Source organism: Phaethon aethereus, assembly GCF_964289735.1.
Source record: "Phaethon aethereus genome assembly, chromosome: 1".
NCBI lineage: Eukaryota > Metazoa > Chordata > Aves > Phaethontiformes > Phaethontidae > Phaethon > Phaethon aethereus.
The window spans coordinates 16,460,512-16,574,795 of NC_138575.1; the positions used below are offsets into that span (position 1 = coordinate 16,460,512).

Below are 114,284 nucleotides of genomic sequence, written 5' to 3' on the forward strand. Positions count from 1 at the left end.
CTTTGTGGTCTTTATTACTCAGAGACCTAAAACGTCAAGAAAATATTTTAACAACCTTCAAATTCCAGCCAAGTCCCCAGGAAGGTTCAGAAAGGCAGCCCCAGTCACCATGACCCCAAGTGACACGCAGTTAATGCGTAAAGGCTGCTCAGAGGTGACCGCCAGGCCTGCGGCAAATGGAATGGAGGGGTCCAGCCCTGCGTTCGCCCTGTGCCCCTTTGCCTTCCCACTGTCCCTATCCACCAAGACATGCTTTGATGCTTTCTGCATTCCCTCAGGTCCCCTAGACCCTCTTGCTCCTCCTGGGTCCTGAAGCAATCACCACACAAGCTGCCTTCCCTTCGGTGGCCACCGTAATCATCAGCATGTTCTCTAATTTGAGAAAACTTCACAGTGCAGCATGAACCTGCGGCTGAGCCCTCTGTCTGGGACACGGAGAGCACAAAGAGATGCTGCATCTCTGTGGGGATTTCCCCACAGGGCTTTCCAGCAGCTCTGCTGGGGCCTTGGCTTCCCTCTTGGAGGGGAACAGGGACAGGCAGCCATTTTCTCTGCCCTGTCCGGTTCTTGCACTTGCTACCCAGACGCTGCTTTCTTAGCCAGACATAACGTGCCTCGAGTCATTTCTTGTTGTTGCGGAAGATGCTCTTGTTCACTGCTAGCAGCAACAACGTGCTCATGGCATTCAGATCTACTTCTGAAAAAAAATTAATTTCCCTAGAAATACTCACACGCTGCTGAGCACTGCCTGTGCAGAGGGGAGGGCTCCAGTACCCTGCTGCGCACCAGGGTTGGGGGGCCAGGGGAGAGGCCATGGAGGATTAAAACCTGTTGGCTGGGTACTTTCAGTTAGCTACAGCTGGAGGGTTTTTGCTTTTTATTCTTTTTGGTTGGCTCATTAGTGAGGATGGGAGGGAATGATGGGGCCATGATACTTTTGCTTCAAGCATTGGGGAACTCTGGGGTGCTTTCTCATTAGCCAGACTAAGAGTTAGGGATTTAAATATAAAAATATCAGGTTACGACCAGTCTCCAGCATTGCTTCAGGTGCAAGCAGAGAAATCTTTATGTAGAAATACAGAAGAGGAATCCTGCCCATTGAATATGGCCTTTCATTTTGACCCCAGGCGCTTTCACACAGAGTTATTAGGTGCCGGAGCATTCATTAGCTGGTGCGCTTTCGACAGAGCTGACTATATTTTATTACTGGGTGAATTGCTTTTCTCCCAGGTGGTTCCTCTAAATAATTTAAGCCTGCTATAATCAGAAAGGCTGGCATTTATGAATATTATGCTATTCTTCTAAGGCATCTCCAAAATTTGTTCTTAATGATGTGCTTCTCTGTGTGGGAAATAACAGAACACTGCCACCTCATGGAAATCTTGATTTTATGCAAGAAATTAGAAAGTAAGTCTAGGAAACTTGAGAACTTTTTTTCACAGAAAATATTTTCACTTTTGTGCACGATGGGCAATCAATATTATGAACTATGTTGCGTATTACTTATCTAAAGCCACGTTTTGATGTCTCTAGCATAAATTGAACAAATTATTGCACATCTTTTAAACCAGGTGTCCTGTTGCTCTTCCCCCACAGGTAATGAAGGGTTTACATTTTCAAATGCTGATATGCTTAAGTTCAAATAGCAGAGGACCGCGGGGGCATGCAGCTTTTTTTCTAGAGAACAAATAGTCTGGAAGAATATAAATATCATGAAATTAAGCTGTGTTAATTATAAAAATGTCTCAATATTCTCATTCAAATTTTTCCTGATTAAATAAATTGAAAGCAATTATACCAAGTCACATGAAATTCTTTCCAAAATGAAATATCTTAGCTTTTATTTTTTTGAGTATTTTACAAATTGAATTTATGTACATTTCAGCGTCAGTTAGAAGAAAGGGTTTTCATTCTGAAAAATTAAGTATTTCTGCTTTCTCCGGTTGTTCTCACATTTTATGTTGATTCATTAGATGTGGGTTTGTGAACTGCTTTGCTTGACCTGAATATTCGGTTTAGTGCCAGGTAAGGCTACCAGCTGCTGTACCTCCCTGCCTCTTTAAGAGATACATCTGCATGTCCCCGCCCCCGGCCCCTCAGGCCCTGCCCCCGATAGCCGCTCTCAGCGCTGTACAGGGCGGCCGCCTCCTCCAGGGGGCCTCGTCGCGCGGCGGCGCCCGCCCCGCCCGCCGCCTGTGGCCCGGCCGCCGGTCCCCCTCCCTCCCCGGCACATTGCGCCTGCGCGAGTCCGCGGAGTCCTTGGAGCGGGGCGGTTGGGCGCAGGCTGGTGGCGGCGGACATGCAGCGCTGGGGACGCGTCTCCTGCGCGCTCACTCGGGTACGGCGCTGGCAACTTACGGCGCTGCGCGGGGGGGGCAAGCGGCGGGGAGCTGAGCTGAGCTGCGCCGCGCCGCGCCGCGCTTGGGAGCTCAGGCCTGGACTTTTCTCACGGCCCCGAGCGCCTCACCGGGCGCGGGTGTGAGGGCGGGCGGAGCCGGAGCAGGCGCCCTGCGGCGGGCGCGGCGGCTGGTGGCCGCGGGGCTTGGCTGCACTTCTCTCCTTTCTCTGCTTTCGCCTCCCTCGCGGAGAAGAGAAGTCGCTCCTCGCCCAGCGCGGCCTCGGCTCGGCTGAGGTGACGCGGTGCCCGCGGCGTCGCCTGGCCCCCGGCGGGCGTCACGCCGCCCCAGGCGGGGCGGGCTGGGGGTCTTGTCCCTGCTGCCGTGCGATCCGTTGGCGGTGGCCCTCCCCAGCGCTCAGGAGGGCTGCGGCGGCCCGCGGCAGGCTCCAGCCGGGGCGTGCGGCCGGGCGGAGCCGGGAGTCGGGGCGGGCTCCTTTGCGGCCCAGGAAGCCGCTGGCTGTCAAAGGGTCGCTTCCTGCCTGTGGGCAGCACCGGGGGCTTCCGAAATTTTCAGGAGCATCCTCTGCTCCAGTTACAGGCCCGTGAGATGCTTATAACTACTGTGCTGTGCTGTCCCATGACAATTAAAAAAATCTTGCCCTCCAGAACCACCTCTGAGATGTTGCTTGTTCACAGGACGTGGCTGAAGGGGATGGTTATGGAACAACACAACTCTTCATAAACTCCTGCGGGTGTCTAATTTATGTCATTAAGTGGTTTGAGAGCCCCGTATGAAGGGTTGAAAGTTTGGGTAGTTAAAGGCAGCCTTAGGTGAGGCTGACGTGAAAACGGGTGTAATAATCGGCTGAGATTGCAGAGCAGGTAAATGGCAGAGTGACTCCTACGTCTTGTTCCAGTCAGTGCCCTCTGTGTCTGCTTCAGTCGTGGTGTTCCTGTTTCAGTTAATTGGTGACTGTAACTGTGTGTTCATCTGTGTGTGGTTGAGTGCTTATTTTGCTTCAAGGGTAGACTTCAACTTTTAAAACTTAAGGTTTTTTTCCCTTTCTAGAGAAGCCGTTTTGATCGAATTCATCATGGTCTCCAGGGAATTTGTGCAGTGTCACAAAGGACCTATGCTGATCAAGGTAATTAGTTGTGAAGAATTCCTTTGAACAAAAAAAAAACCCACCAACCCAAAGCCCACAAAAACCAAAGCAGTGCTTCAAGCTTAGAAATCAGACTTCCAGGTGACAGTGGAATCCATGTCAGCATGGAGATTTAGAGGAAAAATAGTGGCTTATTTGCCTTATTTGATATGAAGCTAAAACTGTAATAGAAGTTGAACTTTATATAATTTAAGAACAGTGATGGTAATGAATATTCCAAAGGAGATTGTGGTTATGAGATATGAATTAGGTACAAAGTTCATCGCTTCTGGTGCATTCATAATCAATAGAGGTTGTGTAGATATCTATTTCAGCCATATTATCTCCTTTATAAAGTACTGATTTTATGGCATTCAGTAAGCATTTATCTTCTGCACTAAGCATCGAGAGAAGCTATGTTGGAAAAATGTTACAATAAACTATCCAGACATCTTGGGTTAAGTTATTAAAGGATGGATGGGTCAGACAGAATTCAGTTTCTTCATTTAATTTTACATTATTTTTCCTGTAAAATTTAAGACTGGCTGTTTTTATTGCAGAGTGAATACCTTCATGCAACCTTTGCCTTTGTCTAGAAAGTTACTTTCAGATGTGAGGTGTAATTTACTTATCTAAACCAAGCTTATTAAGTTGCATCATTTTTAATAGCTATTTTGCTTTTAAAAAATATATTTTCAAACATGGATTATTTCAGAAATGATAAATTGGTATTCCTGCAGTAAAATTTTAATTGCAGAAACAAAAATAACGCAAATGTTCTCTCTTCCAGTTGATGCCGATGTCACAGTTATTGGCTCTGGTCCTGGAGGGTATGTTGCTGCTATCAAAGCAGCTCAGCTTGGATTTAAGGTAAGATGAGACCTCACTCAGATAGCAGAATATTCATCCAGATGGACTTGAAAGGTGTTTGTGCAATACTGAAAACCTGAAATTCTTCTGTCACGTCTTGGGCCACCAGATGCTATTGACGCGTCGGTAATCTTTCTTTACTTTGCTTACCCAGACTATTCAGAAGTTGAAATGGAGATGTGAAGGTATTACTGTCTGTAACTCTGCAGCTGACAAAGCTGCTCAGGACAGCTTGCTTTTGATTGGAAGTGATAATTGAGGTGGGCTTATACTCTTGTGCAGGAGAAGGTGGGAAAAGAATGCTAGGAAGGAATTTTTCTCACAAGAAAAGAAAGAAAAGAAAGACAGTGACAAATGGCCAAGTGGCAATGACAAAAAGGCCACTGAAAAACTGTACTGAAGAAGAGACTGAGGGAACTCAAAAGAGCAAAAAACCAATACGTAACTGATGTGCTTTTTGAATGTGAGTAGAGGAATTCCATTGCCATGTGAGAATTTGAGAGGCAAAAATACGTCTGTAGAAATGCTGTAGTATCTAATTTACATTTATGTATGTTCGTCTCTGTTCTGTCTGTTGTCTTTGAATGCCTTTTGAAAGAGGCAACTTTTTAATCTGATGTGTACTAATGATGTGTCATTTACTTGCGTATTGTGAGAGTTATATGTGCATAATGCATTTCAGATTTTCTAAACTTAGAAAAATATGGAGTGTGATTGCAGCAGGATATTTTTTTTTACTGTCACTCCTTGATATGAGACCAACTTACTCTCTTGGCACTGCTTTAATCTTCTCTGAATTATTTTGAAATCAGAGAAGGCAGTCCTAGCACTCTTGAGCATGTTTCTGCTGGCTGGTATGTCCCAATGCTTCTTAATTATGACAGCTGGGCTTCATGACAAAAATGAGTTTATTAGACCATGTGGTAAGGACAGGAACTCCTGTTGATGAATGGAGTTCCAGTGAAGCACTGGAACAGGGGCCCAGGTAGCACATAGTCTTCATCCTTGGATATTTTCGGAACGTGGCTGTACAAGGGCCTGAGCCACCTGGTACATCTTTGATGTGGATGGTGTTTGAAGCAGGAGGTTTGACTAGGTGGCCTCCAGAGGGGGTCACTTCATCCTAAACTTTTCTGTAATTTCGAGTGTTGTACCTTACTGGTCATTACTCCCACAGCTGGGTTTCGATGACGTCTCTTTGGGTATCTTTCAGCCTTCTAGTGTATAACTGTACCAAAATATAGATGTTGTGAGATTCCATTAAGAAGTCTTACAGCTGCCTGTGACCTAGTGCAGGTAATTGAGTTGTCTTTATCCATGTTTGTGATTTTTTTTTTTTCCCCTTAATAAATACTCTTTTAGATGTATGTTGTTACTGAGTTATTAGAACCTGAGAAGAAAGGTGCTCAATCTCAATTAAAACCTGTAGCACTGAGGCCTTCTGCCATGTAAGTTCATGTTTGTTTATTCTAAAGCTGGGTTTTTGTGGCTATATGTCTGCTTTTCTTGGAGCAATGCTGTCCTCAGGTCCTTCATATCTGTGATTAACAGTAGGATACCATATACAAGGAGGTTAAAAAGTGCCCTGGATTCTGTTTTTCATCATAGCAAAAAAAAAAAATTTCTTATACTGCTTCACAGCTAGTTGGAGTGGGCAAAATACTGGGACATGCTTGCATGTGTCACCTGTAGCACTGAATAAACGTGAAGAATGTTCATGCTGTCCTTGAGAAATGTAAGGAGATGTTTTTGTGAGACTGGCAAAAAGACAGATTTTATAGTTAACATCATCCGTGGAAGAGCCTGAGCGTGATCTACTGAATTACTAAACTTTAGCCTTCAATTTTAGTGCTATGTCTGCTCGCACAAGTCTTAAGTCCTTGTGTCACCACTACAGCATCCCACATTTGGGCCCCTCACTACAAGAAGGACGTTGAGGTGCTGGAGTGTGTCCAAAGAAGGGCAACAAAGCTGGTGAGGGGTCTGGAGAACAAGTCTTATGGGGAGCAGCTGAGGGAACTGGGGTTGTTTAGTCTGGAGAAGAGGAGGCTGAGGGGAGACCTCATCGCTCTCCACAACTACCTGAAAGGGGGTTGTGGCGACGAGGGTGTTGGTGTCTTCTCCCAAGTAACCAGTGATAGGACGAGAGGAAAAGGCCTCAAGTTGCGCCAGGGGAGGTTTAGATTGGATATTAGGAAAAATTTCTTCACCGAGAGGGTGGTCAAGCATTGGAACAGGCTGCCCAGGGAGGTGGTGGAGTCACCATCTCTGGAAGTGTTCAAAAAACATGTGGATGTGGCGCTTCAGGACATGGTTTAGGGAACATGGTGGTGCTGGATTAATGGTTGGACTTGATGATCTTGAAGATCCTTTCCAACCTTAGTGATTCTGTGATTATTGCCAATGGTGTTCTCAGGGCTTTGGCTTTTCAACAGCTTTGTTTGGCCTTGTCGGCAAAGTTGATGTGAAGTGGATGAGGCAGAACCTCCTTATCAGGTAAAGGTAGGAGCAGTCTGGTGCTGTTTGATCCATAGCACAGCTTTTAAAGCCCTTGGATCATTTTTCATGTATTCATGTGCTTAAAATGGGAGGAAGGGTAGGGTGGATCAGCATGTCTCAATGTGTTTCTGTGATTTGATCTGGTGACTTCTGTTCTTCATGTTAACATCACCTCTACTTTAGCACAAAAGCAGCAATTTAAAGAAATTATGAAAGTCTTTCACCTGGGTAGTCACTTCGCAGCAGATTGGAGCTCATAGAGTATAAACGAAGGAACTATTATTTTGAACATGTGTGCACCTTGCAAAGGAGGAGATGCCAATTCTTTTGCTTCTGTAAAAAAGGTTTATGATACTCTCTTCCCCCTGAAGTGATCTGTTTTTACTTGAAGCTTTGTCAGGTTTTTTTTTTTCCTTTGCACACTTTGATGTTGGCAAGTTGAGGAGGAGATGAAAAATTTTCCGTCCCTGTTGGTATTGACCCTATTTTTGCTTGGTTTTGCTTTACTTGATTTTTATTTTTTCTTTCTTTACAAGTACTGGCACAACTTTATAGCAATGGGTCTTGCAAAATAGTGTGTTTAAAGAGAGAATTGTTGTTTGTGGTTTTGGTGTTTTGTTCTGTTTTCTTTTAAGAAAAGATTACTTCATGCAATTTTAACCTGTGCTGGTTTGTTTCTCTTTTGTTTGCTTGTGATTACTTTTTTTTAATCTTTGGCATGATTTACACTTTTTGCTTTTTGCAGGTGGTTTGTTTTATTTAATTGTAAGGGGGACATCTTTCACAGCATTGAGTCTTATGTTTAATTGAGGCAACATTGTGGATTTCTGAAGTAGCAGAACAGCATTTAAACTTGTATGAAAGTATAAATGGTGCAGTGGTGAATGTGGCTCTCTTCTGGTAGAAAATTTTGTTGCAAAGAGCCATTTTGTGTTTTTTAAGTTAGGAAAAAATGAGGGAGGGGAAATCTGAGCCACAAAATAAATCTAGGAATGATATTAATGAGACACTTGAAGAGTTACTAGATAAATGCCTGTTTTTTGTCATCAATTCTAATTTGTAATACATCCTGTAAGGATATGGTAGCATAGTATTGCTAAAAAATTCTCCCCCTCCCCCCCCTCTTTTTCCTCAGACTGTCTGTGTAGAAAAAAATGAAACACTAGGTGGAACCTGTTTGAATGTTGGATGTATTCCATCCAAGGTAAGTGTATGTAGTTTGCCATAATTTTATTAAAAACAACAGATAATATATGCATCACTTGGAAAAAGATTAAGAAGGAGTTTCTCAAGATTGACGTACTTTCTTTAAAAAGGGAAATTGTGATCTAAATGAGCTGAGGATCCAAATAAATATAAGTAACACAGAGACTTAAAATTCTGTTTGCTCAATAGAAGTGTGTTGTTTGCAAACTCTGTTTTGTGGGCTTTCCCGGATGAGGGAGAGGAAATGTATGAAATGTATGAAAACCAGAGGTACATCTAGATGTATCTTCTCACTCTTAGCTGTTGAGTCTGTGTTATAACCAGCAATGACTGCTGTTTCAGATAGTTGTCTCTCTTGTACAGTGTGAAGTCCTTGATCGCCTTGTATCAGTTAGTTCAAAATAAACCTGTAGTTTTGTCCAAGGTGATGTTCTTACACTGAAGAAGAATGTTGAACTGTGTCACTAGAGGTAGAGAAAGTAAATCTAAATTAGAAGGGCAGAGGCACCCTTGAAGAATTATGAACTTTGGCTTTGATTGGATGCACGATGCTCTGAAGAGAGCTGTCTGTCTCTCTGTAGAAGGAGCCTAGCTGATCCGCTCTTGAAATATTTGTCTAAGCCAAATTAGTACTCTCACTAGCCCCAAAAGATGGCCTAGAGTGTGGGGCTGGTAGTGCTTGTGTGGAGTAGTGCAGGTGAGAGTCCAAGGCATGCACTCTGAAAGAAAGAAATAAGAAGAAATTCAGAAGGACCTAATATTTGATGCTGTCAATCCAGTTTTAAGTAATTTCTGAACTAGGGCTGTGTAAGAACAGTGGTGTTGCTAGATGAAGAGAGTCTGCCTCATTAGCACCTAGCAGGTGAAGGAGGGCACTGGTAATGCCAGCTCTGTAATGGCTATAGTAACAGACATAATATTCTTACCAAGATCCCTCCTAATTATTGCTATTCCTAATCTGTTTGTTCAGAAAGGTTCCATTAGCATGGTAGGAGAAAATACAGTATAGATACAAAGTTTTTTAAATTGCATATTAATTTTCCTAAACATTTTAGTAATAGTCCTAATGAAGCTCAGAATATCTTAGTATACTGAGGCAAAACTCAAAAATGAGCTGTTGATCAACACAGTGTTACTTTGAAAGTTTGGAACTCTGCTAGGATCTATTTAAGTAACTTCTTGAGTGTTTTTTATTTTTTTTTTTTTAAATCCTTTGAAGTTCTTATGAAAATACTTCTGAACCCATGGCTAAACCTGAGTGCTATCCAGAGTTTTTTTGAATGGCAATAAGCTGCTTAAGAAGTGGATATGTAGGCTGCATACACTGAGGCAGTTAATAAATTATTCAAATACTCCTTTCCAAAAAGCCACCCAAAATAGTACATTGGGCATGGAATTTTTTTCCTTTCTAATTGCTGAAGTCTTAAGTGGTGGCTGTGTCTTTAATGTTGGATGTTACCAACACCAGGGTTGTGACAGGTATGTGAAATGGGCAAATGAAATTTAAAAAGACTTGATAAGACTTACTCATAGAAGTGGAATTATTCTGACAGTATTAGTTTTACTCAAGCCTGTGTATATAAGGCAGGTATCTCAAAATATGCTTTGAGTCTTTACTGTGCCTGCTTTAGATTTCAGTCTGCGCAGGCTTGCACTGTTGTTGTTCTTGCAAAGATACTGATAATTTCATGTGTGGGATGGCTATAGCAAATACATAATTTTTCTTACCAAGATCCCTCCCTAACTATATTGCTATTTCTAATCAAAATACAGTTATGGAGGTTCTGCATTTCCAGCTGATGATTTATGGACATCCATATAAAAACTATTCTAATTTTATCTTTGAATTCTTAATGTCCAGTGACCTCTAAGCCATCTAGCTTCAGCTCAGTTGGCTCTGTAGTTGTAGTAACTTTAGCACAAAACTCAACTACAAAATTTAACTCACATATGTCTACATAGGCTAAAATTTTAAGAGGGATTTCAGTATAGACTTTCATCATCCAGTTTTTCTATATCCTCTTCTTGTTCACAAGTAATCTTTTGTCCGAGGTAGTCAGGAAATTCTCCCATGAGTCAGTCAATCATCTTTCTTTTCTCTATGTAAAGTCAGTTCCTTTTTTTTCTTTTTAATTCCCATGCACTCATGTTCAGTTTCTCTGGTGAAATGACCAAAAAGGATAGGTGTGAATTTAACAATTTTCTATTTTTGTGTTAAATATGTAACTTTATAAAACAATTCTAGTAAGAGCTGCTGTGTACAATTCTGTGTTCGAAATACACCTTTTAAATACGTACGTCAGACTTTTTCTTAATAGGGAGAATGTAATGCAAATAACATCAGGTTTTTTTTTCTTCTGATAACAATTAATTAATTCAGTCGTGAATGTATGTCCCAATTCACATTTCTGTGTGTGTATTTTAGGCCTTGCTGAACAACTCACATCTGTATCACTTGGCCCATGGAAAAGATTTCGCTAATAGAGGAATTGAAAGTGAGTGTGAAGAGCAACTAGTCAGTGCCTGTTAACATAAATGGTTTCCATCAACAAGCAAATTTAATCATTCAAATCTGACTACTATAGTTTTCTGGTCAGAAAACTTTCTAGACTTAAATAATATCCTTTATCTGTCAGTTGGAGGGTTAGGGACATGCGTCTGCTCCTTGAACCCTGAATCACGGATAGATAAGTTATATTTGAAAAGTGTAGTACTGCTTTTTAACATAGCAGTTGTTGAATGTAACCTTTAGTAGGGCCATTAACACATTTTACTGTGTTAGAGCTTTACTGTGTCAGAGCTGTTAATTGTGTTTAGGTTAGCTCCTTTAAATAAAAACACTGCAATGCTTGATAGAAGGTTTTTTTAACCTTAGTTACAGGAATCCGTTTGAATCTCGAGAAGATGATGGAACAGAAGAGTGGTGCAGTGAAGGCCTTAACAGGTGGAATTGCTCATTTATTTAAACAAAACAAGGTTAGTTTTGATTATATACTGAGGTATAGCCATGATTTTTTTCTGATTTGAATTTCTTGCTTTTTACATTTTCATATTCTTGCCACATAAATTAATTTGAGTGACTGACTTGGCAAAGGCAGAATTTGAATGCTTCTCATCTAGGAAATTTTTAAATTAACAATTCCTTCATTCTTAATCTACTTAAAAGAATAGTGTACAATTACTTTGTGATTTGTCCCAGATGGTGATGCAAAGGTGCGTGTAGGCAGCTTCTCTTAAGTATTAGTGAGATTCAGATTAAATGTAGAATAACTTATATAAGTAATTTGAATCTGAGTTTACTGTGTTCTGCTTACTAAAGGTTGTACATGTATCTGGGTTTGGAAAAATAACTGGCAAAAATCAAGTCACTGCAACCAAAGAAGATGGCAGCACACAAGTTATCAGTACAAAGAACATACTTATAGCCACAGGCTCAGAAGTTGCTCCCTTCCCGGGAATTACTGTATGTATTTGAAATCTTAATGGTACTTTTTTTCAATGTGTTATAGCCACATAATTTAATGTGTAATAATTGTTCGCATCTGATTGCACTTCACCTTCTGTGTGTTTTACATATAATGTATAAGAGATTGTAAACCTCCCTTTGTGGATTTCTTTCATCATTAGATTGATGAAGATAATATTGTGTCATCCACTGGTGCGCTGTCACTGAAAAAAGTTCCTGAAAAGATGGTTGTCATTGGTGCAGGAGTCATTGGTGTGGAACTGGTGAGAGGATATTTAAACCACTTGGTCTTTAATTTATAAAGGAACAGGATGTTATTTTTTGTATAATATGTGATTGTGTCGCTGTGCATTAACAGATGTTTGACTGAGTTGTAATGAAACTGTTGAGACTTCATAGCCTGCTAGCTCCCTCTTCTACCAGAAGAGCTGGGCTAAGTGTTTGTAGGATCAGTGTTCCTGCAGCTGGTTAGCTAAGCAGAGAATGAGAGAGGGACATACAGGGCCTCACTTATAGTTTGGTGGGGTTTTTGGACAGGGAGTGGGGTGGTGAAGTTTTGATGAGGTTTGTACCTGCTCTATGTATAGATGAGAGAACTTCCTTTTTAAAGGGAAGGTCATTTTAAGCCAGGATAAATTCTCGTGTATAGCAGTTAATCCCAAGAAATTTTTATGTGACGTGATTGTACACTTTCTATCTGACAGCCAAAGGAGTGGAGACTTTGTAGTTCATCTCGATCTGGGTCCTTTTGCCTTGTACCTACGTGGTTCAAAATGAATGTATATTTGCTGGTCTTGCAACTGCTTGAAAATTTGCACATCTGCTTAGTGGTTGCTTAGCCAGCTGACCATTAAGCACGGAAAGAGTAAGCAAAGTGAAATACTGTGTTGGATGGATTTTGGTAACTGCAGGTAAATAGGGTGTATGTGGGTTTTGTTGGTGAAGCTGATGATAGCGGTTATGGTTATAAATACATACAGAAGCAGGAGTGGTTCCATTTTATTGCATAAAATTTCCTTAATGTGGTATTGTTTTGATTTAATTTGTAGTGGTATTAGAACACCACAAGCAATTTTTTGGGGGTTTTCTGAGCTACATTCAGATTCTTTGATTTTGAATTTTTGTATATCTTTAACCTAAAACATACCTAATTTATACTGAATTATTTTGTTAGCTATTTCTTTAAAAGCTTAATTCCATTAATTCAATCATTAAGTTTTGGATATGCAGACAAGCAGGGATCAATCCATTTTTTGTGGAAAGGCTGGGAAAAGTTGGACTTGTTTTATTCTACACTGTAACATTTGTAAAAACTGATCAGTCTATGTTGTCCTGCTTCTCAAAAATTTGCAGTCTGTGGTAAAAATTAAAGAAATCTGAAGATTGCATTTCAAAAACCCTTTTTACCTATATCATTGTGACTGCAGGGTTCAGTTTGGCAGCGCCTTGGTGCAGATGTGACGGCTGTTGAGTTCATGGGACATGTTGGTGGAATGGGAATTGACATGGAGATCTCTAAAAACTTCCAACGTATTCTTCAGAAACAGGGACTTAAGTTTAAACTGAACACCAAAGTTACTGGTGCTACCAAGAAACCAGAGGGAAAAATTGATGTAGCGTAAGTGTTTAATATGAAACTAAAGGAATGCTCTCTATATATTCTTCGTCCCTATTCATCAAACCTATTTAAAAATACAGTCTGATATTAACTTTTAAACAGGAAAAAATGGATTTAGGATTAAACTTAATTCTTTAGTGAAATTTAATTTTTTATCCTGTATTGTAACTTACAAAGCTCATAATTTTGAGTTTATTGAGTCCGAGATTGCTTATACGGGAGAGGTCCATTGACTTGAGTTGAAAAGGCATGCTAGTGTAAAACCAGTGTTGTTATAGAGAGATCAGTAATAAAAACAGAACTGTAAATCATTCTTTTCATGGAAGATATTTGCTACTGGTATAATTAACATAAATATCATGACTGTTCATACAGTCATTTTTAAGCCATTAATTCTTGGCTGCTTACTGGAAGGGTTATTTTGATCATACCTCCTCTTGTTTCAAAATAAGCACGGCAGAGATTTTACTGCTTTTGAGCAGAAATAAATGAAACTACTCCAGAGTGTCTTTTAATGGCCACACTCAATGCCTTTGAAGACTTGTAGATGAACAGCTAATACAGAAACATATAAAGCAAATTTGCTTTGTAAAAGTCCATACGTATACAGTACTTCTGTTCTTTTTCTTGTTAACGCATTCTCTATGCAGAAACTGTAGTTTTGAATTTTAAGAAAATGCTTTATGTTACTTAACAAAAGTAAGCTTAAATGTTTTTTCACTGGAATCTTCATATGGTGACTTGTATTTGCTGTATCGCCATACCTCGGAATAGTCTGTCCTTCACCATTGTAAAGGTCTGAGATTTGGGCTTCTTTATGTACCACACTAATGCTGGTTGGATCTCTCATGTAGTCTGTTTCTACATTTAGAGTTTCATTTTGGTTCAGGAGTAAGCTTTTGAAACACGCTTCTTTCTTACCCTCACTTACCATGCTTTGGTTCTTGCGTGCTTCAAGGCTCTTGTGAACTTTTTCTGGATGCAGTTAAACACAAAGATGCACTTGAGGGATCCACCTGATGCAGGGCAGGTGTTTGGTTCTTGGGCCAGAAGAAAGCTTGCTCAGGATAAATGGCCCTACCCCACCCCAAAATATACATAGTTTGGATGTCGAGTAGTTGGTGCCAATAATTTTGCTGTATAGATTTGATCCTGTTGGGTCATGATACTTGCTAGTGGATAGATACCCTGAATTTCTGTATCTGAGTGGTGTTAACAAATGTAGTAAGAGTTACTGTCCCTTTCTCTTCTACTCCTCAACTCTTGCAAGGAAGAAGTGTGGGGCAGGCTGAATGCAAGTGTTTTGGGTGCCAGATCCAGCCAGTAGGTCACCATCTGGATTGTATTAGTTACTAGTCAGAAAAATACAATGCTGAAAGTTTACAGCTTAGCATTTTTGGTACTTATTTTTTCTATAGTGTTGAAGCTGCTGCTGGCGGCAAGGCAGAAGTAATAACTTGTGATGTGCTCCTGGTTTGCATCGGTAGACGTCCTTTTACAAAAAATCTAGGACTTGAGGATGTTGGAATTGAACTTGATAAGAGGGGGAGAATCCCAGTCAATAACAGATTCCAAACCAAAATTCCAAAGTAAGTAAGACTAAATATTTTTTACTTTTTTTAAGCAGATCTCTTATTTTTAAAAATTTAACCTACTAAAGCACTTTTTTTGTTTTCAGTTGCAGAATATAGCTTTTTTTTTCTGAAGGGAAAACTTGAGATTTCTGTTTATTTCAGGAGCTAAAAATTTTTAGTCAATCTTTGAAGTTTTGTAATTTAAAAGTCACTGTGTATTTCATGTCAGTAGTACTTGTTGAAGTATGGTCATTCTGTGGAAACTGCTCTTTTATACTTTGTATTTCTTTTGAAACTTCTTATTTTGATGTTTGATTAGAGTTGTCCAGTAATATGTTTCAAACTGACTATTATAAGGTAGCCTAGGTGTGCTAGGATGTTTTTAAACAGTGTCTTATTCTGTTTCATTGGTCTGATAGCATCTATGCTATTGGTGATGTAGTTGCTGGACCTATGCTGGCCCACAAAGCTGAGGATGAAGGCATTCTTTGTGTAGAAGGGATGGCCGGGGGAGCAGTTCACATTGACTATAACTGCGTACCCTCCGTGATATATACTCACCCTGAAGTGGCCTGGGTTGGCAAATCAGAAGAACAGCTGAAAGAAGAGGTACAGTTTGTTTTCTTCTCAGACAAAACTGTTTTTCCACCTTGGGTGTGGTTTCATTGTCTAGTAGGTTATCTAGCTACTTTTTCCAGGAGAATTTCTGCGTCTGAATTTATTGCTCAGGGTGTATGATTGAATGATTACCTGTTGCATGCCGCTCTTCCAAGGATTACAGTTCCCTTTAATGACTTCTATTCTGTGAAATTAATATTGTTCATTTGCTAATTAATCTTTTTTTAATACCCCCTATACCTCTTTTGGTGGTTGTTCTTATGCATTGCTCTGTGTGTCTTATGTATCTTTTTATTTTTGTATTGCTTCTGTTCTTGTAATTATCAAATTGTCTCTATGGTTACATTGTTCTTGTTGGTCATTAACTCTGTAACACATAATCTGTTTTGTAGGGTATAGAATACAAAATTGGGAAGTTTCCATTTGCTGCGAACAGTAGAGCAAAGACAAACGCTGACACAGATGGCATGGTGAAGATACTTAGCCAAAAATCAACAGACAGGATGTTGGGTGCTCATATTTTAGGCGCAGTAAGTATTGTAAATTGTGCTGCTGTCTTGGCCTTGTAAGGGTCTTTTATTTAGTGTTGCACAGCTGCAAAGCAGTTGTCAAGTTAGGAGAACTGGTGCTTGTAAAAAGAAGGAAGATTTGAGTGTACTATAGTATTTCTTACTTACTGCTTTCTTCTGCAGCCCTGCCCTCCTCCCCACTTTTCTGTTACTTTGGTGTTAGACCCAGCTTTTTTTATTTTTTCCCCTACTATTTTTGGAGTTAATTGGTTTCTCTGACCAGGTTTGTTTTTTGTTTTTTTGTTGGTTTTTTGGTTTTTTTTACAAATACTGCCAAATACTCGAGAGAACAGCAGAAGTTTTTGAGTCAAGTTCTGGAAGTTGAGGGAGCTGAACAGACTGTCTTTCTTCATTGGTGTTTTCTTTTTCCCCCCCCTCTGAAATTCAGACTTCAGCAAAGCTGAACTTTATGCTGCAGTCACCAAATCTGGTGTCAGTTAACTTACGGAACTTTGATTAAAAAACCTTTGTAAAGTTTCTGTTTGGGAAAAGGGTAATTTTCTGCTGTCCCACACATTCCAAAGTTAGACCCTAATCTCTGTGTTTTGTTTTTTTAGCTTTAAATTTTTTTGTTGTTGTTGTTTCTGCATGTATCTTTAGGGAAAAATTTCCATGCATCATTGTATGCAGCTTTCTTTGAGAAACACTAAAACTGCTCTCCATTTTCCTTGAAAGGAAATTTTTTTCCTATGAATGGATATGCTGTCAACAGTAGTGGATAGGCTTTTTTGTTTCTGAATCTGATTCTCATAATTTCTGATAGGAACACATAAGACGACGCCATGTTAGTTATTTTCTCTCGCAGTGCCAGTCATTTAAAAATCAACATGCCTTGAAGGAAGCACAGCTTGGGTTTATCGGTGTGAGACAGACTAATTTTCTTCATTGGGAAAGGGCTCGGCGAAAATCTTACAATTGTGAATTACTAAAAATGTAATGGGAGATTTCACTATTTTTGACTTCTCAAAGAAATGTTCTCTGAGTAAATACACATAAATACAACAAATAAAAATGAGGGTGCAGATGTATTAACACGCTTTTGTTTATCTAGTTACCTATTTAACTCTCCAGCAGGACATTGAAGTTTTGAGGAGGTTTCAGCAGTGATAATGTACACTGTAGCTTGGAGAATGTGGCTATTACCAGACCAGTGTCTTGTAGTGGAAAAATGCCCAGATTTTGCACAGTTCTCAATAATGAGAGAACAAATACTCTCACTAAGAATTAAGTTTAGATTTGTGCTAGGCTTAAGCATGGTCACCAAGTAGATTAATAGATATAATGACTTATATTAGAACACAGCTGAAGTGCTAGTTATAACACAACTTTTCTATTTTAGCAAAAACCACTTATTTACAAGCTGTTACTGATTCAGGAGAAACCTGGACAGCTGCATAAAGATTGTGCTAATTACAATTACCATTAAATTACAGGGTGCTGGTGAAATGGTCAATGAAGCTGCCCTTGCTATGGAATATGGAGCATCGTGTGAAGATGTAGCCAGAGTTTGCCATGCCCATCCAGTAAGTTTTTTTCTAAACAGACTGTTGAACACCAGCGTTACATAGACATGCTATAATTACATGTAACTATTAATGACTTGTACCTTTTTGTGTTTGCTCTCTACAGACAGTGTCAGAAGCCTTCAGGGAAGCGAACCTAGCGGCATCTTTTGGCAAAGCTATCAACTTCTAAAATGAAAGAGTGGATCTTTGTACATGTATAGCACGTCTCTGAAAATGGACTGAGTCTGAGGATTTTAGGACTGAATTAAGTGAATCTCTTCATTTTAAACATCAAATATTTCAACAAGTAGAGTTTGGAACAAGTGGAATTATCCAGTCTCTGTAAATTAAATACTTAAAATTACTTGTTTATTTACATGATGAATGTTGCAGAAAAACAGCCTGACAGAACTCTTCTTCAAAACCAAACATTTTGCTGCTGCATGGGATTATCAGGTGTGCTGATCAAAGCTCTGGATAAGTGTCCAGCATACCTTGTGTTTTCTTATTTGAAGTGTAGTGATAGACTAAACCAGTTGAATGCTGGCACTTACAATGCCACTGGCACTTAAAATGCCACTGTCACTTCCGCACAAAACGTGTTTCCTTCTGAAAGGATTAACTTTAGTACAAGTGCCAAAACTTGTTTTGACCTAGTAGCATTAGGATGTTGGGAGTAGAGGGGCTCATATAGATCAATTAAAACTATATTGACTTTTTAAAAGACAAAATTACTCGTGTGTGTGTGTGATTCTCCACACGTCATGTTTTCATATTGAAAACTTAGCAGGGGGAAAATCGAGTGCTGATGGAGAGATGAAAGATTGAAGAAAAATTAATCTTACTGCTACTTAATCTTTTTTTGTTTTCAAAGCTTCCATTTTCCAACTCTCTTAAACTTGAAACACTAGAACTGGGTAGTGAAGCAGCGCTTGCTGTTAAGTGCTATGACATGAGGGTTACTCTGTACCTTCCACACATCAGGGCTGCAGTGTCAGCTTTCCACACAATTAAGACACACTTTCTTCTCTTCTTCTGTTTTCTATTTTGTGCTCTCTTTGTGTCTCTTCTGTAGCAAGAGAGCTTAATAAATATTTAACATGGCTGGAGGGTCTTCTTGGGTTTTGTTAGCTGATCAGCCCTGTCACTCCTTTCAGTGTCTAGGTTGTCAAATCCCTGAAGAAACTCACAAATGTCATCTTTGGAAGATCCCTAATGCGTATTTGGAATGTGCCCAATTCCAGTAGCTCATTTGAAGTTTTGTTTTGCAGGGTGCATTTCTTTTTTCTTTCTGCTAGGCTCTTCTGCCTGAAGAAAACCTTAATACCTGCTGATATAATGCATGTCCTTCATTATGCTAATGGAATGATAGATGATTCAGAAAAAGGTGCAAAAGCTACCTGGTTTTGTGTAGACAAGATGGTTATATCCTTCTACCTTTCTTTAGAGCTTCTTTTTCAGGAATTGATCCATTATCCATACTGATTAATGGAAATATATGCCAATGTTACCATTTTATTAAGATATCAGTTAATCAACAAACACCAGTGATGATGTTCTTAATTTTTTTTTTTAACTCCTGTAGATGGGGTTAAACCATGACAGCTCATTAAGCTTATCACCAGGATGTGAGATAATCTGATTCATGGATAATGCTGAGTTCAGGAAATTAATGTGGATCTGCTTTCAGGTGTTAGCAGGAAGTTGCTGAAGGGAAAGCAAAGGTGAGACAATAGTGAGGGAAGAAAAACTTTGATTCTTCCAGTAGGTCTTGGCATTTCAGAATTGCTTCTACCTGCTGCAGGTAAATGCTATCGAGTGTTAATCTTGTGCTTTGAAGTTCTTCCCTAGAAGTCCAGCTCTTTCAGAAACAGCTTTGTGTCCACTCTCTCCACCTTCCTCAGTACTTGTGGCAGTCTTACTGTAGTGCAGCCTTGAGGTTCTTCAGTTACAAATTATCATATCTCATTCTGTTCGTGTTAAATGAGGTTTGGAAAGTCAGGGAAACTTTAAATCAAGAATATTACTATAATTATACTGGAGAGTATAGTTTCCCAGGATCTTGAAAACAAAATTCATGGCCTTAAAATTGTTACTGTACTGTTACTTCTCTTGCTGTCATTCCTCTTCTAGTTAGGTGTACAAAGAGTGTTTGTAAAGGTAAAAGGTGAGCTACTGAGCCACCTTGTCAATATCTGATGGTAGTTAAGTGTGAATGTTGTGAAGTTTGCAGATTGTATTTTTAACAGCTGCCTAGTATACTGGCAGTGAAATGTTGTATGATGCTGGTATGGTAATCAATTCCTGTGATGGATTTTTTGCTGTAGCATTAGTAACCTATGGAGCTTAGGGGTAATTACTTAAACATACTGCTCTTCAGGTGGTGATATGTTCTGCCATAGTTGTCCTGACTGACTTTCAATGATATTAGTCAAGGTTAGGTAAGTGCTGATCAAAGTGTATACGCAGATGTATTCCTCAGGTCGGAGTTAGCAGTCAGGATGTGTAATTGCATGTTGCAGTTTTGGATGCTAATTTGTGTAGCTGATGAATGTTGCAAATCAGTTCATGCAGTACTGTACCATTCTCTGAAGGTGTACTGTTCTACAGATGACTTTGAGCTGAAGTTTGGTGAACTGGATGTTACTCTGGTACTTGGGGAAAAAAGTCTTGTGTTTTGTTCAGTTTAAGCTATGTACAGCTCCTTAACTGATTCACATTAAGTGCCCTGTGAGCTTTTGTAGTTCCTTTTCCAGAGAGGCTTGATCCTCCAAGCTTTGTTTGTCATGTAAAATGTGGTGCTTGAAGTGAGAACCATATTCATCCCTTCAGTGCTGACCTTTGTTTCCACTTCACATGTAAAGTGTTTCATAATCAGTGACATGAAGCTAGTGTTAAGCCTAAATTCAGAGTGTAAATAATAATTTTTGAGTACTGTGGTATAAATGCTAGCTAACCACACATGGATGGTATTTCTTCATTCACTTGTAATTTTGTTCTGAGTGACCATCCTATATTTCATAGTAATTGGAGCCCTTGTTTAGAATTATGTAGTTGGAGCCAAGATTTTATTAGATCTCTAACAAGTTTAAAAACAAGACTTGCTAAAGGATTAATTGCTGTACCATTTCAGCTACTGAAAATAGGAAGGAACTTAATGAGTCATACTAGGTACATACAGTGATACAAAAGTACTGTTTATTTTCAACATCAAAAAGTTACTTGTCTTTGGTTCTGTGACTTGAAAGTCAGTATAAAACCTGCTCCCTTTATCAGGTCTACTGTAATGTCAAAAAAACCTACTGTAATACTTGTAAAACCCATCCTGAACACAAGCGTTTCCTGCTCCCATTTATAAGCAAGTGCTATAAACAGCAACCTTCTGGCTGATTGTCTGTAAGAGGGAGCGAACCATCTCTTCCAGCTCCACCAACTGCTTGGCTTTGTCTTCCAGAACTTTTTGATTGTTTTCATATGTATTTTCCAAGTCTGTCAGCAAAGGAAGGGGAAAACCAGCTTAATTAGGGGTCTTTTAAAGCAGTAAAATGTAAATCATTATCATTACAGACAAACTACTACTTGAATTTATTTTTATTGTAGAAGAGAATCTGATTAGAGAAAGAAAAAAAAGGGTTGGAACGGCACCTCTGTTTCCTTAACACTGGGACATAGAGCAACAAGGAAGTAATTTTCCATAAGTGGAAATCCAAAAGTATACTTTGATTCATGTTGAAAATAATTGTCGTTCTCTGCTGTATGGTGGCTTTTCCAGAACAGTGAAGTGTTTTGGCTTGTTGTGGTCAAGACTCTTCAGTGAGTCATTGTAACTGTGCAGGAGCGGCTAAGGGGAAGAATGAGTTCCTGCGCCTGGCAAAAACAGAAGGAAAACTTTGCTCCCTCCCTGGTAGCTTTGGGCAGATTGCCCCTTCCTCTTTCAGTCAGCTTTAATTGGCAATGGGAAATGTTAAATTAATCTGTAAACTGGAACTGATGTATGCTGATTACCTTTTGTTTTAATAGCTTTCTGAGGTGGGGGGAGTATTGTTTGAAGACAGGGGTCATGCTTGAACAGCATCGTCCTTGTTCTAAGCATGGTAGCTGTGTTCCTTCCCTGAGCAGTGATAGGTGCCATGCCAGAAGTTTGTGTCCCGCTGTAAGTTTCAGCTTTGTTATGGAAATCTTTGATTCAAAAGACTATGTTGTGTCCGTAAGAATACAGAAGGCAGATCAAACCTCAGTGACAAAGAATTAACTTCCATTTTTTTCCCTACTGCTGATAAGTAGCCAGTTTAACAGCATGACATTGCTTCATATGCTAAGATGACAACTTACCCCTCAGAACAGCCTTACCTTTGAGTAGCTGGAGTTTGCTGTTCGCTTGAGCCAACAAGGCTTTAGCTTCATCTTGCAACATGCCAGCTTTCCTCCTAGCATCAGCCGACTCTTCTGTCTTCTTGGCAACGAGATCTTCCACTGTTTTGTACTTGTCGTTCAGCTCGGTATTGAGGACCTGTTGTTCCAGATCAAAGCACAAGATGGAGCTCATACAAAAGAATGCAGCGGGAGTTCACATTTCCTCCTTCTGTCTTTACTAATCCGGGTCTAAGGAGAGGCTACAGCCTGTTAGCTCAGTTAACAAAAGCGAAAACAGTGTTGGAGTGTTTCCTACTTAATATTCAAGACTTTAAGAGTTGAGGTGAGGACTAAGAGTTGCCCTTTTGCAGACCTGTGGCTGTTTCACAGCTTTAATACCAACACTTGGCAAGGATTTCTGGGATTCAGTACACAGAATTGTGTACCAGGGGCGACTAAGGGAAGCTGTGGCCCCTAGTACACCTGGAGAGCTGCATGTGGTAAGGAGCTGGCACTGCTTCTGGTTGAATGCTTGTGTTTAGGGAGGAATACCCTTGTTACTCTTTCAGTAACGAGAACAGCTGCCTAGTTTGTGCAGGTGAAAGTGCTGGAGAAGGTATGAGGTTTGTTTCTCTGCTCTGCTTTTTTCTGTGAGGTTAAGACTAAGAAGTCCTGTGACCTAACTGAATTCAACCAAAAAGCAAGTTAACAAGCTGCAGCAGTACTGGAAGTCTCTTTTGTTTACTTGACAGCCACCTGAAATACTTAGTGTTTAGAAATAATTGATCTGATGGATACTAAATCTCTCCTGGCAGAAAATGCCTCTCTGGAGATTGATGGGCTAACTATAGACAACAGATTGGAGCAATGGAACTTCCTTTGGCAGATTTGTCAATTGTTTTGTTAATGAACATTCTTTTGCTATTACAGAGGTGTGTAGCAGACATTGGGAGCAATGCCATATGGTCACTGAGCAAGTCTTGCATCTGATATTTAGAAATGACTCTGATTTTATATTGAGCCAACGATTTTTCTTGTTGCTTGATTCTATATATCCCAAATTCTGGGTTGTTTGGCCTGAAGCTGTCATTGTCATAGAACCATAAATACTCTGTGGAAGGGGAAAAACAATTCCCAATTCTCCTGTGGCAGATAGTAAAGCTGAGGGACAGAAACGAGCCTATGAAAGGTTGATGGTGTGACAGCATGACAGGTTTCCTGCAGCTATTCTAGAACCTGAAAACTTCCCAATACTTCTTTCTCTCTGTATCTGGTACCAAAGTAAGTAGCAAGCAGCTATCTTTGGTAAGTAAGTGCACTAAGTGCTTTTTTTGGTTTGTTGTTTGTTTTTTTGTTTTGGTTTTTGTCCCTAGTACTTGACCAATAAATGCAATGAATCACACGTATTCACTAATGTTCCTTTAGCCAAACTGAGATGAGAGTTTTTTTGGCTTTGTCTTAGCATTTTTCCTGAGCTTCTCACCTTTTTAACTTCTTCAGCATTTTGTTTTGCAGTGACAATTTTTTCTTCTATATTGTCCACATTCTCTGAATTTGTAGCAGCCTTTTGCTTAAGGTCTTCAACATTCTTCTCTAGCTCGAACAGACGTAAGGTAGCATTGTTCAGTGTTTCTTCAGATGCTGCATTTTCAGATTCAATCTAAGACAGAAGGACAACAGTTACATTTTCAAAAGACATTGAATAGAATAGTAAGCTTTCTGGATAAACCTTGATGAACTAGTTAGTTCATGTCCATAGATCTGATATAAAAACCAGTGGTTTAGTTTTGTTACAAATGGCCAATTGCTGTCAGGATAAAAAAGCCTGCTGCTTGAAGATGGGGTACATATGGGACTGCAAAAGCATTAAGGAACATGGTTAAAAAAATACCTGATTGTATTACACATGCAAGAGCTGTCTAATCCACAGGCAAAACTGAAGTTTGACATTTGACTCCATTGCGTAATAACAGACTTGGGAAGCTGCGTATCTCCTAAGCTGGCCAGGCTTCCTGAGTTTAGATAGCACTACCATCTCATGAGGGCTATGAGATGAAGTCTGAAAATACTACAGCAATTACCACTTTAATCCAGCGGTCGCTTATTTTTGTCTTGTGCTGCAGTGGTGGATGACACTGATAGCATGGCCACACCAATACACTACCGCTGTGGCTGGCAGGTATGAGTTTCCAGGGACCTGCTGTGTTAGAAGCTGCAATACTGCTCATTTAACTTTCTTGGTCCAGGATATGGGGTGAGAAAAGACATTTGGTTTGGGTTTTTTTAAGAGCAAATGGTCCCCTAGCATCTGTCATACTAACTTAAAAGTTTATGTGAAAGCAAGAATGGTTTAGATTCATTTTAAGTGCAGTCTTTGATTTGCAGTACCGAAGAGCCTTCCCTAGACAGGCTTACATCAGTTTCTAAATATCAAACTTGGTACTGTTTCTGTATCTTAAATACTTGTAAAAAAAAAAACTCACTGAGGTCAGCAGGTCTTGAGTTCCTTTAATATCTTCATCAGCTTTTCTGATGGCTTTTTCAGCTGCATTTTGAGCTTTTTCAGCTTCTTCCAGTGCTGCTTTCACCATATCTGCAGTGACTTTAACATCTGTTGCACCTTTGCTGTGGATCAAAACTATGTTAAGACTAAAAATGCTTTTACTTGGAACTGGAAGAAGAGCTAGTCATACACTAGCTCTATGGGGCAAAGGGCCATTTTTGCCTCTTAGTGAAGGAATGAGAATCTCCACTAGGGTAAGTTAAACTCTGCTTTTTCTGTCTCATTCAAGCTAATACAGAACAGGGTTGCATACCTTGCTTTTTTGGCTTCCTCCAGTAGCATTTCAGCTCTGGCAATGTCTCCAGCGCTCTGCTGCAGAATGACCTCAACATCAGAAAGGCTTTCTACACGCTCACGAATATCTTCTGTCAGAGCCTGCAGCTGCTGGGGGGTGCTTGGCATCTCCATGTTCAGTACTTCATTAGCCACTGCCTCGATGCTATCCAGGTCAGCGCTGTCTTCTAGTAGATGGACACAAATGACAAAGATGTAAGTAAAAGCTTTCCCCTGTCAAGTCTAAGTACTCAAATTTTTGTCCAACTGCTCCCTTAAGAAGGAAAAATTATGGGAAAACTTCTACCCCCAGACTTACAGAAAATCAAGGTGTTAAAACTGCTTCCTTAGAGAACTTGCCTCTCAGGAGAGGCCTGGCGGGTGCATCGGCCCTGCTGGCACAGCTCTGGTGGAAGCCATTTGAAGATCCCTGTGATTAGCTACACCCTGCTGGGGCTGTGCGAGGGAGACGCGAGCCCACAGGAAACTAAGCCAACAACTGCACATAAATGTATTTGTGCTAGCAGTATACTCGGCCTTGTGCAAACAGGGAAGGAATAGGTCTGCCATGCTGCTGCTCGCTTGCAAACAAGGCCTCGTTTAACCTCTGCCTGCTTTCTTACAGAGAGAGAAACTCAATTTCTGATTTTCCTCCCCTTTAATAGTACTTTGTCTTCCCTAGCCAGAACTTATGAACACACTTGGCAAGCTACAGCAGTACAACAGCCTCAGCTGAAAAGAACACAACGACGTGCTAGAGTTTGCTCTCACTTTCCTATTGTCTTGGTTTTCTCTTGGTTCGAGATGTCATCATGCACACCAAGTTTGGCTGAAAGCAGAGGGATGAGACAACCATTGCATTACCCCTTAGAAGATGATTCAGAGCTACAGACAGTTTACACAAACCCAGAACTAAAATATAATTGAAATGTAAGGCTTTTACGCATTAGGAAGTCTCTAATCTGTTTAATAAGATTCCTCAGATCTTCATTGCTTCTGTCCACTTGTTCTTTTGTAGCATTGGTTTTGAGCAAAACTTCTTGTGCGTTTTGTTTTGCTTCATCAGCTCTCTGTTTTGCCTCAGAAACCTGAAGAGGAAAGTAGAAGGCTTAATTGCATATTTATTTATGCTTTAAGGCCTGGTTTAAAACAAAAATTCAGTTGGAGCCAGAGGTAATAGTAATGAGAAATGGTTTTTCTCATAAAACTCACAGAACACTTTTTAAAAGCTGGCCATGATCCATACCACCAATGCTAGTTTAAACAACTCAGGCTAGTCTTTGGAGTTATCCATGAAGCTTTGCTTTAGCAAGCTCCCTTTCTGAGGATCTTTATAAGCATGATGAAGTTACACAACTGGAAAGAAGTATTTTGAAGTTAGCCAGGCACATACTTTGTCAATTAGCATCTAAACTTGTGTTACAACTAAAAGACTTTTTTTTTTTTTTAAACATCTAACAATTTATTTGGCATGTTACCATTCTGGAGAGTTGCTCAACTTCTGCTAATGCACTGAGGATGTCTCTGTCAAAATCCATGGCTTTCTGCCAGGCGTTGTGAGCTACGGTCACCAGCCCGTTGCAGCCAGGTCCTCCACACTTCTTCTTTCCATCAGCTGTTCGGCAGTTTAAACCGCCACACTCGGACTCAGCACAAGAGGCTCCTGCAGGAGTGCCACATGTCTGTAGAGACACATTAGATACTGCTCAACCGTGACAGAAACACATGTTATTTCTGCCCCTTGCAGTAGCATCCCCAGTACCAACAGGTAAGGAAGCTGAAGTAGAGCTGCAAGCTGGAGGTGGTTCCTGCAGCAGGTCCATGCTGGCATGACTTGAATCTTTCTTCTGTGCCCCCTGCACCTTCCTGCCTTTAACCTGGTTACAAATACCCAGCTCCCTGATGCTGAAGTAGCTGGAGGTTACGAGGGAAGCCTTGCCTCGCCTTCATCATCCACTTCTCCTGTACATCATCTTTCACTGGAAAGCTGCCTTCCACATTTGGTTTCAAGCTGGAAGCCTATATGCCTTTTGTTTGCAATCAGTCTTCACTGCTTGGAGGAAAAACTGGCCAGCCGAAGAAGCTATTTTTATAAGGAAGAAAGTGTTTGGTGTAGAGTAGTATCTTTTCTGTTGCTCTAATGCCCTAGAAATGTAATAGAAGCTGAAATGCTCAGAGTTGAACAGGAAACTTTTCTTCATCTCCCTTAAAAAGCTGTCCCATTCCCTTCGACCAAATGTTTGCTCTGATTTCATCTTTCCAGAACACTTTCTAATTTGTGAATTTTGTTAAGGATGTGTTCCCATGGAAAATTTCAGGCTAGACTTTTTTTTTAAAAAAAAAAAAGGGCAAAACTATTTCAATCAGCAACATTGTACTGAGAATTATCCACTAACTTGGTAAATTGTTTGGACAATGAAATCACTCGGGAGTTGTTTTAGCCAGAAGGAAAATTGGAAAATTCCCCATTCTTGTGAGGTTCTTTTCCCTTTCTACCCTTTTGCAGAGAATGATAGTCACTAACCAACTGACTTTGCAGCCAAAAATCTCTCTGGGAAAAGCTCGGGGCTGTGCCAAGTTAGCTGCAGCTGTCTCCTGTGAAGTGTAAATGAGTCCCTCTTACCTGTTTGGCATGCAACCCAGCAGTTAGCTAGAAAGCAAAAAGGGCGGGGTTTTTTTGTGTGTCCTGTGATTACACCTCCAAGCAACTCAGTGTTTACGGCCTTGATAAACATCTACCCAAGATTTTCAGTCCTCAAGAACAGTTAGGCAGGAATGTAGAGGAAGGGAAGCTAAACAAAACGATGTCTCCCTTCCTTCCAGAGAAAAAAGGAGGGCTGGGGGCCTCGGGAGGGAGGATGGGGGACAATTCAGCCTGTGAAGAGCTCATGCCCTCACACGGGCCTGGCCTGCCCAGGGAGTTAATGAGCAGTCCCGCAGCCCGGCCTCACGCGAGCTTGTTCTCTGGCTGCAGCTGGCCGACTTCAAAGCGAAACCAAGGCACCACCCAGCCTCTCCCAAGAAAGAGCCACCCTTGATCATATTTACAGATGAGCAGGCAGCCTCAACAGAGAAAATGCCCTTTTAACTCCAGCTCCCTGTACGTTCTGCTTTGTCCCAGCGGGAGGACGGGAGTGCGGTGATGCTGAGGAGGGCGGCCCGTCGGCACAGGTGCAGCGCTGTGGGGCTGGGCGCTGCGCGGGCATAGCGGGTACCCTAGGGAGCTGCAAAAAGGAAGAGAGGAGCCTAGGGAAAGCAAGCGTATGAACTGAGGACAGGCTTAAGAGAATGGCTCGCAGTCCAGCAGGCTCGCTACACTTTTCTGCACATGGGAGCAAAGGGCTTTGGGTTAGAGCTGGGGTGATGAAAAGATGGGTGCTCTGTCAGGGCTGGGGAGGGGGAGGAGGGAGACCAACATGAAAGGCTGGTGCCTGAAAGCCAGTAGGTCTCAGAGCCCACCAATTAAACAGCCTTGTTCTAGCCCACAACACACCCCCATCACCCAAGAAACATGCACTTTTCATGAACAAACTGTATCTCACAGCATCAAACTCCGAACACTCCCTGCCCGTCACTTCTTCACAAACAGGACTTTATTTTTGCTATGGGCTTTATAACCAGGGATTCTCAGTCGCGTACCTTTTCAGCCACTTCAGAGAGATCCAGGCTCTGCAGCTTGCCTGCGAGTTCATCCAGAAGGCGCGACTGCTCCTCTTGTTTAGCCTTGAACTGGGCCTCCTTCTCGTTGATTAAGTCTTCCACTTCCTGCCGCATTTGCGCTGACAGCTCCACGGCGCTATCGGGGTGAACGGTGGAGGCATTGACCCTCTCCTCTGCCTCCAGGGACATCTGGAAATACTTGGTGATACTATCCAAGGCCCCTGCAGAAATCAGATGGAGCTGCTTAGAAATGTGTTCAGCAACCCAAAGTAATTTATATTATGGAGGTTGGCAGATGACACATCAGGGTTAGCGATACAAATATCAAGTTAAAGGAAACGCTAGCCTCTGCAGCTGTATTCAGTGCCATTGCAAGGATGACAGGATTTGGCCTGTTGGGGGGGTGGCGTGGTGTTCATTTTTTTTTTGCTTGCTTAACAGTTCATCAAGTTTGCTGGATTTTAAAGTTTAGCCTTTCTCTGACCCTAGTGACTGAATTCTACTTGCCCTGAGGGCAAAAGGAGATCCAGCCTGTTAGGTTTATAGGGCAACACTGTTTTCTAAGGATTCACTTATCCCATTAGCTCTTATAGCTTGCCCTGGGATGTCTGGCTTATGGAGTCACTGCTTGGAAACTGGTCAGAGCTTTCCTACGAAACAACTGCTTGATGAAAGATGCTGATTTATGGAACTCTTAGTTTTGGACAACTCCTGGAGAGGCCTTGCATGGGTGTGAGGGACCCTATGGGGCTGGCCACATGCTGCACCTTAGGGTGCTTTCTCCCCCTCCCTGCGACACTTACCCCGAACATCGGAGATCTTGATGAACTCTAGCTGTTCTGCAAGTTCTTTCACCACATGGTCTAGGCTTTTGGCATCTGTCTCCAGCGCGCTCAGGTCAGTGTCTGTGCTATTGCTCTTCTCTGCTAAGGCTGACAGGTTTTCTTCTATGTCAGCTATCTTAACTGTAACATCTGCTGTCAGCTTTCTGTAAAACAGAGGCACAGGACTCAACACGGGGAGGAGGAAGGGTTTTAAGCCTTGGTGCTTCATTTCACTGCAGGAGTGGTGGTTAGAGCCTTGCTGAGCTTCTCCCATGGCATGACCTGTCCTCCCTCGGTGGAGCTGTAACTGATTTGTAACAACAAGCCTACCTAGAATACCGTTTTGTTTCCTTTATCATACAAAACTCCTTTTTAATCTACAGAACGTTTATAAACCCAAAGCACCAAATTGCTCAGAAAACAGCTGCTTTGTGTAAGATTAACTGGAGGCAGATTCCAGAGGACTGGTGTAATGCTCTTGTATCATGGCAACTGCATAGGTCAGAGTTGACTACTATGATCCATACATAATTTGCTTCCCATCCCACACAGCTACAAGTGCAGTTTTGATTACTACGAGCTTATGGGACAGATTTGAACTTCAGGAAGCGGGGAAGGGAGAGCCTTAGTTTTAACACAATGGATTCTTTTAATTTGTCTGTAAAGATTCCTTCTCACCAGCTGTTTCTCTAGGGCTGTGAAGGAAAACCTCCCACCCTCAGCGTTCAGCATGGCCTCAGTGAGCCACGGAGCAGGCTTTAGCTAGTGGGATAACCCTAAAAGGAAAAGCAAGTGTATGTTACTCGGCAATGCTGCTGCGGAACCGAAGCGGGCATAGGAAGCTATTCCCATCCATGGTGATCCCTCCAATCCCAGTGTTTCCTCATTCTGAAAGAATCAGGCAGTATTTAAGCTCTATGATCAATTTACAGCCCCCTCAATAGCCCAACAGCTTGTTGTTTTCCAGCAGTCCTCCAAAGCCAAGTGTTTCTTTTAAACCAGAGAAGAGCAAGAACAGAGACATACGTTAGGGAAAAGCAGCTCCTCAGGTGCTCTGACCTCCCTCAGTACATGCAGAGCCCAAATGCAGCAGCAACCCCCAGCTTGCCAGCTGGAAAGGGGGATCTGCAGGGCACAAGCGTATCTCTAATTGAGACATTTGTGCTTTAATCCTTCCCCCTTTGCTTTGTGCAGTCCCCTTTACAATGCACAAGCAAGCTTGAGCAGTTGCACACAGGGCTAGAAAGCATCCGCAATCCTGCTTGATGTTAGACTGCCCCATCTCCAAAAGCAAAAACTACCATCTTTTGTATGCTTAGCCCTAAAACAAAATACAGGGCTATAAAGCTGGTGCTTCTCCCACACATACTCAGGGCAGAAAGGAGACCGCGTTTCCAACTCGTCCGCTACACGGAGATCCAGGAATTTAATCTCTCCCCTCTTCATTCTCTCACATAATAGCAGCGTTTGTCCTTTGCCCCGGGGGAGCGCAAGGCAAGCGTGAGCGGCTCCGCAGTAATTAGCTGCCTGGTCGGCAGTGGGAGCCGGACAACCCCTGCCCAGAGCATGGTAGCTACACTGCTCCTACCTTCCCCGGCCAGGTTTCTGCTCGTGGGACGGATGCTCACTGCCGGCACCGTGCACGGCGAGGTGCTGCACCAGTGCTGGGAGCCGCAGCATACCTCACCCAGCTGGAGGAGCAAAGATGGGGTGTCCTCAGCTCAGCATGGGGGCAGCAGTTGCTCCAGTAAATCCCAGCTCACTGGCACTCCCACTCCTTCACGCGCTAGACTTATCTGCCTAATTGCGACTGTACTCACTCCGCTTCCTCGAAGAGATTCCCAATGTTCTTCAGGGGCTCGGCAGCTGGATTTTGAGCGATGATGGTTTTAATTTCACTGAGCTTCTCCTCCAGGGTGTTGAGCGTCTGCTGATACGGGCCAGTGACTCCAGTGACTTTGAGCGCATTAGCCCTATCCAGGAACTGCTGGGTCCTATTAGCCAGCTCGCTGATGATCACGTCCCAGAGGGCGAAGCACTGGTGGCACGGCACGCAGTCAGGGAAGAAGCCCGAGTAGCCCCGGGAGCACTTGTCACAGCGCGGCCCTTCCACCCCTTCGTTGCAGATGCACTGCCCGGTGGCGCGGTCGCATTGCGGGGTCTGGATGCCATGAGGGTTGCAATCACACGCTGGAAGGAGAAAAAGGCACGTGTGAAGGCTATGGTGAGGGAAATGACAGCGATGTTAGCAGTGAGAAAAAAAAAAGTGGTTATAATGAAGTGGTGAAACAAGTATAGAAGTGGTCTGTGTCTGGATTAGAAAAAGGTAATTATGGATGTGTCCGCTTGGGTATGGGGGAACCAGGGCTGAGTGTGAAAGGGGAGAGGTAGGGAAATAACTCTAGGGCAGACCAGGATTTGCACATCTCAGAAACAGGCACAATAATGGAGCAAGGATGGACACTTCTTGCAATGTTTGGATGTCAACTGGATAGCAACTGGGACAAACATCCCAGCTTCACTCCTACAATGAAGAGTTAGTAGAGCAAGGCTTTCCAGAGAGGAAAAGAAATAACAGGCAGGCACATAGTGGAGGGTTTAAGAGCAAAACACGAGTGAAATGGGAAAAGTGAACAAGGAACAACCATTTACTGTCCCCTCCAGCATAGGAGTAGGGATCAGCTGAGGAACCCATCAGATCAAAAACCAACCACCCTCCCCTGCACCTCCCACAAACTGCACAATAAAAGGAGACAGTTGATTACACAGCACTTAGTTAAGTGGTGGAAATTCCTTCCACAAGACACTGTGGTGCTAAAAGTTGAGGTGGCTTCAAAGAACATGACAAATTTATGGAGTAACAGCCCTTGAGAGATCTTCTACGCAGAGGTACAGGGCCTGGCTCAGGATGTGCTCCTGCCATGGGTGGTGGGAAAATATTCGTGATGTGCATCAAGGAGCCTGGCACTGGGCTGATGTTTTGGGTATAGAGAAATAGGTAAAAATCAGCCAGTGAAAAGTAAAAGTGAAAGAAAGAAGCAAAACAAAGAATGTGGTCGTGGGCAGCCCTGTCTGAGGGGGAAGAGGGAGGTCTTTTCCAACACAGGTGCTAACAACCAAGAGTCTACACACTGCTTGTCACCTTCAAGTGGGAATGATGATGATTAACAGTTGGTTTTTTTTAAATTATTTCCCACTTTGAGCACCATCTCAGGAGTTAGTAGTCACACCTTCCTGAAATGGACTTTCATTCTTATTTTATTTTTGTACCTGTGAACACCTGCCTATCTTTATCTGCTACTCAGGTAAGACCCAAGTGCTCCAGATGGTTGCCAAATTGGAAAACACTCTTTTTTAACACGCTGTTAGAAGAAAGATGCACTTCTTTGGCACTAACCCACCATGAAGAGAAGTTACTCAATTAACTTCGTGATGCACTGTCATTTCTAAAAGCACAGACACACTTTGCACACAATAACACTATCAGGAGAAGCATTTCCATGCAGCAGGGCTGCCACTTGACCTCTCCTCCTCCTTAATTACACAAGCAGCAGCAGAGGAAATTGCCAACCTGCAAAGCTTTTAATAAAAGGATGGCAGCAAAGAACAAGAAGAGAGGCCTTGAAAATAGGCAGGTCATTACCTGCTATGGTGGCGGAGTACACCCAGAGCAGGTCAAGCACACGCTCCTTGAACAGGAAAGGGATGGCGATACCTGATAAAAGCCTTCACTCACACATCCATTTACCAGGCATCCTTGAAGGAGGTTAATGGCTCAAAAAGGTTCATAGATCAATTCACACACTCCAAGCACATGCCCCCTTGAAAAAAGGGCAAAACACAAAGCTGTTTTCAAGATTGCACATTGTTTGCTTCAATGCCAGAACACAGTGGTGGTCTTCAGTTCAAAAATTACACAAAGAGCCACAGCAGAACAAATCGCTCCTCAACAAAACGACTTTCTTGTACAATGTGAATATGATAGGCAAGAGACAAAAATAACTTCTGCTGCTTGCACAATTGAGAAAATGCTCCTTTGTTCTTTGAATTATACCCTGACACAAGAGATTGTTTTTACTTTACATCGAAAGTGCTTAAGTAGTGAGCTTGCCATGGAATATGTTCCCTGCAGGCAAACCGGCGAGTTCCTGTTTGAAGGAGGTCAGTTAACCCTTCTGTCAACTAATAAGGCCCTCGGTATAATGATGAATTGTCCAAATTCCTCTGCACAGAAAGAGGCTAAATGGCATGTGTTTCTTCTCAAAGATCCTGAGATCTGATCGAGTTACATGAATACTTGCTGCTAGCAAATCAGATCACTGTATTTACTTGTGGATTTAAAAAGCTTAAGGTGAAAAAAACCCAACACATGTTGGTAATTCTAGTCTTGAATACCTGCATGTTCAGGAAAGGCAGATGACATGGTTTTAGTAGCATTTACATGGTAATGTGGATTCCAAAATCTCTGGAGCCAGAAAATGCTGGGGAAAGGGAGAGGAGAATTTAAGGACTAATTCTTTAGCTATCTGTTGGGAGATGATAAAGCGCAAAGAACTAATTTGTTCTAAACACACTACAACAGTTGGAAGAATCATCACATTTCCCGAATTCTACAAAACTCCAAACTGAGCTCTGTGGGACCCATCAGAAAACTGTACAAGGTGTCTAGAAACATTACTGTGGGCTATTTCTCTGATTTAGGATGCTCTATCAAGCCCAGAAGCAGGCAATGCTGGCTCTGCATTACCTCAGTAGTGTGAATCCAACATATATAAAATAGCTTTCAAATGGGCTGGTTTCATAGTTGCTTTTTCTTTTCTTCATGATCTTCCAAAGTCATTAACCGTACATAGGACCACACCAGCTTTCAAACCAAAAGGTAAAACTGAAGATAATTTTATCTCTATTTTTAAGTAAAATCACATAGTCTAAAGGAAAACAAGAAAAAGCCTCCCTCAGACTGGAACAAGAAGATTCCTGTCGATTTTATTTTCTTTCCGTTTTGAAAATTTGGAAAGCACTTCTACATGTTGGTGGCATGATCTCTCTAGGTACAGCCCTCAGACAACTCCTTTCTGTGGCACTGACTGAAACGTTTTTTCAATTCTCACAAAAGCATCACTGTTTCTCTTACAGCTCACAGTCCTGTGAGCAAACCTTTCATCTCACAAATGACACGTGCATGCCAGTATTTGGTTACATGCAATGTTCTTTTTTTGAGTCTAGATGACCTTAGCCAAGCACTTCAGCCACAGTTGAAATCATCTCTGTTCCTCGCCAGAGTCAGAGTGCTTCTAAGAGATGCTGGGTCCAAATTTCTGGCCACGGCATTAATAACTAAATTTGGCCAGCCAGAAACCCACAGAAACTGCTCTTCTGCCCTCCAAGGCCATGTGGAACAGGACCTCCACCATCCCCAGTGCCTTTAGCAGGGGAGTTCTGCATCCCATGCCCTGGCCACCACCACCAGGCTATTTCACACCCTGGCACGGAGCACATCCGAGGCCCTTGCAGAGAGCATCTTTCCCGGTGGGGATCAAACCCTCAGCTTACTTCAGCTGTGGTGACTTCCCAAGAGGAGGTAAGCAAGCCTGGGACAAGATCATATGAAGCCTTCTAAGTAGTGAGGAGCACTTTGAACACTGTGGGCCACCAGGCAAATAACTCAGTGCACAAGTTTCACTTCTTTGCCTCACACAACACCTGCTTACCAAGCACCCGCTGGCTTCAGTCTCTGTGGGATTTCAGGGCACAACTTTGTCCTAAAGTGACAAACAGGAAACTTTGTCATAAAGGGACAAAAGTACAGTGACAGTGGCAGGATCCAGGAGAAAAAAAAGGGAGGGAAAAAAAGGAGGAAAAAAAAAAAGGAGGGGAAAAAAAAAAAAGGAGGGAAAAAAAGGGAGGAAAAAAAAAAGGAGGCTGCCCTAGCTGGCATGGACTGGAAAAAGTGATTGGCAAATAGCTCATGGAAGAGTAATTGAGTTACACATCCATCATTCATGACGGCGACTGCACAACCACCAAAAGGATTCATGTGACATTTGATTATCACCGCCAATGAACTGGGAAGCAAAAACAGGAGATGCCTTGATTCTCATCACCTGCTAGAAACTGAGCAAACACCATGCCAGCATGATCCAGCATGCCAGGCTGGCCCAGCATTGTTCTTGGACAAAGTACCCCAGCATCACATCTAGCCACAGTAGAGTTCTTGCTCCTCTACCACCTCCTTCGTTAATGTCCAACTATTCCTATGGCCACCACGTGAGCCAACTTCTATGCAGTCCCCTGCTCATGATGCTCTCTATTACAGCAGTTTTTTTTCTGATGTACTCAAACAGGCTAATGCAAACACAATCTTCAAATTATAGCTTGGTGCTGGAGATTGCGGCTCTAACCAGCACCCGTGTAAGTCTGATGTAACACCTGAGTAGCTATACCACATCTAATTTTAGCATATACCTAGGGTTTATCTAATTTTCCCCAAGAAGAACAAGAAACACATAGGCACATCTAGGGATGCAGAGGTGTTTCAGGTATTACTCAATAGCTAGCGATGGCTTTTCCTCCACCTAACATAGTACCTGTGGAATAGGGGAAGACAAAGTCCTCTAAGTTATTTTTAAATGCCTCTTACCTATGCTTATATGACTAGAAATTGGGAAAAGTGGTTCATTTTGCACTGTAAAACCACACAGATGCCAAGTTTACTGCGAGACATTTAGATGCCTGAACCAGTTTGTGTTGTAAATGGCCTTCAAGACAAATGGTTGGTTATTCTCCCTTCATAGAGAGGGGTGGCTGAAGGCCAGGGTGAAGGGCTACAAGTTAACACAGACTGGGCTACTTGCTTTGAAGATCAGTTAGACAGGCATCAAATCTGTGCCCGGGTAAGCAGAACAGGACACTGCAGTGCCTCCCATGGAAAATACAGCAGAGGAAAAGAAGTTTTTTGAAATCATTGGTCAAAGATCTGAGGGTTTTCAAAGAGCATTTACTAAGTTAAACAATAGGTTTCTGTTTTGAAATGTCATTTTGGAACTGGGTGTATTGTTTTCTTTAATTGAGTGTTTAACTCAATCGGACATTCTTCTGTGGCATACTCTGACTTAAGTGAAATCACATTTTTGAGAGGAAAATTTTCTAGCCAAACTTCTAGGATCTGCTGATTAGCAACTTATGACTGCAAAAGATTGTAGCCACATCTATTCACACACACATGTGCACACACAGAGAGAGTATCCACGAGTAATTTTTATACCACCTTGATCAATGCATTTCAGTAATGCTTTTTCCTGATCTTAAGGATAAAAGTAATACTCATACACGTTTATTGAATGTAGTCTTGCGAAACCTAAGGGGAGAAATCCCAAAGAAGTGACTAGCTCGAGTTGTTTGCTTCAAGCTCACAAGGATCTATGAACCACTTTATCTCTCACTTACTCTGACAGCTCTGCCACCTTTCCCTTGATTTTAAATATTCAGAACTCACTTCCATTTGAGCTACTGTAATTTAACATGGCATATTTGCATATCACTTAATTTAAACTAAGGTTTTACTACAGCCGAGATGATATAATGGATACTGAAAGGGCTGTATGAAGATCAGTCTCAGTGTTTAATGCCTTATTGCAAGATTCTAGAGTGACTGTCATGCATCATCCTACACAGAACAGAAATAATTTCTGCAGAAATATTTTCTTTCCTGCTTGAGATCGGGGACAGAGCGCACCAAATGTTTAACTCCTCCACAGCAAAAAAACAAAGGGTTTGTTCAAACAATTTCCTGGCATCATTTCCCAGTGGTAGTGAGGCACTATGATGATAAAACCACGCAGCAATTTGTAAGGTTGAAAGTTTTGCAGAACTAGCAAATTTCTTCTGAATAATCAGCTATTGATTCAAGTTACCCTGTAAGCATACTGCTAACTCCTCAGCATTATGATTTTCAGTATGAGTGTTAAGATAAGATCCCAGCCTAGAATTACTAGAGTTGTGCTGCATTTCAACATGCTAGCAGACCTTGCCAAATTGCAATTTTCTGGAAACAATCAACATACATTACAATATTTTAAGACCACAGGCCAATTGAAATTATGAAACTCAAAGTGAAAATTATATTTCCTTTAGCGTAGAATTTGTCCAACTTCCTTTACTCACTTTAGACAGAAGAAAAAGAAACATCTGCTAATCTTTTTCTCTGCACCATAAATACCTCCTATAAAAGCAGCTAACGTGACTAGCTTAAGTCTCAGGTATTAAAACTACGAAGCTTATTCTTAAAGGGCAGTGGGGTAGTCTGCAGTGAACAGATGTTTCAGCGCCAGGTACATAACAAAGACTAAAATTTGTGAAAAACAACTTTCTGCCAATGTCTGCAATGAGTATTTGATAAAAACATGATTTTTTTTTTCACCTTAGTTCAATTAAATTCTGTTTTTTACAATAGGGCTTGATACTCAAGTCCAACACAATAAAACAGTGACACGGGTAAGCTTCTTGTAAAGGGGAGATAGAAATACAATCTAAATTTCAATCTCATACAGCGCCTTTTAGTAACTGCACTCTGTTCTGCTTCTTCAATGTATTAAAACAGTAAAGATTTATATTATATAAAACACATATCTCAAATATCTACTGTGCAAGGGCATTGTTCGAGCTGCATCTGCAGCCACACCATATCTCAGAGGCTTCCCGGGAGCCTGGAGCCTCCCGCCAGAAACGTGCTTTGCGGGCTGAAGTTGGTGCAGAGCTCAGCATGCCGAGTCCTGCACGTTGGTTGCCAGGCTTTGGAAAAGCTCCAGCAGAATGCCTGCAGGACTCGAGTTTGATGAAATTTGTAATCCTATTATTTACTACCTGAGCAAGGATTGTTATGTACGAGCACACATTCACGTGCGGGTTCGTGCAGGGCTGCATACAGCTTATAGCTGAAGCACCGGCCAGAAGAGTCCTGCAAAGGGGCTGGTGCTGCCCCCCACCCCAGCTCCTGCTCGCTGTAATACTCACAGGGACCTGCACGAGGCCGAGAGACACGCTGGGCTTTGACCTATCCTCTACACCTCTCCTGTGCTTGTTTCAGGCATGATGTTATATTAAATGAGTAACTTGTGCTTTTTTAAAGCGTGGGGTAAGCAGCCTCCAAAGATCCAGTCCTACAGACTCTCTGCGGCGCGTAATTCCCAACGGGCATCTGCAGGGGGTGGGACCGTACCCAGTATTGAGGGGTCAAGATGCTGCCCAAACATAGGCACCCACCTTAGCTTGCCCCAGTGGTCTGGTCCCAGTGTGATCACTGGAGACAAGCACAGGACACAGTGGATGATGCTCTCTCTCCACCTTGGGGAGCACGAACTGCAAATGGAAGCACCCAGACCAGGTGCAAAAACCTGCCTCCTCCAGCTTCTGCTTCACCATCTCCCATCTTACCAAGATTTCTACAAAAAAAGTCACAGGCAGCAGCCGGCAGTGGTCACCACCACCGATGGGGACGGCAGAGAAGCGTGCCCTGGCGTCTGGTTTCCAGCAGAGCATGCTGAGACCTGGGGGACGCATCTGCAGCTCGGTGCTGCTGCGAGCGCCTGGGAACCTGTGGGGGGCTGCGGCCCATAGCCTGTCCTGGGTGGGCCACTTTGTCGGTCTCCACATGTGTGGAGCTGTAGCTGTGTCCAGAGGTTATTTGCAGGCACTTGTATTCACATGACCTCACTTTTTAAAGTTTTACTAATTAAAAAATTTGTCAAGGGTGTCACAGCAAGTACAGTCCCCACTTCTCAGCAGGACCTCGTGTCTCCTTCTTGGTGCCAACAGTCTGAAGACCTCTTGTGAAGAGATCACACATTACTGTCCTCTGAGTGATGCACCCTGTGACTTCCAAGCTTGAGGACAAGCCACTTGCCCCAGCCAGAGGAGGATGCCACCCTGGAGTCATCGGGACTGATGTCCACACCCTCGCATCAGCTTGGTGCCCACAGCGAAGACTGCCCATCCATACTCACACAGTTCAGAGACCTCCCGCCGTTCCCCATCCAGATAGGTTTGTATTTTTTTCCCTGAACATGGCACAAAATGTGTCTGTTTTGGCTGCTTGGGCCAGCACAAGTGTGCCACCGAGGGCAGGTGGCAAATGCCATGGCCAGGAGTCCCTGTTTCCCTCTGCAGCTAGAGCTGACATCTTTGTGATGAGTTCTCTTCTCTGCTCCAGCTTCGCCTTGGCCGCAGGCCACATTTAAGCTATTTTCCAGGGGCATTGCTCTGTAATTCCTTAAACGGCACAGTTTTCCGGTTTGCCTGCAAACTGCTTACCACTGATAGTTGCTACCTGCCCACACGGCAGCCGCGCGCCTGCCAGCCAGAACATCGCCCCTCTGCTCGTGGGACTAAATGAGAAGTCGCTTGTCTCCCCACTGAGGAAGGATGGGAGACAGGACGGGAGGCACTGATCCCACCACGCTGGGGACACTCGGCAGCGCCGCGGGGCTGGATGCGCTCCACGAGCGAGCGCACGCTTGGAGCCTGTCTGGGGCATCGCACCGCAGGCTGTCACAGCTCAGCCCTGGGCACTGGCTCTCCCAATCTGCCACAGGGATGTCCTGTTAGATGCAGTCCTGAACGAAACCTGCATTTCGCGTGAGTGTCCTGCGTCACTTTGGGGCAGAAGGGGCAGCGGGTTGGAAGGAAAGCATAGGGTTTGTGGGGAGAAAACAGGCTCTGAAGAATATATCCTCTCTTCAGAAACATTAAAAAGCAGGTTTTCACATGCCCAAAAGGCAGCAGAAACTCTGTGAGAGACCAGAAATGCTGGTACAGTGCAAAATCCTGCTGATAAGGTATGCAGATGGACTCCATCAATAAACCCTGATGGAGACAGCTGATACCAAGAGACAATCCCTGCCCCGGAGCCAGCAGGGTCAGCACCCCTCACCACACCAGAACACACACAGCCTCCCAGAGAAACCCAATATGTACTCAGGAACCGGGACAATTCCCCAGTCCTTTCATCTGCTGCATTAACCAAGTAGCTGTGACCTGCCTATCTGGTTAGATAATGGGCTCTAAGGTATCTCTATTGTAAAGGATTTATTAAAGACCACAGCAAGCACATTCCTCCCTGCAGGAAAAATACCTTAATCTACTGCAAACCTTCCTGGCAAAGGCTCCTATTTGAACAGATCAGAGATACAAGTTTGTTCTGGTCTGGACAGTGTTTGAAGTTTCCTCTCCAGCTAATGAACAGGCTTGTTTATAATGAAAGGACAGAGAGCAGCCAGTTTTCTAAACAAGCGACTTCATGGTGCTCTGTTTTGCCGCACATAGCTATGGCTAACCCACTGCATGGTCTCTGCTCGCTCCTTTATTTTCATCTGAAATACAAGGAAGGTGTCCTACTAAATAAAAACCCTTATTTCTTCAGGCCCAGTCTCCCTAACGAGACACAAGAGGAGACAGTGGTCTTCCACGACATACAATGGAAAGGCAAAGGAAGCTGGTTTCCAGACCAACTCTCAAACCCAAACACTTGCGATTTGTTTTCTTACCACAGTGGCTTACCTGACAGCATTGCAACCTAACAGTTAAAGATGAGTTAAGTTTCTAAACAGAGAGGTTTGTTTCTAAATAAGTGTTCCAACAAGAAATAAAATAAACCAGGCAAGCATCAGGCCGGGCTCCTGTCATGCCTCCCGATCCCCGAGAACAGACCCCGCCATGCCTCCCTCCCTCATTTCCAAAGGCTCGTGTGGGCACTGGCAGGGATCACCGGAGGGGCTGCTCCTGGCAGGGGTGTCCCAGTGCACTGGGCGGTGATGGTGTGCCTGGCCACCGGGTCATTTCCAAAAGGAGCAGATGGAGCAGGTGCCGGAGTTGGACTCACCTTGGCACTCCACGCCTGGGTCTCCCCAGAAGAGCTCCTGGCACTCTCGGCAGGTCTGGCCTCCGAAGCCTGGCATGCACTGGCACTGCCCCGTGAACTGCCAAAAAAAAAGCCAACAGGAGACATGATCACCTCAGCAGCTTGGCCCCGCGCCAGAGCAAAGGCCACGCCGTCGGAGCATGCCCCGTGCTCTCCTCACCTCGTTGCAGGCGGGTCCCAGGGAGCGCGCGGGGTCACAGCCGCACGGCTCGCAGCCGGCACCGCTGGCAAGCCTCCACGTGTGCGGGGCGCAGCGGTCGCAGGTCTGCCCCACCACGTTGGGGAGGCACTGGCACTGCCCCGTGGCCGCCTCGCACCGGCAGCTCTCCGAGCCCTCGCAGTCCTCCCGAACAGTGCCCAGGTAGTTGCAGACGCACTCTGTGAGGGAAAGAGTGTGGCGCCTTGATGTCAGCCCGTCCTCCCATTATCAGACCGCCCGGAGTTCGCATTTAGTTTATCCTCCCAGACCCCAGAGGTGCGGGCAGATGCTGGCACATCCCAATGCCCGTGGCCAGGCCTGGCTGACCCAACGCTGAACGACACCCAGCACTGCGCGAGAGCCCTCCTCACGTCCCAGGCTGGCCACCTCTACGGCTTCTGCGCCAGCCCACAGGAGGCGGCAGGAGCCCCTCGTTCAAGCAGCGCAGGGTTGAAGCCCCTCTTCTTCTTTCCTCCCTCTGTACACAGCCAAGCCCAACCCTGCCCGGCCCCTGTCAGCCGGCCATGGCGGCAGATCTGCTCGGAGCGCTGATGGCATGCCAGGCGGAGCAGGGCTCTGCTTGCCCACCCAGCGACCCGTCCACCCTGCCGGGCTGCATCCGGTGCTGAGGGAGAGGAGGGTCTGCCTCCCCACAGCGTTCGGCTCCCCGCCACGGCCCTCGCTCCCACCGTCCAGCCACATCTGCAGGGTCACTGGTGTAAACAAGAGCCAAACCCTCACCCCGCCACCCCCATCTCTGAAGAGGAAACAAAGACTGCTAACAAGAGGGCAAGAAACACCTCTCCCACAAAAGCCTCGTCCTTTCAGCACATGTAAACGCTGTCCCTGCTCTCCCTGTCAAATGTAAAGGACTCCCCTCCCGTCCAGGAGCCCCGCTGAGCTGCAGGGCAGCTGCTTGCAGCTCTGGCTGGAGGTAATGAGGGTTCCCCTCCACCCCACATGCTGCCAGGTAAACTAAAAAGTCCAGGTGGCCGCTGCTGCCCTGTGACATGGCTGGCAGAGGGACTGCGGCCGTGTCTCCCCACTCACTTCTGCAGTCCTGCTGCAGGGCGCTCCCGTAGTAGCCCTGTTTGCAGAGGTGGCAGTTTTCGCCCTCCGTGTGATACAGGCACTTCACGCACGTTCCCGTCCTCTTGTCGCAGGCCGCCGGGTCAGTGGTGTCGATGTTGTTGTTGCACTGGCACGGCTGGCAGGCGCCGCCAACCTCGTCGGGGCTCCCAAAGAAGCCAGACGCACATTCATCACATCGGCTGCCTGTTTGAACAAACAGGAACGGTGGGAATTACCATCACGGCTTGCTAGCGTGCAGCCCCGTAAACGGCAAGACAATAAAGGCCATTAATGGCGGGGGTGTTAATTGGATCATGCTGAAAACAACAGAGGCAGCGCTTGGTGACACCGCGGCAGCTTGGCACAGCATGGATGGTACCGCCCGGGGCACCACGGATTGGTGCTGCAGGCCAGCTGCCAGCACGCTCGTCCCCCCGGTTCCACTGCTGTCCTGTCCACCTCTGCCAACCGCCGGTCACCCCTCGCCAGGCTGCTGGGGATGAAGTTCACCGTGGTGCCGGCATTGCCTGCACAAGCTGCTCTGCCCTGGCACCTTCCAAAGCGCTGCCAGCCTCCAGCAGCACCACACTGACACTGGTGCTGTGGTCATATCCCAGCAACTCGCGTGGACCTCCCAGTGCGACGTTCAACCCAACCCCACGCACCCGCCAAGTACCTATGTATCCCACGCTACAGACACACACGACTTGCAGCGTGACTGGATCCTGGTAACAGCCACTGGCAAACTGGCGTCCACTCTCGGGGCCATCGGGGCAAGGGCAGGGGCGGCAGTGGTCACCCGATCCCAGGACAGGGTCTCCGTAGTAGCCAGCCTGGCACCTGCGTGGTGGGGTACATGGCATGCAGGGGACTGCAAGCAAATGGACTGAAGCCTTGTAATAACTACACTCAGGTTTTCATCCACCATGAAGAACTGAAGCACAGAAACAGCCCTACAGCTTTCTTTTGCCACTCACACTCCAAGCAGCTGTGCCCACAGAGGCAAATTTCTCTGGCATATGCCAGTGTAAGAGCAGAAGACCCAAGGCAGATGCATCTCAGGAGGTTTGCAATGGAGAAAGCCTCTCTGAAGCCCTGGGGTCCCACGACGCACTCTCAGCTGTCTGGGCAGGCACTGCTGGGGTGTGGAAGGCCACAGGCAGGGAAGAGGTGTCCCTGCTCCCATCAGCGCTGCTCTGGCTTCCGCGGTCCAGGGACTTCTCCCATGGATTCACACCCGCCCCAGCACCAGCGCCGGAGGGGTACGGCTGCTGTGCCCATCCTGCTGGGGGAAGGAGAGGGGCCGAGGAGGGGGCGCAGGCACCATACCTCTCACAGTTGTGCCCTGCCGTGTGGTCCCGGCAGCTCAGGCACTCGCCAGTGTAGGGGCTGCAGTCGTCAGCGTGGCCGTTGCAGTGGCAGGGCTGGCAGCTGGGGAAGCCCCAGAAGCCGGGCAGGCAGCGGTCGCACTGCCGCCCATACACCCCGGGGAAGCAGTGGCACTGGCCCGTCTCCGCGTCACAGAAGGCGTTGTAAGAGCCTCGGACGTGGCACTCGCACGCTGCAAGGAAAGGGGGACAGGTGCTGTGTTTCCCTGGCAAGCCCTAAACGCAGGGCCCTGACCGCAGCGCCCTGACCGCAGCGCAGCCCGGAGCCAAGGGTTTGACGTACGTCGGCATCCGCTCGGCCCGAACCCGAAGGTGCCAGGGGCGCATCTGTCACACTGTCTTCCGACGACATTGGGACGACACTGGCACTGTCCTCCGCTGGGGTCACACACCGAACTCAGGGAGCCCTGGGGGTCACACTGGCACGCTGAGCGGAGAAAAGCATCGCCGGGAATGAGCACCACAGTGCAGGACATGAACCACCAGCCTCATCTCATGCACATGCCTTCCCCATGCAAACCGCTCTGCCTGGAGGTGCCATCAAGCTTCCAGCAGCAGTTTGCCCTACAAGGAGGTGGTTACGTACATAACGCAGTCTCGTGTAATAGAGCAGAAATGCTGAATATGATGTTCTTGCAGACGTCCGTCATGGGGGTTTTCACAACACTCCTGCTGTTTTCCAGACACCGGTATCTTTGGAAAGTTTCCCAAGCGCTGTTCGTAACTACATCTTCGCCAGAGCCTCCCACTGTGAATATGTCCAGTGATTTGCAGTATGGCATGAGAACAAGCTACAAAACAATTTTACAGTGACAGTGTCACTATTTATAAATAGCCACCACCAAAATTGTGAAAATTCAGTATTATCCCACTTCCTATCATCCATTTTTGGCCAAAAAGGAAACAGCCAGACAGAATTTGGAAGGGAAATAACAGGAATTCTCTAGTTTTTGATGGAATAGTTCTGCTATCTACCAAATTCTTACCACATCTGCCAAATTCTAACCATTCAAAAGAGAAAGGTAGACATTCATGACATAGGTTGCACACATTAGTCTTCCCAAAGGAACTACTGTGAAAGTTCAGGTCTGTGGAACTAGCTGCACTGCTGTAAAATACAGCAAAAGCCTCTTTGTAGAAAAACAACCCACATACTTCAAGACTGAAGAAATGTACGCTGCTTCACATCGTTCAGTTAAAATCTGTCTTCAGCCATAAGCAACACCATTGTTAAATATTACCTGGGATTTATACAGACGCATCCCAGAAGAGATGCAAACTTTCAAGCTTTTAAATATACTTTTCCACCAGAGTATCCCTGAAATAATTTCTGCTCACAGAGTCAATGAGTGTGTACGGGCTCTCCGTCTCCGTATCCACCGAGGAGTACTGGGGCAGCTCCAGGCGGATGGTGTAATTCAGCCCCTTCTCAAAGCAGACGGGCCGTGGGAGAACAACATATCTGGATGAGGAACAGGAAACAATTCTTACTTCAAACATCCAGCACCATAAAGTGTTTCAGGTGGCCCTATAAAGCAATTGAGATAGCGCAAAGCAGCCAAGACCGGGAAGAACAAAAGCTACGACGTGAAAGAGGCGGTTTGGAGACTTGTGCAAGTCAGAACCGGAAAAGCTTATCGGCAAGGTAGAGTCATACCGGTGTTCCTTCACAGGCTATGCAAACACTTCCCCCACTCTTTACTCAGCGAAGAAAACAAATTGGACGATGAGAATAAACTTAAAGCTTTGAGTCTACAGACACAATGCTAAATATGATTTTATAACCCATCAGAGATTAAATTTCATTAATTTTCATAGAGGCCACTCCAAACTGAAAACATGATGTTTCTCTGTTCCGATTTTTTAAGTGATTTTTTTTTTTTTCTCTCCTTTTGGCCCATCCAGTTATACTGACCTGGAGCCGGGTGACAGCGAGACGACCTGATTATCATCATCAGGAACTGTGTTGCCACACCGACTACCCGTGGGAATCTTGCCTGGGCGCGAGACGCTGATCACAGCTTTTTCCCACTGATCCGGCAACTGGGAGGAAAAAAGGCTGATCAGCATCAAGCAACATCCGTAAGCTCCCGGGAGCATCCAGAGCTCTGGCCAGGCAAACCGTGCGCATAGACCCAGTGGTCACTGTGCTTCGAGGAGGACGGGGCTGCAGCTCCAGCACCAACGGGGCATCTACCAGCTGCGGGTTTGGGCTGACGCAAGACAAGGCACATGCCCCTGGGCATCCTCCAGCATAACAGCCTCTCTCCCTCCCAAAAAGCCATGACGAGGTGCAAGTGGTCAGCAGACCCATCTGTGGCACAGCATCGGTAAGGGGTTTGGTGACCTCCTCTGCCCCCACCTCTGGGTACTGCACCTGAGTATTTCAACTGCAGTCAATTGCTGCTAAGCTCCAGGAAAGGAGCTAGGGAGATTTTTCCCTTTCCCTCTGCCCTGCAAATTATCCACAGTCAAAACTGACTCCTTGCAAGCTCTTGGCTGCAGGCGTTCACCATCCAAGACAGAAGATATGTCTCCTAAGGCGGATAACAGCATTTCCACCCATTGGAATCCTGTCTGGCTGATGCCAAATTCATATTCTAATTTGTCCTGACAGGACTTGTCACTTTTTAATTTGCTCATTAAACAGGTGCTGAAACAAGGCAATAATGAACGAAACTGTAAAGCAAATAATAGTAGTAATAGTCAACATCTTCTTGGATTTTCGTGCATCTCAGACATTTAACTGAGCGTCCATCCTTGTCTTTGAGTCTATGACTTCTGGAAGCGCTGGGCTCCTGTCAGCTATGCGTTGGATATGCCCATACTCACAGACCTACCTGTGGCTCATAGCGGACCAGAATATCGTACTCCATGGAGTAGGGGATGTTGTCGACGTAGAATTCCAGGTACGCCCCCTCAGGGACCCTTACAAATCCTATGCCTGTCCACGATGGTGTGCGATCTGGTGTGTACTGGCGCTCTATAATGTTTACTCCCTATGAAAAGAGGGAACAGAGATTTAATACCAATACATTAAATTTGCAAGCCCCACAGGAGTGCATGAAGCAATGAGTTCTGCTGATGGATCACTTCTGCATCACTTCTGGCAGCATCCATCATTTGCATCCCAAAGAACATGAATTCTTTTTTAAACCCATGTGTATGCACACTGTTGCCCTTCTACTTCACAATATACAAAAAACAAGAAAGATAAAATAAAACAACACTGCACAACTCTTCACCCATTCCTGTTATAGTGGGGAATTAAATTTAAAAACTCGCTGTAACTAATCCAACATCTCGTTCACTGTAAGGACTTTCACATCATACTTGTAGCAGCAGAATTTACTGCAGTGGCACATAACTGCTCTACTAACCACCCAAGCCAAGTGCTAATTACTTCCTGACTACAGTGGGCCGCTCCAAATCAAACCACTGCTCAGCATTTGATTTGAAGAGCAGATCGCAGCCGTCATGCGTAGGGTGTCACTAAATAGCAGAGATCCTAACCATCTCGATAGAGATTTAATAGCCAAGTCAAAACGTGGTCATCCCTTTCAGTCTGAGGTGCCAGGTTTTTATCTGCTACTCTTTATATAAAGCAAAGAAGAGGAAAAAGGCAACAGAAAATGGAAATGTGTGGTGTTCAAACTTCCCGTTTCAAATATATCTGCATCCATGAATAGTTCTCTCCATAGAACAACATCCTGTGCATTCCCAAGGAAGCTGCTTCAGTAGGAAGGGATAAAATGTAAGGAAATGTCTATATATATACATATCACTTCAGGATGTCCCCTCATGTATTCTCACACTCTTTGAAGAGGGCCTGGCCCTAAGCTATTACCCTTCGGCTTTGCACAAAGGGTCGGAGCTCCCCAGAAAGGATGGCAGGCGGGACGTGGGCGGGGGTGTGCAGCTGTGGGGAGCACGGGGGCTTGGCACTGCCTGAAAATCCCTGCAACTCTGTGCCACTTCGTTTTGTCCTGTGCTGGGCCCCTGTCTGGGAATTCGGAGTTTTATTCTGCCACCAGATTTGTGAGAAAGCTTTTCAATATTGGTGTTTTTTTTAAATGGTTAGTTCCGAGGGTTTCAAAAGGCAAACCAGCGGCACATTCCCTCGCTCTGCTTGGCAAGGTGGCTTTTCACGCCTGGCTCCTCCATCCCTGAGCCTCAGCGAGGCCGCGGGTACCCTCTCTCCAGCCGGGCAGACACAAATGCACCAAAACCCCCGTGCCAGCTCACACGCCGTCGCTGCAGCCCAGCGTCTGCCCTGCACTGCCTTCCCTCTCTGCAGTTACCTAGGAGCAAAAATCCTCCGCCTTGCCTGAAACTGCAAAGCGGCTGCATTTTGCCTGAAATAAATAAATTAGGACCAAGTGCCCTGACTGCAGGCAGACAAGGATCTGCTGCTTTAGAGAAACCATTCTCTCATCTCCCTGACTCCTTGCTGGAGGCAAAAAGAATTGATGTAATCACCTAGCTGCTGTTAATGAATTAAAAGCAAGCTGTGCGGTGGTGAACGGAAAGAGCCATAGACCCTGATAATACCATGTCAGCGGGCAAAACAAGCTAGAGGCAACCTCACTTACAAAAACAGTTTTTTGCACAATCAACTATGGTTTTAGTCATTAATAAAAGAAACGTTGTTGATGTACAGAAACTCTAAAAGCTGCAGCAATGTGCTTAAATGCCTGCTTTATTCCTTTCCAGCTTCAGTGTCACCAAAGAGGAGGCAGTGTCGGTGTCCCACCACTCTTGAGATAAGAGGGGAAGGAGAAGTGGGTGCGGTGGGTGCGTACGCAGCAGGGTACAGAGAGAGATGCTGACAGGAAACTAACTGTACAGTCATGATCAAAGAAACAAGTTTAAAAAGAAAAATGGCAGTTTCGCCCCCCAAACTACTACATTATTTATCAAGGCTAAGATTGAAGAGCTACAGGTTGACAGTTTTCTGATACAATTTAGTTTTGTGTTTTCCACATTTTAATTGCAAAACAGGGTATAAAACAGATGTTTCCAACACCCAAATAGTGAAACAACTTTCCCACAGCTGTTCAGACACACCAGCCCACTAAAACTGCTACTCACAGGACCCAAGCTGGCTTCCTCCGCCTCGTAGATGTAATGATCGAGTGAAATGAAGTAATAGCCAGGCTCCACCTGGTTGCACTGACGTCCAAACATGTGGGGCCGGCATTCGCATTGGCCAGACTGACTCGAGCAGCTAAAATGGAAGAGCAACGACTTTACAACACATCTTGGCTACGCCGAGGCAGTGCTAGAGCTGTCTTCCGCTTTGACGTTTTAAGTGGCGCAGGAGAAGATGCACTTCTGGACACAGCTGCGTCTAGACACAAGATGTTCTCAGGCTCTGCAGCTGGACCATCTGCACTGCTAAAATGGCAGCACGGTCCTGGGTGCAGCCTTGGCTCAACCCAGCTACCATTCTCCCAAACAACTCCTAGGCTCAGGCTGGGCGCGAGCACAGGCCAGGGACCATTTCCAGGAGGCAGTCTGCGTGTGGTTTCCTCTGTTTGGATGGCAACAGGATTTCATGCCACAGACGCAGGCGGTTCCCTGGGGCCCAACAGCAGGCCTGGGAGAGCTTCACTTGCTACCACAGATGTAGCCAAGAGGCATATCTGTCCTGCAAGCCGAGGGCAGCCTTCAGCGCCAGGCTTGCAGGCCGTGCAAGCAGCGTATCTGTTTGTGTGGGGTCAGGCAAAGCAAGAACATACATGACCCTGCATGCCCTGGGACGTCGAGCTGCTCTCGTATACTGCAAAGCACATCCCGAGAGGTCACCCACCAGCAGCTACACACAGGGGAAAACCATACCTGGCTGCTTGGAAGTAGGACGGACACAGCCCAAAGACGTGGGACAGACAGAGCCATCGCTGGACAACACAGAAGGTCTGCCCAGGGTGACGTATAGCAGCTCTACTTCCTTCATAAAGAGCCATTTTCTTTTCTCAATACAGCTCTATCCACAAACTGCCTTTTGGTGGTTTTGTTGTCCCCAGAGAGTCTGCCCTGCATTATGAAGAACCCTTGGGCAGGTTGTATTTTTGCATGTGTCTGGTCACACTTTTTCACAGGAAGGTTTTTCTTGGCCCACCAAAACATGCCCCTTTCTTGAAATCCGAGTGGAATTTAGAAGTTTTCTAAAGTCAAACCCCAAACTTCAAAGTTTATGTGGAAAATCTCCGGGCTTCCCAAGCCCCCATTCTAAAAGTAATTTTTAACTGAAACCATTTTTGAAATTGCAGAGATTCACTTAAATGTTTACTTTGAGATGCCAGAAGTGCTCTAGCTGCCCCACAAGGAGAGCTGGGAAGTTTCCCCTCCAGGGACGGCGATGGCTGCACCGCCTGGGTTACAGCGCCTGGACGAATTTCAGGCGAGGTGCGGCTGCCCCGGGCAGTGCATCCCACACCCTGAACGCCAGTCAGGAGGCGGCAAGTCAGCAGCTGAGGCGAGGAGCCCCAGGGAGGGCGAAAATCCCCGTTCCTGCTGACGTTAGAGTGTGAAGCCGGGAGCCAGAGCCGGGCTTCGCAGCTCTCCTGCGGCCGGAGGAAAGCACAGCTGCTCCCTGCCCGCGCCAGGCCGCCGCCGCCGCACGTCCCCTCCCCACGTCGTTTTGCAATTGCTGGGCTCGGCACATGGGAAACAGGCTGCAGAGCCCTGCTGGGCCGCGGCCGAGCCGTGCCCCAAGCCCCTGGAAGCGGCTGCGCTGGGGGAGCCGTTATGAGCTGTGCGGCGTAACTGATCTGTGCGCAGGGAGCACAGAGGAGTAAATAATCACTAAGAGCCACACCACTGTCTGCCAAAGGGTAATAATCCACTCGGGAGTGGAGGGGAAGAGACGGCCCACGGACATTCCCACGGTGATCCCGGCCACAGATGGGGTGTCCGCAGGCTGTGACGACCTACAGGAGTCACGCCGGGACCAGTCCCAAACTCACCCAGTGTGGTCCTGTGGGCTCCAGCGGGAAACTTCCGTGGCTTTAGACAAAAGCAGGACATTTCAAAGGGTTTGTGGAGGGAAGGGGAGTGGGAAGAGAGCGAAGGAATGTGCTGCTGTTGAAAAGCCTGGGGCTGGACATGCACCTAACGCACAGAAAACTGCTCTGGTCGGAGGAGCAGCCTCGCTGCCCAGCACCCCTCTGACCAGGTACTTAAGCCAGGACTTTCCATGGTCTTACTGATGGATGCATCTTCAAAACCTATGCTTTTCTCTGAAAAATCTCCACCTCCCCAATGGGCACTTCCAGGTTCACATCCCGCCCCACGCAGCACTGCTGGGGCAACGCAGCAGCACCGTGCAGCTAGCGCGCTTCCCCCAGCGCTGGTGGGCAGAGCGGCCAGCCAAAGGGTCAGTTTAGGAGCAAACCAAGAGCCACCCTGACGTCCCGTGTCACCATCCAATTCCTGCTTTGATCCTGTGAGAGCAAAGCTTTGACACGGGCCATACCCTGGGTTACCACCCAGGCAGAGCTCAACCCACGGCTGGCTCCTACCCTGGCTGATCAAAGGCAGAGCTACACTAAAAACAGCTTTATGTGTTCATCTGCACCAGTGGCACAAACGGAGGCTGCTCAGCACGGAAAAAACACGGATGCCTCTGTCACCCCTTGCTGCAATCCAGACCTGCTGCTTTCTGCACGCTGGAGCAGAAAGACGTCCCAAACGTCCCCCTCCAGAGAACATTATGCCCTGGATGTTGTGGTTGCAAACGAAGCGAAACTCACTGGGGTGAATGGTTACAGGAAAAAAACTGGGCTGAGACTCACTTGTTGTTCAGCGCTCCTCCCTGGTCACAGTCGCATGGCCGACATCCATCCATGTCGTTGCTCAGGCCCCAGTGCTCAGGCTGTGGGAGGAAACATCACCAGCACTGTAGCCCCGTGCCAATTTAACCCCATCTACCACAAAGGCACTTTTTGAAATACTCAGCATAAGCCACCCCAGACAGCCCCCCAACCATGAATCCTGCTCCCCTGGCTGTGGGGTTAGACCCACAACCACCAACACAACCTCCCCACCTGCCCTCCTCCACCTTCTTGACTGTCTCAGGGGCTTCAGAAAAAACCCATGTATTTCCGCCCAGCTTTAAAAGTAAGACTCAGGAGGATCCCAGCTCAGAGACCTCACTCCTACTGCACCATTTACACCAGTTGGGGCTTCCGACCTGTGAAGGGCTTGGAAAATCACAGCCCGGTACATCACACTGCAGCAGAGAGCCACGTGTGGGGCAGCAGGGGTTTGCACTGGGGCACTGCTCTTGCAGGGCTGCTACTCCACAACTTGCTCGGTGGACAGACAGACTTGTTTAGCTTTTTCATGTAGTCCACTGTCAGATAAGACAGCCAGTCAGTGTTTATGCAAACACATCCAGTTATCTGACAGTGTGTTTCTGTAACACTCCAGCATGCATAAACACTATATGGAAATGTATGTGTACAAAATAATCCCTGCTTAAAATAACGGCCTGTATAGAATGCAATTTTTTTGTTAACACTGCTTCTTTGACTGTTTTGTCTTTCACCCCAGCAAGGGCTCTAGCAGAACTGTCCCAGATCCCTAATTTTCACAGAGCAACAGGTATCGTAATGTCTCACTCCTTATGGTCCCGGGAATTAATTTCTGGATGCTCTTATCTGCCTGGATGTGCCTCCCAGCTCCCCGTAACACAGTGTACTTCATGGCTCCTGACATCCTGAGGTGCCTGCTCCAGCCTGAATGCCAGATGCCCGCTCACGGGCGGGCAGAGGCCTTGCTGCACGTTTTTGGCACACCAGCCCGTCTCATACCAGCATCTCCTCATTTATTTTATGGTGAGCTACTCACCAGGCAGTGATTGCACTGCTTTCCTGTCACCAGGCGCTTACAATAGCAGTTTCCTGTCTCTGAATCACAAGGATTCCCCCCGGGATGGGTACCCAGAGGATTACATGCACAAGCTAGATTGGGAAATACAAATAGGCAGGTCAAAACACAGGACTGGAGTTACATTTTAGACAGTATTCAACTTAAATATTTACATTAAAGCTTCCCCTAAATTCCCCAGGACAGAGATTAACTGCACACTTTGCCCACCCCGGAGCCCAGTAAAACCTCCCCAACTTAGAGACCTACAATTAAAAACAAATAAGGAGGATTCTGCTATTTCCACTGAATGCACTACAAGGATCAGCTGGGGAACTGAGTTTTAAGGGAGGGTGGACAGCAAATCTACAGGAATGTTTCTCCTTTAGCAAAAACATGAAACAAAGGGAAGAAAACCACCCCACAAACCAACTTGTCCCAGCTCTAACAGCTCCTCAAAGAGCTTTTGATCACACATAAAGGAACATATGTTTTTACTCACGCTGACAACCCGCTGGGTCATCGGCACTCAGGCCATAGAAACCTTCTTTGCAGAGGTCACAACGCTCCCCTTCAACAAATAATTTACAACGGCACTGTCCGGCAATGAGGCCAGTGGAGAAATCGGTGTAGCGATCGCAGATGCCACCATTTTGGGAGCCAGCTGGGTCACAGTTGCAAGCTAAGAAGGAAGCATCGTGCCTGTGTTATTAACTGCTACAAAAGAAAAGGCCAAGTCTCACACTGAATTATTTAAACTCGGCTGCTGTGTAAAGAGCGTGTATCATTCCTGCAAGTATTAGACATTACATGGGTTGAACACGTAACGACCAGATAAATTTCCAGATTCTCGAAGAGAAAACAAAACCCAGCCAGGCTTCCTCAAGACCTCCAGGACAACCACCATCCCTCAAGGATCTTTGTTTGTGAGCATGATACTGGCCAAAAGAAGGCCAGTAGATCCTAAATTCTCCAGGGAAAGCCCTGGGGGGCCACAGTCGGGATGCCATGGCCATTCTCACCCTGAGAAGCAGGGCTGCACTTACGCTCACAGACGTCGGGGTCCCGCAGATCTCTCTCCGGGTGCTGGAAGTAGAAGGGCTTGCACTGCTCACAGTTGCGTCCTACAGTGTTGTGCTGGCAGTCGTCACACACTCCACCGCTGGTATTCCCCGTCGTCATGTACACGGCCATATCAAAGTGGCACTGACTGGAGTGGCCATTGCAGTTGCACTCTGTGACAAAGACAGAAAGCAGAGAGTCTGGTCCTGGGGGAGATGCAAGTTTGCAGAAAAGACACACCTAAGTCAACCAAAGAACATGCAGGACTTATATATAATGCTCACACCATGCTCCAGATCCGCATTTTACTCAAACTCACTTTTGCATGCATTACTATTGCGGCCTTCAGCGGGTCGCCAGGGTAAGTCATGGTAGAAATCCAAACACTGCTCACAGTTTAAGCCTTTGGTATTATGTCTGCACATGCAGTGTCCATGGACCTGTCATTAAAAAAAGGAAAAAAAAAACCTATAGTTGGTTATAAAAGGGGAAGGAACCCCCCCCCAAAAACCACAAGCTCCAATTAATGCAAAATATAGCAAGTACTTAATGGGTATACTTTTGCAGACTCTAATGCACATAACTGCACGTAGGAGGACATAAGGGAGCGTCCTTTACCGGCCAAGGTAAGAATATCCTTCTACGAATCTGTCCTTTCCTTGCTGGAACTAATGCCTGAATAAATGCTTTCAGAATGAACAAGGAGAGCACAGTTCCACCTAAATAATCACAAAAGGCTCTTGGACCTAAAAGTTAGCTGTTTATTAGCTGTTAATTAGCTATTAACATGCATCAAGTTATATCAGCACTAGCCCAGCACCTTCTTTCCAGACCTACCTTGGTTCTTGAAGCAAAGATAACAGCTGGTTTGGATGAGTTTTATCCACCAACCCCAGACTTTGCCTTCAACACGCACAGAACAAGCACTAAGCAGGCCAACAGTGACTGTGTGGCAGCCACTGCCTTAGATGATGGCGACGACAAGCACTGGAGCCATGACTTTGAAGTCAAAGCCAGTCTTGCTGCTGCCTGGATGGAGACGCTCACAGAAAGCACGGGGCAACAGAGCATACCCGCCTGCCGGCATCCCACGGCCCCTGAGGCAATCCACACAACCTCCCCGTATGCCTCCACATTTTCATCCAGTTAATAACTCACTCATTAACAGGGGTGCTATTACTGCTTGTCAGGCAAAAATCATGGGGAAAACCAGAACCCAGAAGGGATGTGGCACTGGTGCAGCAGCGTACAATGCAGGCGGTAGGATTTTCCTTCAGACCCTGCTGTTAATTAGGGCTACAGCCTTCACTTCTCAGCTGATAATAACCAACACAAATGCAGGTCATGTTTGATTCACAAAGGTGGTTCATCCTTTGATGCCTCTATTCACTTTAATTTTAGGGCAAACAAGTCGACCCACACACCAGGCTTTGGCCCCATACGGTTACACTCCCTTGCTGCATTCCTGCCTTTTAATTTCATCAGCTCTTTAACATAATTAGAAAAGGAATGCTAAACCAATTTTCACCTAATCTGAGCTCTCTATGCTTGGTTACACCAATAATGACAGATTTGTTTGCTGAGGAGGAGTAGATTTAATGGCTTTCTTGTTTGAAAATTAAGGGCGGGGAGTAGGGGAGGCAGAGCGTCATCTTTAAATGTGTGGTTAAATCGCTTAAAAGAGGCACAGACAGGAATAACTTTGTGGAGAAAAGTGAATATTTACCATTCCTTCCACTTCTTCATTAATGCCATCCACTGGCGCGCACTCGCTGGCGTGTCCATAGCAGAAACAGTTCCCACGAACCACCATGTCGTAGATGGCATAGTAGTACTTCTCCCTGATCTCCATCCTCGAGTCCAAGAGGTTATCTCCCAGTGTGTGCAGCTTGATGAATTTGACTCTCAGATTTGTGATCTTTAATAGGTCTGCAGGGAACACAAAAAACCCCTCCATTTTGGAATTATTTACCAGCTGTTGTATTGAATGGGAGGAAGACAGGCGTGACTTCCCAAGCACACTTTCTACATGCAGATTAGATCAGATTTAATTTCAGCACTACGTACTACGCATCACATCACTTCATACTCCCAAATTAAAAAAAAAAAATACACTATTTTACTACAGGTTGATCACTGCATAGATTAGTTTAAGCTTAATTAAAAATACTAGTCTATTTTATTGTAGGCATACACAGCCACCAACACAAATACTAGAGGCACATGCAACAGTACCACCAAGAAAATACTGGTTCCTCGGGGTTTTAAAATGTAAAATGAGCAAGGACCTGATATTAAGGAACCGCTGATAAACGGACCTGGAGCTTTAAGAGTTACGAGCCTTTTGGAAAAAATCTTTGTTAGAAACAAGACACGAATATATTCTTCTTTCTTATACGCCCAACTTGCCTAGCAAATAGAATTAGTTACATTTTGCTGAAAGAAGCAACACCCCATCACTGACCAAATGCAAAGGAGAAGTCCTCAAGGGATATAATCCATGGGAAGACAATATTGCAGTAATTAATTCAGTCTACATGTTCACTTTGATATTATGAATCCTGTGTAATTTCTTACAGCCTTCAAACTAGGCTTGAAAAAGCACTTCAAGCCCATGAAAGCAGTCTCTCTCTCATAGTTTCCCCTTTAAAACTTTGGTTAAAAAACATGCAACCAATATAGCAACTAGAAGCAAACGCTTCTACTTCAGGTATTTTCTTCTGCTCCAGTTAGCTTTACATTGAAGGACATGAACCAAAGCTGAGAATGAATATTAAATTCAATATTGAATATTAAAGTCAAGTTTAAGGCCAAGCACTGCAGTTCCCTACTCAGGCCAAATGCCTCAGGAGGTTTCTCTTTGAGGCACATTACACCACAGACCTCTCTACCTTTGCGTTCCTGGATTGTCATGACCGTACACGAATGCTAGAGTCATGTGTGTTTTATGACCGCATCTGTGTGGTCCAGCCACGCGGTGCTACCGAGGCCAACTGTGCAAAAGTCATGACTCGAGTATTCTAAAAAAATAAAATGCAGCCTGCTTGATTTTAGCTAGAAATACAAAATGATTTAGTTCATAGTTCTGTTTCTTTGCTTTCTGAACGCCGTACAATTATGGGATCACGTTCCAAGGTTTCCATCAGCAACTGCGGGTATTTTGGGGAGGAGGGTCTTTAATGAAAATGATTCCCCAATCAATTAAGAAAAGGACCAACTACGATGACATGTGCAAGAGCAATCACTTGAGCTGACAACACTGATCATTATTCCCTAGCATGTTAGTAAGTACAGAAATGCTTTCAAATAAGCCTGGAAGGTAATTGCATACATACTTTGAATCCGTGGGCTGTATGGATCTTCAATTCGAAAAGCAGGATCTAAAACACGATATATTACCTGCAGGAAAAAGGGTACAATAGAAGATCCAGCTTCAAAAATAAGAGAATCTGAATTTGTATGGAAAAAAATCTATAAGACAAACATATGGAACCCCTGCCTCTGACCTCTCCCTCCGTTGAAGGTTCAATGTCGGAGTATCGGGAATCACAAATTATATCATCCACTTTCTTCATGGGTCCAGTTGAAATCCCAGGAAATGAGCTCTCACAGTCATATGCAAAATACCTATATACTTGCCATGTTTCTCCAAAATCAGATGATCTTTCTATCAACATTGCAGCAGGACGGAATGTCTAATAGTAAGAAAACCAAAGAGATTTTATTCAGTTAATTATTACTTGCATTTCCATTGAGCATTTTTAAATGTGAGCAATCCACATGTCTGGATTTTAATGTCTCTCCCTGCACTATTTCCAATATTTGGAAATACTGGAAATATTTTTCTGCTGATATCCCACCTACTGCTCAGAGGAAGATCTTTGAAATAACGCACATCAAGCCATAGACTACCCACCTTTAAAAAGACAGCACTCAGTGGCCAAGCACTTAAATGTGCTTGCAATAAATAAGCAAACTTGTAAGGTTTTTTTGGAGTCCAAAACCCTTTCTCAAAACTGGGAGTTGAAGCAGGGGTTTAGGGAGACAAAAGGTTTTCCCACTGGTTGCGGAAAGCAGCACGGCCTTCTTCCTTGCTGTACCTCCTTGCCTAATCTTCTGCAAAGGACCTTCTCTCCTGCCTTGGGGACCGGGAAGCCACTTTCAGTGTTCCCCTTCCAGCTCTGATGCCCAGAAGTTCTTGCTAAGCAGCTACCTCTGATGCTCAGAAAAGCCCCAGGATTGCCCACCTCTCTTTGTCTGACCACACTACCTTTCACAGCGTCTCTGTCGCCCAGTGCCAGCCATCCTCTGCGCTGCATTAAGAAAACTTTCTTTAAGGAGATTGAGAGGTTCAGCTTCATCCACTCTTGCTGCATTCAACTCCCCCAGTCCCAGAGACCCTACTGCAGCTGGCCTTGCCCAGACTCCAGCAGGCTGCATTCTCTTCATGCAAACCACTGTCCTTCTTATCTACATGTATTCAACTCCAGAACAACTAGCTAATGACACTTTTAAAAGACTTTTAGTCCCTCTGACCTAAAAATCTCATGTTTCAATTTATGAGCTGCATTTCAAAAAGCAGATACTCATTTAACACCTGGCTTGCCCCTACCAAGAAATGCCAACAGTCCCTTCGTCAAATGGGTTTATGTATTCAGAGGAAGGCCTCCAAGGGCCAAGCACAAAAGCATTGAGTCACAGCTGGAAAGAAATTTTCTTTTTGCTTCCTGGCTGAAAATATCACCCAACTTACAAAATAGTATCTCACCCAACAAAAAAATGTGGCAACTCAAGAGAGTAAGGCAGCTCAAGTGTCTACCACACAAACAAAGCCAACAAATCATCATCAAGACTATCTTTCCCCTGCAGTCTTCCTCCTGACAGCAGACCAAGACCATCAGCACTGGGGCACAATGGCTGCAGCACCTGCATGGGGTCAGGGTTCTCTTGGGGGTCCCTCGCTGCTGGGGGTCAGCAGAAAGGACCACCTTCTACCTCAGCCACCACTGTGGAGCAGGGTGAGAAACCCATGCCGATGCCACAGGAAAGAGGAACCAGCTCTTGTAGAAAGTTGATGGGTGAAAATTAAGAGGTTGATTTGCCTACATGCAAAGAGCATGGATTTAGCCCTGCAGGAACTGCAGCCCCTGAAAACTCAGCTGAAGGTTGCCACTAACGTTTGCCTGTGATTTAGGATGTACAGGAGATAATCCACCATTCCAAGACATCTGTTTGTAAAGAAACAAAGACACTTTGTGTACAGATGTTCCTTCTTCCTGAAGACCTTTCCGTTTGCCAAATGAAAACTGATACCACGGCCAATTTTTTTTCAGGAAAACAAAAAATCTTTGCTATTATGCGATTTAGTTAATGATCTTCTAGAACACAACCAGCAGACACCAACACAACCACCAGCTTCAGTATGACTCCTTCTGCAGCCTTGTTGCAGTTCAAACACAACTCAAGCCACAAGTCACAACTCAGCCTTCCTGCGTGACTTCAGCAGGAGCTAATAATGGTTGACAGCTCTAAAAAAAAAAAAATCAGGCAAAACAGCTCAGACAAGGCCCAAATCCCGAGTATCAAATAGACAGGATCTCTTATTTCCTCGTGTTTTGGGGTTTGGGGTAAGGCTGTGGCTTCCTTACCTTGAAGGTCATAATGAGATGAGTGAAATGAAACTCGGCCTCCAGGTTCAGCTGGATAGTCACATTTTCCAAACCTGCAGGGGTAGAGAAAAGAAGCTGTGCAGCAAACAAGGACACCCGCCAGCCTCTACATCTAAATTTTGCCTAAGTTCTTCGCTCCAGCGACACAGGGACTCTTTGCCACTTGGCTCTGTTGTCAAAACGGGACATGAGGGTTAGCACATTACTGAGGTACAGGGGAGACACCAAGGACCTGCTGAAGAGTGTATCACACATGGGATTCCTGGGAATCATCTGCACCAAACACGTTACACCCAAAGCGTGAGCCTGCACTGCCGTTATTTTAGACTGCGTATCACGGCTAACATCACTAGATGTAGGGTAAGGATGGAGACCGCTGTGGGCTGGATCCCGGCACCAAAGCGCCCAGTGGCTGGTACGAGTGAGGATGCTGAGCCCAGACCTGCGTGGTGACCCCCGGCTGTCCTCACACCCTGCAGCTCATCTGGCAGCAATAGCCGCGAGCTTCTGCAGCCCTAACACCCTAAATCTCACCGATGGCTGGTGGGGGCCGTTTCCCACCTTTGTCCCCTGTCCATTCAGACAGAGGAACAGTTCCATTACAACCTGGTTTTGAAATACTCTTAAAGCAACTATCACAGCCATGCTTTGCAGCCGTGAGGGCTAGGAAAGCGTGGCAAGCAAAATATTTTCCAAACTCTGCTGTATGACTACCTATGGCCAAGGATGCTACACAGAAAGGAAAAAAAAACCAGTTACAAATATTATTTTGTCATGCGAAAAGACCCTCAAAACAGCTGGATACTAATTATACTGTAGTTAGAAATAAAAAAAAAAAAAAAAAAACAAGATTTACAGAGAGGAGAAAGGGTGAGAAATGAAAATAATAAACCAACAAACTGCTTAAATTTTCAACCAGCTGTAACTTTATGTGGAGTGTGCAGCAATGGTCCCTTCTGCTGTATGCCTGAATAGATGAAAACATGAACTGGACAGAAGGAATCATTTGTTTTTTATCGTTGAAGGACATTTTCATGACCTTATGAGCTAAGAACTTTTCTGTGTGAATGCTGCCAAGCCTATTGCAAAAAACATGAATTATTTGGAACGCTAGAAGAGAGCCGCTGGAGACAAGCGGCTTGATAGTCCGGTGTAAGTGGTTAAAAAGGATTTAGTGAAAACCTTTCTTTACCGGGCAGCAGAAATGTTACAAATATTACCATTTTATTTTAATATACAGTAAGAGAGCTACTGCCAATGCATTTGCAGAAGTCCCATCCTGTCCAGCTGGCTTTAAGGCTTCAGGATAGAACTGCTGTTTGAGAAACCTCAATGCCTTGTTTTGTGTATGGAGCCATGCCAAAAGCATAACCATAAAAGCAAAAAGGGCAGAGGAAGAGTAAAAAAAAAAAAAAAAAAAAAGCCACCAAAGTAACATGCAATATTTTTTTTTAACTAGCTGGCCCGTTTCTGGTGTTCGTTTTACTGTTTGGCGTATGGATGCAGAATTCGGGAGCCCGGGAGGGGGAAGGCAGTTTGCAGGGTAGATGTCCCCGGCTTCACTCTCCCGGGATAGGAGGGCAGGGAAGCAGGAGGTCTGCGGGCAGGACGGCGGCCCCCGGCTCTGCGCCCAAACCTCCTCCTTCCACACCCTCCCTCCAGCCCAGTGTGGGGAAGCCCTGCGGTGCTTCCTTGGCAGCTCTGCCCTGGGATATTTACTCCTGGAAGGCTGCTCGGCTCCCGCTGCCCAAACATGAGGGAGATCTGGAGCCAGTGTGGGAAACTTTTCTCTTTAGGAAAGGATTCTTACAAAGCGGTGGGATGGCTCTTTCCAACACTCCCGGAGGGCTGGTGGGGCTTGTTACGGATTAAGGACCGCTCCAGGGCACACAAAAGCAGCCAGTTTTACTCAGCCCTCCTCGGAACAGCACGATCCTTCACAGGGCAGTAATCACCAGGCCAGAGATAACAGCAAACGCGAAGGTACCCTTAAACAAAAGGAGGGAAGGCAGCTCTCCGTCCTGCAAATGGCTTCCAGACAAACCCCGTACCATTTTCCGACTGCCACCAGAGCTTCAGGCGATTTGGAGCAAACGTGGTGACCACATTTTCAATGCGATGACTATCAGGATTGAGAGTATCATGGAAGGGATCCTCAGAGTCACATATGAAACATTTTTTGTCCTCCTGAAACAACAAAATAATCAGCATTACTGATTTTATCCGCAGGGCAATAGTTGTTTCCTGCAGATAAGAGTATTTTCCATCCATATCACATTCCACTCATTTTGCCTGCAGGAGTCATCAAAGGTATTTTTTTTGTTGAAATGATAAGTGTATTTACCTTTATGAATTAATGCAAATTGCCAAATGGAAAATATGCCAGGAATTCCATAAACTTTATTTTTAGGAGAAGTATGCTTTCTATCGAAATTGCAGTTTCAGGAAATCTCTTCCAGCGTGCGTATTCTCCAGCAGAAGTCAGAACCAAAGGCAACATCTACAGAAAATTGCTGAATTGCTTCTGCACAAACGTAGACGTGCAAAACTGCATCTTCAACAACTTGTGTGACGTAATGTCGGCTTCTGGGAGCTAGCTTGGAGATGTAAGCACTTGAGCTGGTGAGGCTCAATACACGTCAAGGGTCCATCAGTGGTTAAACGACCAGGTCCTTTCAATGCGGAGTTAACTTGACTTTGAATCCAGCTTGTCAAGCTCCTAGCTAAACCTTGCATCATCATCTTCGACTGGAATCCCAAGCTATGCATGTAAACCCAGTTTGCACACACTACAATGTGCACCCATAAAAAACCAGTTGGGAGCCAGTCTGGCACATGCTGCTTGGGAAAGGCGGATGCTTCTTCACCAGGACAAAACCCCATCATGACTATTACTCCGAATAACGCTATTTTTACACCGCCCTGGTGCCTAAACCCACAACATTGCAATTTTGCAAGGCAGGATGTGAACCGAACCAAAAGGGAGGGTTCCTGCCCAAACCAAGTCAGAGTTTGGCAGGCTGGAGAGGACAGAGGAGGGAGAGGAACTCATCATGCCACAGTGAGGGAGCCCCCGCACACCAGCAACTCATCACTGTCAAAAGCTACACAGGCATCATTCCTCCAGCAGGTTTATGGAGACAAATGCAGTGCTTTATCAGCCAAGAATGTGAGAGCCGGCAGGTCTGCGCCACACAGGCTTTCCATTTCACCGATTTCGGCTGCAGCGTGCCTCCCAAGCCCAGCGCTTCGCCCCCACGAGACTCCTCCGGGAGAGAGCACAGCGAGAGCAGGGGTCCCAGCAAAGACCTCCCCCTGCCCGCTCCAAGCTCCTCTCCCAGCGCTACAGCCCCCACCTTGTTCCACAACTTGCTCCTTCTCCCACTGAACTCAAATCCTGGAAAGGCTCAATCCTGCAAAGTGCTCAGCGTGGCCAAGCCCCATGTTAAGAGGATACTCGGCACCTTCCCGCATCGACAGCCTCACACAATTTCTTCAATACCACCTTATGGTTCAGAAGCAAGCAGGGACCTCTCAAACGCTGAACCAGGGCTGGGAGATCAGGAATAAGGGCACACGTGAACTCCTGAAACAATGCTTTTACTATGGCACTTCAGCATTTTTTGAGACAAGAAAACATAGCAAAGTGCCTTTGTTGTTTTGTTCTACCAGGGACGCTTAGTGTCGTTAAAGAAGTTCTGCTACAGGCAAGCCTGACATATGCCAAAAATGTTCCAGCAAAGCTAAACCCCGCATTAAATCACCTATTAGCTCTAGCAGATGGAGCGGTTCAGTAAAACTAAAGGTGGGGGTGAGATCTGGTATCCTCAGGGCACAAGTGGGCCAAGCGCTACAGCCCCTCATGCAGGGCTCCTCCTGCTCCCCATGGTTTTCCCTCCAAGTGCCAGAATCCGGCCCTATTGTCTCTGCAGTAAATTCGGCCCGAGATTATTCCCTTACTTGCAGTTCAAAAGAGTCCCACTTATAACTGCTATTTTATTCCTCTCCACCATCCCTTCTGTCTCAGAGATTTTTAAGTCTGGTGAGCTGCTCCTGCCTTAAATAGTAAGGCGCTTTGTGCTTTACACCAGATGTGCGCGACGACTGTATGTGCATCCTTGCGCTTGGAGACCGTACAAGTGTAATTACATTAAGGGAACAGTGGCCAAAACACCACTCGGGCCCTACAGACCACTCTCAATCAGGAAGCTGTCTAGACGGCTCCGGGAGCGCCTGAAAATGAAGTATTAATTGAACTCACTGCGGCACGTCCCTCCTTACTAACCTCGCCAAGGAGAGGGGGGGGTCGGGTGCCGAAAGCAGCGAGAGGCTCCGGGACTCGGCCTGCCCTGACGGGGCGCGGGGTCCCGCACCGGGGCGCGGCGCTGCGCGCCCGGAGCCCGCCGCCCGCACCTCCTCCCGCAGGCGGGGGCTCGGCCTCGGGGCCGCGGCGGGGCGGGAGGCCGAGCGGAGCCGCCGGGGACGGGGCCCTGCGCCCGGGCTGGGCGCCCCGGGGTGCCGCCGCTCCCCGTCGAGGCGCTCACCTGGAGGTGGCTGACGATGCAGTAGGGCTCGGGCTGGCGGAGGCCGCAGGTGGAGGAGGCGGAGAGGCGGGCGGCGCGGCCGATGAGCAGGTCGCCGGTGGCGGGGTAGCAGCTCCCCTCGGCGCAGCCGTAGCTGTACTCGGGCTCCTGCGCCGCCGCGGGGCACAGCGCTGCGCGGCCGCGGAGGAAGAGAGGGATGAGAGAGAGAAGCGGAGGCGCGGTCGGGCCGGGCGCCCCGAGCCGCCCCGGCGGGCGTCGCAAGGGGTTCGCCCAGCCCGCCGTGCCCCGACGGCGGCGGGAGCGGGGCGGGAGTTACCGAGGCAGCAGCAGAGGTACAGCGCGAGGCGGCCCATGGCGGGCAACGGGCACCGGCGGGACGGAACGGGACGAGACTCCCCCTCCACGCCGCCGCCGAGAGCTGTTGCTCAGGCTGCTCCACGCAGGCGCCGCAGCTCCCCGCGGCTCCCGGGGAGCGGCTCCGCGCCGCCGGGCGCCCCCAGCCCTCCTCCTCCTCCGCCCCGCCGCCCCCGCGGGGCCGGGCCGGGCCGCCCCCCGCGGCCCCTCCCGCTCCGGCCCCCCGCCCCCGGGGCTGCCCGGCCCCGCCGCAGCGCCAGGCCCGTTGGAGGGAGCGGGGAAGCGGCGGCCGTCGAGGAAGGGTGGCCGAGCCGGGCGGGAGGCTGGGGTAGCGCGGCCCGGCGGCGGGACGGGGAGGGGGATGCCCGCCCCGCAGCAACCAGGGAGCCCGGAGCGGGGGGAGTCCAGCCCCCCCGCCAGCACAGGCCGTGCCCCTGTTGCTCCCCGGCTTTGCGAGAGGGCTCTGGGCAGGGTGCAGCAGCGGGGGGAGGGGGAGCACCGACGGGGCGACCCCTTCTCCGTGCCCCTGGCTGTGGGGATGCAATGCGGGAATGAGGTTTTTGACCCAATCCTGCCTTCTGCCGGGGATGCTGGTGGGGCTGGGCGCCTGGGAGGGGTGGGCGGTGGACGGAGCGTGCCCGTGCGGCAAGGCCCAAAACCCAGCGAAGCGCCAGCGGGTTGGCAGCCGTTGTGTGTGATGCTAAACGGCCCCGAACCGCCCAGTGCTGTGGTGCCAACACGCATGGCTCGGGAGCGCCATTCCTGGGGACGGTGGCCGCGCTGCTCTACGTGGCTGGGTCTGGCGCGGGCAGAGAGCCCCGTCAAGCCCAGGCTGGCCACTGCCAGGCTGTTTCTTGTCACCTGGGAGCACACGGTGCTGCTGACTTCCCAGGGGTGCTGGGGCGGCTGCGAGGGGTGAACGGCCGTGCCGGAGCTGCCCATGCGCCCCTGGCCTCCCGCTTTGGTTCCCTGGGCTCCACAGCGGCACGCAGGGGCTTTGTCGTTGGGCGGCAGAGTCCCCTCGGCACCCAGGGGAAAGGGTTAGTGGTAAATAAACGCTGGGGAGCGGGTACGAAGGATGGACGTGTTTGAAGAGCGCAGCCCTGGCTGGACTGCTGCCTGGGTTTATGTACTTGAGTTTTGCTTGCGCACGTGTAACATGTAAACTCGTGTAAATCTTTACCAGGTACCGGTGTCCCTCAAGAACACTTTGCCCTCGTTATTTGCAGTGCCAGAGTGGAAACACACCGCGGTCTGTCTGTCCCAGCAAACCCTGCCGAGGTAGGTAAATATGTTCATTCTCATTTTACAGATGGATAAGCAGAAACAGAGAGATACCAAGTGACTTGCCCTAAAGGTTAAACACCAGGTCTGAAATATAACCCAGGACTCCCAGTTGAAGAACTCGTGGGGCTGTTTCATTAAAGATATCCAGGAAATGAAACGCTTTTAAGATGACAGGGCAGGTAGTATAATTCTAAACCTCTACTGCAATATGGTCTCCTAAATTCACAAAACTAATTCAGTTTCACAATCCTGTCATGTAAAACCACAGCCTAGCTTTGTTTTTAAACTTCAATGCAGCAAATATTTTTGTCCCACTAACAGAAAATGTTTTACTCTGCTACAGCAGAAACCGTCCCAGTCCAAGGCGGACAGGCAGGGGCATTCTGCAGCATCGCTCCATGTGCAAGTGTACAGGGACAGAGTGCTTCATTGCCACTGGATTTTTTTCTATCGCATATTTTTTCAATTTTTATTGAAGTTTTCTGCTCCCTTTTTTCCTGTTTCCTAGCCTTGTAGAAATCTTATCCTCCCCAAAACCTAAAATGGGCTAAAGTTGCCCTCTGGAGCTCCTTCCCGCTGGTGTTAGGCTCCTTCGTGCCTTGCCACAGACAGCGTGATGATGCACTGCATTCCAGCCTGGGTGGGGGTGACCCTGCTGCGTGGTGTCGGGGATTATGTTGGGGTCGCAGTGGTGACCACTCAGCCCCGGTGGGGAAGGCAGCCATGGACCAGAGTGGCCACTGTCACCTGTAACCATGGTCACCCTTCAGAGGCAGCAGAAACCTGGGTGAGACCACCAGCTTTCACCGTGTGGGTAATTAGGTGTAATGAACTTGTTCCTGTCCGTCCCTCTCTGCAGTGCTCGTGAGGAATAGCTAGTGGGAGTATTTTAATTTGATTGATTCTTCAAATTAGAAAAATTCATGTCCTATCCCTGTGGCTGGTGAAGTGGCTTTACAGTCTCGGGGTATCTGTGTTTGTGCTGGATTGGAAGTCATCTTGAAGAACCAAAGTTCAGAATTTGACCTCAGTGGGACCCACTTGATCACCCATCTTCTTATAACACTGCAGTGGTTGAATGCCTAGCAAATAGAGCTGATGAGATCACTTTTGATTAAATATATCTTTGGTTATATGTGGTTTTGGTTAAATGTTGCTTGCATTTTGATTAATGTCATTGAAGTCAAAATGCTCTACAGCAAGATAGTGATTTCAATAGTTTTTTCAATAAACACTTTTCTGAAGCCATTTCTGTCCACAAGAAAGAAAGGCGAGAGAACTAAAAATAGATATTTTTGATGCAGATATGGCATTTTCCCACAAATTAACTTTGCAAAAGCACTTCAAAAGTTTTTGCACCACTTCCAGTGGGGAATGCTGCACAGTTGCAAACCTCGGAACCTGTCACCAAACCAATTCTGTGGGTTTTGTGTCTTGTAGCCGCTGGTCCCATCAGGTCTGCTCACTTTGTGTGTCTGAGCATGCTTGGAGGAAGGCAGGGGAGGTCAGACTCCACACTGACTTTCTTCTTCCTGTTTCCGCTTTTCTTCCAGTGATTTCTGCTTCCCCCCATGGATACATCTCCCCTCCAGGCCACAACCGCCTTGTGTTTATGGACTTCTCATCCTTGTGGCTTGTCGATAGCCATATGGCAACTCTCGTAGCCAACGGTGGATTTTAGGAGGAAGGTCTCTTTCAACTTTCTGCTTGTGAGTTCAGATTTTTAAAGCCATGAATGAAATAATTTTGGTTTATATGTAATTGGGAATTTCTGTCTAAGAGCTTCAGTTTGCCTGTTTCAGGTGCAGTGCAGTGGGGCCGCACTGAAACCTGCAGGAAATCCTTCATTACCTGGAGACCTGCGCGTGAGCAGCTTGGTGAGTTGTGTGCTCCGAGTAAACCAGAGATTTCTTGATTTCATTATGGCAAAGTCAATCTAAATACACTCATCTGATTACAGCCTAGTAACTTCTAAGGAAGCTTTGCACCCCATAGGCAATTTTTTGAAGTGCTAAAAGTCAGAAAAAGCTAAACCACAAATTAACATGCATACCTGCATTCAGGGGTGTCTGTTAGATTATATCAAAGTTATAATTTTATTCCATCATTTTCACAAGAGAAGCTATTACATGGATAATGCATGTTGCACATTGCCCTGGAGCACAACTGGTGTGAGTTAGAGGAGCATCTCTGAAATCTCATCTGTGCCAGCAATTCCCACCCAAGCCCGCCACTGCATACGAATGTTACTTCAGCTCTTGTAAACACGGAGTGGTAACTATGGAGGGTTTATCTCAGTTGGATGGAAACAACACGTGCTGTTAGATGAGGATTGTTTTACACGTGCTGGTACTACTGGCATGAGGATGGGTAGATGCTAGGAGCCCTGACTGGCTTTGACCGAGGAAAAGCCATTGTTAGTCTGTTCAGTGTCCTGCAGGAATATAGGTGGGATTTTGGAACTGAGGCATAGCTCCCTTTGGTCTTTTTAAAACCCTAGCCCTTCTGTAGCATTTGCTTAGCTGCAGTCTCCTTCTTTATATTAAAAGAAAAAGAATTATAAACTAAAATTTAGGTCCGTTCCTGTGTTCTTTATGGCTACGAGAAACTGCTGTGTGAACCCTGACTTCCATGCAGTGCTGCATGTGGGAGAAAAGCTGAAGAAAGTGGCCCTGTAGACTCACTGCTTAAACCTAAGAGCAGGAGTTATTCTCCAGTTGTTGGTTGCATTAACGGAAAACATGGGAAACCCTTTATAAGCATAAGAGAAAAAGGTATTGCGGGGGGGCATTGACAACTAACCCTTAACGACAACTTAATGATTTTGAAGCCGTTTTCAGCATTAAGCATCTGTGCACTGCCATCCAGTGGGCACCGGGGAATTGGCTCCCTGTCACCCACCTCTACCGGCCCAGCTCTGCGCGGAGGTACCGCGCGTCCCCGCGCATTTCCCGTTAACAAAGGGGGACCCCAACATGGCCAGGGGCTCCTGGTGACCCCCCTCCTCTGTCCCAGCAACAAGACGGGGATGGAGGAGTGACAGTACCCCGGGGACGCTGCCGGTTGTCAGCAGGGGTGGCTACAGAAGCCCGCAGCCCTTCCTCTGCGATGTCCCAGCCCGGTCTGCGCAGCCCCGTGCGGGGCCGTGGCACAGCCACGGGCTACTGTAGGGTTCTGCAGAAGACGCAGGGTGTTGGGAGTCTCTGAGGCAGTTACCTGTAGTTCTCTGAGCAATCCTGCCTTTGCATTTCCAACGCCCGACAGGGAGAAGCTCTGGGCTGTGGGCATGAGTGCATTTTAGAGCTCCCTCAAAGACTGCATCCCGATTATTTTACCATCTGGTTTATTAAAAGGTATTTTCTATTTCCATATAAACTCACTGGACAAAAAAAAAAACCTAAGAGAAAGTTACATTATTGACTGAGCCAAAATACTACATGCATCTTCAGATGAATTTACAGAGACAGCCCTCCGTGCCAGGAAGCTCAAGAGGTGGTAAGCATGAAGACTTCAGTTGTGTTTTACCTGATGGTCTGTTCAGACCCTAACTTTTGCAGGTTGCGTACTTGCTTTCCTGCTCCATGATTTCATTCTTAATGGCTATCACTTGTTCCTCTAGTTGTCTCAGTTGCTCTGCCTTGTCTTGTTTGGTTTGATTCAGGTCCTGAAGCTTCTTCTCCAAGTCTGGAAGAGTAGAGACATGCAATGATGCTCATATCTGTCGTGTAAGTAAAATCCAGGGATTAATAGCTTTTCTTTTCCCAGCATTTTTAGAGGCGATAAGCCCATTTCAAATGGGGAATGTTATATATGCAACTGGAGGGAAAAGTCTGGCTTCTGGGTTGCAAGAGAAATGTGACAGCCTTAAAGAAATCAATTTCTCAGCATGTGCTTTTGTCCATCAGCTAGGATGGGGCAGGAGATGGAGTTCTTAAAGGAGTTGACTTAATGGGAATACTCAGAGGAACAGTGTGTCCACCGGTGTGTGTAAAGCCCAGGCAGTCCGGGCTTAGGTCTCCCTCATTTACAGGAATGTTTCTGCTGGTCCCTGTGAAGCTACACCAGTGTAAACATGCTGGTAATGAGTTAACCCCACATGATTCACTGCCTGTTTCCAATGCAGTTATCATTTGGGCATTTGGAGTGACTGGGATGCTCTTAATGCTTCTCCTCAAGGTATCTGCTCAAGGTATTTATTTGGGTCCTGTCCTGAAGAATTTGCTCCCGGGAAGGAGTTTCTGCTTCTGTTTTGCTGACGTTACATGGTATTTTCAGGCATTGAGCCTGGCAGGATCCTGGGCCCAGGGATTCCCAGTGGAAATGCCCGGACCTTCACTACAAGCAGACTCAGGTCCCCTGCGTGCAGTTACATGAGATGTGTTCTATTTTTGGTGACCCTCTAAAGCCACCCGAGAGGCTGTGTGAGGAGCGGAGCCGCAGCCCCACAGGTCCAGGGCACCTCGGCTTCACTCTCCGTGGCAGCGCATGCGGGTGGTGATGCCAGAGCGTGGACCGATGTGATGGGCACGTACTCCAGCCCTGCTGCCTGCTGTGGGACGCGGATGTTTCTCTCTGTGTGTCCGAACAAGCCAGTATTCCCACCTGGTTTGTTCTGCCATTGCTCAGAGATAATGTCTGAAGGGGAACAAGTATGGACTGATGAAAAACAGCTACCCTGCAGCGTTCTATACACGAGCCATCGCTCGAGTGATGTAAGAAAAGACAGAAAAGAAAGATTTAAGGTCCAAATGCCCAAAGCAAGTGTATAAATCAAAGCTCCCAGCTAAATCTGCAGCCAAGTTTTATGCAGATTTTGCACTTATCCTGCTTTTAAACTGTCTGAATCAAATCACTGCAAGTCCCTGTGTGGACACTTAAACTCTGCTTAGAACAACCAATTCATGTCAGAAAAAGTACATAAGCCAAATCAATTTAACTGCTTTTAAACTGTTCAGGTAGCTTCAAGCAGAGATTTTCACCAGTTAAATTGTTTTAAACCTGATTTCAGGTGAACCTAGTCTGTTAGTGTCTGTGGGCAAGGACTTCAGTTTAATTCATGACTGTCACAATTTTCACCGCTCGCTATGGAAGTGAGAATACCACCTGTTATTCTTTTAATTTTTTTTTCAGTCTCTTCAGCCAGTTTTTCTGCTGCTTCTTTCAGCTGCTTCACCTTTTCTAGTGTTACTTTTGGAGGTCCTCGAGCTTTTAGCTTTTCTTGAAGAATGGTGTACTTTCTTTTAATGTCAGCAAATTCCTGTAACAAAAAAATGTTACTTAGTTTAAGAGCATCTCATAATTAATCTGGTGTACCAAGGGAGATTTTTATACCTTTTTAAAATATCCTCTTTTAACCAAACTTTAAATGTCTCATTCTCTGAAATCTGAAAAAAAAAATCCATGAGTGTACGTTGAACAATGCTTTGCCAAACTTGGTAAAAATCAATTAAACTGCCAGTGGAGCAATGTAAAGTGTCAAGGGAGGGTGAGGATGTAAAGAAAATAGATGGCTTAAGATTTTTAAAGCTCATGCTGTTTTTACGTCTTTTGATAGGGCTTTTCTGTAAATTTAATTTTTGCTATGAGGCTTAATTAAAATTTAATTAATTACCTGTAGCATCTTTTTTAAAATTTTTGGCTGTATTAATATTTACTGGCTAACTCCATTCCATGCTGATTTATATTGCTGTCGAGGCTGCAGTTTCGATTTCTACTAAGTTTCTTATAACCTGGAAGCTTGGTCATGCTCCAAGCTTGTGGTATGGATGCCTGGTTCTCCTTGCAATTTTAGCAGATTTCTATCCGCCTCAATGCATTCTCAAAAATTTGAGCTACTGAAAGACACCTGGCCAACCAAAAACTCCAAGTTATCTCCCGCAGCAATTTTTTCTAAAGGAGAATGGCATGGGATGAATGGTCAGGCTGCTTCCATCATTCACATATTTTAATATCTGGTTTTGTGATTTGTTCTGTTGTGTTTACTGGTGCCCATGGTGACTACGAATCTTACAGGCAGTGCAAGGAAAAATGTCACGGAGTAGGCAGAGAATTGTGTATGTTTTCTTTCATTCAAGCAAACAGAAGTGTTATCTGCCAGAAGCCTTAAAAGAAAAAAGACATTATTCTTAACCCGTGGCATTTTACACTACATGGCATAAGGAAAAGGTTAACACAGTTTTGAGGAGAGCAGGGCAACACAATTACACGTTGAGTAAAAAATACTATCAAACATGGAGGGAATTTTTTTTCTCTTAATACGTGGCAGAAAGGCTTACATTATCAATATTCTGGGCTTGCTTGTGTGCTGCTTCTGCCCCTGCTCTTGCCTTTGTAGCTTGATTCCTGTTCATCAGCATTTTTGCCTGCAGTGTGGCAATTTCATCTTCCATCTCGGACTGTTTTGCTGACAAGTCGTTTAGTTCGTCGTTTGTCTTGTTCACTTGGTTCTCAGCCTAAAACAGAGCAATTGAAGGCTGTGGTTTCTTATGCAACGTCCATCCAGCTTGCAGAGTGTGGTAACGAGGGAGATTCATGTCAACTTATCAAGAAGAGGAGATGCTTAAACATTATGGAATCGGTGTCATATCTGCGCCACATTCTGGATTTATTTATTTAAGTTTACATTAAGGAAACTTCGAGATGAAGGATCTTTTTGTAAACCATATGTAGTAAATAAATTAAAAGATTTACAGTGAGATACCTGTGAGATTTGTGTTCTGATGCCTCGTATCTTTTCATTTAACTTTATGAAAGTGTTTTTGGAGTGTCCTTGGGACTTCACAACATTTTTTAGTTTGTTATTAATTTCATCCACGGGCAGAAGAGCTTTAGCTGCTTTGCTAAAATGGAAAAATAGAAGCTTGTGTAGTATCATGGTGTGGAGAGCCAAGCAAGAACACGTTTCGAATGCACCCGTGCTCACACGCAGGAATGTTCCCTCACGTCCAACAACAACCGTTAAAGTTGTGGTTTGTAAGTTGGCGAAGCAAGACCTCCGTAAGGGCCCTTGCGTGAGAGCTCATGAGCCCCTGTGTTACAGGTGCTACAAGAACACCCTACTCACTCGGCTTCCTGTGCCTCCACCAGCAGCGTCCCAGCTTCCTCCCTTTTCCTGTTTCTCTTGTTCGCCTTCAGTTCGTACTTCTCACAGGGGTTCATAATGCTCCTGATTTTGCCAAGAGTGCCCGTGAGCGCTCGTGGGGTCAGGGGAAGCTTTATTTGCAGCACGTAATTTGCCACCTTCTCAATGTCTTCCGGAGGCGCGCTCTCATCTGCAACAGAAATGGAGCTGAGGGTAGCCTGAAGCGGCTCCTTCCTCCCAGTGAAATGTAAATTATCATTATGGCTTCCTACACTTTGAGTTATATGGGAGAATAAAGCTGACAGGCACAGCAAGGGGGTAAGAGAATTATCTCCAACATTTTGTAATTAATATTATGCTTCCAGGTACTGCTGTTAGTGTTGTCAGAACTGGCTAAAATGAGGCTTTGAACCCACTTTGAACTGGGTTATTAAAATTCTGATGTAGAACTGAGCCCGCAGAAGGTTTTAAATCGGTGCACAGCACAGCTAGATGTGTCAGAGCCCATTTCTCCCTTGGCCCCCAGATCAAAGAGGTGCTGGAGAGACTGGGGTGTGAATGGAGCTTTCCAAGCCGGCTGGTGGGCGTAATCCCTTCCCTGGGGTCGCCACAATATTGGGAAAGTGATTCCTTCACTGGTTAATGAGAAAGGCTAAGCTACTGAGGGAACTTGGGTCAGACTCACATAGGATGGGAGTTTACAGTAGAAAAAAACATATTTTGACAACTCCCCTTACAAATGATCTCGTCCTAGTTCTTTGCTAAAAGACACGGGCAGACAGAGTTAGAGCAGTCAATGCCGTGTGAAGTCTCATCATGACTCCTGTTTTCTGCTCACTTCCGTTTATAGACAAGACCTTGGGTGATAAACAGTTGAAACATATTAAATATTTGTGGTAGTGCTCCAGAGTAACGCTTTAAGAATTAAAGAAGATATTCACTGTGCAAACTGTAGTGCATTCCTGAGAGCTATTTTCTGCAGAAATATATTCAGCTGAAACTACCATAGATGTCAATGCAGAGTAGAGCAGATTCAATGTAACTGTACACATCTCAACTGTTACAGTTCTTAAACTTCAATTTACAAAACAAAAATTCATTAAAAATGCTTTTACAATTGTTAGTAACTGCCATATGCCTCCTAAGAAACATTAAAGAGCCAACGGTGGAATTTTCAATTGCTATCAAATAAAAATCTGAGAATCTTAAGGACTTAAATGGAGTTTTTCTTCCAAATCATTAAATATCTTAAACGTTCCTGAACAGAGGAAGTCCTCTGTCCTCGCTCCCATTTGGGGGTAGAGGTATGAATGCCAAACATGCAATCCTTAGAAACTTATGAGATCAGCTACATTCAAGAGATTAAAAAAATGCTACCACATTTGAATCGTTTAATGTGCATCTGGTACAAGAAAACTTAGGGTCCACTTCTCACAGCACTTTTCTGGAATCGTGAGGGTGAAAAAAGTTTTAGGGTATGTATGGTTGTTTTGTTCTTTTTTATGAGAGCTGTGAAGTTCTACCAGAATCCTTTGATTTCTTGAGTTACAGCTTTACGAAGACGATGGAGCGGTATGTGTCCTAATTCCCACGCTCCCTACAGAGAACCTCTATTTATGGGCCTGGAAGAAGGGGGTGGAATAACGATTTGAGGATGCATTGGACATCCCTGGACATTCTATATTGTCTGAAATTATCTTAGCAGTCCTTTACTCAGATAAACCAGGAACTGAGGGAATTACTTACATACTTCAAATTAAGCAAATTAATGAAAGATGACAATCAGAACATCACAGATCCATTGGAAAATTCATACAAAGTACTGTCACCTGGGAGAAAGAAGCACTTAGGGAAAAAGAGATTGAAAAAGACTGCACAGATCAGGAGGTAGAAAAGAAATTTGATGTGTATACAGCTAGATCTTTTTCTGGCTGTCAATTATGCTATATTATATTGGAATATATATTAAAAATTAGTCAAAAAGAACTTTGCATATTTACCTAACAAGAAGTCTTTCACTTTTCGGATGAACTCCTTAGTGATCTCTTGGTCACCTTCAATTTGATTCTTAGCTCTCTCCAGTCGCCTATTAAATTGTGAGCCTTTCAACTTGCTGTCTTCTGCCATTTTCCTGATGCTTTCAACCTGGAGATATTATTAGAAATAGCACTGCCATTTTCTGGAGGTTATCTATCATTGCTTGGCAAGTTAAGTGCTGACACAAAAATAATTTTGATCCAAGCCTCAGGTGGAATCACTTGATGTGGCGCTGAAAAGTAGTAGGAGAGTCCTTCGGGGAACTCCAGAAGTTGCTATATTGTGGCCTTCATCTGGCTTCAGAAAAAGCCTAAATCAAGCATTTTTTTTTTCTGTGCAACCACTGCTAAATCACAGCCCCTTCTGTTTCTAAAAGAAAGTGCTGACTGTTGCTTTCTATTGCAGTATCGCGGCATGTCAGTGATCAGATTCAGTACAGAAAAGGCATGTAATTTCATTTGCCTTTTCACATTGGACTTGCTGTTAAAAATACACTTAAGAGGCCACAAATAAGAAAGGTGGTGTTTACAGCTTGTCTTTAACAGTTACATTTTGCCGTTAAATTAGTATTCTTGATCATTTAAATGAGAGCTTTAGATTAATCATCAAATTCCAACAGTATTCTGCTTTGTTGGGGCTATGTTTCGCCTCACGGACATGCACAGGTACAGCTTCTCTGCAGTCTGCGGGAAGTTTCCCCGTGCAACACGAAAAAGAGTGATTTTTTTTTTTTTTTTACTTCTGGAGCATCTCAAAATACCTCACACGTATTATCACAGAGCTGCCTGAAGCTTGCGAGCACCAAAGGCAACGACCCGGCAGCACCAAAGGCAACGTCCTGGCAGCCTGGTTCTCGCCACCTCGGCGTGGGATGCCTTTCGCCGCTGCCCCTCTGTGTCCCGGAGCCCAGGCGTGTGCCCCGATTGCTCATTTCTAAACCCGTTAGCTGTGATGCAGAGTGTCGCGTGTATTTTAAAAGGAGGAAATGGATGCCCAGGCACCCTGCAGGGACAGGACAAAGCCACAGCAGAATGACATTTCTGTTGGAAAATATGTTTTGCCTATAATGGTAACAGGCATCATCTCCGATGGCTAATGAGAACAAACTGTCTTTACTGGTGTTTTGGGATTTGTCTCTTTTGTTTCCTTTGCGCATGTTGCGTTGCCCACACTTTGCTCGAGTTACTATTTTCACTGCTACTGTGCAGTACAGCTGACTACTCGATGCCCTTCTAAACATCACCGGGGGCAGAAAAGCTTCAGCTTGAAATTATTTGCAAGAATTTTTTAATGGCAAACGTATATGAAGTTGTATAAATTGAGCTTAATGCTACGCACAGCAGCAATCCCACTGCAATAAGCGTGGGCCATACCCAGGCTACTGACAAGCTGTGCCCTTGGAATCTTTCCCAACAAAATACTAGCCTGATGCCACCACCTTCTATAGGCACCATGGCCCATGAGATCTTGGTAGCTGTGAGGAAGAGGAAGGCATACCTAGAGCCACAGCCCCTTGGTGGGACAGGCACCTGATACTCCCAGTACTGAACCTGGGGAGGTCTATGAACCAGAGTAGGTCTATGATGTTGGGACAGATTCTTATCACTAGGTCACTGCTCTTTGTCTAAGGAGCCGCTGAGTTTTTGTAGATTTGTGACCTCTCACATCTCATCCTCCATCAATTTCACTGAACAAATGTAGGTTTGATATACAGCACCTGATTCTCAGGTTCCCGTAGCTGAGTAGTCAAGTTACTTAGCAGCACAGCAGTCTCCTCAGCATTCCTGAAGGCATCAATGGAGAGAGGAAGAGCTCCGCTGCAGTTTGGGCCACCGCACCACCTGAGTCCATGACTGTCCCGGCACAAAGCTCCCCCGCAGGCTGCTGTGACACAGGGCTGGTCTCCTGGCACCCCACACATCTGCAATAAGGAAGATGTTTATGTCAGAACTCCTCTGGGGGTCTGAGGTACGCTTCTGGGGGACAGAAGGTGTTTGACATCATATGAACATTGAACATCACATGGGATTTTCCCGAAGAGATGGTGGTCTGGTCTCTTCAAAGATGGGTGCCGCTGCTAGTTACAGGTCCCCCTTCCCCGACTTGAAAGATGCAACGGCACCCCATGGCTCCAAGCCCATCCTTGAAAGATCCATTTGTTGGGCTCCATGTGTTACACTAAGATGCTTGCTTCACTCCTTTATGGCAAAAGGGCTGAAACTGTCCCCTGGCCATATCCAGCCCATGGGTCAATGGCTTGTTCTAAAGGATCCAGATCACCTCTCACACGACATGGTACCACATCTATCCCTCCATGTATTTTGACACAGATGTTGAGACTAAAGGCTTAGATGGATGATCTCTTCCAGGTCTGGCAGTGTTGGCTGAAGGTGCTGTCAGGCATTAATTCCTGCCCAGCAGACTGGCTGAAATCCCTTCCTCTCCCATAGGTGAGGCAAAGGGTATGTGATCACTCCCCATCCGCTCCAGGGCAAAGATGTTCTGCTTAGTTTAAGTCACTGGTGGAGGAGGTTGGGGTTAATCTTTCTAAATTTACACTGAAGTCCTCTTGAGACTAGAGAGTGCTTAAACAGTTCCTCTTGCTGGGCCTGCCCTGGGATCAATGGCTTCCAGAAGGGTGGTAGTAACCACAGCTGAGAAGTGCAGCTGTTTCTGATGTGACTGCATGTCTGTGCCAGGGAAGCGGTGTTTTCCAGATTTAAAATGCACATAAGTGCCCTTTTAAAATAAAAACTACTAACAGCATCAGAAAAGAGATTTTTGTTTAGCTCCCATTCAAAATTCACAGCGCCTACCTTCTCATTCAAGTTTTGGATATTGGGGCTCTTGATCGTCTTGAGCCGCTCCAGCACATTGCTTGCTTTCAAGGCTTGATGTTCCAACATGGTGAGCGCGTGGTTCCTGGTGTGCTCTGAGTAACTTACGATAGAGGTTGTCCCACTGGCCTTCTGTTCTGCCAGCAGTGATATTTCAAAGTGTTTCCTAATGTTGCTGATGGCCTCTATAGCAACAGAAAAATGGTTTAGTACCAATTGTATTTTGGTTGCATTTAATTAATGCATTTACTTGAATTCTGGACAAATGATGAGTGACAGGTGATTCAGTTTGTTGTCACTGGTGTTTGATTTGGGACAGCAGGAAGGGACAGGAGCTGTCATTTCCTCAGTCAAGTTTTTTAACCCTTTAACTCAGCCAGTTGTCAAACAGGAATAGTTATTGATATCCATAAAACCTGCTAAAATAGACGCAAATACAGTGGATCCCATGCCATTCCTGAGAATGTGTATGAGAAGCCAATGGAAGATACAAAAGTATGAAGGGGATCTCATTAATGACACAAACTGCTACCAATCTGCCTTCATCAGTAGCTCATGCACTGCTGCCATTGTTGATTTGACAAAGCTCCTGTCACTTACGCTGTTTGAAGTTGAGGTAGGAGAACTGTTTCTGCCAGTTGAAAAACCTACGAAATGATCAACTCTGTGACTGTGAGTCAGGAAAGCATTTGTCCTGCCCCTGTTCAGCATAGCACCCAAAAGTTAAATGGTCTGCTGAACTGAGACCAAAATTTAGATTACAAATGGGAATTTATGAGTTTTCTTTGGCTCTGGAAAATCCAATTTCAGCGTTGATGCGTTGAAAAAATAAAAGCATTTCCATGATAAGCTTGTAGGCCAAGCAAAAAATACTTTCCAGCAAGAGTCTGTCTTGTTTGCTTAGTGCAAGCTTTCCCTTAAGCAGACTCAAAAGAGTTGGAGAATATTACAATTTTGCAGATTAATAGCCTAAGGAAAGGACTCAGACTTTTTGCAAAACACATTATTTAAAGCTCCTGCTGTTGAGGCTTCACAGATCTCCAGAGAACCCAAAGTTGTCCCCAGATCCCCAGCAGTGGTATGTGCAGTGAGCCAGAACTGATGTTCCAGCAGTGAAAAAACATCAGAGGTCATTGATTAACATCCCTCTTTGTGCTGGTAACTGACTGGGTCGCTGGTTGAAGTCAATGACAAGGCACTCGTCAAGTCCTGTGTGCTTTGAATCAGGCACTAAAGCCCTTGGCCTTGCTTTGATTGAAGCTGAACAATGTTTAGTTATCATGTGGAACCAGGGCTATTTATTTTATCTTGTAACTCTTGGAAACAATGCGCAGTTTAAAGTTAGCTCCTAACACAAAATACCTGGCAAGAGGCTGCTGTAACTCCATATCTAAGCCGGAGACTGTTTTCTGTGCAACAGTTCCATCACAGGAATATTTTACAGTGGTTCAGCTCTCCATTAAGTGGCCCAAATGAATTTTTCACGCTTGATTTGTGATGGAGCTATAGAGCTTCCAAGTTCCTTTACGTTAAACACAGTGTCTTCGCACAGGCTTGATTTACAGCCTAGGAAGCCGTACTCACTGCATTACCATATCACAGTGGCTGCAAAGCCAGGGGCCAAGGCTGGAAAGCGGTAATTTAATGAGATCTCATAAACTGCAAACGTTCTTTTAAGGACACTTTTCCAGCGATTTTAATTCATCGTTAGATATTGGTGTTTCCAGGACAGCAGGCTGAATGTATGCCTGTGAGGAACTCTGCGGGTCCTGAACTCTTGTTCACTTGATCTTCTGCAAAGAGAGGTAGGTAGGAGCCTGTTCCCAACGTGTGTCTAGGGCACAAGTGTAAAACGTGCCCCAGATGGGGTACATGGCCATATCCTTCTCCACCCCACTTGCTTGGGCCAGTGAAAAAGAGAGAAGAAAAAGCAGACAGAGCCATACCTAGGATGTACTGCTGGTCCTAAAATGAAGATGGGGAAGGGAGCCAAGCTTTCTCTCAGATATCAGAGAAGCTGGTTATCTTGAGGGTATTGTTATTTCAGTGCTGTTAAGATGCTTGGTAGCAGGACCAACAAATATTGGTGTCTCTGACCAGAAATTCAACTTAAACTCAAGGTCTTCCCCTCTCCCCACACTTCTGTGTGCTTTTTATAGGGTTGTTTATCCGTCTCCTGAGGCCAAAAGATGAAGTGGGTTTGGAATGTAACCAGAGAGCACCATGGATGCTTCAGCTGTGTATCCACTGACCTCCCTGGGATTTATTGTTTCTTTGCCTTCCTGCCTTTTCTCAGAGTCTGCACAAGACTCAGTTGAATTGGGAAGTGGAGCCTGGGAGAGCTGTGATGACTGCTCGCACAGGGACCTGAGCGGAAGAGCCGGCCCCAGCGGCACTGCCACGTACAACAGGGCAGGAGAGCCTTAAATCTTAATTAGTCCCTCTTTTCCCCTCTTCCTTTCCCTTGGCTTTGCATTCTGTTGGCTTTTCCGTCTTTTTTTTCCGATGTTGTCTAGGCCAATCTTTTTCTCGCCCAAACAAAACATGAAGGAACTGTAAATGGGAGAGCATTGCCTGTAGCTTGTGTCTTCTGTGGTGCACACCTTAATTTCTGGGGGTTCGTATCTTGGCAGCTGTCTCTTTGGAGAGTGTACTGCTGACAGTCTCCTGCCACTGGGAATGATGTAGCATCTGTTTGAGATCCCTGACTGATACGTCCCCACCTTTCTCCAGAAACCAGGCTGTGACAGTGTCATTACTGCTATTAGCAGCTGATGGAGACTACCATTAGCTCAAGCACAGATGGTGTAATTCTTTCAAAAATGCCAAGGAACTAAATTCTGACTTCACAATTTCTGATGATGGAGAGCTAGTTCCTTGCCACATACAGTCATGTATTTTCCCATGGGAACACTCAGAAGTTGCACTATGACTCTCTGCTTTAATTAAACAAACCATTGCTGTACAACATTCTTTAAGTATTGCTAAGAGCTATAGGAGTTGAAGCGGGGAAAAATCCTTTGCTCTTCTACTGTACAATCTGTGAGTCTATGCTGTGAAACTAGGTGGCTTTTAAATCCTGATGTAAACCTCAGAATTCATGAGATTTCTGACTGGCGTGACCCTGGCACATGCATCTGAAAATTAGGATGCTAGAAGTCATGGCATTTTAAGATAAAAGGTAGTTTGGAAAGTCAATATAAAACGTTGTTAGTATTTACATTTTTGTGCTATCATAGGAAGCTAAAATCTAGGGATCTTTGAAATGTTCTGTGGTTAGATGGTAGGAAAAACATTCTGAAATTTCATGGAAAATGTTCACCTATTTCAACTAATGTCTGGCTGCCTTACCTTTGAGGTTCAGGTAATGAAAACTACGATGCAGATGTATTTTCTGTTGTAGAAGTTCATACACTAGGTCAGCTTCTTCCCCAATGTCTTCTATGTTCTTGTTAAGGTCAGGAAACTCATGCAGCGTACTGTGAAGCGGATCCATTTGTGCAACTTTTTGTCTGAAGGAGAAATGGCAGTTATGAAGAAGTCAGACCAGATTGTTCTTAAACTAGAACTGCGATACACAACGTTTTAGAGGAAAAAACATAAATTTCTAAATGAGCAGAAACATTTACTTGTAATGGCTTATTTAGAAAACCCTTAGGATGAACTGGAAAATTCCAGAACTTAAGTATATGCCTGTGGGGGACCAATAATATAAATATAAGGATTATTTTGTTCACAGATCTTCTGAAACCAGTGACTTAGTAGACCAGCATCTGCGTGCTGATCAGAAGTGGACTTGGTGTGTAGGGACAGCCGGGGGAAGACCGCTTTCTCAGCCAAGGGATTTTTCAGGGGCAGCCGAGCCCTTACTGAATGTAGTCCTGAAAATCCCGGATGCCTGAGAGGGCCTCCAGTGAAAGAACAGGATGTCTCAAAATTCTTTCCATTTCAGAAATGGCATCTTCAAAGGCTTTGAAGCGCATGTCACAGCTGGGCATCCATCCTCCTTTATCTTCGAGGTTTGCAGCAAACCTCATTAACCCCTGCACGGTCTGAGCAAGGGCAGTAATTTCAGCGTCCCACTGATCAAAACAAAGATGACACTGGCGGCAAGAGGGAAAGTCTTTCTCAAAGCCGCGGCCGCACTGGTTGCAGAACCGGCCGGTGACGCCTGCGCGGCAGTTACATAAGCCGGTGGCTTTGTCACACTTAGGCTGGCCAGTTCCCTCTGGGTTACACTCGCACGCTGCAAGAGAGGGACAGCAAGTTACACCCAGTTGTTCCTTTTCTGTGGGATTAATGCATGCAAAAGGCACAACTGTGCATTTTAAGACAATAAAGGCAAACCAATGTTTGAGCTAGAGTGAAGTGAACTGCCTGGCTAATGGCTCTTCTTCCATGGTCCCATCATAACCACAGAAGGAACAATATCGATAACAATAATAAAAGCAATTTTATCCATCTCATACACACAAGTGTATGAAAACCTGTTTCTCTACATGTATGTCCTGTCTCCCCGACGGACATAAAAGGCAAACGTTTTTTTTGAGGCAGTTTCTAATCCAGTTGTCCTCACTGAGTAATACTTACAAACGCAATGTGTCTGGGGATTGCCAAAGTAATTTTCCTCACATTCATCACAACGTCTTCCGCTGTAACCTAGCGTACATGGACACTGGCCTGTAAGCTGTAAAGACAGTTAAGATTAAATAACTGCCTGCAGACTTGTATGGCTGGTTATACATTATTTACTGGGTTTCTTTTTCACTGTGATTTATGCTATACAGCCATATGGGGACTGCAGCGACACTGCGTGCATCTGGTCTTTGAATAACACGGTCTATACGGTATTGGCCCACCTTTCCCATCTTCCTTCTGAAGGTTGTGAAAACAAAATGGACTTTGAGGAGTGTCTTTACTTTACAGATGTGAAAGGTTTTCTATGTTCCAATCGACAGATGCACTTTGAGAACTCATCCTCTGACTGTTATCTGACAGGATTCTTCTCCTTTGCAAAACAGGTTAATTTCTTATTTTTGCTGGAGCAAAGTATTCATATTTACATTTCAACTTTTAACTACATGATATATTAACTGTAACTGAAAACCTCAAGGGTACATTATGCACATTGCCCTAGAAAATTTATTTTGGAATTCAGCTATTAAATTAAACTGCAGGGAATTACAGCTCCTATAATTGGTGCAGCTCAGAAAAAACAGTAGTAGTTCTTTGAGGTTAAGAAAGAGCTACATTTGCTAGGAAAAATAATAAATCCACTAAATAAATTGGAACAAACAGAAAGCATATTGAAAGCAAAATGTGAAAGCACATCAGCAAGAGCTTTGGATAAGGTCCTGGGGCTCTGAAGTCAATAGCAAAATTGCTGTTGACTCCATGGGACCACAATTACCCCTCTCTATTCTGAAACACTCTTATTTTTTCTACATTCTAGCCCTGAAAAGTGCTCAGGAATTAAAGATGAGGTACTCTAGCAGTCTGATAGATGAGGCCATTACATATATTACATATATTACATTATTAATGTAATAGCCACAGCTGCTACTTTATGAAAATAAATTCTTAAAAAACACTCATAAGATTCTTGGGCCCAAGCCTGGTCTTCCTCCTTCCCTGTACATACACTATTATGAGGCAGTTTTTTCTTACCTGCCATTTTCTTACAAAGTATTTCTATGATCCACTTTACACAGGAACACACGGACAAAGAGAAATTGCTTACGAGCAAAGCCGCATTACCAGAACACCATGTTTGATTCAAAGTGTGATTGCACCAACCGCAAAATTCCAAAGACTTCTTGTTTTCGGGAGCAAGAAAAAAAATATCCTCATTTATAAGAGGATCCCCAGTGTGCTGTGCCAAAACACAACCACCCCGGCTCCCAGAAAGCAAGGTAATTTTCTTGCCTGGTTGCACTGGTTGCTTTGGGAGTTTTTTGGATCACAGTCACAGATCTGACATCCTTTTCCACTAGCCAGGTCCCAGTAGCCAGAGGCACACTGGTTGCATGTCATGCCCACCACGTTGGGCAGGCACGGGCAAGCTCCCGTGGCTGGGTCGCACAGACAGGTTGCGTCCTCCCCCGGGCACATGGCAGGGCGAACACCTGCCGGATCGCACGTGCACCCTGGAAAAAGAAGGACAATTACTACAGCAGACAATGATATAGACAGTCAATGGACAGTCAGAGCTGTGCATAAAGCCCATGCTGTAGGTTTACTTCTACTAAGCTTGAACACATTTTCTCATGCAGTTTACCTATCTTTTTAGAATAACTTATATATTGCTTTGAAGAAACTTACTGGGAACAGTCAGTACTTTTAATATAGGCACAAAAAATGAAGGCGTAGTGAATTTTTAATCTTCTTAGAATGAAATGTTAAATATGCTGGGTAAGGAGAAGCTGATTTACAGTAGGCACTATCCAGCGTGGGAAACCCCACTAAGCCAAGTAAGATAAGAAGCCTTCCTTGTGAGGAGCCAAAAGTTCTTGCTTAACCGTTTCTAACAGATGTCTCCCAAGAATGAATGAGGAATGGGCTTGAACTGTATTTTAGAGATTCCCAGAAAAAGAGTTTCTTGAAAATACCTGTATTTGTCTGGCTTGTAGAAACTAGACCCTCAATCAGGCACATTTGTGAAAACAGTCTTTCAGAAACATTGAGAAGAAACGTATGCCCTGGCTTTCTGTTAAAAGTGCCGAGCTATTGACAGTGTCCTCATGGAGTCTGTTAAATTTCCTGAACAGTTTCATTCAAGGCACTTAATGAAAACAACTGGTAAGGCGAGTAGCTCAGCAAGGGATCATCTGGTTAACTGAGCATTGCTTAGTTGGCATCAGCCAGCAACATGGATAAACAATATCTTTGATTCTTTTACTTCTGATTTCTTCCTGAATGGGCTGAATGCACATGTATTTTTCTAACAGACTACTGATTTAATGAATGAGATTTCCTCAGAGTGATATTCAGTATGAGACTTAGTGAGACTAGGATGACAAAGAATTTAATAGATGCCAGTTACTTGTATCCCTGGATAGAAAAGTATTCGGTACTCTCATATTTTACTCCATCAATCTGCTGTAGTTTTACTGTCTCTTCAAGGGATAACCTCTCCCTATAGCCTAAGTTCTTGAAAACTTTCTTGGTAGTAAAACGCAGCTGCAGTGCTGTTGCTTGCTTACTTTGACAGTCTTGATCGAGGGCTGAGCCAAAATACCCCGGCTTGCAGAACTGGCAGTTTGCTCCATGGGTGTTGTGCAAACACTTGGTGCATTCCCCGGTGACGTGGTTACAGGACTCTGGGTCTGTCACATCAATGTTGTTATTGCAGGGACATGGTGCACAGCCAAGCCCGGGGCTGCCTGGGTTTCCGTAGAACCCACTAGGACACTCGTCGCACCGATCGCCTGTCGGGGAGGAAGGTAAAAATATTTGCTGGCTGACGGGAATTCAAGTGAAACATGTCACTTCCAGTAATACTGTTAAAAGATTCAGAATGTCTGAATCATGCATATTCAAATGCATACTTCCAATGGAAAATACCCACCTGTGTGAGTCTGTTGCCCTTTGATCCTATGATCAGTTTAAATTACATCTCCCACACTCAGATCTGATGGAAACGCACTCTCCTCGTCCCAAGTTGCTTTTACCAAGGAACTCCTTTCAGTAGGAGTAAACAGGCAACCCCCTCACACAATACCTCCAAACATCTTTTTCCAGCGAAGTCCTTTCAAAGGCAGTAGTCAGGGTTGGGCCATATTTGCAGGATTTTCCCTGGGGCCTTCACCTGATGGCAGCATGGGAGGGTGTGGGTGTCCTTTCCTGGAGCAACCCAGAGCCCAGCAGACGTGTCCTCTTTTCTGTAACTCAGTGGAGGATTCCAGGAGGTCAGACGAGCTCTGGGATGCTCTGTCCTTGCTGGCTGGCACTGCAATTACTTCTGCACACCATCCCAATGCCTGCTCTGACTGGGGTGCTACCTCTCTGCATCTCAGAAACCTTTCTGGGCAGGCTGGTATTGCTGGGACCTCATCCACTGTCTCACTCTCAACAAAGGACTCAACATCTTCGCCGTGGTCCTCAGGACCAGAGCCTTTCACAGTCTCTGAGGAAGTGAGCCTGGTCCACAGAGGTGACAAAGACCCTTGCCGAGAAGGAGCAGGAGGAAGAAAGTCCAGAACTGAGGGTTGCGGTGGTTTGTGAGGACAGAAGTCCCCTGGGTGAGCACCAGCAAGGATCGTTTTGGCCCTACAGCAATTACTCAAGCAAAACTGCTCTTGACTTATAAAGGAACCTGGCCTAAGTAAAGATGACAACATTGTTTTAGTTTTTGGAATTGTTTCCCATTAGGGTTTTCTTCCATCACTGGAGATTTTTATAATACCCAGGGGAAGGGAAATACCTTCAGTTTTTCCCTGCAGAAATTCAAGCTAAGTCAATGAGATCTTAGGAAGCAAGGCATCAGCTTGCTGCAAAAATACCTGCATTTGAGACATTTGAGAACAGAAACCTCATTTCTAAATTAACCTTTTGAAAACAGTCAGTTTTGAGCATAACATCAAAGCAAGGTTCTTCTATAGGAGGAAAGGTTTTCTCTGATTAGGAAATCTTATCAATTCTTTTTGGTGCCCCGTTCTTTCTGATTTGGGCTCCCAACACTTGTTTTTCAGAGGTAACGTGCAACTGCAGTTCCCCCCGCCTCTCCCCACCAGGTTGATGGAAAGGAGGAGGTGTCCAGGGAGTGCCATCAGATGAATTACCAGTGTCCACATAGATGAATCCCTTTTTCAAACACTAATTGCACAATTCCCACTCTTCTCAGTCAGGACTTCCCCACTTAATTGCAGTAAATTTGGGTGTTAACTTTTCTTATCTATTTTATTACCATTATCTCACTTGTCATTTCTGAACAGAGGATGGGCAGAGGATGGTCATTTTTCTCTCTTACATTAACCTTGATAGAATCAAAACCAGTCCTTATTTTGCTTTGTACCTGAATATCCCTTGAGACAATTGCAGACTAGTTGCGCAGACCGGGAGTCCTGGTAACAGGAACGTGCAAAAAACCTATTGCTTGTGGGTGCCCCTGGGCACATGCATGGGCGGCAGGGCTCTCCGTTCCGAGGGTCTCCGTAATAGCCGTCCACGCACCTGTCAAAGCAGTCAACACAAAGCGGCAGGAATCGTCAAGTGCTCCTTCCAGTTCCTGCAGGTGAATTGGTTTATAGGTATGTATAATTAATTTAACACTCCAGGTCATTGTAATGCTATCCCCATTGATTGGTACACGTATATCCAACTTCAAAGGTGTTCTAAAATGGAAAATTAGAGCTGCATTCCCAAAACTTGGAGCAGAAAGCAAAAAACACAGTTTCTTTTCAAGGAATGTTTCTGAAGACTTCCACCTACTCTGGAACAATTTTAATGATAATATATACAGTCATGGTTTAGCCCCAACCAGCAGTTAAGGTGTTAATTATATGATATATACATATAACATATCACACGTGCTCTGCATAGACAGCTGCCATGTAAAAATTCTGTATATTCACCTATCACCACATTTCCATGCATACTCACAAAGAGTGGTTGGCATGACGTTAGAAAGTCCTGGCACGGGCAAAAGAGGGACGATTCATTCAGAGCACTCACAGAATATTGCATATTTTAGATGTAGCGTATGTATTGAGATCAGCCCTGCTCTGTCTGACCTGTTCTGCCAACCCAGGGTGACGGCTGTTCCGCGGCGGTGGCGGCTGTGCTGCTACCCAGAGAGGTTTTGGAGGCTCCTCGGGGCTCAGCCACCTCCACCACCCTGCCCACCAGTGCCGTCTCCGCATCCCGGCCCCCCGTAGCTCCGCAGCGGCGGCAGCGCCGCGGCTTCTGAAGCATCCTCAGTCTTTGATCTGCTTTTCTATGGCAAAAGGGAACACAATTCTCTATATGTACACGAGCCAGGCTAAAGTCTTGGATATTTGATTATCCTCACCCTGGGGTCTGGAGCTCCTGCAGAGGCACAGGGAAACAATAAGTTCAATCCCCGTTTTCAGTCTATTTGCCACCTACAAGGACAATAGCCAAAGGCTGTATTGTCCAAAAGCATGGCAAGAAAAGCTCAATAGGTTTCATGGGGAAAACTTCTTCAGAGTGAATGACAAGGTACAATCCAGCCAAGCTAAACTAAACAGCTAACAAATTTAATTCTGACGTCCGTGTTGAACTCTGATACTGCTGCCAGTGTGTAGAATAAAAAAGAGGAGCACTGTTTTGGAGCTGGAACACATGGGAAAAGTCATTTGCTGGTCATATGGAAATAACACGAACCAGCAAACAGGGCATGTTTATTTAAGCTCCTCAGAGATAATTGCAGGCATTAAAATGAGTATTCAGCACGAGGTTAGCCTCTTGGCAGTTTAAAAGCTGGCAGGAGTCAGCCTATCTCATATGCAGCGCCCTGCACATGCCTCCAAGCGCATGGTGCTGTGGCACCCACGTCTCAAATGCCTTCTTGCAGGGAGCCCATCGCGATGCCGTCTGTGTGCGGTGCCCGCAGTCCTCCGCAGGCGTTACACGCACCTTTCCACACACACTTGCTGAGCAAATAGTTACCTGGCATTCAGCAGCAAGGCCCAGCTTAATCCTGGGTTTAGGTACGTGTTTCCAGTCAAGGTCATTGATGCGTTCATGGGGATGTAGGTGAGCCTCCAGCTACACATGTGTTTCAGAGAGCACCAGAGCTTGCGAGAGCTTTGCAGTGCTGCCCATCGCCCTACCTTTCACAGCGGCTTCCAGCCGTAAACCCACGGCAGTTCAGGCACGCTCCAGTCACCGGGTCACAAAGCTCTGTGTAGCCGTTACACGGGCAAGGGCGGCAGTGGGGAAAGCCAAAATACCCAGCCAGACACCGGCTGCAGCGCTGACCGTCCACGTCCCGGCGGCAGGAGCACTGGCCCGTCACCTGGTCGCACAGCGTGCTCAGCGAGCCTTGCGGGTGGCACTCGCATGCTGGAAAACACCAAAAGCGAAGTTGAGTCCTGAACGTATTCCCACCGGCCCTGCCCATCGCTGGCACTGCTAGAAGGCAGCGCGAGCGGCAGGCATGGAAAATTCATTATTTGTGGAAACATTTTTTATATTGCTTCACACATAATCACGCTTTCAAAGCCCTAAAAAGTTGGGGTATGCATGAGGAGCCAGATACTGGTACCGGTGCTGGCTGCCAAGTACTCACGGTAGCAGCCGTGGAAGCCGAAGCCGTAGCTGCCTGCAGAGCAGGCGTTGCAGCAGCGTCCCACAACGTTGGCTTTGCACTGGCACTGGCCCCCCAGTTTACTGCAGCTGGCGTTCAGCGACCCTTGGGGATTGCACTGACAGGCTGTCAAAGGGAAAGAAAATCAAAACAGGTTTGGTTATAAAGGAGTGGGACCATGGTTTTACACTTAAAAATATGAAGGAAAGAGCTCGATTATTCTCATCAGGGGTTCAGTAACCACTGAGGGCCATGGCTTGATGGTGATGGTGTATCAGGGCACCAGTGGAAGTCTCGCTGACGGAGCTGCCGCATTCAGGGCACTGCCTTCAGCACATATTTGGGATAGGACAGAAGAGGGCCTAGCAAAACATAGATCCAAAATATCAGGAGATATCCTGAAGTCTAGAAGGGTTTGATGTACGTCTGTGTTTAGCTGCAACACTGGACACGACACAACCTGCAAGCAGGATTTAGGCTGCACCTGTGTATTGTTTGCTGCTTTCTGGGCACCTTGGACTAACTTGTTGAGTGAAGCTGGTCTGCTAACTCCCAGAGGGTGTTTGTCCAGGATGCTCAGATGCCAGCACTAGAAAGCCAAAGTGCCATGCTTCATTGGGAGAATCCCATCACTATGGGAATCAGGCTAATGGGGAGTCAGCACAGCCCAAACTTAAATAAGGGGAGTCTGTGGCTACATAGGCATGACCACATCAAATGATGTGTGAGTGAGGCATTGGTCCTTCTAAAAATAGCCCAAACCAAGCAGATGCTATCAGGTCCATTGGAGGCAAGGATCCCTGCAAGGATCTGGTGACCACAGTTGTCCAAAGAGGCCCCTCCTGTTATTGGAAGTGCAGAGAAGCTCCATTTGTCTGGGCCCAACATCAGGGAAGTCTCCTGAGCCACCAAGCCCAGCTGCCCTTTCTGTGGTGAGTCCAGGAGACTGCCTGGGGCTTCAAACCCCAACTGCCACTGTCCTCTTGCTGGGACACCACCAAGGTTTTCTTGGTGAATCTATTCCAGCATTTCAGCTTGTCTGCATCATGCCTGGAGTCCTACCAGGGCAAACAGTTGGCCTGCAGCATGCAAAGGGAAGGCTTAAAAACTCCTCTGTCATTTTACAGCAGCCAGAAAAGTAGGAAAGTTACTGCTTTGGCCATCTGGTGAAGCTGCATCTGATTGAAATACTTTCAGAAAACACACAAGCACTGCCATGGTCCTTGGTGTGATGGTCATCAGGTGTGATGGACTCTGAGAGCCATGCCACCAAAAGGTGTTTGCAGAACACTCAGTGTTCAGCGGGACGTATCCTGCACGTCCATACATACCACATGCTGATCAGCTTCACTTACCTACACCACCACCACCATGGGCTGAGAGCTCTCCGGTCAACAGATCCTACAAACTCAAGTGACAACCAGTAAAAAGAGCTGGCCTTTTGTCCAAAAGAGCTGCCTATGCAAGTTGCTCCTTACCGACGGCACCGTTGTGAATACGGGCTGACATGCTCACTATGAGCCGTGCGCACGCTTCGGGCAGGACGTGAGGTCCGACTTCTGATGCAATTTCAATACAGCGATACTTCTGGTACTCATCTAAATCCTTTTCACTGCATAAGTTCTCCACAGAGCCGATTCTAGGAACAAGTCCAAGCTTTGGCATTAAGAGGGAAAAGAAAATATTTTTGCTTAGAAATACCGAAAACCAGAATTTCCCACATTCTCTTACTGTGCTGTGCATTGCAAGGACAGAGGCCTGGAGCACTGTGTTTCCAAATTTGCTGTTGTGCTGCTCAGTCATCTAAATTCACATTTATTCTGAAGGTCTAGACATTCCCCGAGTTCTTCAAATAAAAGAGACTGTGTATAAAAACCTCAGATTATAATAAGACCTCAGATACACGCTCAGAACTGTTTTTGCTTCCAAGTGGTGCTGTGTTGATGACTCCAAAAGCAGTATTTGGCCAAAGTTTTTTCTTGTATTACCAAGACAGAGAAAAATCAGCTGAAGGTTCTATGTCCAAGTATGGCCAGCCTTGTCAAGTCCAGTTCTACGGAAGTAATTAGAGGAATGGACTTAAACATATTTTTCTCAAGAGAAGGACCCAAAACCAACACCCAGTTCCTGGCTTGGTAGAAACTTGGGAAGTGTCTGGACCCAGTTCCCAGGAAAGTACAGGACTAATTTTACTTTTCCAATGTCATCTTTAAATATAGCCATGATTTTTAAATTAGATTCAGACAAATTATGGAGATTTTAAAAAAACCTAAGTGATGAAGAATATGCATGAATTTATATCCCTAATCGTAGCATCTTGTCAGCATATGTGGAGTGTGCTCATAATAAATGAGCAACAGATAGAGGTACATACTCTGACTATCAACAGGTGCAACAAGTGTGACTTGATGAGCTGTTATGGTATTGCTCCATAAGAATGGAAACAGATACAGTTCTGTCTTTCCATGCAGAAACGTGCAAACACAGTGCCAATGGAGGTAAGCAGAGCCCCACTTCCCTGAATTTCTATTAAAACAGACTACAACTGATTAAAAAATTTTTTTTTAGTAAGTCTGTGTAAAAAAAAAAATCACACTGGTATAAATACAGCCTGAAGGGAATTGTGACAGAACTACTCACTGAGTCAATCAAGATGAACGATTTCGCCTTTGGGTCAGAGGCGGAGGGCTGAGAAAAATACACATCGACAAAATATTCTGTTGCGGGCTCCAGGCAGACTGGGGTTTGCAGAAGCGCAATCCTGCTCAGCAGAAATAAAGCACAGGTATAGCCAGGAGTCAGGACAAGGCAAGTCCACTGGATGCTGTGAGCGCTCCCGCCGCTCTGTGCCTGCAGCCCCAAGCAAGCCGCTGCTGTGGGGAGCACGCCCTGCCCCGCTGCTTTGGGAAAGCTGCATGACTTCTGCCTGGATGATTCACCAAGCACAACTTAAACCTGGTGAGATTAAACTGAAAATGGCAGGTTTTACTACTTCAAGCAAAGGAGTCTGCAGCTCACTGTTCATATTTGTCCTTTCCTGTCCCTGTTTGATCAAGACTTCGGTCTCGTCCTCTTGGCTTTTCTCTATTCTTTCCATAGGTCCAAGCTGAAGAGCTGGTTTTGAAAATAGGCTAGGACAGTGACTTTAGGACAATATTTCCTTTCTATACTGAAATAGCTGCAGTTGGGTCTTTGCCAAAGCAACGACTAACCCCAGCAGGATCTCAAGCTGCTCTGCTGGCTTGGGCAAACCTTTGCCCGGTCTGAGGATTGACGCATCACACCCTTCCTTAGAGCCTACGTGGTATTGTGGTGTGACAGCAACAGGAAAGGCCACACATGTGTTTCTAATATTCCCACTTTCCCACACATTTATCACTCTGCAGTGCTTCAGTAAAAGATTTGTACACAAAAAATCTACAGGCGAGAGAATGGGAATCGTCAGACCTCTTTGTAGCTGGGAGAGACAACGCATGTGGCTCCTGTGAAAGGCCCTTGTTTTTGCAGTGTTGATTTGACAAAATACCAGCGGGCTGGACGGCCACACTTGCTAGCCAGTCTTCCAAGGACTATAAACAAAGAACAAAAATTACGGTCATTTTTCATATCTGAAAACCCCATTTTCTCTTTGCCAGGCTTAGCAAAAGCCAACTGAATGATTTCACACTGCAGTGACAAAACAGATTTTCTCTTTGTTCTTTACAGGACTAAAAACCCATAATGTTATTTGTGGAAAATGCATTGTATTTGCAATGGTTAATTGAAGAGCACAGACGGAAATGGGATCTCAGCTGGTGCAAATGGAAACAGTTCTGTTAAAGTCATTGGAGTCGTTTCCTTTCTTAGCACAGTGTTGTCCCAGAGATATCCTTCATTACCTGTCTCCTCTCACATCTCGTAAGGAATAACAAACATGAAAGACTTTGTAACAAAAGTCTTTAAAATTCAACTGTTTAATCTAACCCTTCGAAGGAAAAAGCTACATCAAACCAGCCCACTGCAAAATTGTTCTCACGTTTTAAGACACTGGGAGTTTTGTTTGCCTCAGAATGACAGTAGGAGAACAGAATACAATAGACAGAAGGAGGATCTCGAGTGGTGAGAATGTCCCAGGGAGCTGCAAAGAGAAAGAGCAAGGCATGTACAAATACTGGTACCAACAAAACACTTGCCTGTGTTTTTGAAGACATGGGTGCGGACTTGGGTTTAACCAGATTTGGGTTAACGGATTTCCCTAGACATGTCTTCATCACTGAGAAATTTTTTCCAGGCAAAAAATAATATTTTGGCTTTTTTCCTACAGTTTTCACACATCTCAGAGCCCAGCTGGAGCAGCAGGGAAGCTGGACATCTGAAAAAGCCCTGGATAAATACCTTCTCCGATCACTCCTGCCTGCGCACATTTTCCTGCCCAGAAAATCCCAGCAAGGAATACAGGATGCCCATCTAAAAGGAGATGCATTTTGCATGTGTCTGATTTGTGAACAAAAGTCCAATCCAAGCCAAGGTACCAGAAGAGAAACACCAGCAGATGAAATCTTGGCCCATGCTTAGAAAACAGATGTGATGCTGATTTTTCAGATATGAGTGGAAAGAGTTAAGGGGATCAGTGGAAGGCATGCTGCTCTGTTGATAAGGACAAAAAGGCAAGCGATTTTAAATTCAAAAATAAAGAGTGCGACAAGTTGCTGTGTCCTGTTATTGACAAAATAGATCCTGCATCTATCACAACATCATAAGACACACAAGACATCACAAGTACCTCAGGCTCATAACGAATTGAGATATCAAAGTCCATAGCAAAGGGAACGTCGTTGATGGCAAATCTCAGCCCAGCTCCACTGGGAACGCGGGCGAAGCCGGGTCCCGTCCATGTGACAGACCGGCCGGCGCGGGGCTGCCTGAAAACCACCGACACAGGCGAGTCCTGTCCAAACTGCACTGCACCCTGCAAAGACATACTGACATTTCCAACAACACACAGAGTCAAATTACAACCCCCCCCCCCCAAAACTCCGAAAAAGAAAGGAAGTATTTTTGCTGTATTATTTACTTATTTCAGCCATCAGCCAGCCTCATTTTCTGAACACGCTTGCAATCGACACTGTAAGAACTCTCCCAAATGTAGGATGTTTAGGGTCACATATAGAGAAAACTTTCCTCCAGCTTTGCAACAACAGCAACAAGAAGGACTAGAATAATCCATCCATCTCTGTATATTGGGCATCTCCAGGCATTCACATTGCAAACCTTAAACAGATTATGCTTGATTTCATACACGGCTGGACTTTTCATTATAAGCTGAATAAATAAATTTCAATACTTACAATGACAAAGCTGACAGCATTTAAATGCAGTAGGTACCATGTAACGTCTAGCTACACTTAGAGGTTGGAAATGTCTTGTGAGCAAAACAAAAAAAAGGATTTTACCTTTCATGGGCACTCTTCCCTTCTAAACAATTCATTGAACCTGAGCCTACAATGGCACTAGACATAGCAGAGCAAACCTGTTGATGTGAGTTATAAAATGTCCAGCCCAGCTGCGTACCAAAAAACCTGACTTCATTTGTGTCAGGATTGTAATGTCTAAGACTGTGAATCCCACGTGCTCAGACATTTCCTTACCCTCTCGCAAAGTGAAACTTTAGTATTTGGTGTAACCTTAAGTAACTGTTAAAGTACGAATATACCTGCTCCAGTCCAGATTTTCTTACACTTCGTTTCTTGCTCCTGTTTAACACAATCTTTCCATTTTCAATCGTGAACTCATAGCCTTGCTTCTGGAAGTAGATGTCACACCTTGGAAGAGTGCTTGCTTTAACCTATGAATTAGAAGTAGAGGGGACAGCACTGTCTCAACAGTGTTGAAGAGTAGGTAAGCAGCTAAATGAAAATCCACGTTCTTAAAAGAAGCTCTATTCTCTGTGGGGTGAAACTCTAAACCATGTCCCAGCAGCTGCTGGAAATCCTTTTCCCTCACCCTCTTACAATTAACTTGCACTTCCTCTTAAGCTATGTCCCAGACATCTGTTTTCCATTTAATTGTTGGACTGTAGGATGATTACTGGTTGTGATTATAGCTAAATATTTGCGGATGTGACCTGCAAATAAACATTTTTTTATTATTCCTTCTCGATAGCTTCTGGACAACACATCGGAGAAGAAATACTAGTAAAAACGTAGGCAGCGGAAGGAATGCATTCCAGGCTTGTACTCTGCATGGGAAACAACTACCCCCATTTTGAGGAAAAAAAAAAAAAGTAATTTTTCTAAAAACATTACAGATGGATGCCAAATTCTTGAGGAAATTGGGCTACAATCAGTGCCATTACATAAGGCAGCAGGAATGACTCCAATGGAGCTGAGAGGAATTTGATTCTTCCCTTGTTGGAGATTCCCAGAAATATCACAGTTTGTGATAGCTTGTTGGCAACTCAAACACTTTCCTCTAATTTAAATAATTAAATTAATTTCTCTAATTCATGCTAGACCAGCCCACACTTGAGGAGCAGCAAGGACAGCTTTGCAGGTCACACCACGCTGTAGCGACTGTCCCTTGGTAACAGCCGCCATCACGGGACAGTCACGTCCCTGAAGAACGAGGCTGAACTGAGGGTGGTCAAGGGACTTGCTTTGTGTCTTCCTGCTGAAGAGCCGCTCCAGCTGCTCCCTGAGCCAGGGCTCCTCTCCTCGGCCTCCTTCGCCACCGCTGCGCGGATCCCCTCTCAGTATGACACCTAAAAAGCCAACTACGTACCAAGGGCGCAGAGCCAGAAAGAGGCTTTGCACGCTCAGCTTCATAAATATAATAGTCCAGGGGTAAAAAGAAGTAGCCTGGGGCTGGCTCGTCACACCGGCGGCTCACGACGTTGGGAAGACACTTGCACTGACCGTCCCTTGGTGAGCACCTAGGGTAAGAGTTGGTAAAGGGAGGACGTCAGAGTGCGGCATGGCCGGGTCCTCGCAGCACAAGAGCAGCTCAGCTCCGCCCTTGTTTCGGTTTTGCTTCATTTCTTCCGCTGTTGGATCGTCTCCCCTATTAAACTCCTTCCTACCACCCACCCCTTCTGTTTCCTCCTTCCGACGCTGGATTTATTCAATGCTACTTTTTCACCGCTTAGGAGGCCTGACATGCTTTGTTCTTCTCCACCCATTCCACACCTGAAGCACAAATCCTGTTGTTTCCTGACATCCGTTACTATCTATTCCCGTATCCACTTCTTGTATCTGTTCCTATATCTATTACTGTACCTATCACTATTCTTAAGTATCTATAACCCGTACTTTTAGAGGCAGGACATGAGATCAGAACAACTTTTGATTTGATGTGATATGGTAATTTTCATATACTTACACTTTTATTTAACACATCAGATGATTGTTAGCTTTGATTTACCTGCTCACAAGAAGCTGCTCTAAGGCAACAGACTATGCGCTCTGATGTCTGAAGTCTAACAGTGGCAGTGAAGACCCCTGCTCAACAAACACCTGAAGGAACCCAGCTGAAACCAAGCTTGCTTCTGAAATTATATCTTTTGAATAAGAGCCAGTATGACAGGAAATAAAAAAAGATATTCCCAGCTTTTAAAGTAGATGTACAAAACTAAGTTAAAAATGTAATCTCTAACTTACTTGTAATTTCTATTAACACTGGGGCCTCTGGTTCTCTCAAACCATGCAGTTTATATTTTATGTTAAACAAATCTTGACTCAAGCTTATTCAAAGTTGACTTCAAAGGAAAAAAGTAAATCCCCTTTAAGATCACAAATAAATTTTCAAGATCCCAATATGACTTCACACTGTTTGTATGTGATGAAATTACATCTACAGTCTATTTTCCCACTTGTACTGAGACTTTATTAACCTAATTAGAAAGTGTAGCCTAAGAGTTTATAAAAGTTAAAATCAAGAAAAAACTTGAAGAACATGAACTTACAAATTATTCTGGGATCCACCAATGTCACAGTCACATGGAGAACAGCCATACAAGCTGTTGCCAAGACCCCAGTATCCTACCTGGGATAAAAAGAAAGTGAAAGATTTTTTTACGGCAAATATTTAAGTATGTAAAGCACAACAGAACTTATTGGCCTGGATGAACGATGCTCTGGAGCACTCCTGGGCTACTTGCCTGTGCTTGGCCATGTGAGATTGCTTCTCTTACCAGATTGCATAGGTGCTCAGTCACTGCAAGAATAGCCAGATGTTTACCCATTTGTGCGAGCAAGTTGCTCTGGAAATGGCAAAGATGGTCTGAGAACAGGATTTTGCATTTCCTTTCTCTCCCGTGAGTGCTCCTCCTAGTGCAATTCGATTGCACAAAGGTTTGCAAGCAGTAAAAAAGAACCAGACGTGTCAATGCAAAATGGCAGCATACAGCTGTAAAATTATTTTGAATTTTGACTAATTGTTTACTTTTCTGGCAGTGAGAAGGCGGGAGATGGGACTGCGAAAACCGCGTGTGGAAGTAATAGCAAAAACTGAGTACGTACGAGGCATTTTTCACAGCGTCGCCCGGTGGCAAACCGCTGGCAGAGGCACTCTCCGGTGGCAGGATCACAGATGGAGAAAGGCAAACTGCCGGAGGGATCGCAGTTGCAGGCTGCAGGGAGAGAAGCGTGCGGTTACCTCTGCGGGCCCCACTCAGGGCAGCAGGACTGGCGTTTGCTTTAGATGTGGCATCATTTAGACTGGATATTAGGAAAAAATTCATTGCTGAGAGAGTGGTCAAGCATTGGAACAGGCTGCCCAGGGAGGTGGTGGAGTCACCATCACTGGAAGTGTTCAAAAGTCGTGTGGACGTTGCGCTTTGGGACATGGTTTAGTGGGCATGGTGGTGATGGGTTGGTGGTTGGACTTGATGATCTTAAAGGTCTTTTCCAACCTTAGTGATTCTGTCATTCTGTGATCAGCCGTGACAGGCAGTCTCCGTCCTCCGGGCAGATGCTCTGCAGCTGGAGAAGCCCTGGCACCCTGCTGCCCTCGGACTGCCCTCAGGGAACGGACCGTCTCCCCAGCAGGGACCCTCTCCGGGGCGAGCAGTGGCACCGGCAGAAGCCCGTGTGGCGCCTTGCCGTGTGCTGTGTGCTGATCCGCTCCGCACGGCCCTGGCGCGTGGCCGAGTACCGTGCTGTGGGCATAAGGCGCTCACAAACGCACCGAGTGCCTGGGTCGGGGCGGGATGTGTTTCTCAGCGAAAGGAAACATGAGGAACATCTGGCTGGAAGCTCTCACGGCGAGGCAGCCGCTCCTGCCCTCTCGACGCTGCACCATGTATTTCGGAGTCTGCATACCCCTAACAGCGATTCCTGGGATCCCTTCTACCGCTTTTCTTTCACCCTGGTGCCAGTTTTGATGCTAAAATGCTTTTCATGTGTTTTAATCTCCCTTTTTAATTAGATTGCATGTTTAACAATGCTTCTATTAACAACAGCCTGACCCATTATAACATACTATGTATTCTGCAAGTGATTTTGCATCTTTTCCATCTCAGAGGCTGCACGAGGTACATTAAACTACATTGACATTAATTTATAGTAGGCAACTGGGTATTTTGTGAAGCAGGTAGTATCTGTGCATCAGTGTGTGCATCTGTGCGTTCAACTACCTCCATCTCCTAAAAGTCCTTTGGAAAGAAGAACAAAAGGTGTGGTTTACATACGCTGGCAGCCCAGAGGGTCACTGCCGCTCAGCCCGTAGTAGTTCGCCCTGCACTTGTCACAGTGGGCACCCTCCACGTTCTCCTTGCAAGGGCACCGGCCCGCAACCGTTCCCAGAGCAGGATCTGTGTGGCTCTCGCACTCGCCGTTGTGCAACGTACCTTCTGGGTCGCAGGTGCAGGCTACAGGCATGGCCAGAGAGACATATAAAAAAAAGCACATTTAGATATAAGCATGAAAACACAGTTACAGAGCTGCAAGCAGGCACAAATTCAGGATTCTGTTAAAGATTAGAGACGTTCATCCATGCTCGCTGTGTTGGATGCTTTACAGTTAATGCACAGCTGCTGTTTAAGAAACATTATGAGAGTGTTTCCAAGTGTTTCCTCCACTTTGTCTCTGGAGGAGAGTTACAGTCTTCACTTTAGTAGAACTGTACCCTTTGCTTTGGGTAGAAATAGGCATTACTCATTCACTCCCTACCCTCTCCAGAGTACCTGGGGAGGAGTGGGCCCTGTAACTATAAAGTGTAACTTCTGGGGATGCTCTCATGAAATCTGTAGGGTTGCAGAGGGGTACCAAGTGTGAGCAACCTCCCCAGAGCTGGTCTGAGTTGGCCATAGCTGAATTATTTACTGGAAGCAATGGATTCAGCAGGGGACACTGCCTTCATGACGCACCCCATTTTTTCCTATGGCACTACCCATTTCTCAGAGCAGAGCTAACAACTACCACACCACTTCCCTGGATAATCTCCCCTTGGCTCCTTGAGGATGTGTCATGCCAACCAATTACTATGATTAAATTATACTCAGAGCATTCTTCCCATCCTGTGTTAATGCTGACTTTAGCTCATCTTTCAGAAGAAGGGCTTTCATGCCTGAAAGCTTATTTTTCTTATATATGGCAGGTATCTAGCAAAAGTTACTGCTGTGTGCTGGTTTTGGCTGGGATACAGTCAATTTTCTTCACAGAAGCTAGTATGAGGCTCTGTTTTGGATTTGGGATGCAAATAATGTTGATAAGGTGCAGATGTTTTGAGTTGTTGCTGAGGAGTCAAGGACAGTCCAGCTTCTCATGCTGGGCTGCCAGCGAGCAGGCTGGGGGTGCATGGGGAGCTGGGAGGGGACACAGCCGGGACAGCTGACCCAGGCTGGCCAAAGGGACATTCCATACCATACAACGTCATGCTCAGTATAGAAAGCTGGGGGAAGAAGAAGGAAGGGGGGGGACGTTCGGAGTTACAGCATTTTGTCTTCCCAAGTAACCATTATGTGACGGAGCCCTGCTTCCCTGGAGGTGGCTGAACACCCGCCTGCCCATGGGGAGTGGTGAATGAATTCCTTGTTCTGCTTTGCTTGCGTGCGCAGCTTTTGTCTTACCTATTCAACTGCCTTTATCTAAACACACAAGTTTTCCCACTTTTACTCTGCTGATTCTCTCCCCCGTCCCACCACCACGGGGTGAGCGAGCGGCTGTGTGTGGCTTGGTTGTCGGCTGGGGTTAAACCCCGATGGTCCTTTCTTGGTGCCATCATTTTGCATCTCCCCTGTAACGCCTGACTATCACGGAACCAACAGCACTACTACTATGCATATTTATACTCATGTTGTTCAAGAAAGATGACAGGTCTGCTGGATTATATATAATTATATATATAGTCTGCTACTTTATAAGGTACTTCGGATGTTGTAGGTTTGGTAACATTTTTACAACCCTATGATCATTTAAGCATGGGGGTGCCATAGGGCTCAGAGCAAAGAGAACCAGAACCACCCTCTTTTGAGTCATTCTTACAGACGCTAAAGCAGCAAAGCTTACGGAGGCATGCATGAGGATCCGAGACGACTTTGAGTGGATCCCGGTAAAAGAAACGTTTACACTGGTCACAGTGTTGCCCCGTGGTGTTGTCCTGACAGTCCTCACAAACACCACCGCTGACCCCACCGCTGGCCTGGTACACGGCCATGTCAAAGTGGCATCTGCCAGAGTGGCCGTTGCAGTTGCACCCTGAAACCAAAACAAACAGTGGGATATTTTGCACTACAGTTCCTATTATTGTGGTCTTGCCACCATTGCTGTCTACTGTTAACACGGGGGTTACTTGTTACTCATATGATTTCAGCGCCCCAGCAAGATTATAGCTTCCCAGGCTTTGTGCCTTACAGGTGGGGGGAAACGCTGGACACTTAGGACAGAATTGGGTCCTACAGCTGGAAACGGAGCCATGCAGGTGAGTGTGCCTGATACACAGTGGGGAACACTGCTCCACTGAAGAAAGCTCTAGCTGAGTATTTGTTACAGATCCTAATATATCATTCTTTTATATCCTACGTTACGCATTATTGTGGAAATAAATAATTTAGCCTTGTCTAAATTCTTCTTTCATTCACAAGAAACACCCTATGCAAACCAATGAATGATCTTTCTTGCATTAGTTGCTTTTTCCTCTCTTTATTGTTTGGTTTTTTTTTTAAATGAAAAATAGGAACATGAAACATGTCTCCATATAGAACCATAGAATAGTTGTGGTTGGAAGGGGCCTTTAAAGGTCATCTAGTCCAACCCCCCTGCCATGAGCAGGGACATCTTCAACTAGACAAGGTTGCTCAGAGCCCCGTCCCACCTGACCTTGAATGTTTCCAGGGATGGGGCATCTATCACCTCTCTGGGCAATCTGGGCCAGTGTTTCACCACCCTCGTTGTAGAAGATTTCTTCCTTATATCTAGTCTAAATCTACCCTCTTTTATTTTAAAACCATTACCCCTTGTCCTATCGCAACAGGCCCTGCTAGAAAGTCTGTCCCCATCTTTCTTACAAGCCCCCTGGAAGTACTGGAAGGCTGCAGTAAGGTCTCCCTGGAGCCTTCTCTTCTCCAGGCTGAACAACCCCAACTCTCTCAGCCTGTCCTCATAGGAGAGGGGTTCCAGGCCTCTGGTTATTTTGGTGGCCTCCTCTGGACCCGCTCCAACAGGTCCATGTCTTCCCTGTGCTGAGGGCTCCCGAGCTGGATGCAGGACTCCAGGTGGGGTCTCACCAGAGTGGAGTAGAGGGGCAGAATCACCTCTTGTAGGGCAACACAGCAACGATGGGTACAGGAATCCATCTGTTTTTCTAGATGAGGTATGAAAAAGTCTCCCTCCCAGAGACACCGCCGTACCATTACGCATTGCACCAGGACCCTGCTACACCCACCCCCCAGCTATTGAAAAGGAAAATAATTTGTTTGAGTTACGTTTGCAAGCATTATCTTGTGCCCCTTCAGCTGGCCTCCAGGGAGCATCATTGTAGAAATCTTTACATCTTTCACAAGACAAACCTTCGGTGTTATGGTGGCAGATACATCTCCCATGGACCTGCAATGTTGTGAGAAGAGAGAGGAGGTGAGGTAACGTGAGAGGGGAAGAGGTATCTGCTCGAGGTATGCCAGCCAGACCAGGAAAATTCAAAGCTCTTTGGCTCCCTCAGCTGACATAATTCTCAGTTATTTGAGTAAAAGGTCTGGAGAATACCTGCAAACTTTAACCAAATAGTTTTAAAGCCACTGAGCAACATTTAAAAAAAAAAAATACTTCTAGAGATATCAAAGGACACTTCAACTTTTAAAATTCTATCTCCCTCTCCCTACATGTCTCTATATTGAGATACATATTTTCCAGGGGAAAAACCTCTTGTTCCCAGAAGGAAAGAATTCGGCATCATGCTCCTGAATTTTTTAATAATTCATTTTTCATGGGTTAACTTTGCATTATCAGCTATCCTTTGTGCTAATGCCTTCTCTCCTGCCGTGGAGCCCCCGAGTCCAGCTGGAGCATGGAATGCACCCAACAAGGGGCCGTTCAAGTCTGCACACACCACAGGCTACTTACTGCATTACATTTGCACCATTACAGCTCTGGTATTTTGCTGCTATTTTCAGCATGTCTTGTCCCAGTTGCTTTTGAAACACCGTACTACTGCCAACAAAGAGATGGCTTCTGAGCAATCCAGCCCAGGGTTTTAAAGGAAGAAGCTGTATTGAAACATTTTACAACTTGGAGCTACAAGTGATCAATCCAACGGTCTTCAGAGAACTTCCTTCTTCTCCTTCCCTCCCTTTCTCCCTCCATCCATCTCTTCCTTCTCTGCACCAGGTAGGGACTACCCTTGTTGGAGACAGCATTAACAACGCACCATCCCAGACTGATGGAAAACATCTCCCCGCAGATTCTGCACGGGATCACACTGGCTGGCGTGGCCATTGCAAAAGCAGCTGCCCCGCACAACCATCTCATAGACAGCGTAGTAGTACTTCTCGAGGGGATCACTGTGCCTTCTTCCAAGCAGCGCATCCCCAAGGGTGTGGAGTTTAGTAAAATTGATCCTTAAGTTTGTCAATGTAATGAGCTCTGGAAGGAAAGAAGAGAAATCAAGAGTCCAAGTTCACTCAAATACGAACAGTATGAAATCTTCAGCTTGGATCAGTCATCCAAGAATTCCCCCATACTGAAGAAATAGTGAAAATGATCTGATATTGGCCGAGACCAATACCCCATACAGTGCTAGGGCACAGACCCACTCCTGGCACACAGCTGCGTAAGCGTTAGCACCCTCCTTGGTATGGCTCTGGCTGGGGCCAGCCTGCATTTTCCCAGTCAATGTCTTCAGGTTCAGGTACAGCTGTGGGACTGCTCCCAAAAGGCAGTGTGGACTGGGCCACCTGATCTCAGAAGGAAAGATAGTTCAGCTGCATGCATGAGCTCTGCAGAGCTGGGCCATTTGCCCTCAGGGCTAGAGAACAAAATTGGCCCATTTTATTTATTAATACAGATGTTTCCCTATGAACTTTTGGTACCTAATTTTCAACATCATTGACTTACACCAGCTGAGCTTTTCATCCTTTCAGTGTACAAAGCAAGCAACACTAGCAAAGTATCTCTGGAGAAAACCTGTACTGTCCATACCTTGGATATATGGCACATACGGATTTTCTATTTCAAAGCTGGGATCCAAAGCTTTTAAAACAACCTGCAAAACAAATTAACAGAGTTCTATAGATCACTGAAGCTATTCTTTTTGGATATAAAGTCTGTTACCTGAGACCCATTAGTTACTAATACCACTGTACTGATCTCATAAAAAAAACACCACAAGGCTGTGGCCCTGATTCAGCTAGTCCTCTCACCCTTCCAACCTGGCCTTGGCTGAGCAAGGCAAAAAGACCTTTTGGTGGATTGATGTGCCAGGAGGAAGGAAAAGGAAAAGCAGTGCCCTAGAATGACATAGGGATGGGACCAGGACCTACCAAAGGGATCAAAGGACAGACCCCTGCCTTTAGCAGTAGAGGCTGATGGAGAGTCAAGATCTTTTATAAGGGGGAGTTCCATGTGAATTTGGAAATCAGGAAAAAGGGGTAGAAGGTTTTGTACAAGCTGTTTTATGAGTTATTTGGAGGTGAAACTGAGGGTAAATTCCCTCTCACTTCAGTGAAGTCAAAAGCACTTCACATCTCAGAAACTATATAAGTGGATCTGATGGATACAGACAAGAGACCCTCAGCTCCAGAACACTAGCCACGTATGACCTGAACTCATACAAACACAGACACCTGGCAATACCTCGCCTTCAGTGGATGGTTCGATGTCTGAATATCTTGAATCACAAATGACGTCTCCCACACTTTTAGCTGGACCAGAAGAGATGTTGGGAAAAGAAGCTGCACAGTCCTGTGCAAAATATCTAAATGCTTTCCAGGTCTGACCAAAGTCGGTGGAGCGCTCAACCAGCATTGCTGCAGGACGAAATGTCTGCAAGAAATGTTACTTCAAGAATTCCTTAACCAGGTATTGATAAGACATCTCAGGGGTTGTTCTATTGACATTCCTACTTGGGAGATGCCAACAGTTGCCAATTAAAGTTCTGTGTTTGGGAGCTTGCAGGCTCCCTACAGGGCTGCTGTGCTGGTTACACGATTCTCTGAAAAAGCCAGATTCCTCATCCGAGCACTCTCAGCAAAAGGGAAGGGCAACCTTCCACATAGATATAACATTACTTTCCAAGTAAGGAAGTTTACCATAACAGTGTAGGAATTTTGTAGAAAAAAAAAAATTGTAACCATCTGGATTATAATGGATATGCATAAGAAGATTGAACTAAACTTGAAAGAGCAACCTCAGTTCAGAAATGTTCTAAATTTTTAGGGCTTAATTTTGCAATTTAATTTTTTTTTCTGCTTTAATTCTCAGATTTATAGAAAATAGGACCAGCAGGCACATGAATAGGAAGCTATTCAGTCTATCCTCCTCCCCTAAGGCAGGATCAACTATAACTTAACCACACTTGACAGGTGTTTATCTAACCTGTTCTTACAAATCTCTAAAGATGGAGCTTTCACTGCCTCTCTAAGCAATTTATTCCTGTGGTTAAGTAATTAGTGTATAACGTAACATAAAAGCTCTGGTAAAGGATGTACCTTAAAAGTCAGGATAAGATGGCTGAACTGGAATAAAGTTTCTAGGTCCAATCTAATGCTGACATGGTCAACACCTGAAAAGAGAATGGAAATGAGTGAAGAGCACGATGCGCACATTGGAGGGTGTCCTGGTTTCAGCCAGGATAGAGCTGGTTTTCTTCACAGAAGCCAGTGTGAGACTGTTTTGGATTTGGGATGAGAAACTGTTGATAATGTGCTGATGTTTTGGGTTGCTGCTGAGCAGTCAAGGACAGTCCAGCTTCCTGTGCTGGCCTGCCAGCGAGCAGGCTGGGGGTGCACGGGGAGCTGGGAGGGGACACAGCCGGGACAGCTGACCCAGACTGGCCAAAGAGATATTCCCTACCATCCGACGTCATGCCCAGTACATAAACTGGAGTTGGCCGGGGGGCGGAAATCGCTGCTCGGGGACGGGCTGTCGATCGCCGGGTGGTGAGCAATCGCTGTATTGGGCATCACTTGTTCTTGTACATTCCTTTGTCGGTATTATCATTGTTGTTTCCTTCTTTCTTTCTGTCCTATTAAACTGTGTTTATCTCAACCCACAAGGTTTTTTTTTCCTAATTCTCTCCCCCACCCTACTGTGGGAGGGGGAGTGAGCGAGCGGCTGCGTGGTGCTTAGTTGCCGGCTGGGGCTAAACCAGAGATGGCTTTCCTGTGGGGAATTTAAAGATGTCCTTTCCAGTACAGCAGCTCAGCTCTTTAGGGCATCCCCTGTGCACGAACCCAGCGTGCGGCTGGATCGCTCTCAGGGGCAATGCGACGTGCTGCCTTTCAGGCTCTGGCACCGGCAATGCCGCATGTCACTGAGACTGCGGGAGACAGTTAAAAGTCCTATTCAAACCAGTCAGATTGCAAGTGATGGTGATGGTAAGTTCTGGGTTTATGACTTCCTGTATACAGTAAGATTTTTCAAAATCCATCCAAATAGTTTGCTTATTTCTAAGAAAAAAAAATGAAACCAAATAAAAATACGGGGTTTTCTTCATGCTAAACAGATCTGTTAAACCCTTCTATAGTGCCAGACCTGAAGTTTGTCATTAGCAAGAGCTATCACACCAGGCATCTTCCAAAATTGCAACAAGTGTGGAAAAAACCCCCACAATTCACACATTCTCTGTAGAGAGTTGCAGGAGCTCAGCTGATGTCCCCATTGTTCCTATCTGCATGCAGCATCCCACAGGGCTCCTGCTGACCAGGCTGTGCATGGGGCCTCATCCCAGAAGAAAGATGGTGAGACCAAGAAAAGATCCTCTCACAGCTGGCCCACAGTTTTATTGACATCGATGTCCAAAACTGGTGACAGTTCATTGCCAAACTCCATGAAAAAACAAGGCTTATGAATTTTAGTTGGATACCCAAAATAGGGGAAACATATTACATTAATTTTTCTATGCCTTACTTTCCAACCAGTCAAATATTTTTTACATATTCACTATATGTCAAGTAGAGTACAGAATCACAGAATCACTAAGGTTGGAAAAGACCTTTAAGATCAAGTCCAACCATCAACCCAACACCACCATGCCCACTAAACCATATCCTGAAGTGCCATGTCTACACGTTTTTTGAACACTTCCAGTGATGGTGACTCCACCGCCTCCCTTGGGCAGCCTGTTCCAAAAGTAGATCCTATTCTTTCTATCAGGCCTTCACAGAGAAGCTGTAAGGATACATACATTGATGTCAGTGAAGAACTACTACAGAGAAGCTTGCGACAAAATTAACATGTGGCAATAAGGGTGTCGATAGTCAAGCTTTGTTTAACTATTTCCTAAAGTATTAGTGCTTTACACTGCAAGCACTATTTTTTTAAAATGGATGTTTGCGTTTTACACACTCTGTCATTACACATCTGTGGGCAAATGTACCTTCTGCCACAAATCACATTCCCCTGAAAAGCAGATAATCTATGAAAAATACATGGCCACCATGTGTAACACAGCACTGCCACGGGTCCTCTGGCCAGCTTTCGGACATATCGTGCTTAAGATTTGTCTGTAGAAAAACAGAATTTCTGAAATCCTACATAGTTACACACAAATAGGTTTAAATCACTCAATGTTACTGAATCAAAGAATGGATGAACTTCTGTCTCATCTCTTCCTGAAGGCAACATGATGAATACTAACTACAGAAATAAATCTCACAGTAACATTTTGCAGTAATATTTTCTCAAAGAAACTTACCATTTTCCGACTGCCACCACTTTTTTTTCCTGTCGGGCTCAAAAGCTGTGATAACATTTTCAACCATGTGACTGTTGTGCTGCATATAGGGATTATATGGGTATCTGGAATCACAGAGAAAGCACTTCTGTTCAGCCTAGAAAAAAAAACGAGCAGGACAAAAGATGAATTTGGTCTCTACTCTAAAGATCCGGTGGATGTACACGTATTTATGCCATTTCAAGATTGGAGCCTGTCATGTTGCTTTGGGTGCCTGTGCTTTTAATCACTCAGGCTTTCATATATAAGGAACAAGCCCAAGAAAATCATCATAGGCACAAACCATGCATACAGCAATTGTTGGCCTCGGTTTGCCCCAGGTATCTATAAACAATACACATTTTCAGTTGTGGAAAGGGGATCTCAGTAAGAGCAGAGAAATAATTTTGTCAAGGTGTCGATACTGGGTTTAGCTGCCAGAGAGTTTGTTTTGCAAGAGTTTCTCGGGAGAAATTAATTTTTTAAAAGTTGAGCTTTTATTCATGTCTCATAAAGGCTGCAGAAACTTTCAGCCAGAGACAGCAGTGAGGAGGTAGAGGGAATACAAGTGAGGACGGGATCTTTCAAGACCTGAAGAAGCCTTGAAGAGGAACATTCACTAAATCATTTATACATATTTTTTCCTCTCTCTTTTGCACATTTTCTAGCAGCTCGGAGACCCAGCAGGAGCAGCAGACATGTGCTGTTGTCTGGGCTGGATCCAGCTACAAGGTGAGTAGGTGGTCTGGGCTGACACCACCACCCCAACCACTGCCAGCACCTTTTGTAGGCATAGGGAAACCAGAAAAGTTTAAAAATGATGCAAAGGAGGAAAACCAGGATGTCAGTGGAAGGGTCTTGTCTGAAAATGTAACAAGTAGAAGACCAAGGTGGTAACGATTAACCAATATCTCAGTGATGAATGAGAGGCTTTTGTCTGCAAAAGGGCTTGGAAAGCGACGGGAAGGAGCTCCTATTTAAGGTGGTAAGAGCGGGGTTGAGTAGGACACATAAGGAGAGGTGACAAGGCTAACATGCCAGGCTGGGAAACGACCCGTGCTGAGCCCTGCGACAAGCCCAAGCAGCGTGCGATGGCGGCCGGCAGCGCCACGGGGAAGCGAACGGCAGCGGCTGCGCCGGGGGACGCCCAGGGTGGGCAGAGGCGGCGGCGCTACGCAGACGGACTCTGCGAGATTTGGGCAGAGCCTGAGCGCGAGGACTCAGGGATAAGCCAAAGCGGAAGGTGATGCCCAAGCCACCTGCCTGGCTGGCAGGGATGCTGGCAGGGAGAAGGGGGGATGACGCAGCACCCCAGAGGGAGCTGGAGGAGGAGGCACAGATTTGGTGCCCTTGGCTGGGAGGCTGGCAGGGATGCTGCTGAAAGCAAAAAGCTGGTGGCAGGAGCTGGGCTGGAAATGACCCAGAAGGGCATGGGTGGACAGGCACCCTGCCTGGAATGGTTTGGACATCTTTGTATTATGAAAACCCCTGGGTGTTATTCACATTTAAATAAACAAAGGGATATAGATTTACAGGTATGGTATAACGCGTATGTTTTAAACATTACGATACATATATATTATATTCAGGCATTCTATACAACACTTGACAAATGTACGAATGTACAATTTAGAAGACGAGACAGAAATACAAAAAATACCCTGCCATCTCATTTCACAAAGCTCTGGTAAGGAGTGCTGAGGTTATCGAAACTTTTGGCAGGACTGTGTACACCCACTCTCTGGTTTATATAGACACATACAATATGACACTCAGTCAACTTATGTTTAAGGCTGCTCCATAAAAATCTTTTTGTGCCCCAAAGGACAAGCATATGCATGTCCACGTAAGGCAAGTCTGGCAGATCCCATTTGCCTCTGAAGTGTGCAGCTTCATACTCTCCCCAATACTCGATCCTCTTTCTTTTCCTTTCAAAACATGTGTAATTAGTAAACCCAATCATAGGGCTAAAAATCTCCTAACCTACATTTAGAAACAATGACACATTAAAGACTGAAAATGATTTGCAGTGCTTCTTTTCAAACACAAAGCAGTTGGAACTCTAATTTTTTTCCAAGCTGAATTTTCAATAAGACATCCCAACCGAGTCCTGGCTCTTGGCAGCTCGCCACGTTGACTAACCCAAACCTTCACAAGTAAGGTTTGCTCTCGTCGTGATGCCTGACACAGGTCATCAGGAGGGGAACTGGGGAGGAAGCACTTGGCTTTGCAAGGTGCAAACTTCCTGGCCTGCCTCCAGCAAAGCATTTGAGAATGTGCTGGTGAGAGAGAAAATCGAGTTGAGTGGGACTTTCTGATATACCCTAAGTGATACACACGTTTAAGGGGAGCTGGTACAGCAATTCACATTGCCAGAGCATAAGCCTCTATCTCTCAGGCTCTGCCAAGCAGCAGAATTTGTAGCGCTCGTTCTTTTTGGGAGACAGTCATCAGGGGTCAAGATAAGTTGAAGCAGCATTAAATCACAGGGATTACTGTGGAACAGCTGTTCCTTTTCATGACTCTGTATTTACATAATTCAAAGGATAAGTACAGGCAAGTGAAAATATTAATTTTTTATTGCTCTTTGATCTTCTCTTAAAAAGAGGAAAAAAAAGGCAGTCACCCAGCTAAGGGCCAGAAAGACGATGTCTCTGAGTTGGCTCTTTCTGCCCATCTACCAAGCAGTGCCAAGACTCAGAGCAACAAGGTAGTGCCCAGGACCCACTTGTTCAAACAATGTGGGGAAAAGGTAAAAGGCTGAAGCAAAGGCTCACAGGCTCTTCTGGAAGAGGAAAGAGTAATTTACATTTTGCAGAAAACCATAGTTGCAATGAGTAACTTGGAGTAGCGTTTGGTGCCATCTCAGTATGGCAGAGCTTTGCACTGTAAATGTGTCACAGCATTTTGCCAGAAGGTTATAAACTGCCATTATTTTCAAATGCTTATAAATTAAGCTGTGCTTTATTAACTTCCTCTTCAGCCTACAGCTGGTATTTAGTGAAATTATTTCTATTTGCAACGATTTATTAGCTCAGGGGGGCCAAATCCTCCAGGACATGGGACAGGGGAATTCCTGGTCTGCTCCTGCACACCTGTTGGTCCCTCACGGCCTCCATTGCTGTGGACAAGGAGGAAGAGGGATCCCTCTGATCATCCACGTTTTGGATCTGCCCACCCACCCACCTGGCAAAAGACTGGGCTACACCATTAGATTTTCCCTCTGCCAGAGATGGCTTTCTGCTTTTTTCAACGTTGGTCTAATTTCAGATCAAAAGACATGAGAGGACATGGTGTGAATCACTTAACAGGTTTCCTCAGGTCTCAGCACTGTACAGGAGATGTCCTCCAGCGAAGGCCCGTTGGGGCAGTGCCTACAGCCTGCAGGACCGCACTCCTCCTACTGAGCACTCACGCACGTGCAAACTGTGGTCTTCTCCTCTGAGGCATGAGGAGGAAAAGGACCCGCAGAGCAAAGCCCCTTGAGAAATCCCTGTGCTCATCTGCACCTCGTGGATGTTTCTGCCTCTTGAGAAGCTATGCATCACTGTGGAGGCTGTTTGCTGCCTAACTCTCCATACCTGCTGCAATAAGGCATAGACTTCCGCCAGGCTTATGTTATGTCGTCTGATGATTTTTTCAGACAACTTCAGTAGAAACTTCCTAGTCTGGGCAATTTCCTTTTACAGAGGAGACTATTGTTAGTAAGCAGAGTTCAGTTTATTAAAAAAGACAAAGCAAACCAACCTCTAGGTAGCCTATAATGCAGTACTTCTGAGGACCGTTCATTCCACAGGTTGACGAGGCCGTTAATTGCTTGCTGCGTCCCAGGAGGAGGTCCCCAACGGCCGGGTGGCAGGACCCGGCATCACAGTCATCCTGTGCATGCTGGGGATTTATCAGCGCTGAGCGCAAAAGAAGATCAGAGAGAGATGAAATTGTTTCGTATACCCAGCGGTATTCTCCAGAGAAAATCAGTTACAGCCTAACATCAGCAGAAGACTAAATTATCCTCTGCCTGTACTCCTTTTGTCCTTAATAATATCATTTGGTAGAATCTTGAAGAGCTTTGGTAATGTACACACCTGCTGCAAAATCATTTTATAGCTGCAAAATACAGCTAGCATATTGCAAATCTATGCTAAAACTTAAATTCTCAGCACATTATTGCGCAGTAAACATGCCAATCTGCTACGAGCAATAATTTATTATGCTTCCTACCCTGGCATACCCATAGCCAGCACTCCTGCAGCAGAATTGACTCTGTGAGCAGAGACAGATTTGGATTAATTCTGCTGATTTCTGCTGATTTCCAAGTGATAATGGTGGAACTGAGACCAGGAATAACATCAGGTGTCCCTCAGATGTTCTGATGATTTGCAATGAACCTCCTGGTGTGGTCCCAGAACCCTCAGTTCAGACCCCATGGAGCGGTCATTAATAATTAAACAGAATAATTCAGAATTCTCTAAATAATTACAGGATCTTTTGGTTTATTTTGCCTGAAACAGCTTTAAATATTTTCCCCATTATGTTAAGACTTCCCTTACAGGGCTTGTCCTTTTAAACAAGTTCTGTCCTGAAACCCTGAGCAGGAATGGGTACCTTGGAGGCTTTATCTGTTCAGCTTTACGTGGCTCAACTTGTTATAAAAAGTGCAGTTACGAAAAATACAATCAATACATGAAGATCCCACAGAACACCAGAAGCAATAATGCAGTTACAGCAGTAAATATACAGTACTTTACAGCCAGGTTTCAGTCTATGACTCAGGCTGTACCTCGGATGATGAGTGAAGCTTGACTCTTTAGGTATAAAGCCATGCATACGTCTGGTTAGCCTGTCCTTTATTTATCCAGAGCCACGATACTGGCTGTCAGTAGATAATGATTACCCCTTTCAGGACCTGATTCAGACTCAATTACAACAGTTACTCAATTATTCAATTAGCTTTTCTTTGTGTTTAAAGGTTTCATATCACTCATAGCTCCTAGGCAGGAGAGTGGGGAACAAGGACTCACTGCCATATGTGTCTTCATAGTGTACATAAAAGAAGCACTCTAACAAAATCCTGGAGAGCTACGTAAATCACATGGTAATATTTCAAAATTGGCCTGAATAACTGTAACATCTGTACTTACTGAGGTGTAACAGGATGGCCAGCCCCAGCCTCATGCCTCCCCGTGAAACTCAAACTGGTGCCGCTGCAAGAGAAGAACTGGTGGGGCACCCGGTGCTCTGCCTCACCAAGGCACCCCTTGCGCGTAGGCTTACTCAGCGCTAGCCTTTAGTAAAGTGGCAGAGCCCATAACAAAAATATAAAGGTTAAAAGGAAACTTTGGCTTTGATTTTGTTTTAGCAGTAATTTCTCCTGACAATTTTCAGCGCTGAAATAGGGATGAAAGCAGAGGGACACCTTTTGGAGAAGACTATAAAAACATATTCACACTTAGTTTAAAGTAAAAACAAAATGCTATCAGGAAAAATATTGTAGTATTTGAATATAAGCTATTTAATCCTAACTATATTCAGCAGGGCTGTTGGCAGAGATCTAACTCCTTCTCTGGAAGTTCATGTTTCTTGCATTGACTTAAAAAAAAGACCAAGGTCCTAATGAAGACACCACTGAGAAATGCCTGAAGTCAGGCGCTATGAATTTTGGCAGAGACAAGATTATAACTTCATCTTTAAGTGTGGTGGGGAAAAACAGGTAAAGTCCGTACCAGCGCAAAAGTCTCGTACGGGAGAATCTTGGCGTGACCCCAAAGGAGGTTCAGTGGCACTTACTTCACACCCTTCCTCTTTCTTCTCACCTGGAGGAAAATAAGGCTTGCCAACACAAAACCTCTGTTGGAAAGACAGAAGGCAGTCGTGGGCATAAAGGCAACCCAGCATCCTGCCACCAAGTGGAGCTCCCAAACCGCAGCCTAGCCGCCATCTTTGTGCCCTCCACCTCTTTCTCCACCTGCAGGCACCAGCGGGGCCAGCGTGCCCTGATGCAGCTCCAGCTGCTGGGGCATCCCCACGTGAGCGTCTGTGAAGTGCCGCTTCCCCGCTCCGTCGTCCTTCCTCGCCTTCGTACGGCGGTCGCTGTGCTGAACGAGCTAAGGTGAAATCGGCCCCCCAGAGCGGGGGGAACGAACCAAAGGCATTCAAAGTATTTCAGGTGCTACAGGTGCCACGTAGGCTTGGTCCATACAGCTCTACACAGCACATGACACAACAGCCGTACCTGTGTGGGCTCCTCTTGCCTGCCACGGCCGCAGAGCCCGGCGTGTGGCGGTGAGACGATGCCGGAGGGCGTCTGTGCCGCCGTGCCCGGCTCCCCGGCTACGGAGAGCGCTGGCAGCAGAGCCGGTGTCTGAGGCAAAACCGAGCAAACCTTTTCCTGTTGAGCCGGGCTTTAAATTTTATACTCTGTCAGAATGATGGACAGACTCAGAAGTGACCTAAGCTGCGACAGCGCTGCAGTAAAATACAGGTATCCACGGCAAGAGTAGTCCTGGAAGTTACACATCTCAGTCCCTACCCTGTCTAACACTGCGACGTTCGATACCGGTGATACTCTTTAAACATGACTTGCTTTAAACAGAGAAACAAGGACTGGCAAAACCCCAATACACTTTAGTTCCATGCTTAGCAGGAAAATGAAATACTGAAGAGGTCTTACCTGTGTGTCAGACGGCCAAGTGCTTCAGCTGGAAATGGGCGCAGCCGACTGAGGGAAGCGAGCACAGGCATACCTGTGCGCTTCAGCTGGAGGAGACGGCGCGTCCCCCGAGGCACCGAGGTGTAGGTGAGAATGAGACCCGGCCTGCAACCTGCCAAAGGCTTGATTTGTGAACTCCTCCTGCCGCAGCTCCGGGCATCAGCAAATATGTGCAGGGAAAGAAAACTGTGACAGGCTAAGCTCATGGCAGAAAAAGTTCACGCCACTGAAAAGAGAAGGCTGGGGTTCTTAAGGTGCTGGAAAGCAGCTCTTTAATTGTCATTTAACTAAACAACTGTTCAGCTGGTCTGGTTTGCAACCAAACGTCAAAGTCTTCACAGCTACTGAACACCAGCAGTCCAGCGGCACTGGTTTATCTGAGCACAGGTTAGAAAGGATGACTCCTCACGGTAGGGGTGAAAAAGGTCTGGAAGGGCTGATTTTGGGTTTTGAGGCGACTGTGAACATGCCTACCTGAAAGCTGTGATCGCACCTGTGTGGACGTATCGAGCCGGCTTCAAACTAGCTCAAGTTCTGGGTCGCTGCCGTGAGCACTAGGGGTTTTTCAGTTT

At 45.5% G+C, this 114,284-nt stretch overlaps 3 protein-coding genes across 3 annotated transcripts; 1 reads left to right on the top strand and 2 right to left on the bottom strand.

Moving 5' to 3' along the window:
* Window positions 1–2,299: 2,299 nt before the first annotated feature.
* DLD (dihydrolipoamide dehydrogenase) lies at window positions 2,300–17,653 on the top strand (the record flags this gene model as incomplete). Its single annotated transcript, XM_081999856.1, has 14 exons — window positions 2,300–2,338; window positions 3,408–3,483; window positions 4,274–4,353; window positions 7,988–8,056; window positions 10,484–10,553; window positions 10,934–11,034; window positions 11,378–11,521; window positions 11,686–11,787; window positions 12,952–13,142; window positions 14,561–14,731; window positions 15,136–15,325; window positions 15,727–15,864; window positions 17,337–17,426; window positions 17,533–17,653. The coding sequence occupies 14 exons, from the start codon at window positions 2,300–2,302 to the stop codon at window positions 17,596–17,598; spliced, it is 1,527 nt and encodes a 508-aa protein (XP_081855982.1). The 3' UTR covers window positions 17,599–17,653.
* A 3,107-nt stretch (window positions 17,654–20,760) lies between these two features.
* LAMB1 (laminin subunit beta 1) lies at window positions 20,761–64,152 on the bottom strand (the record flags this gene model as incomplete). The annotated part of the gene is made up of 33 exons (XM_082013935.1): window positions 20,761–20,897; window positions 21,759–21,918; window positions 23,245–23,421; window positions 24,245–24,386; window positions 24,578–24,785; window positions 25,541–25,685; window positions 26,076–26,279; window positions 28,237–28,478; window positions 29,061–29,245; window positions 30,902–31,271; window positions 40,957–41,053; window positions 41,156–41,373; window positions 42,245–42,469; window positions 42,942–43,105; window positions 43,595–43,826; window positions 43,937–44,080; window positions 44,240–44,444; window positions 44,992–45,115; window positions 45,569–45,696; window positions 46,494–46,652; window positions 48,745–48,880; window positions 51,450–51,529; window positions 52,507–52,619; window positions 53,027–53,206; window positions 53,571–53,759; window positions 53,906–54,026; window positions 55,313–55,515; window positions 56,922–56,985; window positions 57,093–57,281; window positions 59,235–59,308; window positions 61,307–61,442; window positions 63,800–63,969; window positions 64,116–64,152. The coding sequence occupies 33 exons, from the start codon at window positions 64,150–64,152 to the stop codon at window positions 20,761–20,763; spliced, it is 5,358 nt and encodes a 1,785-aa protein (XP_081870061.1).
* A 4,832-nt stretch (window positions 64,153–68,984) lies between these two features.
* On the bottom strand, window positions 68,985–112,178 carry LAMB4 (laminin subunit beta 4; the record flags this gene model as incomplete). The annotated part of the gene is made up of 34 exons (XM_081998355.1): window positions 68,985–69,124; window positions 70,544–70,697; window positions 71,716–71,892; window positions 72,141–72,279; window positions 72,504–72,711; window positions 74,522–74,666; window positions 76,276–76,479; window positions 77,375–77,580; window positions 80,747–80,907; window positions 81,266–81,641; window positions 81,986–82,082; window positions 83,321–83,541; window positions 84,598–84,822; window positions 86,409–86,566; window positions 88,189–88,420; window positions 88,647–88,790; window positions 90,143–90,320; window positions 91,305–91,425; window positions 92,112–92,233; window positions 93,427–93,612; window positions 94,357–94,488; window positions 95,424–95,574; window positions 96,604–96,683; window positions 97,160–97,269; window positions 98,329–98,508; window positions 100,148–100,336; window positions 101,563–101,683; window positions 102,501–102,715; window positions 103,271–103,334; window positions 103,925–104,113; window positions 104,779–104,852; window positions 106,986–107,121; window positions 110,751–110,908; window positions 112,145–112,178. The coding sequence occupies 34 exons, from the start codon at window positions 112,176–112,178 to the stop codon at window positions 68,985–68,987; spliced, it is 5,427 nt and encodes a 1,808-aa protein (XP_081854481.1).
* Between the last annotated feature and the right edge of the window lie 2,106 nt (window positions 112,179–114,284).